Source organism: Salmo salar, chromosome 14 (genome assembly GCF_965601325.2).
Source record: "Salmo salar chromosome 14, fSalSal1, whole genome shotgun sequence".
Lineage (NCBI taxonomy): Eukaryota > Metazoa > Chordata > Actinopteri > Salmoniformes > Salmonidae > Salmo > Salmo salar.
In genome coordinates, this window is record NC_138304.1 from 71,234,199 (window position 1) to 71,378,377 (window position 144,179).

Consider the following 144,179-nt stretch of genomic DNA (forward strand, 5'->3'; position numbering starts at 1 on the left):
TGTGGCTAGCGAAGGAACTGACTGCAATCACCACCAGCAAGCTCTCGCTCTCTCTCTGCTCATTGTATCTCAATACCTCTTCAGCTCTCTCCAATCCAATCAGCTCTCTCTCTCTGTCAAATATCAACTGGCTGCCACCCTTTCATCCCCTTCTGTCAATCAAGGAAACATAAAATAAACATCAGCCAGACTCTCTCTCACTCGCTCTCACACACGTGCCCGTGATGAATTCTCTCACATGGCCATTCATCTTCCTTATGTTGTTTAACCACGTTTGTTTGTGTCACACACACACACACACACACACACACACACACACACACACACACACGCAGGCATATTGTAACATACTCACACAGTAACACACTGACATACAGATGTAGGATCTTAATTTGATCATCCTGTTGCACAGAACGTTCCTGCAACGCAGGAAATGTAAAACTTGTCGTGTATTTGAGGTTTAAAAAGGTTTAACATTTCTTTGAAACTTTGAAATTTCTGACTTGATTTTCCCTTACGAAAATTGTATCAACCCCTACAAAAATGTACATTCATTATAATCCACATAATAATTCACATTTCCTGTTGCTGCAGGATTGTTTCCCTGCTGTAGCAAAGTGCTCAAATTAAGATCCTACATATGTAGAACTACACTGAAATTCCATGCACAAACAAACGCACAGGCATATCAATGTCTATTCACACACACTACAAAGCACACCATATTCTGTTTATGAGTCACAGGAACAAACACACACATACTGTACACACATGAACACACAAAACACACAAGCTATGTGGTTAAACAACATAAGGCAGATGAATGGCTACGGGAGAGAACTCATCGCTGAGGACACGTGTGTGTGTGTGTGTTCAGCAGTAGTAGCATCCAGTGAGTAGAATAGAGTGAAAAGGAATGCCTAATCACAGAGGGAGACAGGGCTCATAAACCTTCCGCCCCACTGGAGTGTTACGTACCGTTGTCCCTCATAATAAATGACTTTTCCTTTTTTGTCCTCTCTCAATGCAGAGCCCCCTGGGCCATGGTGTATAGGTACTCCCCTCCCCTCTTTGTCATCCTCTTACACCCCCCCCACCACACACACACACACACACACACACACACACACACACACACACACTACACAAACAAAGTCACATAGGCTATAGGAATCACAATAAAGCCTTTGCTATGGAAAGCTCCCTAAATCAATGGTACACACAATCTCGATATCCATTTTTATTTGGTCTGGAACTAGTCACGGCGTGTGACTGCCACTGGGTGCTTAAGACACAGCAGGAAATGAGAAGCACTCACTGGGACGTTATTGACATAAAGAACATGGCTAGCTCCAGATCTTTATATGAGATTAGGAAAAATTACAGGGAGAGAGAAAGCAAGAAAAACTGAAAGACTGAGGAAATAGAAGGAGAATGTGAGGTGATGCAAATTGAGTCACGACCGATCACGAAATCAATACTGCCTAGATATTCAGAAGGATGAAACATGACCGGGAATGTCTAGTACGTCAGAATTGAAACTATAAAACTGATTAGAGTCAGCCTAGATGTATTGGAAAATAAGTACATGAGCCACATGCAAATGTCAAGCTACATTCTACGGCCTGCAAGTCACACATACTAAAAATGAACGCACATCTACACAGACAGACACACACAGTAACATACCAGCACACGCTAATGCATTCACACACAAGCACACCTTGACATTAGTGTCCCCTGCTTAAGGGCAGTGTGGTCCCCACGTCTCTTTATCTGCATGTAAAAACTGTGGTGTTTTATCGTCCTCGTTCACTCTTCCGGTCCTCTCCTTTCAGGGCCCGTCTGTGTGGTCCCACTGTTCACCACAGCCTGAGAACACTATGGAGGGGAAAGCCAGCGAGAGTGAGAGAGTGTCAGAGAGGTGTGCTAGGAAGATTATGAAGGGGAAAGCCAGAGAGCGTTAGAGGGTGAGGGAGAGCAGAGGGGGGGGGGGGGGGGTAAAAAAAAAGCAGAGAACTGACATTCAGCCCCGGCGCCATACCTCGCCTGTGGAATAATGATTAGGCTCTCAGCATGCCAGTCACTATCAATGAGTGAGTGAGCAAGAGAGAGGAGAGGAGGGAAGAGTGGGAGAAGGAAAGCAATGCATTGGGAGAGAAACAAGGTGAATAAGAGAGAGAGTGGAGTGAAAGGGGGATTGAGCGGGTGGGGCTATAAAAAAAAAAAAAGTGCCCCGGGGCCTATGATTTCTTAATCTGGCCCGGACTCACACACATGCACACACACAGAAAATCACTGCAGGTAGTGCCCGTTCTCAGCAACGCCAGATGCCACGTGTATGAGTGATGCTGTGGGGAGGGGGCTTGGCAAGGATAATCATAGGTCAAAAAGATGGTGCACAGGACTTGAATTATGTACAGAAAATAACACTGTATGACTGTAAATGTGAGGATATGATTCTGGACTAAAAACTACAGAGAAAAGATAAAACAGGAAGAGAATGTCCCCTCAAACTAGGAAGAATACATCCTCTCAAAACAGGAAGGACATATCCTCTTAATTAAACCAGGTTCCACACACACAACTTTGACACATCACTAAAGGGACACATTCACTGATAAAAGGGACTAGCTGTTTCCACGCTTGCCCTTTTCCAGCAGCGGAAACATTTCTGTCATTGTTTATGTGGATGGGCTAGTCACCCATCATACAGGAGCCATTTTAGGTCTCAGCTGTGGCTGCTAGGTAGTAGGGGGCCTAATCAGTGTTACATGTTAAAGCCTCCCCCGTTTTCCCATTCCAGCCAGGCAACACCTGACGTAAGTGTCATGATTTGGCTTATTTTGCATGACGCAAATTGAGAAATATGATCTGGCAGAGAAAATGAATTGCTGAGATTTCACTACCGTAATGCCTAGATGAGATGATCTATCTTGTTTGCGTGGCTACTCTAGCGCCTCGTCCAAATTTGAAGTGCGAAGAAGACAAAATGAAGTAACAATGACGAATAGCCATAATATAAATTCTGAAATCACGATTGAGCAGAAATAGACTCTGAATGAGCTCCAAGGAAGCTCCAAAATGTCAAAAGGGAGTTACACCATTGAAGTTGACATGGACAAAGTGGTTACGTGACGTGTGACAAGACTTTACACAAACTGTTGGAAGGTTAAACGCTCCATCTCACCACCCTCTAGATTCTTACCTCAGGAGTGTCGAAAACAAACCAAGTTTGAACTTGTTGGGCTCCTGCCTCTCCAATGTCTGTCACAGGAATCACGTCAGTGGCAAGAGTTGTTAGAGGCTTTCACTACTTAATGTAGTAGACACATGAAGCAAGTGCACCATGTCCCGTCTCAAGTGCACCATGCCCCGTCTCAAGTGCACCATGCCCCGTCTCAAGTGCACCATGCCCCGTCTCAAGTGCACCATGCCCCGTCTCAAGTGCACCATGCCCCGTCTCAAGTGCACCATGCCCCATCTCAAGTGCACCATGCCCTGTCTCAAGTGCACCATGCCCTGTCTCAAGTGCACCATGCCCCGTCTCAAGTGCACCATGCCCTGTCTCAAGTGCACCATGCCCCGTCTCAAGTGCACCATGCCCTGTCTCAAGTGTACCATGCCCCGTCTCAAGTGCACCGATGCTTGTATCCAAGAATTGCTGACATTTGTTGGATTTTCTTGACATTAGCTGGATTTCAGAGCATGCAGACACAGCAAAATATATATATATATATTTTTAATGCTCTTTAGGGCTTTTCACACTACTGACCCAAACCGAACCAGGCCAAACCAAGCTGTACTGAGCTGGCCTGGTAAGCACTTTAGTCTGAAACAGGTAAAAATGTTAAGACATTAGCCTCATTCATTCTTGATCTCACTGACTAAATCGAAATGATAATACTGACACTTATCCTTCATTTGAAGGTTTATGTCAGTTCAACGTGCAGCCATTCTGTTTTAACGACCCCCCCCCCCCCGCGATGCATACACACCACAGGAAGTGAGTGCACTTCAAGCTTGATGCTTCATTTGACAGTACAAGTGTCTCATTGACTTAACTGCCTACATGCCCATCTGCCCGCATTGCAGACATGCTCCTGGAAAAACAGATCAATTTCTGTTCCAGTCTGACCTGGTGTCAAAATTTGCTGGCATTCTAAACAAGCCTGGCTGGGACTGACACCATTAGCACTTGGATGCCTCTAACCCAGACAGCTGCCAACAGTCGGCATCTTTAGACCTCCCTCCCCACCGCATCAACTGCTGTCAAGGGATTTGTTACCACAAATATACCACTAAATAGCTTTCCCACGCCAAACAATCTCTATCTGAATCAAAGCCTAGTTTACCTAGCTTTGGGGACCCTTTTCGGAAGTGTGTTTTGTAATTCACAGATCCTTCAGTTCACCTTGTTCTTAATTCTCACTCTGAGCAAGGGAGAACAGGTTATTGTTGACTAGTAACATAGAGAGTAAAACTATTTAAAAACAGAAACATTTTGTCAAGCAAGTACTTTAGTGAAGGGCTTACATTTATTGTCTTGCCAATAAAACCCATTGAATCGTTTGAGAGAACCCCCATGCTGTCTCCCTGCAAAAGGATGCAAATTAAATGGAAAGAGAGCATTTTATTCAAAGAAATACAACAGATTGTGAAGGCACTCTGTAAAATTGAGATTAAACACAGGCTCAAAAACATTCTATTAGAAGTAACTTACTTCAAAGCCATTCTATACATTTGTACTTAAATTGAAAACTGATCCTCGTAATCCTAACACCGCACCATCCCTTCATGTTTCATTTATTCAAGTCCCACTTCACTCCCTGCTCTCCACCCACTTCTTATCCTCCTTTTAGATTGTGACAGTTCTTCTCAGAAATGATTTTCATCCAGGTGTCCTTGGCAGCCTCTTGTGAAATGTCTCACCAGTGAAGTTACATCAACTTTTCACCCGCTGCTCACCAGCCTGCTCCACGATGACCTCGATGGCATGCCGCATAATGGTGCCCCCCACAGCCCCGGCCTGTCCGTTGCCCACAGCAACTGAGGGGTGCAGGAGGACGAGGGGAGCAGATACGGAAGAAGATCCTCCCTGAGAGACCACTTGGGGCTGAACAAGTAAGATCGTACGCACGGCCGCCTGACCCTCCATATTGTCCATATTCCCCCGAATTTTGACCCCTAGGACAGCGGTCTGCTCGCTGATGCCCTCTTGTGGCTGTGTGGGGGGGCAGCAGCGGTGGGTCTTGCGGTGCTTTCCCAGGTTGGAGAGGGAGCGGAAGGCCCGGTGGCACATGGGGCAGGAGAATGGTTTCTCGCCACTGTGAGTGCGGGCGTGCTCCGTGAGGCGGGCAGCCAGGACGAAGCTCTTGCCACAGACACCGCAGACGAAGGGACGCTCGCCGCTGTGCAGACGCTCGTGGTCGCGCAGGTGAGGGATCTGTCGGAAGCGCTTCCAACATTGGGAACACTGCGGAGAGGAAAAGGAAGAGGGTAGGGCAGGAAGAGGGAGGCAAGGTTGGAGTAGGAGGGAGGGAGGGAAAGATACAGATAGACAGTTATTGCTAATGTTAGCACCCGAAAACATAATCAGGTAGAGGGAAACAGCTTTTAAGTGAAAATACTTTGAAAAGGCTTTAGCTACCTTAAAATGGCCTTCAGATACTGGCCCAGAGTGTTCAAAGATTAATAGGGGTCTAATGAGCTGCTAAGAGCTTTATACTCAACACCCTGAGCCTGGAGTGTTACCCAATAGACGGTTGCTAGGTGATGTACAGTGCCTTGCAAAAGTATTCATCCCCCTGGTGTTTTTCCTATTTTGGTGCATTAGAACCGGTCATTTGAACAGATTTTGGGGGGGGGGATTTCATGTTATGGACATACACAAAATAGTCCAAATTGGTTTAGTGAAATGACAAAAATAACTTGTTCCAAAAATGTAAAAAAAAATACCAAATGGAAAAGTGGTGCGTGCATATGTATTCACCCTCTTTGCTATGATGGCCCTAAATAAGATTTGGTGCAACCAATTACCTTCAGAAGTCACATAATTAGTTAAATAAAGTCCACCTGTGTGCAATATAAGTGTCACATGATCTCAGTATATATATATATATATATATATATATATATATATATATATATCACACACACACACACACACACACACACACACACCTGTTCTGTAAGGCTCCAGAGTCTGCAACACCACCAAGCAAGCGGCACCATGAAGACCAAGGAGCTCCCCAAACAGGTCAGGGACAAAGTTGTGGAGAAGTACAGATCAGAGTTGGGTTATAAAAAAATATCCAAAACTTTGAACATCCCATGGAGCACCATTAAAGCCATTATTAAAAAATGGAAAGAATATTGCACCACAATAAACCTGCCAAGAGAGGGCCACCCACCAAAACTCACAGACCAGGGAGGAGGGCATTAATCAGAGGGGCAACAAAGATACCAAAGATAACCATGAAGGAGCTGCAAAGCTCCACAGCGGAGATTGGAGTATCTGTCCATAGGACCACTTTAAGCCGTACACTCCAGAGCTGGGCTTTACGGAAGAGTGGCCAGAAAAAAGCCATTGCTTAAAGAAAAAAATAGGCAAACATGTTTGGTGTTCGCCAAAAGGCATGTGGGAGACTCCCCAAACATATGGAAGAAGGTACTCCGGTCAGATGAGACTAAAATGTAGCTTTTTGTCCATCAAGGAAAATGCTATGTCTGGCGCAAACCCAACACCTCTCAGCACCCCGAGAATACCATCCCCACAGTGAAGCATGGTTGTGGCAGCATCATGCTGTGGGTATGTTTTTCATTGGCAGGGACTGGGAAACTGGTCAAAATTGAAGGAATGATGGATGGTGCTAAATACAGGGAAATTATTGAGGGAAACCCGTTTCAGTCTTCCAGAGATTTGAGACTGGGACAGAGGTTCACCTTCCAGCAGGACAATGACCCTAAGCGTACTGCTAAAGCAATACTCAAGTGGTTTAAGGGGAAACATTTACATTTCTTGGAATGGCCTAGTCAAAGCCCAGACCTCAATCCAATTGGTATGACTTAAAGATTGCTGTGCACCAGCAGAACCCATCCAACTTGAAGGAGCTGGAGCAGTTATGCCTTGATAAATGGGCAAACCTCCCAGTGGCTAGATATGCCAAGCTTATAAAGACGTACCCCAAGAGACTTACAGCTCTAATTGCTGCAAATGGTGGCTCTACAAAGTATTGACTTTGGGGGGGTGAATAGTTATGTACGCTAAAGTTCTGTTATTTTGTCTTATATCTTGTTTGTTTCACAATAAAACATATTTTGCATCTTCAAAATTGTAGGCATGTTGTGTAAATCAAATGATACAAACCCCCCAAAAAATAAGGAAAAATGCCAAGGGGGTGAATACTTTTGCAAGCCACTGTACAACGCCTCCTATCAGCCATGTTGGAAGACCACCATATCAATTCTTCCGACGACAACAGCTGAGTGGCTACCCCAAACTTCATGATAACAGTGCCTAACAACTAGTTGATTCATCACCACAGTCAATTTCTGTGCAGTAATTGGCTGCTCTAAGGCAGGAAATCATGTTTTTCCAGATTATTCGCAATCATGAAACACCAAAAGGAGATATGACTGACCGTAAGGCGCTACAGAGGGTAGTGCGTATGGCCCAGTACATCACGAGGCCAAGCTTCCTGCAATCCAGGACCTATATAATAGTCAGAGGAAAGCCCATAAAATTGTCAGAGACTCCAGTCACCCAAGTCATAGACCGTTTTCTCTGCTACCGCATGGCAAGCAGTACTGGAGCACCAAGTCTGGGACCAAACGGCTCCTTAACAGTTTAAGCCATAAGACCGCTGAACAATTAATCAAATGGCGCCGGCCTATTACATTGACCCCCCCTCCATCTTTTTGTACACTGCTGCTACTCACTGTTTATTATCATCTATGCATAGTCACCCCTACCTACATGTACAAATTACCTCTAACCTGTATATAGCCTCGTTATTGTGTTACTTTTTATAATTTTTTTCACTTTAGTTTATTTGGTAAATATTTTTTTAACTATTCTTGAACTGCCCTGTTGGTTAACCTCTATGGGCTAGGTGGGGTGCTTGCGTCCCACCTACTCAACAGCCAGTGTAATCCCGTGGCGCGTTATTCAAATACCTTAGAAATGCAAAACCTTCAATTTTTCAAAAATATGACTATTTTACACCATTTTAAAGATAAGACTCTCATTAATCTAACCACACTGTCCGATTTCAAAAAGGCTTTACAACGAAAGCAAAACATTAGATTATGTCAGCAGAGTACCCAGCCAGAAATAATCAGACACCCATTTTTCAAGCTAGCATATAATGTCACATAAACCCAAACCACAGCTAAATGTAGCACTAACCTTTGATGATCTTCATCAGATGACAACCCTAGGACATTATGTTATACAATACATGCATGTTTTGTTCAATCAAGTTCATATTTATATCAAAAACCAGCTTTTTACATTAGCATGTGACTAGCATGTGACTAGCATTCCCACCGAACACTGCCGGTGAATTTACTAAATTACTCACGATAAACGTTCACAAAAAGCATAATTATTTTAAGAATTATAGATACAGAACTCCTCTATGCACTCGATATGTCCGATTTTAAAATAGCTTTTCGGTGAAAGCACATTTTGCAATATTCTCAGTAGATAGCCCGGCATCACAGGGCTAGCTATTTAGACACCCAGCAAGTTTAGCACTCACCAAAGTCAGCTTTACTATAAGAAAAATGTTATTACCTTTGCTGTCTTCGTCAGAATGCACTCCCAGGACTTCTACTTCAATAACAAATGTTGGTTTGGTCCAAAATAATCCATCGTTATATCCAAACAGCGGCGTTTTGTTCGTGCGTTCAAGACACTATCCGAAAGGGTAAATAAGGGTGGCGAGCATGGCGCAATTCGTGACAAAAAAATTCTAAATATTCCATTACCGTACTTTCGAAGCATGTCAACCGCTGTTTAAAATCCATTTTTATGCCATTTTTCTCATAAAAAAGCGATAATATTCCAACCGGGAATCTGCGTTTAGGTAAACAGACAAAAGAAAAGAAAGCATTCGGTCGACTCGGGCACGCGCCTAAGCCCATAGTACTCTGAGCGGCCAAACGCGATAAAGTATTTCAGCCAGAGCCTGCCTCGATATCGTTCAGCTTTTTCCCGGGCTCTGAGAGCCTATGGGAGCCGTAGGAAGTGTCACGTTATTGCAAAGATCCTCAGTCTTCAATAAAAAGAGCCAAGATGAAACACTACTTCTCAGACAGGCCACTTCCTGCATGAAATCTTCTCAGGTTTTGGCCTGCCATATGAGTTCTGTTATACTCACAGACACCATTCAAACAGTTTTAGAAACTTTACGGTGTTTTCTATCCAAAGCCAATAATTATATGCATATTCTAGTTACTGGGCAGGAGTAGTAACCAGATTAAATCGGGTACGTTTTTTATCCGGCTGTGTCAATACTGCCCCCTAGCCCTAACAGGTTAAGGGCTTGTAAGTAAGCATTTCACGGTAAGGTCTACACTTGTTGTATTCGGCGCATGTGACAAAGTTTGATTTGATTTGACTCAAGAACTGTCAGAAAAGCGAAGAAACCTTTTTGCCCATCAAGACCTGAACCGAGACAGCTGTCAGTACAGGGTCTGCTCCGATCATTTCATCACTGATAAGTCTGATGAATTTCAAGTTTAGTTTAGCTGTTATGCTAACCAGGCGTTGACAACAATTAAGTTAGCCAACATTAGCTAGCTAGCTAAATAGCTTGTAGTCTAGCTATTAGCATGCATCTCTTATAGGCAGTGCGTGAGTTTCAATTTTTGAGGAAGCTATTTTTCACTACAATAAATAAAACATTGCATGCATCTATCATCGCATTTGCAGACTAATGAAAACCTACTATTCCTAATGTGGTGAGTAGATTGAGTTATATTAATAGCCTAATAAATTGACTATCCAATCTAAATCACTGTGCATAGCTGAGCGCATAGTGGAATAGGCCTTTAAGGCTATATCAAATACTTTTTTTTTCTTTGCGCAGGAAATATTTGGCTTTCAATAAACACATTTCATGCAATTCTACTACACTTTATATGACTGGAGACATAAGCAATCTTTTTTAATACGACAAATCACGGGGTAGCCTAGGCCTTCCTTGCTGAGACTGACAAACAGATCAATAAAAACAACCTTGTATTGAATGCAACCATCTAATCTAGGCCGGCGAAAAGCAGAGACACAAATTGTACAAAATCTCAGACAATGTTTTGAACGGTCATCCAACTCGGAATGCCAAGTCGGAAACTCAGGCATTTTTCTAGAGCGCTGACTTTCCGACCTGAAGATCACTGACGCCATGATTTGACCTACCTCTACTATAATAGTTAACAATTAAAACACTTCACTTCAAAATAACCAACACTTTATTTCATATAATTTCAAAGTGTACAAGTAAGCTAACTCATAAGATGTCTGTAGCTCAGTTGGTAGAGCATGGTGTTTGCAACACCAGGGTTGTGGGTTCGATTCCCACGGGGGGCCAGCACAGGAAAAAAAAAAAAAAAAAAAAATGTATGAAATTGTATGAAATGTATGCATTCACTACTGTAAGTCGCTCTGGATAAGAGCGTCTGCTAAATGACTAAAATGTAAATGTAAAATGTCTAACCATAAAGGTTAGACATCTTAGTAACATGTAGGCTATTATTACTAAAGCATAATTTCAGGTGAAAAAGAAAGTGATACCAGTGACGGCCAACCTCGCTCCACTGATCACTGTTCTACTTGCTGAGCAGACTTCGATTCCAGCCCAGCAATAGCACACTTTAGTTATCAACTAATTAGGTTTGATAAGGTGAATCAGGTGTGTTAGTGCAACCGATGTGAAATGGCTAGTTAGTTAGCGGTGGTGCGCGCTAATAGCGTTTCAATCAGTGACATCACTCGCTCTGAGACCTGAAGTGGTTGTTCCCCTTGCGTTGCAAAGGCCGCGGCTTTTGTGGCGCGATGTAACGATGCTTCGTGGGTGTCAGTTGTTGATGTGTGCAAGGGTCCCTGGTTCGAGCCCAGGTTGGGGCGAAGAGAGGGACGGAACCTACACGGTTACATTAGTGCTGGGCTGGAACAGAAGCCTGCACACCCAGCAGGGTTGACCTGCTCGAGTTGTAATAGGTTTATACAGTGTGACTTAATTATTATTATTATTTTTTGTTTACAACATTTGCTAACATTAGGTACACAAGGATGTACCCTTATTCTCTCGGGACATTCACTTAGACCTCCTCTGCAGACATGGTTCCACAGCTCTCTGTATTTGAGGACCGAAGACATAAAGAAACAGGCTTCATTATACTCTAATTAGACAGCACTGAATATTATGCAATATCTCTGTCCTCAGTTTTTCCTCGCTAGGTACGGGAACTGGAGAATACTTTCACAATGTCCTTCCATAAAAGTTACCTGCCCTATCCAAAGCTGGAGCTGCTAACATTAATCCTTTCACCCTCTTCCATGACTGTTTGCTAGCTACCTAGCTATGAATGCATGGAGTTTGTGTTTTAATTTACAATGATAAATACATCATGGTAGCTATCTATCTAATATGAAGTTAGCTAGCTATACAGTATGTAAAGTTAGCTAGCTAACATTACATTAGCAGCTCATTTGAGTTAGCCTGCACATTAGTTCCTGTAGTAGGCTAGCTAGCTAATATTACATAGTCAAAGAACATTTTTCACTTACTTAAATAGGTTCTCCCACTGACTCAGTTTTCTGGGTCCTTACAAAAAACGAAATAATGGGCAATCTTCCCGATGTTTCTGGTGGTAGCAATACGCAGCCAGCCATGTGGACGATTGGAGGACTTCCACAGAGAGGAAGAGGTAGAGAGAGGACAAACTAGGCAGAAATCTGTCTCCCTCCAGCAGTTGGCTTTTTTTCCGTTGTTCTGACTACCAAGCAAGGAGTTTTTGTATGGAGGTCAATGAGTGTCGAATTTGGTCAACAAAAAAATGTATGGCTTATTTGCTACGTAAGGTTTATTTAATCTAATATAAGTTTTTGTAATGCTTAAGTTGTTACGAGTTTACTGATCTAAGTAGGAGACGTGACATCGCGGCAACTTTGAGTAAAAACACTTTAGATCTTGAGATGACTATGCATATTCATGGTATGAGGCTAGTAGCATAGCATCGCTCTCCATTGAATATAAGCGCATCGAATACTCAGAAAAGGATTACAATAATTTGATGTATCCGCCAATCCAAAAATAAAGGATAGGTGGGAGCTTGAAAGCCCACCATGCCACTTTGTGGACAACAACTCCCATTGTTAGGGCGGAGAGACATGTACAGTGAATTCGGAAAGTATTCAGACCCTTTAACTTTTCCACATTTTATTACGGCCTTATTCTAAAATGATGAAATAGTTTTTTTTCCCCCTCATCAATCTACACACAATACCCCATAATGACAAAGCAAAAACAGGCTAGCAGAAGTTGTTGCACATTTAAACATTTAAAACGGAAATATCACATTTACATAAGTATTCAAACCCTTTTACTCAGTACTTTGTTGAAGCACCTTTGGCAGTGACTACAGCCTCGAGTCTTCTTGGGTATGACGCTACAAGCTTGGCACACCTATATTTGGGGAGTTTTCTCCCATTCTTCTCCGCAGACCCTCTCAAGCTCTGTCAGGTTGGATGGGGAGCGTCGCTGCACAGCCATTTTCAGGTCTCTCCAGAGATGTTCGATAATGTTCAAGTCCGAGCTCTGGCTGGGCCACTCAAGGACATTCAGCGACTTGGCTGTGTGCTTAGGGTTGTTGTCCTGTTGGAAGGTGAACCTTCGCCCCAGTCTGAGGTCCTGAGCGCTCTGGTGCAGGTTTTCATCAAGGATCTCTCTGTACTTTGCTCTGCTCATCTTTCCCTCAATCCTGACTAGTCTCCTAGTCCCTGCTGCTGAAAAACATCTCCCACAGCATGATGCTGCACTACCATGCTTCACCGGTGATGCTTGGCATTCAGGCCAAAGAGTTCACTCTTGGTTTCTCATGGTCCGAGAGTCCTTCAGTTGCCTTTTGGCAAAGCTCAAGCGGGCTGTCATGTGCCTTTTAGGGAGGAGTGGCTTCCATTTGGCCACTCTACCATAGAGGCCTGATTGGTGGAGTGCTGCAGAGATGGTTGTCCTTCTGGAAGGTGTCAACTGTGGGACCTTATATAAACAGGTGTGTGCCTTTCTAAACCATGTCCAATCAATTCAATTTACCACAGGTGGACTCCAATCAAGTTGTAGAAACATCTCAAGCAAAGGGTGTGAATACTTATGTAAATAAGGTATCCGTTGTTTGAAAAACTTGCTAAAATTTCTAAAAAGCTGTTTTTGCTTTGTCATTCTGAAGTATTGTGTGTAGATTGATGAGAAAAAAAGTGTATTTAATCCATTTTAGAATGAGGCTGTAACGTAACAAAGTGGAAAAAGTCAAGGGGTCTGAATACTTTTCGAATGCACTGTATATGGTTCATTCCTACAGTTACTGTGATGGTCTGGTTTCCACCAGACTGACTCTGGTCTTCCAACATGGCGCCTGGTGTGGTTGCTAGATGATTTGTGACGCAACTGAAAACCCTCTATACAACAACCTGTTAAAGGGGACTAAAGCCGGACAATTTGGTTATCTAGAAACTGTATTTTGGTTGACAAGTTGGAGTAACAATTAACACAGGGTTGCCCTAATACAACCTTTGGTCTATGTAGGGCTGCAAAAATCATGAAACTTTGCCCAAAATTCCCTTGTTTTTCAGAGAGGCTTTCTGGAATCAGCAGGGAATGAGCTGCGAGGGAACCCTCTAAATTTGAAATCTGAAAAAGCAGGGAATTTGGGGAAAGTTTTGAAATTTTGCAACCCTAGACCTGCATTGACATCTTTCACCTCTGACCTGAAAGGGCTTCTCCCCCGTGTGGACTCTAAGGTGGACACTGAGTGATGAGCCGGTGGTGAAGTCCTTCCCACAGTGATGGCAGTGGAAGGGACGGGGCTTGGGGAGATCGGCGGCGGCCACCGTGTACCCAGGCGCCGGGCAGTGGGTAAGGAGGTGCTCTTCCAGGGAGGCTGCCGTTGCATAGCGCCGTCTGCAGGGGGTCATGGGGCAGCGCAAAGGGGTCTGTCCGGCGTGGGACAATCTGTGGAGGTCCAGGCCTTCCTTGGTGACACAGTGGTGGCGGCAGAACTCACAGTCCAGAAGCCCTGTGGTCTTGTCCCGCCTTCTGCCTTGGCCACGGCCTCTACCCTGGCCTGTTCCCTTAACTATGTCCACCACTCCTGTACAGAGAAGAAAGTCCGTGTGATTACATGGCATAGGAGCAGCCATGTTAAGTGAGCATATGCATAAAAGCAGAGGGTTAGAAACCAGTTTAGAAACGTAGAACTTTACATGGTTGATAATATCAGTGAGAATATCAAAAGAACCATACAATAACAAGGAAAACCTAATTTAACCAAACAAAAATACTTCAGTTAAAATACACTACCGTTCAAAAGTTTGGGGTCACTTAGAAATGTCCTTGTTTTTGAAAGATACACATTTTTTGACCATTAAAATAACATCAAATTGATCAGAAATACAGTGTAGACATTGTTATAAATGACTATTGTAGCTGGAAACGGCAGATTTTTTCTGGAATATCTATATAGGCGTACAGAGGCCCATTATCAGCAACCATCACTCCTGTGTTCCAATGGCACGTTGTGTTAGCTAATCCAAGTTCATAATTTTAAAAGGCTAATTGATCATTAGAAAACCCTTTGCAATTATGTTAGCACAGCTGAAAACTGTTGTTCTTATTAAAGAAGCAATAAAACTGGTCTTCTTTAGACTAGTCGAGTATCTGGAGCGTTAGCATTTGTGGGTTCGATTAAAGGCTCAAAATGGCTAGAATTAAAGACCTTTCTTCTGAAACTCGTCAGACTATTCTTGTTCTGAGAAATGAAGGCTATTCCATGCAAGAAATTGCCAAGAACCTGAAGATCTCGTACAAGCGGTGCACTACTCCCTTCACAGAACAGCGCAAACTGTCTCTAACCAGAATAGAAAGAGAGTGGGAGGCCCCGGTGCACAACTGAGCAAGAGGACAAGTACAGTGGGGGGGAAAAGTATTTGATCCCCTGCTGATTTTGTATGTTTGCCCACTGACAAAGAAATTATCAGTCTATAATTTTAATGGTAGGTTTATTTGAACAGTGAGAGACAGAATACCAACAAAAATATCCAGAAAAACACATGTCAAAAATGTTTTAAATTGATTTGCATTTTAAGGAGGGAAATAAGTATTTGACCCCCTCTCAATCAGAAAGATTTCTGGCTCCCAGGTGTCTTTTATACAGGTAACGAGCAGAGATTAGGAGCACACTCTTAAAAGGAGTGCTCCTAACCACAGCTTGTTACCTGTATAAAAGACACCTGTCCACAGAAGCAATCAATCAATCAGATTCCAAACTCTCCACCATGGCCAAGACCAAAGAGCTCTCCAAGGATGTCAGGGACAAGATTTTAGACCTACACAAGGCTGGAATGGGCTACAAGACCATCGCCAAGCAGCTTGGTGAGAAGGTGACAACATTTGGTACGATTATTCGCAAATGGAAGAAACACAAAAGAACTGTCAATCTCCCTCGGCCTGGGGCTCCATGCAAGATCTCACCTCGTGGAGTTGCAATGATCATGAGAACGGTGAGGAATCAGCCCAGAACTACACAGGAGGATCTTGTCAATGATCTCAAGGCAGCTGGGACCATAGTCACCAAGAAAACAATTGGTAACACACTATGCCGTGAAGGACTGAAATCCTGCAGCGCCCGCAAGGTCCCCCTGCTCAAAAATACATATACTACATGCCCATCTGAAGTTTGCCAATGAACATCTGAATGACTCAGAGGACAACTGGTGAAAGTGTTGTGGTCAGATGAGACCAAAATGGAGCTCTTTGGCATCAACTCAACTCGCCGTGTTTGGAGGAGGAGGAATGCTGCCTATGACCCCAAGAACACCATCTCCACCGTCAAACATGGAGGTGGAAACATTATGTTTTGGGGGTGTTTTTCTGCTAAGGCGGGGGTCGGCAACCCGCGGCTCTAGAGCCGCATGCGGCTCTTTAGCGCCGCCCTAGTGACTCCCTGGAGCTTTTTCAAAAATATGAAAATGGAAAAAGATGGTGTGAATATATTTTTTGTTTTAATATAATTTATTATCCAATGCTGTAAAAATGTGTATAATAAATATTTAATTTCAACATTTCTGTCAACGAAGATTTACATCATAGCCTGCGACACACGTTTCTTTCAGCTCGGCGTAGTGCCAGACAGGTGGCTGTTGCAAACAAACCGGCGGGTGTGTCATGGGCCATGGATCCCAAAGGGAAAAAGAGAAAGATAGCTGAGGAGAACAGAGGATTCCACAGTTCTTGGACCGAATCATTTGCTTTCATTGCCAATGCGGAAGGATTGCCTGCATGTTTGCTTTGTAATGAGAAGTTGTCAAATAACAAAAAGAGTAACGTGGAAAGACATTTCCATTCTTCCTGACAGTTATAGGAACATGACGAAATATGCATTTGGAGTATTATCGATCTTTGGATCAACATACCTGTGCGAGCAGATATTCTCAAACATGAACTACATAAAATCCAAATACAGCACCCGCCTCACAGATGAGAGCTTGCAGTCCTGCGTGAAGACTAAAGTTACATCTTACATGCCCGATGTTGAGAAGCTGTCCAGTGATGTCCGAAAACAGAAGTCACATTAAACGGGTAAGAACACAATCCTGTCATAGGCACATATTTAGTAACAAAGTGGCTGTTTTTATAAAGTGCTTTCTGATTTTTGTCAGTATATATTTGGATTGACACATAGGGATATTATTGTGTTTTGTTGCTCAGGTCCGAGGATGGCTGCATTGTATTCTGCGTGTCAAAAGAGAAGAGGGTGCTGCTGCATTTTACCCGTGCACATTTGCAGAAAACTAAAGAGAAGAAGATAATGCACAGAAATCGAACTTAAACTGTATTATTTTAATTTTATATACTTTACCTTTTCAAAAGGCTTCTGTTTTATTGCACTCTGTCTGTTGCCCAGATAAGGGGGAAGAGAGAAGAGGATTGTATGGTATTATTGAGGATTGAAAAGCATTTTATTTCCATGGGGAGGTCTGAAATTACAGGAGGCCTATTATGCACGTTGCAGTTTGTTGTTGTTTTTTCGAATCCTAAAATAAAAATGACATCAAAAATCTGATTTCTGTATTGTATTTCTATAATTTCATCAATGCAATGAAACATAATACATTAATATTATAATGGAAGTTAAACTTAAAGCACCATCGTACAGCAGAGTAGTCACGTGGTGCGTCATTCTCTACAGGATGCGCTGCAGGTAAAATAAAGGTTTAATCATGAATGCTCATTATGTATTTGTAGCCTACTTATCATTTTGATAGTAGGCTAATATAGCTAATATAGACACTTACAGCATGTGTTGCCTTCATTATAAGGCTTATATAAGGCTTTTAATTTTTTGCGGCTCCAGACAGATTTTTTTTTTTTGTTTTTGGTCCAATATGGCTCTTTCAACATTTTGGGTTGCCGACCCCTGTGCTAAGGGGACAGGACAACTTCACCGCATCAAAGGGACCATAGACGGGGCCATGTACCGTCAAATCTTGGGTGAGAAACTCCTTCCCTCAGCCAGGGTGTTGATAATGGGTCGTGGATGGTATTCCAGCATGACAATGACCCAAAACACACAGCCAAGGCAACAAAGGAGTGGCTCAAGAAGAAGCACATTAAGGTCCTGGAGTGGCCTAGCCAGTCTCCAGACCTTAATCCAATAGAAAATCTGTGGAGGGAGCTAAAGGTTTGAGTTGCCAAACGTCAGCCTCGAAACCTTAATGACTTGGAGAAGATCTGCAAAGAGGAGTGGGACAAAATCCCTCCTGAGATGTGTGCAAACCTGGTGGCCAACTTCAAGAAACGTCTGACCTCTGTGATTGCCAACAAGGGTTTTGCCTCCAAGTACTAAGTCATGTTTTGCAGAGGGGTCAAATACTTATTTCCCTCATTAAAATGCAAATCAATTTCTAACATTTTTTACATGCGTTTTTCTGGATTTTTTTGTTGTTATTCTGTCTCTCACTGTTCAAATAAACCTACCATTAAAATTATAGACTGATCATTTTTTTGTAAGTGGGCAAAGGTACAAAATCAGCAGGGGATCAAATACTTTTTTCCCCCCACTGTACATTAGAGTGTCTAGTTTGAGAAACAGATGCCTCACAAGTCCTCACCTAGCAGCTTCATTAAATAGTACCAGTCAAAACACCAGTCTCAACAGTGAAGAAGCGACTCAGGGATGCTGGCCTTCTGTTGACGTTGAGACTGGTGTTTTGGCGGGTACTATTTAATGAAGCTGCCAGTTGAGGACTTGTGAGGCATTTGTTTCTCAAACTAGACACTCTAATGTACTTGTCCTCTTGCTCAGTTGTGCACCGGGGCATCCCACTCCTCTTTCTATTCTGGTTAGGGCCAGTTTGCGCTGTTCTGTGAAGGGAGTAGTACACAGCGTTGTACGAGATCTTCAGTTTCTTGGCAATTTCTTGCATGGAATAGCCTTCATTTCTCAGAACAAGAATAGACTGACGAGTTTCAGAAGAAAGGTCTTTGTTTCTGGACATTTTGAGCCGGTAATCGAACCCACAAATGCTGATTCTCCAGAGACTAAACTAGTCTAAAGAGGGACAGTTTTATTGCTTCTTTAATCAGAACAACAGTTTTCAGCTGTGCTAACATAATTGCAAAAGGGTTTTCTAATGATCAATTAGCCTTTTAAAATGATAAACTTGGATTATCTAACACATCGTGCCATTGGAACACAGGAGTGATGTTTGATGATAACATTAACAATGTCTACACTGTATTTCTGATCAATTTGATGTTATTTTAATGGACAACAAATGTGCTTTCTTTCAAAAACAAGGACATTTCTAAGTGACTCCAAACTTTTGAATGGTAGTGTAGAACATATCCCATCTTTGTAGGCAACAACTTCTAACAGATACACTAACATTATTAAGGGGTAAATAAAGTGGCGGGGGAAATTCATTAGTCAAAGTGAAAGGGGGAGTATTCACAAGACCGAGATGACTGCGCGAGGCCTTGTAAGTTGTGTTGCAACATTGCCCTTGACGACCTCGGTAACTGAGCCAGCGTGATTTAATAATGATAACAAAAAACAAAAGTAACAACATAAATCAGCAGGTAATGGCCTGTGAAACGCACAACGCAGCGTATTCAAATAGATCATGTGTTCTGACAGGGGCGGCAGGGCTGGCAGTTGTTGTACGGCATTGTGGGATAGCGGGGGGGATTTCCCTCTCCGCCGAGTCTTTCCTCTTATACGTTTAGTTAGTGGTTCATATGGATATGAACGCTCGCTGACTTTATTAAATGTCATTTAAACGATATTACGCTGGCGCACTCAACCGCAGAGTACGGGCGCGATCCATCGCTTAGCCGAGGCAGCCGAGGGCAGACTTGATGTAGGGAAGAGCATATGGCACAGAGACTGGCGCAGATACGCGTGCATATGCAAAGCAACAGGCAGACGGCCAAGTGTAGTAATACAGGCAAGCAGGTGCTTGAAGAGCCACCCACACAGTCAAACACACACCGAGAAACCCACAGATTGACATCACGCAGTGTCATCTAAACCATGCAGATAAAAGATGAAAGATTTGAGGGCACAGACTGGTAAAGAAATCCACACACGAACGCATGCACACACCATTAGTATTTCTCTGACCGTCGTGTGTGAGAGCATGAAGCTTCAGCCTGCTCTTGTGGAAGAAGTGTTCACCACAGATGGAGCAGGTGAACGGACACTTCCCTGTGTGAGAGTATCTGACGGCCATTTCAAGGGAAAAGAGAGGGAAAAAGAGAGACAATTAGATGTGTTTTTCTGAAAATATGGAGATAACATTTCAAGCGAAAAGCCCTTATTTCCAACATTCACCATATAAGGCCAGGAGTCCTTCCTTACCATGTGACCAGACCATTTCCTTACCACGTGACCAGTCCAGGAAAGACTCCTGGCCCTAATCATGGTCCTATATGCAATTCACAATAAGACAACATCTACACAACCTCATACAAATTCAACATAGGACAGCCTTATACATGTGTATTCAAACAGAGTGGTGCTAATATATTGTTTAAAGCTTTGCGCCACAAGTCACGACTGTTGATCAACACAACCCTTCTGCAATAGACATGACACATATAACACTTCTGACCCTGTGTTTATCACATCCCCTCTCGCATATAATAAAAGCTGTGTTGTGGTCTGTGTGTGTGTGGTAAACTGTCCTAGTGGATGATGCAATCAGAAATCGTCTGAATGAAAGTTAATGAGTCGTGGCGCAGTGTCATTACTTCCACCCTCCTAAACAGTAAATTGTGAGTGAGAGCAGGTTGGTTGGCACTGTGCTGGATTGTGTTCATTAGGCACCAAATGGAAGAAAACCGGCTGAAACAGGGAGGGACGACATGGAGTAGTCTATTAAGAATTTTAGTTTTCCAATGAAAAACATTTTGCTACGGTGTGCCATAATGAATACTGGTGTCTATGATGGGTGGTGAAGAGCAAAAGAGAACTCCGGCCTTCAGCCATGTTGCTAATGGGCTAGTAACATAATTTTTGCGTGTGTGTGTGGCAGTCTTGTGTAGCCACATAATGGTGGGTCCACCAGACAGATCTCTCAATGTGATTACACTGTCAATACATATCCTCGGGCAAGAATAATAAAAAAATTGCAATGGAGTATACCCATCACTAACAAAATATGATTGACCACAAGCGACTTATAAATCGATTCCTTTTACTTGTGTTATTATACTGGAATTTGTTATGTTCATGATGGTCGGGAACTATTGTTGATTAACTATTGAAGCATCCGTCTATTAATAATACGAATATGACTATTATAATTCCATCATTGACTTAACACTTTCCCGCTTCAAATTGTCAAAGACTCCAGTCACCCAAATCATAGACTGTTCTCTCTGCTACCACACGGCAAGCGGTACCGGAGCACCAAGTCTGGGACCAAAAGGCTTTTGAACAGCTTCTACCCCCAAGACATGACTCCAACACACACACTCTTCACACATGCTGCTGCTACTCTTGTTTATTACCTATCCTGATTGTCTAGTCACTTTAACCCCTACCTACATATTACCTCAACTACTCCTTGCATGTAGCCTCGTTATTTTATTGTTACTATTAACTTTTTTTTTTTTTACATTTTATTAGCAAATTTTTCTTCCTTTTTAAGTTGGGAAAGGGCTCGTAAGTAAGCATTTCACGGTAAAGTTCACACCTGATGTATTCCGCGCATGTGGCAATGAACATTTGATTTGTTTTTATTGGTATAAACTACTTTGTATCTCCGTGCACATTAATTAATACAGAATGTTGTCAAATGTACAGTCTGATGGTTCTGTATGTACGAACGCAGGCCTTGCCTTCATATGTTCAATTGTATTGTATGAGCACTGAGCAGGATGTATGTAATTATGCTCTTGTGCTTCCCATGATAACGCCTTCTCAATTGCCTCACAGTATTGTACTGGTCTGAATGAAGAGCAATCGGTAATCAACTTAGTATTGTGCTGTTATACAATGTAATTACCAGTGTTTTTTTTAAACACCTCAACTAAGAGGCCACATCTAAGCAGGCATAAAGAGAGTCATAATTGCCCCTAAGGCGATAAATAAAGTTTAATTGAATTGAATTCAGGCCAAACTGAATTGATGGCCAGACATACCTGTGAACCGGCACCTGAGAGGACATTCGGAAGCAGCGTGGACAATCGGGGCATTTGTATCGAAAAAACGTTGGGTACTTTGAGTTCTTTGACTCTGCGTCATTGACCACACCAGGACCCTCCTCCTTGACTGTGTCCTCCTTCACCACAACGCCATCTTTGTTCAAGGCATCCTGGTGTTCGTGTAGTAGGTGGTGGGTCTGGAGCGTGCCCAACAGCGTGTAGCTCTTGCCGCAGCGCAGGCAGGTGTAAGGCTTGCGGGCGCTGTGGGTGATACGGTGGTGCGTCACGCATCTGCTGTAGGCAAACGTCTTGGGGCAGAGGTCACACTTAAACGGCTGGAGGCCTGAGTGGGCCTGGATGTGGGTGCGCATGCGGCTGCAGCTCTTGAAGAAACGCCCGCAGTGGGGGCACGGTCCGAAGTGGTCCCCTGGTGTTGTTTCCAGGGCCGGTAGCGAGGTGGAAGGGTCAGGGAGGGTGGTGGTAGTGAGGGGTGGATGGGTCGGGGTCTCTTCTCCACCACTCGCCACAGCTGAAAGAATTACCGAAGTCAATAATGAACACTAAAGTAGGCACAAAATGTGTGAAAACGTAAGAGGTGCCCCTGGATATTACCCAATGAAAAAAACAGATGAGCATTCTCCTTTTCAAAATGTTTTGCTACATTGTACTCTACTGAACACAGCCCAGTCTTCCATGTTCCTTTAGTAAGCCTACCTAGTACCTACCACTGTTGCTTTTCCACTGGAACAGAGGCTTAGGTAAAATGTGGTCCACCCGGGGTGTGGAGAGCTCCAAGTCCTTTTTCCCTCTGTCTCGATGCTGCCTGCGGTGGTAGAGGTACTTGGTAGTGTTCATAAAGCTCTTTCCACACAGGTCACAGTGATGTAGCGCCCCCGGCAAGCCGTGGATGACCACACGGTGCAGCTTTAGCGCCGACTCAGTGCTGAAGCCCGAGCCACAGGCCACACAGAAGGAGGTCTGTCTCGAGGAGGAAGCAGTTGGATTGGAACTACAGGCAGCAGGGTTTGTAAACATGGGAGTGTTGGGGAAGGAATGCTGGGAGTTGGAGTTTGTTTCTGATTCCAATTCAATCTCAATGCTATGTTCTTGTTCCATCCCTCCTCCATAGTCTACCTCTTCCTCCCTCTCTTTGTCACCATCCTCCTCTATATTCACATCCATCCCTCTACCACTCTGTTCCTCCACCCCCTTTTCATCTCCTATCACAGGCTGACACTCTGTGTCCATTTCCTGGTCCCTTGGTTCTGACCCAGTGGTTGCAGAACAGTCACCCAGCTTGCTGTGCTTCTGCCACAGCTCCAGGGACTCAAACAACGCCTCACATTCCCTACACTGATAGTGGATGAGCAGGGCCGGGCTAGTCAGGTTTTGCGTTTGGGTCTGGTTCTGAGGGCTGTTGGAACCGGTCGGACTTCCAGTCGCTCTCTTCTCTATGTGGGAGTGCAGGTAGGGCAGGTTTGGGTTCATCATGAAGGTTCTCTTTTGGTTTCTCTCTTGGTGCTGGGATGGTCCATTCTGAGACTCAAGCACCACTCTGGAGCTCTAGGACATCACCACACACAGAGAAATGAAGGAAATACTTGAAACATAGAAAAAAAGAAACAGAGTTATACAAAAACAAGTTATTTTTGTGATCACTTAACACATTTTTCGATGTTAAGGTGACGTCTGAATGCTTGTCATGAGTGCAAACCTGTTGCAAGCTGATTAGCTTGTTGCTAAGAATAATAGGTAGCTAGGGACTAATTTTGATGATAACATTAACAATGTCTACACTGTATAGCAACATAATGCATTAGCTCAGGGAGTGTCACGCACCAAGGTCCTCAAGGGCCACCGGGTCTACTTTTCACGTTTCTCCCTCCCTAACACTTATGTCATCGATTTGACTTGTCTCAAATGGCACCCTGGGGCCCAGAGGGTCCAAATAGTGCTCAATAAAGGGAATAGTCTCCAATTTGGGACACATCCAAGGTCTCCAATCTGATGAAAGGAGGCTATGATGAATAGAGGCAGACAACCTGCACCCCACAAGGACTGTCTGGAGGTTCAGAAGTGGTTGATACCAAACCTTTTTCCTTGTAAAGATTTTTTAGTCGTCACTAACTGCCCAGGCTAGAAAAGGACAAAGTTATCAGACTTTCTAACAAAAAAACTATTTTAACTACTTTCCATGACTTTAACCCTAACTTATCCTTACTCCTAATCCAACATAAAGAACAAATAGCTCATGTTCATCATCTCAAGCAGAAAGTCTGTCAATATTGCCATTTTGGTCCTTTCAAACATGACCATCTAGGGACTTCGCCCATGGCTGCAGTACCTCGGTCTGTGCTGTAGGTGGCGCTGCAGGGACCATCTCCTCTGTGTTGACCGGTTGGCAGGTGAGCTGATGAGAGATCACCACCTCCAGAGAGTTGAATATCTGGTAGCAGGTAGAGCACAAGTAGAGGGAGGAGTCCATACCTACAGCTGAAAGGAATGCACACATTATACACAAAGAAATACAGAAAAAGTGCACACACACACAACCCAATGAACCCATGATTTAAGTAAACACACAAATACTCAACAGGACTGCAATCCAATTAAAACACACCGAGACACACACACACAGTTACAATGGCTCACATACAGCTGTCAGCCGTCCCTATCACATTGAATGCTTAGTGATGGATAATGCTGGTCGGCTGACATATGGAGGCTGGCTGCACATTAGCTGTTCCCTGGGGAGGGGGGGGGGGGAGGGGGGAGGTCGATGGGTGTGAAACAGTCAGTGTGAATTTCTCTATTGTCTTTCCTCCTCATCCCGCTCTTTCATTGGACAGTGTGTGAGTAAAACAGATGGCTGTTCACCAACTGTTTGGCTAGGGACCCTTTCTGCCTCAGCCTCTATGTATACACACACACACACACACACACACACACACACACACACACACACACACACACACACACACAATGACCCTCGCAACAGAGCAGATTACACAGACACATGCTGCACCATTTGGTTTCCCTTGGATTGTCACACGCAACCGAGTGTCTATCCGCGTCTGGTGCCGTTAATAACAATCGCAATTCCATTTTGACCTCGATAGGCGCTTGGAGCTAAATATGTTTTAAACGCGTCGAACAGGGGTAATTTCCTGAGTTGACATGATGTAACAGGAGAGCGCAATACCCAACACAACTCTAAGGAGATATGGGAGATCTTAGATGTGTTTCCCAATTCAAAACTCTTTGACTGTGCCGATCCTGACAACGGCACCTTAACCTCGGAGCTCTGTGTTGATCGCAGGGGGTTTCACCATTCTAATGATGTGGACTTCTACTACACATCTAAAAGACTCAATTAAATATTTCATTACCTTGGTTGGGTGAATTATAATATGGTGTGGCAGTGTGAGAGTAAAGCATGTCTGTCAACAATGTTTCATCTATTTAGTCAATGATTAGTAAATCACTCACTGTATTCATTTTACATTTCCAGTCAAAAGTGCTGCCCATGCACTTGTTTGTAAACTGAGGCGGTGGGTTTTGGTGAATATAAGCCCTTTTATTTTGCATCTTTGCAAAAATGTGTTTGTAGAAGGTTATATAAAACTACAGAGAAACTGTGAAGTATTGTAGACTGTTGTGCCACCACCGCTGTGCTGATAGTTACAGAATGCCAAACAGTTGGCACCATTGCTGACAGCAGCCTTCAGTGCAAAGCAAATACTGATGGACTGTGCAATGAAGTCCCCAGGCTTAACAGCGTATAATGTGCAAACGGCGAGGAATTTCCAAGAGACGAAACCATTTTATTTGAAATCCTTTAAAAGCTTTGGCACTCGAGCTTGCCTCTCTAACACTGTACTTGAGGGTAGATCTTCTAATGATTGACTTTTTTTTTTAAAAGGAAAACATTGGCAGTTAATTGCGTGCAGAGGTAATAACCAGGCAACACATCTTTACATACTAAGTGGAAAAACACTGCAGGACTGTAGGGATCCGAAAGTCATTGAAAAAGAACTAGCCTTTAGGGCCTTCTTGAATGGTGTTACTGTGTGTATGACAAAGGCAAATGCCTGTTAGAACATTACAGACCATGTTCTGACCTAGGCCTATAGGCGTATTAAAGCCTTGATCCTCCAACTTTTTCTTTTGTTTGTCTGTAGGCATACAAGTGCATTCGGAAAGTATTCAGGCCCCTGCACTTTTCTACATTTTGTTACAGTACAGCCTAAAATGGATTTTAAAAAAAAATGTAAACATGTCCTCATCAATCTACACACCATATCCCATAATGACAAATCGAAAAAAGGCTTTTTGAAATTTGCTATGAGACTAGAAATTGAGCTCAGGTGCATCCTGTTTCCATTGATCATCCTTGAGATGTTTCTACAACTTGGAGTTCACCTGTGGTAAAAACAATTGATTGGTCATGATTTGGAAAGGCACACACATACCTATATATTTTCATGTCTGAGCAAAAACCAAGCCATGAGGATGAAGGAATTGTCCATAGAGCTCTGAGACAGGATTGTGTTGAGGCACATATCTGGGGAAGGGTGACAAAACAATTCTGCAGCATTGAAGGTCCCCAAGAACACAGTGGCCTCCATCATTCTTAAATGGAAGAAGTTTGGAAACACCAAGACTCTTCCTAGAGCTGGCCGCTCGGCCAAACTGAGCAATCAGGGTAGAAGGGGCTTGGTCAGGGAGGTGACCAAGAACCCAATGGTCACTCTGACAGAGCTCCAGAGTTCCTCTGTGGAGATGGGAGAACCTTCCAGAAGGACAACCATCTCTTCAGCACTTCACCAATCAGGCCTTTATGGTAGAGTGGCCAGACGGAAGCCACTCCTCAGTAAAAGGCACATGACAGCCTGCTCGGAGTTTGCCAAAAGGCACCTTAAAGGACTATGACCATGAGAAACAAGACTCTGGTCTGATGAAACCTCTTTGACCTGAATGCCAGCGTCACGTCTGGAGGAAACCTGGCACCATCCCTACGGTGAAGCATGGTGGTGGCAGCCTCATGCTGTGGGGATGTTTTTCAGTGGCAGAGACTGGAAGACTAGTCAGGATCGAGGGAAAGATGAACGGAGCAAAGTACAGAGAGATCCTTGATGCAAACCTTCTCTATAACCCTCAGGAGCTCAGACTGGGGTGAAGGTTCACCTTCCAACAGGATAACAACCCTAAGCACACAACCAAGACAATGCAGGAGTGGCTTCGGGACAAGTCTCTGACTGTTCTTGAATGGCCCAGAAAGAGCCTGGACTTGAACCCGATCGAACATCTCGGGAGAGACCTGAAAATAGCTGCGCAGCAACACTCCCCATCCAACCTGACAAAGCTTGAGAGGATCTGCAGAATGGGAGAAACTCCCCAAATACAGGTGTGCCAAGCTTGCAGCATCATACCCAAGAAGACTCGAGGCTGTAATCACTGCCAATGGTGCTTCAACAAAGCACTGAGTAAAGGGTCTGAATACTTATGTAAATGTGATATTTTAGTTGCTTTTTTTTATACATTTGCAAACATTTCTAAACCTATTTTTGCTTTGTCATTATGGGGTATTGTGTGTAGATTGAGAAAAACAACGTAATCCATTTTAGAATAAGGCTGTAACGTAACAAAATGTGGGAAAAGTCATGGGGTCTGAATACTTTCCGAATGCACTGTATATGGCAATTCAGCCCCTAGCTATAACGAAGTAATCAACTAGATGCAATGAACCAATAAACCATTCTATATTACAGGCCTAAACACTTCACCACATTCTATTGTACATAAAGTATTTTGCAAAATCAGTGGCTTAACCTTTGATAAACTTCTGAGAAATAAATTCACTGTGATATCCATCCATGCCTAACAAGTGGTACTCTTCAATATAGTATTGGGATTTCAGTTAAATATTGATGCATATATCTTTTTTTACAGTCTATGATTTAAACCTTATGCAATGTCGCCCCCTATGGTGCTATATACAACCTCACAACTTGTGGAAAGACGAGTGCGTAAAGAAATAGTTGCAGGCCTAAGTGTAGGTAGATATTCATGTTCAAATATTATTTTGTGCAGATGGTTACCCCGATCTTGTTTGAGATATTGACGCAAGTGACATACATTTATATTGTTTTTGTCTTGTCAAGCATTATTCTTTATGCATACATATTTACAATATTTAAATGGTCCTAAAGCATTTTCAGGTGTTGTTAGTAGCCGCATTATTTGGGTTCTTGTATCAAAGTGGGCTAACTGTACCTGCAAGCCAGACAAGTGGCGTTGGCTGCTATCCCATCGAGCTGACAAACACTATTGCGCGTGCTTTCTATGGTACAATGGCCGCTCCTCTGTAGGTCGATCGTCTATATACTCCCTCTTTCAGAATACATTTCCCTCTCACGAAGGCTTGGTTGCTTGAATAAAAAATGATAGTCTGCTTCTCGAATAAGCTCAAAAGTAAACGGCCTTTCATAAAACGACATAAATGTATTAATACCAACTGCAAATCGACGCTACCAAAATGTTTGTCAAAACAGTCGACGACGACCACCTAGTAAAACGCTACTCGATTGGTTACTTTGGCGCGGAATATTCACCAATCACTTAACGTCTTTGGAGAATTTTCTACTTGCGCTACAAATGAGCAAACAAGTGGCACTGGCTGGCTAGTGTGGTAGCATTTGAAGAGTAGGTACAGTACATTGTAACACTGGTGCTGTTTTATAATAAATCTGCAATATTTAACTTTTTGGGGACCCGACCAAATGCACATAGAAATGTGTCATAGATATGTTATTCTCGTTGAAAGCAAGTCTAAGAAGTGGTATATCTGTTCTGTGTACGTAATTTCTTTGCTTCGCCTTCATTTCGTTTTTGCATCTTTTACTTTCAGTTTTGTACATTAGTTTAGGACAATGCTGACGGCTCAGAGCGGTCTCGTAGGCTGCTTGGTGGTTTAACAGTTTTCATTTTAGTCATTTAGCAGACGCTCTTATCCAGAGCGACTTACAGTAGTGAGTGCATACATTTCATGCATTTTTTTTTTGTGTATATATATATATATATATATTTATTTGTACTGGCCCCCCGTGGGAATCAAACCCACAACCCTGGCGTTGCACACACGATGCAGGCGTTGCAAACACCATGCTCTACCAACTGAGCCAATGTTTAAGCCAGCTGGATTTAGGACCGCAAGGACACCACAGAGCGTGCGAACAGAGGCAGCTATTGTCTGTGTGTTATGCTTTTTCTCTGAGTTGTAAAAGTAAGCAGAGCAGAAACAGGCTACTCTTTATTTGACTGATGTAGCTGGCAAGGTAACTGCTTTTTGACTTAATTTTTTTTTTAAGTATTTATTCCCGTGCTGAGCTAGTAGTGCAACTGACGTGTAACGTTAGCTAATGTTTCGTCCCTTCTCGAATTAAGTTCTGTCTGAGGTGAATGAATTAGCTAACTACCACAGCCAGTTCAGCTCTAGCCTCTGGCTATCTGTCGGGTAGCAGTATCTGACATCTGTTGTCTGTATGGAAATGTTTTGTAGCCTTTATTTTGTCCTGTTTCAACAGAAGTAAATTAACTTGGCTTGTTTTCGCCAGTTGATGTACCATTGGAGTTACCAAAAGTTGGCTAGTATTAGATGTTATTTCAGCCACAATCAGTCTGTATAGCAATGTAACTTTATTGGTCTGTCAGTTTCCCTATCTAATTCCCAACTAATTGACACGGTATAAACAGCACTACAGGCTTCACTGTTATGGTGCACAGTCAGTACACAACACTATGCTCATCATGTCTTAAAACCGCTTAAGGATCTGCCCCTTTTTTCAGTTTTTTGCCTAAAATGACATACCCAAATCTAACTGCCTGTAGCTCAGGCCCCGAAGCAAGGACATACATATTATTGGTACCATTTGAAAGGAGACACTTTGATGTTTGTGGAAATGTGAAAGCAATGTAGGAGAATATAACACAATAGATCTGGTAAAAGATAATACAAAGAAAAAACCAACCGTTCTTTGTATTTTTTTTGTACCATCATCTTTGAAATGCAACAGAAAGGCCATAATGAATTATTCTAGCCCAGGTGCAATTTAGATTTTGGCACTAGATGTGCAAAGTTTTAGACTGATCCAATTAACCATTGCATTTCTGTCATTTCTTTTTGTCCAGACTGCCCAAATGTGTCTAATTTGTTTATTAATATCTTTTCATGTACAAAATTGTGCACTCTCCTCAAACAATAGCATGGTATTCTTTCACTGTAATAGCTACTGTAAATTGGACAGTGCAGTTAAATTAACAAGAATTTAAGCTTTCTGCCAATATCAGATATGTCTATGTCCTGGGAAATTTTCTTGTTACATACAACCTCATGTTAATCGCATTAGCCTACGTTAGCTCAACCGTCCCGTGGATGGGACACTGATCCCGAATAAGTTTTTTAACAGGATAAGATGGGGACAGCTGTCCCAGCAGGGTCAGACAGCCAGGAAAGACCAGTCTACGGCGCTCAGCTCAGGTGAATTTTGCAGTATATTATAACAATCAGTGAATGGATACAAAGTTCCATCTTGAGTTGATGGGTAGACTACAGTCAGGGATCTGGGAATAATGGTAATTTCACTTACTGAACCATTGATTCTATTGAATAATATTATGTATAAATTAACACCCAGAGAGCAAATCAAGTGCACTTATAGGCCTACCGCTGGCCAATCAGATAGCTCAGATAACTGTGTCTGCACAGTTACCTTGCACCTGCACAGTTTCCTTGCTTATAAATCCATGTAATATAGCCTACACCTTCACAATAAATCCATTATTTATTTCAGACAGGTCTAAAGAAGCATGATGTGATGAAAATGTAGTCTATTTCAGAAGAACAGAATAGCATACTCTGAGTTTGCCTTATGATAGGTCTTAATCTGGCTATGCCAAATGGCTGTGGGCTACACTAGTTCATTTAGCAGGCAAGATTTGCTTAGAATTCTGTGGCATTATTTTATAGTATGAAGAATACAATTGAACAAAGCTGAATAAAATAGAAAGTATATTTTCTCCAATGGATTTGAGGGAGTGCGCACATGCAGCTATTTGTGTTGAGCGGTTAACAACTATATAGGTATTACTATATGTGTCACGCCCTGACCTGAGAGAGTCGTTTTTCTCTGTTTGGTTAGGTCAGGGTGTGACATGTGGTGGGCATTCTATGTGTTGGTTGTCTATGTTGTTTTTTCTTTATTGGCCGAGTATGGTTTCCAATCAGAGGCAGCTGTCATTCGTTGTCTCTGATTGGGAATCATACTTAGGCAGCCCTTTTTCCCCACGGTCAGTTGTGGGATCTTGTCTTTGTGTTGCATGTGTTTGCACGCATAGATTTTCGTTTGTTGTATTGCTGTGCCTTGGTCTACCTTTAACGACGGACGTTACAGAAGATCCCACCACCAAAGGACCAAGCAGCGTGGGCTGATGGACTGGACATGGGAGGACATCCTGGATGGCAAAGGATCCTGGACGTGGGAGGAGATCCAGGCCGGAAGGGATCGCCTCCCATGGGAACAGGTGGAAGCAGCGAGGGAGGTACAGCGACGAGATCAACAGGCAAGGCAACAGAGGCCCGAGAGGCAGCAGCAAAACATTTTGGGGGGGGGCACACGGGTAGATTGGCTAAGGCGGTTTTAAGACCTGAGCCAACTCCCCGTGCTTACCGTGGGGAGCGAGTGACTGAACAAGCACCGTGGTACAAGCACCGGTGATACGCACTGTGTCGCCCATGCGCACTCACAGCCCGGTGCGCTCGGTACAAGCTCCTCACTGTTGCCGTGCTAGAGTTGGCCGTCAGCCAGGAAGAAGTGCGCTGGCTCAGCGTATCTGGTCTCCAGTGAGTCTCTACGGCCCAGGTTATCCTGCGCCTGCTCTACGCACGGTACCCCCCGTTCACCAGCGCAGCACAGTTCGTCCTGTACCAGCGCCCCGCCCTTGCTGGGCTACAGTGACCATCCAGCCAAGACCGGGTGTGCCAGCCCTGAGCTCCAGACCTCTGGTGCGCCTCCACGGCCCAGTGTGCCCTGTGCCTGCTCTGCGCACCCAGTCTCCTGTGCGTCTCCCCAGTCTGGTGAAACCGGTTCCAGCTCCCCGTAGGAGGCCTCCAGTGATAATCCATGGCACGGAACCTGTAGGGACGATCCCCGGCCCCGAGCCTCCAGCGACGCTCCCCGAGCCTCCAGCGGCGGCCCGTGGCCCCGAGCCTCCAGCGGCGGCCCGCGGCCCCGAGTCTTCAGCAGTGGTCGGCAGTTCAGAGCCTCCAGCGCTGATCCACGGTCTGGTTCCTCCGGCGACACAGAAGCGGGGGGATCAGCGGGCGGTGTGGGGGCTACGTCCTGAACCAGAGCCGCCACCATGAGTAGATGCCCACCCGGACCCTCCCCTATAGGTTCAGGTTTGCGTCCAGGAGTCCACACCTTTGGGGGGGGGGGGGGGGGGTACTGTCACGCCCTGACCTGAGTCGTTTTTCTCTGTTTGGTTAGGTCAGGGTGTGACATGTGGTGGGCATTCTATGTGTTGTATGTCTATGTTGTTTTTTTCTTTATTGGCCGAGTATGGTTTCCAATCAGAGGCAGCTGTCATTCGTTGTCTCTGATTGGGAATCATACTTAGGCAGCCCTTTTTCCCACAGTCAGTTGTGGGATCTTGTCTTTGTGTTGCATGTGTTTGCACGCATAGCTTTTCGTTCGTTGTATTGTTTTTTTTTTTTGCTGGTTCACATTGAAAATACAGTATGATGAACCCAACTCACGCTGCGCCTTGGTCTACCTTTAACGACGGACGTTACAATATGCTTAATTTAGAATTATTAATGTAACTTTAGTTGTTCTACAAACATTGGGCTATATGTTTAGATGTTTAATACATTGTAAGGTTGCATGATGCAACTCTAATGATGATTTGAAAAGAAAGTTGCTTAAAAGGCATGAGCTCTGCTTTGTTTTTTGTGCAGGCTGTACACACTTCATCAGTCACTCATTCACAATTTGACAAGCACTTGATAATGCCTTGAATTTCACGGCAGCATCCCCTTTGTGTGGCCGTAATGCACCCTAAAGAAATCCATGCCTTTTGAAGATATTGGAAGAACTGTCCACATTTACATTTCCTCAGCCAACAAGATGAAAAGGTCTAACGAACAGCAAAAGCACTAGCCTATGTCAATCTACTATCCCCCACAGTACAAACGTCGACCTATTCTAATCTGTGCGAGAAATAAATATTCCAAACATAGTCTGGGACGGTTGTGGGACGCAATAGATCCCAAATTAATACAACCACTAGCAACAAATATTTTTCGAGCATTGTGGCGGATGCAACCGATTAAAATGTTGATAGGCTATTTCTTCACATTAGAATGTTCCATTAGTGTAAAAACACCATTATCAAAAGTGACTGCAAATGTAATGCTTTTATTATAAAGATACATTTTTATGGTGACAATTATCTTCCCAAAACTTAACTCATGTGCTGTATGCCAGTTAGGCTCTACACCCCTTGTAAAGCAGATTAATGTGCTTAATTTAAAAATGTTATTTGGCCACTTTAGTTGTGATACAAACCTTAGCAAAACATATAGACGTATGGGCTAGGCTACATTAGGTGTGCGACTATGATTTAAAAAAAGTTGCAAAAAAAGGCATTGTTTCTTATGCTGGGCATCATTCACAGATGATATATAATTCACAAGTGATAGGCTAATATTGTCATCCATCAGACTATTCTTAATTTAATCTTGTCTTTACATATACTAAATAATATGTGTGAAAAAAAAATTACATTTAGAATGGCCCATTATCATTTACCTGTATCGAAACAGGGCAGGGGGAACAATACATGTGGCTCAGTTGGTAGAGCATGGTGTTTGCAACGCCAGCATGGTGTGTGCAACGCCAGGGTTGTGGGTTCGATTCCCACGGGGTGCCAGTACAAAAAAAAAGAATGTATGCAATGTATGCATTCACTACGATAAGTAGCTCTGGATAAGAGTGTCTGCTAAATGACTAAAATGTAAATGTAATATATGCACTTAATTAGCGAATGGAGGACGCTTTTCCAGTGGTTCATTTTCATGCCAGCAAGGTAGGCTATACTCCTGTTGTAAATGTAAGCAATATGCTTAATACTAAAAAAGTTCTGAAATAAATATAGTAGGCCTAGCCTATAGAAAGCTGATGGGATCCTCCTCCTTTTAGTAGAGGCCATCACTCTGTTTTCTCACGCAATTGCACAGCCTATAGAAATATTGCGCAACCTGAGCTCATGGGCTCTCATGTAGTGTTTGATTACATTTTTTTCAATTACATTTGCATTGATGTCAGAGGGATTAGAGGGACAATAGAGTGCTGAGTACCAGGCAGTTAGCAAGTTTGGTAGGCTACTAATGACCAGCAGCAGCATCAGAGCTTGGAGATGCCTAATTACCTTGACTAAACGGTCACGTGGAATTTGACTGCCTTCATGACTTGTGACCGCGGGTGTGGCGGTAATACAGTCACATCAACAGCCCTACATAGGAATAACATGAATTGGTGCATAAGGCAGAAATAATGCAGAGCGACTTAAGTTTCTCCATCAGCTGGAAGACTGTCCCCTTTTCTCAGTGTAGAGAGGAGGGATGATGAGTCGGGTGAGAGGCAGCCTCAAGCGCTTCTCCCTCCCTGCCCTCACTGATCATCAGATGCAGGCCATCAGTACAGTAAAAAAAAGAAAATGATTATGCTAACTTAGCTGTGCCTCACAAGGAATACAACGAATGATCTATTACCAGTGTGATCATATACCTAAAATTTGGTCTAAAAATGGTCTGAGAAGAACAAGATTGGCAGGGCAAATCAAGCATAGCCAATTTGCGGTGATAATGTATTGGGCCTATAGCCTGCTGCACAAACCTCATTGTTACAGAACTGTTTTTAATATGTTAATGTTGCATAGGCTTATGTTTTTTAAGTAATCTGAGCGGTAGAGCTCAGCTTGCATTTTGACTCGGAAAGGGATCTTGACTCAGATAAGGCTGGTGACCACTGCACCACACTGTACCTGCTTGTTTTGTCACAAACTGATATTAAGGCGGAGTGATTTCTGTATAATTTATCTTTAAGTGTGTTAATGCTGTGTTTATTGTTGCACATCAAGCTAAGCCTAGGAACGGTAAATCATTGGTGATGCAATGCACTGACAACATCTACACAAAATATTAGGGATATTATTTATTATCAGCAAAACTTCACTATGGCATTTTACATGATTAGCATCATTGAAAAGATTGACGAGAGACTATTTACATGATAGAAAATCCCCCTTAAGTTAAATCTCATGCTTGACTATGATTCACAAAAACTATAGGCCTACCATATGTTTACATTCTTCAATAATACTGTACAGTTCTAATGACAAAAGGGATTACAAAAAAGTGGTTCAGTTGATGTTACGATGGCAGATTTAACACAACCTTTTGGAGCACACAGATGGAAATATAGATTCACACTGAATATCATTCCAGCGTTTTTCACCTAAAGAGGAAACAAGGAACGTCAATTAGCTCTCCACTTGATTACGAGTGCATGAGCTAGACTGGTAGAAAACGTCCTAAAGTTTGTACTGCTGCTGCATGGAAACGGACTCAAAACAGACATTGACTGATTTAAGCCTGGTTTTACATTTCCTTGTCAGACATGTTTTTTTTGAACACACTATAAATAAAGCTCAATGTCATTTAAGGATATTGTGATAAGAGATTACCTCCGTTGTTCATCATCATGCATGGCTCTCTGCCACCGGAATTATTGGGTTCTCCCGTGACCCAGTTCCTGTAGTCAAATCTGGAGCCGTCACTCCAGAGCCACACTCGGTTCTGTGGGGAAGAAGTGGTCTCAGTGTCCAAAGAAACATAACCATAGAATACAAACAATCAAATTGTTGCCAGTAGATAATACATAGGTAAAAATGCTCTAGTGTAGGCCTACAGTAGAAACCTGTTTTAAGATTTCCCAAACTTAGATCTGACTTCGTTGATGATCACTCTACCTGAACAGCATCAAATCCTCCAATCCAGGCAGGGGTAAAGTCTTCTGTCTGTAGTATGATCAACTCTTGCACGAAATGATACTCTTCAGAGCTGTGGATGGATGCAAGGTTTGCTCCGAAGTGCACACAGTACCGCTAGAGAGAGAGGACAGGAACGAAGGACAGGATATAATATCACGTAGATTTTATAATGGAAGTTTAAAAAAACATACTTGTGTTCTTGCCACATGGACGCTTTTCAATGTATAATCAATTCAATGTGGAACTGCAGCACTGTGATTGGTGATACCTGGTGTATGCCTATATTATCAGTCTAATATATCTAAGCCAAAAAAAATGTAAAGGATGCAACAGGTTAAAATGTACCTCAGCATTCATCCACGTCTTGCCGGAACGTACAAACATGAAACACCGTGCCCCGTACTTGAGCCAGCCAGGTGGGCAAGAGTCCCTGCTCCACCTCTCTGCCTTCACCACCTCTGAATGAGACAAGACATGATCAGAACAAACTCATTGAAGCCTAACGTTACAAACATACAAAATCGAAAGCACTGTGTGTGGCTTATGTAGAGGAAGGAAATCGGATCATGCACCAGGTTTCACCGATCAGTGTTGTAGTTCCACACTTTATAAAGCGATTACAAGTTGCTCATTCATTGAAGACGACGTAACATCTTCAAGCACATACCAGCAGGTGAGCTCTGTTCCATGTGGTTTTCCATGACAGTTGTATCCTCTGAAGAAAAGAGATGTAACTGAATGTTATGAAGACATTCTATTTTACAGGTAAATCATGTGAGCTCTATCATTTCCGTATGAGGATGACATGTGTTTTCTTGGTTTACTGTGTGTCTTACCTGCTGCACCGCTCAGAGCAAACGCAGCACAGAGAAGCAGGGAAATTGTAAACATTGCCATGGTGATGAGATCCCTTTGTTGTTAAAAACAGCACTTAGTGATGAACTGATGATTCCCTCAAAGGTTAATGGAGTAGAATAGGTGGACTAATCTGTTACACTAATGTTTCCTGTCAGAAAGTGTCAAAATGAATACCAGGTTATCTCTGTCGCTTCTCTTTAGTCAAGCAACAGGGAGCACTTTTATACTGTTGGCTCATATGGCCACAAGGAAACACATTAACTGTAACTCCATATCAGTTAAACATGGTACAAAGTATCATGTTTGTGAGAGTTGTTAAATGTGATTACCTACTATATTGGGATCAGTTGTTTATTGGGGCAGAGATTCAACAATAGGAAGAAAATACACATACAGCATTTATTGAGGAAGTACAGCGGACTGATTAAAAAGTTGCCCTGCTCTCCCGAACAGGCAAAAAAAAAAAAAAACATGCAGAAAACCCAGACAGCTGTGGCATTGTGTTGTGTGACAAAACTGCACATTTTAGAGTGGCTTTTTATTGCTTTTATATTTTTGTTCAGTATAGTTAATAATATTAATATTTATTTTTCAAATCAAAGTCAAATCACATTTTATTGCCTGCATAGACATATTTAGCAGTTGGTATTGCTGTTGTAGCGAAATGCTTGTGTTCGTAGCTCCAACAGTGCAGCAATATCTAAGAATCCCCAACAATACACGCAAATCTAAAAGTAAAACAACGGAATCAAGAAATATATAAATATTAGGATGAGCAATGTCGGTGTCCGGAGTATAAATATACAGTGCCTTCGGAAAGTATTCAGACCCCTTGACTTTTTCCACATTTTGTTACGTTACAGCCTTATTCTAAAATGGATACAAAATGTAATAAAAATCTCATCAATCGACACACAATACCCCATAATGACCAAGTAAAAACATTTTTTATTTTTCTTTGCTAATTTACTCAAAATAAAAAACAGAAATACCTTATTTACATACTTATTCAGACCCTTTGCTATGAGACTCGAAATTGAGCTCAGGTGCATCCTGTTTCCATTGATCATCCTTGAGATGTTTCTACAACTTGATTGGAGTCCACCTGTGGTAAATTCAATTGATTGGACATGATTTGGAAAGGCACAAACCTGTCTATATAAGTTCCTATAGTTGGCAGTGCATGTCAGAGCAAAAAGGTAGGAGGAATTGTCTGTAGAACTCTGAGACAGGGTTGTGTTGAGGCACAGATCAGGGGAAGGGTACCAAAAAATGTCTGCAGCATTGAAGGTCCCCAAGAACACAGTGGTCTTCATCATTCTTAAATGGGAGAACTTTGGAACCACCAAGACTCTTCCCAGAGCTGGCTAAACTGAGCAATCGGGGGGAGAAAGGCCTTGGTCAGGCCGGTGACCAAAAACCTGATGATCACTCTGACAGAGCTCCAGAATTCCTCTGTGGAGATGGGAGAACCTTCCAGAAGGACAACCATCTCTGCAGAACTCCACCAATCAGTCCTTTATGGTACAGTGGCCAGACGGAAGCCACTGTACGGAGTTTGCCAAAAGGCACCTAATGGACTCTCAGACCATGAGAAACAAGATTCTCTGGTCTGATGAAACCAATATTGGAGGAAACCTGGCAACATCCCTACGGTGAAGCATGGTAGTGGTAGCATCATCCTGTGGGGATGTTTTTCAGCGGAAGGGACTGGGAGACTAGTCAGGATTGAGGGAAAGATGTACAGAGATCTGACAGAGCTTGAGAGGATCTGCAGAGAAGAATGGGAGAAACTCCACAAATACAAGTGTTCTAAGCTTGTAGCGTCATACCCAAGAAGACTCGAGGCTGTAATCGCTGCCAAAAGTGCTTCAACAAAGTACTGAGTAAAGAGTTGTCGTGGAATATTTCTAACCAAAGGAGAGAGACTTTTAGATTTAAAACTTCATTATTAATTGTTGCAATAATGGAGCTGGTCAACAATCACCCGTAGGCGATTGCTGAGAACCCACGAGCAGATTTGGGTTACAGCTCTTTATTACAAAGTACATCCTCCTGAATGTTCATGACAAACAACAGATGTGTAGAATTACACAAAGGTACATTGTGCTATCAAGCAAAAGACAGCAAGATTTACATTGCGCCAGGTTTCTGTTTGTAGGTAATTTACTGTTTGTTGATACAGGGTTATCTTCTCAGTTTCGCACTCAACACACAGATACTAATGCAACATGGAACACTGGGTCCACAATTTCTGAAGTCCAGTGTTTATCTGCATGTGGGAGAGAAACTGGAGGGAAGGTTCACCTGGCCCTGGCAGACAGGCCAGCATTTCGGACAGGAATCATTCAATGGAATGCAGGCTGTAGGTTTTTATCACTAAGCCATCATAAATCAACTGCCAGCATTAAGCTCCAGAGGCCCAACTCAGTCCCACAGACACAGATGAGAGAGTACTAATCAAAGCTATTCGATGCATAAACAGTGTTAAAACATAAGCTTGTAATTTTCTATCTTAGGGTCTGAATACTTATGTTATTGTGATATTGAATTTCTTTAATGTATTTTTTGCAAATGTATAAAGAAAAACTGAGGTATTGTGTGTAGATTGATGAGGAAAATAAACAATTTAATCAATTTTAGAATAAGGCTGTAACGTAACAAAGTGTGGAGAAAGTCAAGGGGTCTAAATACTTTCTGAATACACTGTATATATGGCATGTTTTTGTACCATAGGTTAGGTTTATTGGTGTACCTAAAGATTGTATCTAAAACGTGAACCCTTGACAATGATCAAAACAAGCACTGTATCTTTAGTCAGGTGACAGGATTCCTGAAAACACCCACACATACATATCTATAAACTATGCACATGATTCTGTGTACATTTCCATTCAACTGACTTGTATCAAACATAACATACAAATTCATAAACTATGCACAGTATTCTGTATGTGTACGGTGTCCTACACAAATGCAAACATTCCCATTTAACCCCCCAAACATGACACTGTAATATGATTTAGGCAGCTCTTGATTGGATATTGCAATTCAACCCAATTTCACAATATACTATTACACAACCCCAAATGTATGCACACACATGCTCATATAACTGATCAACTTGGACAAGTTTTTGTGGAAAAGGTGGGAAACTATTGAGAATGGGAGCAGACTGTATTGCCACCCCTATTTACCATGTCTTTAACCAAAGCCTAAAGGAGTGTGTGTGTCCACAGGTGAGGAAGGAAGTTAGTCATTCCACTACCTAAAATAGTAAATCCTTTGCTGGCTCTAACAGCCGCCCAATCATTTTGCTGTCTATTCTTAGTAAACTGATGGAGAGAATTGTGTTTGAACAAATACAATGCTATTTTTTAAAGAACAAGTTACCTACTGACTTTCAGCATGCATATAGGGAAGGGTACTCAACTTGTACTGTGCTGACTCAGATGACTGATGATTGGCTAGAAGAAATGGACAATAAGATGATAGTTGGAGCTGTGGTGTTAGATTTCAGTGCAGCCTATGTTGTTGATCCTAATTTGTTATTAAAAAAACCTCACTTGTTATGGCCTTACATCACCTGCCATTACATGGTTGGAAAATTACTTATCCAATAGAACTCAGAGATGATTCTTTAATGGAAGCTACTCTAACATCAGATATGTACAGTGCGGTATCCCTGAGGGCAGTTATCTTGGGCCGTTATTCTTCTCCATTTTATCAAATTATACGTCTGTCTTACAAGAAGCTAAAATGGCTACTCATGGGGGTGATTGCACACTCTACAAATCAGCACCTACAGCCAGTGAGCTCACTGAGACTCTTAGCAAGGAGTTATAGTCAGTATCAGAATGGGTCATTAACAAATACATCTCAAATACATCTAAAACCAAAAGCATTGTATTTAGTTCAAAGCATTCTCTTAGACCTAAACCTCAACTGGAGTTGTGACCATTGAACAAGCTGAAGAAGTTGAACTCCTAGGAGGAACATTGGATGGTCAGTTATCATGGTCAAGTCATATTGACAGAGTTGTTGTGAAGACGGGGAGAGGTCTGTAATAAAAAGATGCTCTGTTTTTTTGACACAAAGATCAACTGAACTAGATGTTCAGACTCTGGTCTTGTCCCATCTTACTATTTGGTAATATGGTCAAGTGCAGCAAAGAAAGACCTAGCAAAGCTGCAGCTGGCTCAAAACAGAGCAGCATGCCTTGCCCTTAACTGCACACACACAACTAACATCAACAACATGCATGATAGTCTTTCATGGTTGAGGGTTAAGGAGAAATTGACTACTTATTTTCCAGTCTTTTTAAGAAACATTTGTGTGTTGAAAATGCCAAACCGCTTGTATAAGCTATTTGCATACACTTCAATACATACATACATAAATACCCCACCAGACACGCCATTATGGGTTTCATCAATCTGGCCAAACCAAAAACAGATTTAATACATTGCTCAGTTATGTATAGAGTCATGTCATAGTGGAATGCTATGCCACCAGAGGTTACTTAGGCAAAAAGCAAGTTTAGCTTTAGAAAACAGATAATTTTTAACTGTACTGTATATATGAATATTGTGTAAATAGTATTTTAGTTGTCTCTTGGTGTCTTTCCAATATATAACTCTTATTTTGTATTTTTTTTTATTTAATGTAATATCTTATGTTGTTATTGTCCATAACTGTTCTATACTTTGTCATGTGTTTGTATGTTTTAAGTGGACCCCAGAAAGAGTGGGTGCTGCATGTGCGGTGACTAATCAGGATTCTTATAAACTAACATATACATACAGTCTGATACTGTTTGTCCTAATCTAATTCATTATTATTTTATCAACATGTGTCTTGTGAAAGGCCACGGGAACTTACAATAACACTGGTGATCATTAGCCTGATTTATTGGTTGTTGATAGGAATTATTGTTGGGGAGAAGGGGTACTAGCGGGTTCAAACCTGGGTTCCCAATGTGCCAGAAGAGAACATACTGTAAGTCCACTAAGCTGAAGCCTACTGAGGTCTCAGGCAAGGTAACTCATCATGCAAGGGTGGTTACCAAACTACCTACATTACATCATACAGAATTGTGTGCATTATGGATGTGTGTGTTGTTAGATAAGTGGGTTGCCTATTGTAAAACGTCTTGGGCTGCGTTTACACAGGCAGTCCAATTCAGATATCTTTTCACTAATTGGTCTTTTGACAAATATCTGCTGTGAAAAAATCTGATGTGATTGGTCAAAAGACCAATTAGTGGAAAAAAAGATAAGAATAGGGCTGCCTGTGTAAACGCAGCCTTGGGGTATCAGAAAAATGCTAGTGTTAAACAGTAGTATGTGTTACTTATTATTCAAATCATTATTATAAGTAGAAATCGGCACGGTTGAATGTACTACACACAGAATCATGTGCATAGTTTATGGATGTGTAGGTGTGGGTGATGTTGTAAGGGATTCTGTCACCTGACTAAAGATAAAGTGCTTGTTTTGATTAGATTTTTTTAATTTTACCTTTATTTAACGAGGCAAGTCAGTTAAGAACAAATTCTTATTTACAATGACGGCCTAGGAACAGTGGGTTAACGGCCTTGTTCAGGGGCAGAATGACAGATTTTTACCTTGTCAGCTCGGGGATTCAATCGAGCAACCTTTCAGTTACTGGCCCAACGCTCTCACCACTAGGCTACCCTGCCACCCCAAAACATATGTTCCCTGACCGGGAATCGAACCCGGGCCGTGGCGGTGAGAGCGCCGAATCCTAACCCCTAGACAGTGCGTATGTGATCTTTATTGCTATTCAATCATAATCTAGCAGCCGGCGAGGAAATAAAATCTACAATAATTGGTGTAATTAAAGATTGTAGCTAAAGATAGTGCTTGTTTTGACAGAGATCAAAACAAGCACTGTATCTTTAGTCAGGTGACAGGATTCCTGAAAACACCCACACATACATATCTATAAACTATGCACATGATTCTGTACATTTCCATTCAACTGACTTGTATCGAACAACACAAACTGTGCACATGATGTATCGGTGTATGCATTCCCATTCAAACCACCTCTAATCCCTAAAGCTAATTCATTTGTTTTAGAACTCCCAAACACGACACTGTGTAACATGATTTAGGCAGCTCTTGATTGGATATTGCAATTCAACCTAATTTCACAAAGATTAAAGAGATGACTAAAGATAAAGTGCTTGTTTTTATCTTTATTGATATTCCATCCTGATCTGGCAGACAACGAGGAAAAATTCCCAAATAACAAATCAAGGGCTCACCTTTTAATCTATGGTGCAGGGAAAAACATGCCAAAAATATACAATATCAAGTAAAATAAAAAGATGTCTGATCGTTTCCTTGTGGCCATGTGACCTAACAGTATAAAAGTGCTCTTCATTCCCCAGCTGAACAGAACCTGGAGAACTAACTTGTGATTCACTCTAATGGGTAAGTCCTCTTCTCACCCTCACACTCTGTGTTGCTGTTTTGATCTCCTTTTCAGTGAGTTCTTTCTCAGAAATGTATTTTAATCTTTTGTTTTCAGAAGCCCATCGTCCTCATCATGGCAATGTTGACCATATCTCTGCTGCTCTGTGCTGCCGTTGCTCTGAGTAGCGCAGCAGGTAAGACACACATCATGCTTACTCCACTTGAGTTTACAAAATATTGACACTTTTCTTCAGACAGATCCATTGATGATGTTTTATGTTATCCAGGAGTTGAGGCCCTACCTTCATTCTTTTTTTTGTGTGACAGTTCTTGTTTCAGAACCTTTATTGGAGGGAAACATGGAGCAAACCACCCCCTGTCGGTAAGTGTGTGTACATAAGTCTAGATTGTCCTGCAGACATTATTGAAAGTCATCTTTTACATAAGTGGCATGTTTATTCATACCTATCCTTTTACGGAGCCCTTTCTGGAGACTAATATGGAACAGATTCCTCTAGGTGAGTGTTATTTATCAGGGAATACCTAGTAGTGGCAGAATGGACATAATGAGCTTCCCATGTCTTTCCCTCCATATGTTTCCATTTCAGTGAGGATATGGATGATGAGGGAAACACCTTGAAACAGAACCCATCTTGGTAAGTCTTTACCAGGAACACTCCCTTCACTAGATGCTTCCAGTAAGATGTGTTGCGTTAAAAGAGGAGTAGCGATCAAACAAAAAGGCTGTGTAAATATTGCTACGACAGCTTTGATTGAATGCATCCCCTTGTGTTTCACTGTAGAAACCCCTGAGGAGGTGGACTTCGAGCAGACACTCTCTCTGGGTACGTTAGCGGATATTAATATTTGTCAGTGAAACATGTCTATAGTCGTTTTGTTTTGCTTGTGACCCCCAGCAGTGAGTCAGTCACTGCTATTTGAAACATGCACTTAGAGATATTCGTTTATCTCTGTCTTAAACCATGTCCTGTGGGTTCCAATATACTGGAAGCCTGACTCCACACATGAAATAAATATTCCAAGCTAATAGAAAATGTAAATTAAACAATAAGGGGAGGTTTAGTATTTTACATGAGGCATGCAGTGCCTGTTAAAAAACGGCAACCACTTATAAGATAACGTCAAACCAAGTAAGTTGATTTCAATTGAACTTCCCCTTTAATTCATAGTAGAGGATGAGCATGATACCTCTGCTAGGAGCCATGTCCTTGTATTATCGACAAACATGATGCAGCGTGAACCAAATTGAAAGCAGCCTGTGGGGCATTGGCTCCTGCTTTCTGCCTCCTTAGCTCCTGGAAGGACAGACAGACAGGAATTCAAATGGACCAGTCGCAGCAACGTTGTTCACAATCAACTGCCCCCACACACACACTTCTTATTTCGATAAGTGAAGCATCTTCCTATGAGGGTGTCTACCTAGAAGCACTGCAGATTCATCTACTGACATAGATTTTATCATATGTTACACTTACCCAGATGCAAAGCCTGCTCAAAGTCTACTAGACTTGTTAAGTGCACACTTGGTAAATGCACACACCAAGTCAAGGGGTTGTGGTTTTCTCCAGCAAAGGCTTTGAAATAAGACCTAACCAAAATAAAGTAAGGGGGGGGGGCTCATCATCTAAACAACCAAAATATTCAATAATTGTTTACATTGTGAAGTAATCATCAAGTCTATATTCTTGGTTTGCTATGTGTCTTGTCTGCTGCACCACTCAGACTAAAGGCAGCAGAGAGCAGAAGAGAAAAGGTTAACATCGCCATGGGGATGATGGGGTCCTAAATACTAGATAGACAGAGGAAAATATTGCCAGAAACAATCAGAATTCAGTGAAAAAAATGAAATAACAGCAAAGTAAATGTATTATCTACTGAGTAGAGGACTTACCGGTTACATTACGTCACTACATGACACACTCACTCGATCATCATTACTCAAAAAAATCCCCTACATGACACACCCAAAGTCTGCCGTCCGCAGATAGACCCTTCTCCAAAAATAGTGCAGCAAACCAGGTGAGAAATACATTTTAATTGATAAGCTCGATTTACACACTTGAAATATGTACTTATTTCTTTATTGGATCTGAAATTGGTTTATTCGGTTGATAGAGCATCCCATGTAGATAGCTAGCTTGGTATTATGGCACCCTATTACATTTGAAGGTTTTGTGTAGTCATATCTCGTAGCACATTCAAGTAAGTGTCAGTTTTAACAAAATACATTTAAATCACTTGCTGTAGCATTTGTTGCCAAGTTATTCCTATCAGTGGAGGCTCCTCAAAGGAGGAAGGGCAGGACCATCCTCCTCAGTGAATTTCATAAAAATTGTAAAACATTGAAAAACTATGCTAAATATATTCACGTCACCAAATAATTGATTAAAACACACTGTTTTGCAATGAAGGTCTACAGTAGCCTCAGCAGCACTCTGTAGGGTAGCACCATGGTGTAGCCGGAGGACCGCTAGCTTCCGTCCTCCTCTGGGTACATTGACTTCAATACAAAACCTAAGAGGCTCATGGTTCTCGCCCACTTTCATAGACTTACACAGTAATTATGACAACTTCCGGAGGACGTCCTCCAACCTATCAGAGCTCTTGCAGCATGAACTGACATGTTGTCCACCCAATCAAAGGATCAGAGAATGAATCTAGTACTTAAAGCATAAGCTACAGCTAGCTAGCACTGCAATGTGGTGAGTAGTTGACTCAAAGAGAAAGACAATAGTTTTCAACAAATTAATTCATTAAAAAATGAATGAGAAGCAAGAGAGAGAGATTGTCATTTCTTTTCACTTTCAGTTCCACTTACTTAGCTAGCAAATGCATCTATCTAGTTTAGCCTACTCAAACACCCGGCTCAAACAGAGGGATGCTATGTTAGCTAGCTGGCTATGATTATCCAACACAACGCTGGAACTCTTTCAAGTCAAGGTAAGCTTTAGGTTTTATTAATTTATGGCCACTGGTGTAACTGCTTACTGACTACACACTTTAACGTTACAGCATGATTGTAGAGGGTTTACTAACACGTTAGTTCTATTAGCTATGTTGCCTATTACGTTACTTTAGCTAATATGGTGACAACGATGTAGGCTGTGTGTAGCGGTTATGACATGGTTTGGCTTGGAAAGGTTTTTTCACCTAGTCACATGATGTGTTGTTAATTGAAGTCCACAAACGAAGGGAAAAGGTGAGAGGAGGAGAGTGCAAAGAGGCTAGAATGAATACAATGTGGTTGCTATGATCAGGGGTGCATTCATTCCGCCGATTCAGTTGAAAAATGTTTCTGAAAACGGAAGCAAATGAAACGGGGATAAAAATACTGGAATTTATCCAATAGAAACTCTCGTTTGCAACTGTTGGACTAATGATTACACTCTAGATAAGCTAGATGCAGGCAAGACTGTGCAAGGCGTTATTGAATGCGTCACTGTCCATGTGTCAATGTCTGTCATCTAAATTTTTTCTCTCGACCTGTGTGCACCTACGTTGTAAACGTTCATTCATAGGCTAGGTTGTAGCAACCTCATGATGGGTACAGGGAGAATTAGAGCATAATGTAGTAGCCTAAACCCATCCATTTTACATTGAACTGGGTGAATGGAATATGAATGACAGTCATCCAATATGCTGTAATAGAAAATAAGGCCATGCTCATGAGAAATAAAAATGGTCCTCCCTCATCATAAACGGCACCGACCTGCACTGATTCCTATAATATGAGTCATGGAACAGCAGCATGAGAAAGCAGCACTAAGTCACTTGGAATGACTTGTGGGTACATTTGTTTTTTGTTGCCTCATGTTACTGTCTGTGTGGAAGGTGAGGTGCCTTAATTAATAAGGACCTCTGCAAACCAATTTTATGACAGAGTAAATGTAATTTCCAATTATAGTAAAACAATGTATGGACTTTTCTTACTGAGTAAATACACATTTGAACTTAAATGGTAAGGCACTTCATTAAAATGAACAAACACTCCCATTTTCATGTTTGCCTTGAGGCTGGTCCCATACACAACATGCAACAGGAACTCACACCCTGTCTTGAGGAGGGATTGTGTTATGTGCGTGATGATGTGTCAATAGACCATGAGAAGAATGATTCTTTCCTATGTGAGTGATTATTATTTGCTATGCAAACTAGTATTGTGTTGGGTTTAACTTGTTAAAAGCTTCAGAGAAGTCTTTACCATTAGCTTCCATGATTTGATGAGCTCATCGTCAGCCAGTCATTGTTTAGTTTATCAGGATCCCCATTAGTTACTGCACATGCAGCAGCTACACTTCCTGGGGCCCACATAAAACATACAAACACATGACAAATTATAGAACAGTTATAGAAAATAACAACATAAGATATTACATTAAATAAAAAATAATAATACAAAATAAGCATTATATATTGGAAAGACACCAAGAGACAACTAAAATACTGTTTACACAATATTCATATACTGTACATATTCATAAATACAGTACAGTTAAATTATGTTTTCTAAAGCTAAACTTGCTTTTTGCCTGAGTAATCTCTGGTGGCAGAGCATTCCACTATGACATGACTCTATACATAACTGAGCAACATATTAAATCTGTTTTTGGTTTGGCCACAGTGAAGAAACCCATAATGGCGTGTCTGGTGGGGTATTTATGTATGTATGTATGAAATGCATGCAACTAGATTATACAAGTGGTTTGGCATTTTCAACACACAAATGTTTCTTAAAAAGATCAGAGCCTGAACAAGTAGAGTTGATCTTTGTGTCAAAAATGCAGAACATATTTTTACAACAGACAGGCCTCTCCCCTTCTTCTCAACAACTTTATCAATATGACTTGACCATGCTAACTGACCATCCAATGTTACTCCTAGGATTTCAGCTTGTCTAAGAGAATGCTTTGAACCAAATACAATGCTTTTGGTTTTAGATGTGTGATAAATGTCCATTGGGGTGAGGGCAGGGAAGAACCTCCACACACATTCACTACATGCGCCCACATACACATAACACACAAGTAGACCAACACAAAACAAACACACATACATACACATTACACCAGGGGCGCAACTTTCACTGGAGATGGGGGGGGGGGGGGCATGACCCCCCCCCCAGTTTTATAATTGCACTGTCGCTTACAAAAAAGATAGCTGTCAGAGTGCAGTATAACTGCAGTATGCTGCAAATACTGTATCCAAAATATATATTTTTTTACTGCAGTTAGAGTGCAGTATAACTGCAGTTGAACTGTAGTACACTGCAGTTATTCTGCAATTACTGCGTCCAAAATACCACAGTCGAATGTACAGTTGAAGTCGGAAGTTTACATACACTTAGGTTGGATTCATTAATTAAAACTTGTTTTTTCAACCACTACACAAATTTCTTATTAACAAACTATAGTTTTGGCAAGTTGGTTAGGACATCTACTTTGTGCATGACACAAGTAATTTTTCCAACAATTGTTTACAGACAGATTATTTCACTTATAATAACTATCACTCTATGTTTAGAGGAAAAAGGGGAGGCTTGCAAACTGAAGAACACCATCCCAACCATGAAGCACGGGGTGGCAGCATCATGTTGTGGGGGTGCTTTGCTGCAGGAGGGACTGGTGCACTTCACAAAATAGATGGCATCATGAGGAAAGGAAATTATATGGATATATTGAAGCAACATCTCAAGATATCAGTCAGGAAGTTAAAGCTTGGTCGCAAACAGGTCTTCCAAATGGACAATGACCCCAAACATACTTCCAAAGTTGTGGCAAAATGGCTTAAGGACAACAAAGTCAAGGTATTGGAGTGGCCATCACAAAGCCCTGACCTCAATCCCATAGAAAATGTGGGCAGAACTGAAAAAGCATGTGCGAGCAAGGAGGCCTACAAACCTGACTCAGTTACACCAGCTCTGTCAGAAGGAATGGGCCAAAATTCACCCAACTTAATGTGGGAGCTTGTGGAAGGCTACCCGAAACATTTGACCCAAGTTAAACAATTTAAAGGCAATGCTACCAAATACTAATTGAATGTATGTACATTTCTGACCCACTGGGAATGTGATGGATGAAATAAAAGCTGAAATAAATCACTCTACTATTATTCTGACATTTCACATTCTTAAAATAAAGTGGTGATCCTAACTGACCTAAGACAGGGAATCTTTACTAGGATTAAATGTCAGGAATTGTGAAAAAGCTGAATTTAAATGTATTTGGCTGAGGTGTATGTAAACTTCCAACTTTGACTGTAGCTACTGCACTTTTACTGCAGCTTCAAAATGGCGGGGTGATACAAACATGGCACAGCTGTGCTTTAGGACCATGCGGACACCTCACAGCAGTCGGGAAGGCTGTTTTGCGGTTTCATCCGGCTGGATTTCAGACCACACGGAGTGGTGTGTGGACAGGCTGTGTGAAGGGAAAGCTTCTGAAGTGCTGGTCCTATACCCCAGCCTGTCCACTGTAAAGTTTGCTGGAAGAGGAATAATGGTCTGAGGCTGTTTTTCATGATTCGGGCTAGGCCCCTTAGTTTCAGTGAAGGGAAATCTTAACGCTAAAGCATACAATGACATTCTAGACAATTCTGTGCTTCCAACTTTGTGGCAACAGTTTGGGGAAGGCCCTTTCCTGTTTCCGCATGACAATGCCCAGGTGCACAAAGCTAGGTCCATACAGAAATGGTTTGTCAAGATCGATGTGTAAGAACTTGACTGGCCTGCACAGAGCCCTGACCTCAACCCCATCGAACACCTTTGGGATGAATTGGAACGCCGACTGCAAGCCAGGCCTAATCGCCCAACATCAGTGCTCGACCTCACAAATGGTCTTGTGGCTGAATGGAAGCAAGTCTTCGCAGCAATGTTCCAAGGTCTAGTAGAAAGTCTTCCCAGAAGAGTGGAGGCTGTTATAGCAGCAAAGAGGGGAACAACTCCATATTATTGCCCATGATTTTGAATTAGATATTTGACAAGCAGGTGTCCACATACTTTTGGTCATGTAGCATGTGTTAGAATGCTCTGTCACGTTCATATAATCTCAGACTTAAATTACTGCAGTTTAAGACCATCTATAGAACAAACTATATGCCAGTGAAACTGAATATCATACAGTCAGAAATGTAATTATTCTGCTGGATGTGTAAAACACAAATGGGAACATATTTGCATATGTTATGGTCTTGTGAAGGCTGGCTGAATTCTGGCAAAGAGTATGTTATTTTATCTCTGCATGGCTACAGATTCTCCCTTCTCCCTATTTTTGATTGCGTGGAAATGTTGATACTGGAGACTGTTATCAGAAGAAACTGTGTAGCCTAGCATTTATAGTGGCTAAGAAATGCATTGACATTAATTGGAAGGTTGGTTATCCTCCCACAATAGATGGCAGAAATGTCAAGTTATGTATCACTAGATATGATTTATTACAAGATTAAGGGTATACTGTGCAACTGTTATAAGGTCTGGATGCCTTATATGGAATACAGTACGACAAAAGGAGACTGTATTGAAAACATGCCCACTTCAGGGGAGATACCTATTTAGGCAATCTGCCGTACAGTTGGTTGTCACTCTGGCCTTGGCCTAACACCTGAAACCAATAATCAATGATTCACTAAGATTCTAAAGCTGAATGGGGTAGAGGTCGACCGATTATGATTTTTCAACGCCGATACCGATTATTGGATGCCCAAAAAAGGCCGATACCGATTAATCGGCCAATTTGTATTTATTTATTTGTAATAATGACAATTACAATAATACTTAATGAACACTTATTTTAACTTAATATAATACATCAAAATCAATTTACCCTCAAATAAATAACGAAACATGTTCAATTTGGTTTAAATAATGCAAAAACAAAGTGTTGGAGAAGAAAGTGCAATATGTGCCATGTAAGAAAGCTAACGTTTAAGTGCCTTGCTCAGAACATGGGAACATATGAAAGCTGGTGGTTCCTTTTAACATGAGTCTTCAATATTCCCAGGTAAGATGTTTTAGGTTGTAGTTACTATAGGACTCTCTCTCTATACAGGAAATTAGCTTTAGATGCCCCAACCCCCCCCGCCAAGTTATGTCCCGCCCACTTCTAAAACCAAAGTTGCGCCCCTGCTTTACACACTTTTACACTCATAATTTGCTGTTGCTACTCTGTTCTTTTTTTTTTTACTCTTATCCTGATGTCTAGACACTTTACCCTGCCTTCATGTACATAACTACATCAAACACATTGATTTGGTACTGGTACTTCCTGTATATAGCGCCGTTGTCTATTTAATTTGATTCCTCGTTACCATTTAAATTGGCTATATCAGTGTTTCCCAACCCTGGTCCTCGAGTACCCCCATCAGTACACAGTTTCGTTGACAAAACTCATTGAGGGCTTGATTAGTTGAATCAGGTGCGTTTGTCCAGGATTACAATAAAACTGTGTACCGTTGGGAGTTCTCGAGAACCAGGGTTGGGAAACACTGATATAGCCAATAATTGTGAAGATATGATCAATACAAGTGGATGTCACAGATCCAACACTATTGGTACACACTAGTTGATTGAGAGATAACCTGGGTCATGTTAGAGTCTCACACACAGTAGAAGCTTCATCTTGAGAGTACAAATCAGTCAATGTTCAGGTCACCGAGAAAACACATGTCTGTTAGCATCAGAGACCTTAACCTCACACACGTTTTCCAGATACTGACAGTTTGCACTTGGTGGCCTATAGCAGCACCCTAAGAGGCTTCAGATGAAGCGGGTGAACCTGCAATCACAGCACTTCTACTTCATTTATAATGAGATCCTCTGAGCTTTACAAAAACACAGCAACACCTTCCCAGACATTCCTGTATTTTCTAGAATGTTATATCCTTGTATTCCTACTGCTGTATCATCAAAAATTATGTTTTGAGTCTCAATGTGTTCGATTAACAGATAAGACTGAGTCATCTAATTATTCCTCAGAAAGCAATGTCCAACTGATCGCCCCGTTCCCCCTATAACAAGTCTCCTGACATTACAATGGCACACCATTTCACCACAGGCTTTCCCCATCATTTAAAATACATTTTGAATAATTAAAAAGTATATTAAAAATGCAGAAAAATACCACGCACAAACCAGAAAGTCATTCGATTTTTCACTTTATTAAATGAGACCATTTCATACAGACCGTTTGGTTCTCTCCCTCCTTCACTCTCCTCCCTCATCCCAAAAACACACACCAGTTCTCCTGGCCAGGATGACGCAATAGAAACAGGATTGGAATGAAAAATGCCTGATCCACGTCACAGAACAGTAAAAGTGACCTCACTTGGGTTGCTATACATACACATGTTGATACACACACGGTACTTATAGGATAGACACTAGTAGCCTGATACTGCTGAGATTTAGTTATGAAACCAGCAGCTAGGCAGGTACATAAACACACACTTCCACACACGCTCACGGAAGCACACACAGAAGGGGAGGGGGTTGGTAACTGGCTCGTCGTACTGCAGTCACTGAATTTTGTCCATGGCTGCCATTTTGAAAGCAGCAGAGGTCAGAATTGTCCGTGATGGGCTCAGGCATTGTCAAGGGCGGGAGGCTGGCTGCATCAACCGACTTGTGTCGCCATCATGGCCCTCAGGTTTACCCTTCACATTACACTGGGTAAAAAAAGGTATTATGGCTCCTCTGCATCCCAACATGGCACTTTCACACACTTAAAATCTTTTTAGGTACCCATTGTAATGAATGGGGGCAAGTCATTGGCCGAATGGTTGTCTGGTAAACTCAAAACAGCCCACACTCAAATTTCCCTGTCATAGGTCAGTACATATGTGAAACTGGAAATGATTTAGTTGGAATCGTACCAGAGAGTGATTAAATCGTGATATGTCCAACCAAACACCTTTTCCCCATTCAAAAAAGTAACTTGCTTTAAAATTCCAATGTGTGGGTGCCAAGTACAGTACATTTCACATAATGCCCACAAAACAGTTAGGTGCCTCAACCTCTCCCTACATGAGAGAACACCAAGTGAGCAATAAATAAAGCAGCGAGATACAGTACAATCGTATGTTGATGGGGGTGCACAACCAGAGAGATGGAGAGAGAGAGACATCAACAAATAGGGAGAAGAAAAAATAACATATTTTTTTTTTAGGGGGGTATTTACATCTTAAATCAGGACATCGAAAACAAATTGTATTTACAGACTTTTGAATGGAAATGAGACCAGTCAGTTACGGACGGCTTCAACAGGTACTGGAAAATAAACGCGAATAAAAATAACGAGGAAAATGACAAAAAAGAAAAGTGGTGATATTTACAGATGTGCAATAAGATGAGGGGGGGGGGGGGGGGGCATGGGTTAGGGAGAGAAGCAAATGGAATCCAAAACGATATGCTACATTTCAAGCAAATCAGTTGGGATTCTGGGCTAGGAAGCAGATGGCTTCAAATGGATAAAGGGAGGGAAAATGAGTTATTTAAAATCAATGTCAGCACATGAGGGTTGTTCATACAAGGGGGTGGCAGAGGTTGTACAATAGCATAACACACCTGCAATAGAAAGCATTCAAGTGGTCATTACTGAGAACTGAGCTAAACCTACAACACTGGCTTTTTAAAAATGGTGGCCTTTGACTTGGCGGGTACAATTATTCACATGAACACAGAAACTCAGCTATTCCCCCACCCTTCAATGTCTCACTTATTCTCATGAACTCCCACAAGCACACAGCAAAGTACAAGCCTGCAGGACTACTATAAACTAGCTATCTGCCCTTCTACACCAGTAACAGAGTACGTCTTCACACAGACCCACCTTGACTCCCATTTCAGAGAATTTATTATAAGGAACTGGGATCATGGTCTGCTTCACAGTCCAAACTGGAATCAACTACTCCATATAGTATATATTTATGTCCATATGGATGAACCCCCATAGTTGATAATCCCTTCGTCCTCTACAAACTAGATGGGTGCCACACTGACAAAGATTCTTACAAGTGTGCTGCGAAAAGTCCACTTTCTTCACGGCAAATTTCAAATGAACATCTCAAAACACAGCCCGGTTTGTAAATACTTTCAGAAAGCTCCCTCTTTCAAAATCAGGAGTTCTGAAGAGTTCATGCTATGAATGGAAAACAAGCGCCAAATTAACCAAAACCAGATTCTTTTTTTGATCAAACATGTAACCTCACCGTAGAATATATTGATGGTATGCCATTTATTGAAGCCAATAGGAAGGTGACAATTGACTACCGCAGCAGTCTTAAAATCATCCATAGCACCTTGATTGTCTTCCCATGGACAGTAAAAGGGAGCTCAGTTTGGGATTGTCAGTGGGAGAGATGCTGCTACATAGATGTGAATCCTGGATCTCTCAGTCACCACAAACACCACCACCCTCAACTTTTCCTTCAGGTCCTCAACACACAAAATGGGAAATTGCTAGCAAGTACGGCTACCAATTATAACTTGCACTCCCGTTTCAATGTAAAAATTCACAGTGCCTTTTCCGAAGCAAATTAAAAAATAAATACATTTACAAGTAAAAGAAAAAAGCAGCTGTCATTTAATCTCTTTAAATATCATTTAAAAGTATAAAAGAAACACAGCCTCTTCATCACTCTCTTGCAACCAGCACCATTTTATCCCATTAGAATAATTTGGTCGTATCATAGACTAACTGGGCAAACACCTCAATTGGCTTCTATAGACAAACTCCTGTTTACTTTGTGTGTGGTGGTGGCAGGAACTCTTCAGTCAAAAAAAATAAAAAATACATTGATTAAAAAAATTAAATAAAGAATATTATACAGAGGACCTGCCCCACCTACTGGAGCTTTAAATGCCACCCCCAACATCAGGAACCTACTGGAGCTTTAAATGCCACCCCCAACAGCAGGAACCTACTGGAGCTTTAAATGCCACCCCCAACATCAGGAACCTACTGGAGCTTTAAATGCCACCCCCAACATCAGGAACCTACTGGAGCTTTAAATGCCACCCCCAACATCAGGAACCTACTGGAGCTTTAAATGCCACCCCCAACATCAGGAACCTACTGGAGCTTTAAATGCCACCCCCAACATCAGGAACCTACTGGAGCTTTAAATGCCACCCCCAACATCAGGAACCTACTGGAGCTTTAAATGCCACCCCCAACATCAGGAACCTACTGGAGCTTTAAATGCCACCCCCAACATCAGGAACCTACTGGAGCTTTAAATGCCACCCCCAACATCAGGAACCTACTGGAGCTTTAAATGCCACCCCCAACAGCAGGAACATGAGTGTTATAAACAGCCGGAGAGAAAGAGAGCTGGGCCAAAGGAGATGCAGCCAGGGAGTGGGATAACACTTAAGGTGTCAGTACATGAGAAAGTGTGTATGTGTCTCCAACTCTTAGCCTGTAGTGCTGATCGCGTTTCAACTTCATGTAACAAAACTACCTTGTCAGCTAATGATATCCTCTTCCACTATGAATGGTTTGTTCAATGTATGTACAGTACAAAAAGGTATGTTTGTAACCAATGGGGGAAAATAACAAGCAGCAAGGAAGAACGAAGCAATACAGTGCGTGTGTGTGTGTTTAGGCTGGCAGACAGGTAGGTGTGTGTGTGTGTGTGTGTGTGTGTGTGTGTGTGTGTGTTTAGGCTGGCAGACAGGTAGGTGTGTGTGTGTGTGTGTGTGTGTGTGTGTTTAGGCTGGCAGACAGGTAGGTGTGTGTGTGTGTGTGTGTGTGTGTTTAGGCTGGCAGACAGGTAGGTGTGTGTGTGTGTGTGTGTGTGTGTCGGGCTGGCAGACAAACAGAGGGTTTGCAGGGACATTTCAGGTGCTGTTGTTTAGTGATCCGGGTACAGAGCTGTGCTGAGAGGAGCCGTCTAACCCAGAGCCATCTACAAAGGGATAGGGGAAGGGAAGTGGTAGAGAAATAGTGTTAGGTATATTAAGTGGATATAATACATTGATTTTGCTCGTCAGGAATACACTGGAAACATAAGCAACTACACAGCTAATTGTAGTAAGAGGATGTAGTAAGACCTCCTAAAACAGATCAGAAAACCTTTCCCAGGTTTCCAGTTAGAGGACCTCCTTTAGAATACAAACGTTTACAATGCATAAAGGTTCAGTTCTCAATGCAGAAAGGTGCGGTTTTCAATGCAGAAAGGGACCAACATGTGCTTCTCTCAGACTGGTGCCCCTTTGGCTACTGCCTTATAGAGAAAGGTTACTTTGACCAGAAACATGACATTCTCTTTGCCATTTGTAAAAGCAGCATTCATCTTGCCATCCATTTGGATGTAGCTAAGAGCTCCGCCTAACCTAGAATGTCTGCACGCCAATCACTACTTCATAACACCAGGTGCAGATATGGGAATGTATGATTGACAGATACTCTATCCACTGAAATGACATGTGTAGCCAACGACTATGTTTGGAGACGAGGGGAGGGGGTCATACCAGAGGAAGCAGTCTGTGTGCGGGCATGAGGAGGAATGAGGGTGGAGTTCAGTTGGGGCTGGATTGACAGCTCTGGAAGGAGAGACAAGAGATAGGAAATGGCATTAGTTTTATAAGACTGTGGTGAGACCAAGGTAATAGTGTTTCAAAATTGGGTCAAAGTCTTACAACACATAGCTATACTACAATACATATCGAAACAAATATATTCTAAACTTCATATTGTAGATATTCTGCACCTACTTTTAGGATATATGCATAGGTCACAAAACAAAGTTGGGGTCAGGTCCATTTACATTCTTGAATTGAAGTTTCAATTGATTCCCTGAATTTAAAATCGAGTCAACCACTTTCAGGTCACAGAAAGTCAGTGGTCAACAAGGTGTACTGACCGGTGGTGCTGAAGTTGAAGAGCAGGGGCAGCTGTCGCCCGCTAGGCAGCCGGGCATTGGGCTGGCGCAACTCGTCAAAGAAGGCGTGAGCGCAGGCCTCCAGGGGCGAGAAGCGCGTGACCGGGGTGTATTCCAGCAGGCGCGAGCACAGGGCGACGGCCTCCGGAGGGGAGCGAGGCTTAAACACCTGTAAGAGGTGGTACAAGGACACAGAAAACATGAAACAGTTTCATTAAAAATAAGACATTACTTGAAAGCCAAAAATAGAATAATGTTTACATTAAAATATATATAATAACCATTTACCTTAGTCCAGGGATGCGCTTTGATCTGGGGGAATTTGAACTCTGTGTAATTGGGGTTCATTTCACGGATCTGTTCACGTGTTGGAGTTCCCAAAACCTGAGTAGCAGACATACAAGCACACAGTTAGTAGTGTAGAATGGGTATCATTTGGTTTCTCTCCACATCACTGATTATGATCCAACTCCCCCCCCCACACACACACACACACACACACACACACACACACACACACACACGTCCTCATAAGCTGATATGTAATCAGAATGTCAGGTATTTTGTCCATGTAGTGTAAACCATAAACAAAACACACCCTTTTCCTGTTTACACACCTTGATGATCTCTACTAGCTGGTCCACTCCGCTGTCCCCGGGGAAGATGGGCTGTCCCAGCAGCAGTTCAGCCAGCACGCAGCCCGCCGACCAGATGTCGATGTTGGCCGTGTAGTCGGTGGCGCCGAAGATGAGCTCTGGGGCGCGGTAGTACCGCGAACAGATGTACGACACGTTGGGCTCCCCACGAATCAGCTGCTTAGCACTGCAGGTAGGGGTCAACCGCAGAGGTTAAAGGTTAGACCAGGGGTTCCCAAACTTTTTGGGCCCAAGACCCCATTTTGTTATGTGAAAACTTTTGTGACCCCAACAATTAATCAATTGCAAAACATTCAGACAGTATTTATGATTGGATTCTCAACTCACCATCATATATACTTGTAATGTGGGGCTATGACAATAAATCGCAAATGAGTTTGACAATTTCTCTGATCTCACCGGCACTAATGAGATGGGTGTGCTTGATGCATGTCACGTCAGAGCTTCTCAAAGTCAGAGGGCGTGGTCAACAGTGCATACCTCATCTCTCCTGTCACATCCAACCTGGATCGATATTTGTTTTTAATGCAGATAAGAGCACTAAATCAGCGTACCATGAGTTTTAATACTCAGAGGGAGACGGCACAGTATTCCCTTTGAGTCAGAAACCAAAACTCCCCCACAGTGACCCGTGAATGCATTGTCTGCAGCATTCGGTCACATGACAGCTCAGCTGTTCGATTTCACTTACTGGCATGTCAACTGAGCCAGGATCACAGCCAAACGGATTTCGCTGATTCGGACAGTAGTCTATAGATTTTTGGGGGGGTATTTTCCCTGCATGCCTGCGTTCAGTTCATTCTTTTTCACAAATATGTCTGTTACATAGGCAAGGAGACACCTTTTCTTACACAGAAAGTCAAAGTCTGTTTTTCATCCATTGCGAATGACAACAGTTCCTCTCGCAACTCTAAAAAAAATAATTCCAACACTCCCCCTCGATAACCACCAAGCCTCAGAGTGAAATAGAACAGTCATGCTCTGATCCCGTATCTCCGTGTAGTTTACAATTGAAGTTACCTGCTGAATATATCCAGGTTCTGCGCTCGGCTTTTTTTGCCGGCAGTTGCTCTCATGTATCCATTATAGCTCAGTGGATGTGATGGGGGGGGGGGGGGGGGTCACCTTGGGGTCATGATAGGGGCTGCACAAAATGTTTGATGTATTATAATAATTGATTATGTTTATGTTGTATTAATAGAAGGGGAAGGGCTTTAAGACCCCTTCCCCACGACATATATAGGGTCCTGGACTATAGATGAACAATATATATATTCATTATAAGGTTTAATATTGTTCCACAGTTCTTTTCTGGTCTCTGCTTCTTATAAGAAACGGTCAGAGATGTGTGAGTTATTGCAGTCAAAACAGGGCGTCTGTGAGAAAGCACCTCAAGGTTAAAAGAGATTCATAGACACAGAACCCTGCAGGGGAGTGAAAGAGATAAGAGACTAGTCAGACATACCAATATAAAGCAACTTGGGGAGTGGAAAATTACTGCGGAGCCCTTAGAAAACACTGGAACTATTGTCTCTCCTGCAAGTTTGTATAACTGTATATTCATGGGCTTGGTCTCATTAGTTGAAGGTGTTGACGTAGACAGTTACATCACTAGGGGTTGACTGCAAGCATATTAAAGCAACTTGGACCCTTTCCGATTTTGCAGAACTTCCTGGGAAACATGCGTGCCATGTTCCCGTTGTCAACTTCTGTCTGCAATTGCATTAATTAAGGTTTTTGATTGATTTACTTAAAGATAGTCTGATTGCTGATTTCAATAAGCAAATGATTGACAAGGAACATACCCCAACCGGTGTATCATACAATGTGTCCATATGGCAGAGGGAGACATTCATAACTTGGGTGCAGAGGCCTGCCTGCCGTCCTGTGAAAGATGGAGCCTCATCTGTGGAAAAGCCCACCTTCGATCCGAATGAAATTGGTTTTTCGTCAGTATAGCCACGCAGCACACTGAACAGTCCCTGTGCCGTTTCATGCTCAAAACAACGTCCTCGTGAAAAGCATCCCCCGACATGTAGCGAACAAAGGTCAATGCATCTCGGCCCTCACAGCTAACGTCCATTTGGAGAGCATAAGGTGGGGAGTTTGAGTCGTTCAATCAGTTTCCTCTTGATTGCTGGCTATAGCCTCAATTCTTAGTTTCACAGTGTTATCTGACAAAGGTATTGATGGGAGTTTGTGCCTCCCCACACATTGTTTTCACCATATTAATTGCGGCCGGTAATATCTCCATTTACCATGGGAGTGGTTCAAGTCTAACGACCAAGAGCAGCCTTTTCCCACAATCTAAGGGAGCTCTGGTAGAATTTTTACTTACAGATTTGAATAATTTTCATAAAGATTTTTTTTTTTTTTTTTTTAATATATGAGGACGTGTGTATATGTGTATAATATATTATTTTTTTTAACAAGGATTTGGGAAATTCTCCCGCAACCCCATTTTCATATCAGGCGACCCAAGTATTCTTAAATAAATCTAGTTTAAGCTAATACAGTCTTCTAAGCTGAGTCTAGGTTATGCTAAGACAGTGTTCTTACAATACTTCCATCTCTAACCACTGCAACAGTAGTCACTGGTAAGAAAAGCATTAGACGCTTAGCAGTAGAGGCGAACACTCAGCCATGCAGGTCTAACCATGTAGTATGGGATTATACACAGCTCTTTGGTGCCTCCTTGAGACCACCTGACCACACTACCCTTTGATGTTTAGCGGAAACTAAGGTATACAGCACTAGATAAACCAATGAACGAGGGGTGGGTCTCCCACGTCTGTGTATTTTTATACCGAAGTAAATATCTCTGAGATTTCTACTTATTGATTTACAATTAAGAAGCTCAGTGTATACTTTTTATAGAAAGCAGCCCTGCGTCTGTCTGCACAGTAACAGAAATGGATGTACTATGGGGAAAATACACATGAAAAGGGTGTGAGTAGGTAACTAACTAAGGACAACTGGATCAGTGTTGCATAGCCCCATTCAAGGGAGGGCATAGATCCATTTCACATTGTCTGGTTGAGCCCATTTATTCAACACATTCAGTCAGAATACATAAGACCCAAGTTTACTTCAATACTAGGCAGCAGTCAGTCATATTGGATCAATAGCATATTAACACACTGTGTGGAGGGAAATATCTGACCAGCTTACCTCCCAAAGTCACAGAGCTTTAGGATGGCTGTTTCAGGGTCCACCAGGAGGTTCTGGGGTTTGATGTCTCGGTGGCAGACACCCTGGGAATGGATATAGGCCAGGCTGCGAAACAGCTGGTACATGTACACCTGAGAAGAGACAAAATGGCCGACATAAAACAATTACAACCATAAACAAATCAATAACAGGGATTCATTCTGTGTCAATGCCAAGCCTGTCTGGGAGAGTAAAAAATAATTTAAAAAAAAGGAGAGTTCATAATTTAATGACTTATACTGGACAATCAAAGTCCAATGAACAGTCGCTGAGGCAAGCAAAAGTGGGACAACAAAAGAGAGCAAGTGAAAAGGAGGGCGAGACAGTTTACCTTGACGTAAATGATAGGAATGATGCTTTTTGCCTTGTTGAAATGCCGGGCAACCCTGTACACGGTCTCCGGGACAAAGTCCAGCACCAGGTTGAGATACACCTCATCCTTCTGTATAGGGGGAAGAGAACTGACAATCACTATATAACTACACTAAATCATAACGCCATACGTCCTCAGATTATTCTTGTACAATGAAAAAGCGCTATACAAATGTAACAAACTTTGTAGTGGGAAGAATGACTCATTTGAAGAGGAAACAAGACAGTTCAGGTGCTCAGTGTGCCAAAAACAATGGATGGCAACCTACCTTTTCACCACTAGAGTAGAAGAAGTAGCGTAGCCTCACGATATTGCAGTGGTCCAACTTTCGCATGATCTGTAGCTCTCGGTTCTACATAGGAAAGTTATTAAACAAAGAACAGTGGGAAATGTCAAGGGTTTCTGATTGACCTGTAAGCGCATTGATCTTGAGTATGCGCGTGATACGTGTGTTCAAGTACATGTACATTTCTGTCACCTAAAAACTTAGGCTACAATACTACAATCATTTTCTCCCACAAACTAATATGGAAATGTTCCTTGTAAAATTACAAAGTGGTGTCCTGTATTCAGACAAACACATAGCCACTCATAACATTAGTGGGAATTTACAAGACCAATCCAAAAATGGATATTCATATCACTATTATGTGAAACAAATTAGTGTTGTCACGACAAGACAATTTTAGATAGCAAAAACCCCCAAAGAAATCTCAGCGTTACAGTCCATTAAAAAAACAGCTTTCTATAAATGATGTGCTATAGCTTGGAAAACAAACAAATATGACTCTGGGTGACACGAAGCCTGTATGTCTCCAAGAGAACGCCCTCCATACCTTGAACCTCTTATCCTGCAGCACCTTCTTAATGGCCACCATCTCCTGGCTGTCGATGAGGCGCGCCTGGTACACCACACCGAAGGAGCCATTCCCGATCACCTTGATGTCCGTGTAGGACACCTCCTGTGGACGGTCGGGACCCTGCCCAGATGTGGCCACCACCGTAGTCACCTTCCCACTGTCCCCTGGGAAACAACGATAAATTGTGTCAACGAAATAGTTGTCTTTCCAGATTTGAAATGGAGAGGTGACCAGTGTTGTGTTCCTTAGGTACGAAACTGAAGAAAACGGGAAGGTAGGCCTATTATCTGAACAATAAGAAAAGCTGTTTTACTATGGTTTGACATAATGAACAAGGACATTGTTGTTAATACAGGCGCATTCTGAAAGTATTCAGACCCCTTGACTTTTTCCACGTTGTTACATTATAGCCTTGTTCTGAAATTGACTTTAGAAATGTTGGCAAATTTATAAAAACTGAAAAACCTTTACACAAGTATTCAGACCCTTTGCTATGATACTCGAAATGGAGGTCAGGTGCATCCTGTTTCCGTTGCTCATCCATGAGATGTTTCTACAACTTGATTGAAGTCCACCTGTGATAAATTCAATTGATTGGACATGATTTGGAAAGGCACACACCTGTCTACAGAAGGTCCCACAGTTGACAGTGCATATCAGAGCAAAAACCAAGCCATGAGGTCAAAGGAATTGTCCGTAGAGCTCCGAGACCGGATTGAGCTCCAGCATTCCTCTGGGGAGATAAGAAAACCTTCCAGAAGGACAACCATCTCTGCAGCACTCCACCAATCAGGCCTTTATGGAAGCGTGTCCAGACAGAAGCCACTCTTCAGTAAAAAGGCAAATGACAGCCCGCTTGGAGTTTGCCAAAAGACAACTAAAGGACTCTCAGTCCATGAGAAACAAGATTCTCTGGTCTGATGAAACCAATATTGAACTCTTTGGCCTGAATGGCAAGAGTAATGTCTGGAGGAAACCTGCCACCATCCATACAGTGAAGCATGTTGGTGGCAGCATCAAGCTGTGGGGGACGGTTTTCAGTGGCAGGGACTGGGAAACCTGCCAGGATTGAGGGAAAGATGAACAGAGCAAAGTACATAGATACTTGATGAAAACCTGCGCCAGAGCGCTCGGGACCTCAGACTGGAGCAAAGGTTCACCTTCCAACAGAACAACGACCCTAAGCACACAGCCAAGACAAGACAGGAGTGGCTTCAGGACAAGTCTCTGAATGTCCTTGAGTGGCCCGGTCAGAGCCCAAACTTGAACCCGAAAAACATCTCTGAGACCTGAAAATAACTGCACAGCAACACTCCCCATCCAACCTGACAGAGCTTGAGAGGATCTGCAGAGAAGGTCACAAAATACAGGTGTGCCAAGCTTGTAGCGTCATACCCAAGAAGACTCGAGGCTGTAATCGCTCCCAAAGGTGCGTCAAAGTACTGAGTAAAGGGTCTGAATACTTATGTAAATGTGATATTCACGTTCTTTAATTTTTATTTAAATGTACAAAAACTTCTGCTAGCCTGTTTTTGCTTTGTCATTATGGGGTATTGTGTGTAGATTGATGAGGGGGAAGAAAAAAAACTTCACCCATTTTAGAATAAGGCCATAACAAAATGTGGAAAAAGTTAAGGGGTCTGAATCCTTTAAATGTGCAAACATTTCTAAAAACAGTTTTGCTTTGTCATTATGGGGCATTGTGTGTTTGATGAGAAAATGATAATTGAATACATTTTAGAATAAGGCTTTAACGTAACAAAATGTGGAAGTGAAGGGGTCTGAATACTTTCTGAATCAGGAACTGTGATGGTCTTTTGAATGAATGCATGGCTATTGTGGGTAACATTAGTGACCTAGTTTAACATTGTGACGTAAACCAGGGCTCAAGCGATAATAGGCCTTTACATTGCCAAAACAGGCAGCAGGCAGAGAAAATAATTGCTCAGCATAGAAAATAGCCCTACAGGGTCATGTTAAGGAGAAAATGTTTTAAACAGAGTGAAATACTATCTAGACTTGTCCAATAAGATTGTTTGTCGTTGCAAAATGTGTTGCGTCAATGTCCTACTGAACAAAATCCAGGGCTCGAGTTATTAACTACCTCGTGGTTGTTTAACCACTATTGTAACCGCCTGCCTTGTCGGAAGACGAGACAAATACATGCTTTACTGTGAAATCCAATATCACTATTCCAGGGCTATTTGTGCTCCTTTGAACATCATTTGACCTAAGGATCCAAATAGGCCCACCATTGAGCTCATCTATTACACTTGAACGCAAACAAGAGTTCTCTGAGGCAGGCCTGCTTCATGTGAGCTTCATTCCCTGTATGGAGGACAGAACAGGGCCAGATGGCTGGAACTGAACTGGAGACCTTTGCACTGAGAATGACCCTGCTCTAACATGTGGACCACACCGCTCACATTGCAAAATAAATGTACACATACATGTCAGTCAATCATTTCATCTTCACGTGGGTGATTGAAAGATGAACACTAGTCCATTTGGTGGTGGTAATGCACCTTAAAAAGTTGGTTGCCAACCGACATAAAATTCCTCAGAAGGACTACTAGAAACTATTAGTTTCCCCTTTTATCGATGGATTAAATGTCAGAGAAGAGAACACACGATTTTATGACTCAAAATGGGTCAAAAATTCTACAAAAGATACAGAAAAGAACTTTATGCATTTCAGGTAAAATATCAACCTAATGTTCATATCCCAGGTCAAATTAGCTAGCAACAGCAAGCTGCTGTCCACATTTTTGCTCAGTGTTTCACCAAGATTGACTTATACCATGAGGGTTGCGGTCCAATTTATATCATCAAACATAATACGGAATGGCTGCAGATCCTTTTTTCCCTTGTACTACAGATCTCGAAGCTTCTGCACATGCGTTTATTCTCTACTTTACGAACAGGCTACTCTGGCGAATGGTCGTTTAACAAAGATAAATCAAAGCTGAATCAATGTCCGCAAGATCATAATGATAGTATTCTACATAACAGAACTTAATATAATAGTATCGTATAACCAGTGCTTTACTTGGGCCGGAGCTGTTTGGAGAGCCGTAGTGGCAGCTCGAATTTTTGCGGAATTTGGGGAAAACAAAGTAGCCTATCTATTCTGGCTCAGGTTAACACACACAGTCAAAAATGGTTGACCAAAGCGGAAAGGCGGCGGGATCGGCATTGAATAGCAATCGAGTAAGGGCATACATTTCCTGATTCCGCTTGGTTCATGTTTATTTGCCACTAGTTTGAATCTGTGCCTAACAGTAGGCAGTTCAAGATTGCGCAGATTGAAAATGTGCCAGCCTGAATACGCGTGATGCGCTGTTCCAAGTTGTCAAATTAGGGGTGTTATTAGGGTTTAAGGTCATGAAGAGTCATGGAAGCTTGTTTCATAATTTATGTAATTAAATTAATGAAGGCACACATACATATTATCAATCACTTAATCAGCAATCATCGGAATGACCCGTAAATGTCTGTGTGCCAGTGGGCTGTTGCCAGAGGAGAGAGAGAGCTTGACATTTCAGCAGCAGGTATAAAATAATGACAGACTAACTAGATAGCCAATTCAAAACTTGTAGCATTTCTCGCTAGTTAACTATTGCTAACTAAGCATTAATGTCGTTGTCGCCTTTCCACTGGCAATAGCCTAAATACATCTGCAACGTTGGAATGCTGAGATTCTCCTCTATTAAAACAGCAGCCATGTAATTGCAACAACTTTCAAAATATTCTAAGAATAGCCTAATTGACAAATAACTTGCTGTGCATAGATCTCGCGTGATACATTCATATTTTAGCCTTATATAAAACATGTCTAGTTAGATACATTGCTTTGAAGTAGCCTACCTTATCCATTTGATCCCTGATTCATTGAATGAGGGAATACTTTTATAAAGACAAAGTATTTGGTTGTAATGTTGCTATTTTTTATATGAAGGGTGGCAAACATCCTTTTTGTTCACATTGTAGCCTAAACAACAGCTCAACAGGACCTTGATAAGCAGACGTGGGTGTTTCAGGGCCAGATCAAAAGCCAAGCCTGCACACCCAGGAGCTCTCCAAATGGAGGTATGACCACGTTAAAAACATGTGACTAACAGTGCAGTTCTACTTTGTGGGGGTTAAGTGCCTTGATCAAAGGCACAACGGCAGGAGATGGTAGGCATACATGGGATCAGGCACAGCAGCCTTCGTATCAAAGCTTCCTTTTTCCATGTAGGCTATAATAATAGTCATGACAATTTGGTTAAGAAGTCATGGAGAAGTCATGGAAAATGTTTTTGAACCCTTAGCAGTAAATAATCAGGAAGTCTATAGCATAACGTAATTTGTGAACATAGTCTAATGGACAGACTAGGAAAAAGACTGCTCCTGCACTTCTTTCATCAAGTCAAGCACTGAGTAAGAAGTTACTCTAAGACAAAACACAGCATTTCTCTCATGTGGCAAAAACTCAACAGCGGGCGCTCGCCACTAGGCAAAATACACAGGATGGCTATGCTACAGTTTGTTAAAGTGTAACTGAAACGATTTTTGAAGGGTCCTTTTAATAACCTAATAGGATTACCAAGCATGTTCCAACTCCTTAAATTGCAAAAACTTCAATATGTAAATATTTTAAAGTGTGAATTTTTCCATATATAGATAAGGTGTGTCTGTTTGAATAAAATCAACTTTGTAGGCTACGGAGCTTGTCTGGCACTGTGATTAAAAATTAAGACAAATTACTAAAGAGGGAGCCAGACATCAATATAGCCTAACCAGATGGGAAGAAAAAAAAACTAAACTTACTGACACTCCTCCTCCCACTGCCGCTGGCTTTAGCAGATTCTGCCAATCTGCCGGTACACTCCTGAAGTTGCCGGTAATAGGCTACACCAGCGGTCGCAACCTTTTCCATTTGGAGTGCCAAGTTATCGTACCATGTCTACTGATCTGCGTACCAGATTTTCATATGCACATTGTCATGGAACAGTTAGATTTCATTTATAATAAAGTCTTCATGTCAAAACCAATGTCATGTGGTTAAATCAAAATTATACAAATCTAAAAAGTAACTTCTATTCCTATTGCCAATATGTAAAAATAGCCTAAATAAAGCCAACAAATAAAAACATTGCAGCCTGCAGGTAGAATTTGCCTGTCTGCAAGGAACTTGAAACATTGTATAGCAGATGGCAGAATCCCCACATGCAGGAACACCCCGATTTGCATGCCGCAATTTGCACCCTTCTCGTATTGGTTGCCGGTCCATCAGTGTTTCCAACACTGTACCCTGAACAGTTGAAGATGGAGAGTACTGCATCTGGCTTCAGGTTGTGTGTCTTCGATTAGCATCCCAGAGGTATTGAACTGTATTGAACTGAATCTGGGGGCAACTGGTGCTTCATAGCCACAAGCCATTGTCGCAACACTGATAATCTCTTGAGTGGTAGGTAGGGCTGACCCCATTTAGTCGATTGTTTGGTCAATAGGCAGTTGGTCGACCAAGATTTTTTTGGGGTCGAGAAGTGGCAAATGTATACAAAAAAAATTTATGGCACACGAGGCACCCGTCTGATTCACTCCTGTCTCAGTGGACTACTCCATTGCAGAGGCACACCACTAGTACATTTAGCCTACCATTTCATTCACATAATTTCTAATCTACAATGTTTGTTTGGTTATGGGAATTTCTGTAAATGCATTCAATATATTGTTAGTTAACCGTTGTCATAGGAGTGGACACGTTGTTTGCAGAGCGCACAACCTAGGCTACACTTGTGAGAAGTTTTGGTTTATTTTATTCCATTTACGAGTTGTCAATTTATTCCTTGTCTTTTGTTTGAAGCGCTCCTGTCAGTCTTGAGTAAGAACACGCACCTGATTGCGCATAGAAGTAGGCCTAGGCTAACTGGCCTGCACACAAATGGAGGCCTGTAAATGTACCCATTTGGAGATTGTCTTAACTCACCATCACTGTGGTAACTCACCATCACTGTGGTAACTCACCATCACTGTGGTAACTCACCATCACTGTGGTAACTCACCATCACTCAGTCATTTTTTCTTTGCCTCAAACCGCAAGTAGACAAAATCTGTTTTCCATTTTTAAGAATGACAATAGTTCCTCAACGTAGCCTGTTTGAAAAATCTTTCCAGCTCTCTCCCTTTCAAAAAAGATGCCGTGGAAACGTCATAAAATAGGCCTACCTGATTACTTCTTATCCCTTGGGCAAATAGCTTACAGCTGTGTCTGTCCTGAGCTCACTGACACCTGGGAAACTGAGGGCCCAGAATATTTTATACAATGTTGCAAGTTTGCTAGCATGAGCTTTAGGCAGGACCAAGTTATAAGGAACCCCTCAACTTCTATTGGACCATTTTTAACCTGTTGGGGATAGGGGGCAGTATTTGCACGGCCGGATAAAAAAACTACTCCTGCCCAGTAACTAGAATATGCATATAATTGTTTGATTTGGATAGAAAACACCCTAAAGTTTCTAAAACGGTTTGAATGGTGTCTGTGAGTATAACAGAACTCATTTGGCAGGCCAAAACCTGAAGATTCCAAACAGGAAGCGCTCTCTCTGACCATTTCTTGGCCTTCTTGATCATCTCTATCCAAAACAGGGGATCTCTGGCATAACGTGACATTTTCTAACACTCCCATAGGCTCTCAAAAGGCGCCAGAACGTTGAATGGTGACTTTGCAGGCCATGGCTGAAAAACAGTAGCGCATTTGGATAGTGGTCGATCTGAGAACAATGAGACTGGGGCGCGTGCACGAGCCGACACCATGTTTTTATTTTTTAGTCTTTGAACGAAAACAGGGTTTCCCGGGTCGGAATATTATCACTTTTTTAACGAGAAAAATCGCATAAAAATAGATTTTAACCTGTTAGGGCTAGGGGGCAGTATTGACACGGCTGGATAAAAAACGTACCCGATTTAATCTGGTTACTACTCCTGCCCAGTAACTAGAATATGCATATCATTATTGGCTTTGGATAGAAAACACTCCAAAGTTTCTAAAACTGTTTGAATGGTGTCTGTGAGTATAACAGAACTCAAATGGCAGGTCAAAACCTGAGAAGATTCTGTACAGGAAGTACCCTGTCTGACCATTTCTTGAACTTCTTTGCCATCTCTATCCATTACAAAGGATCTCTGCTATAACGTGACACTTCCTACGGCTGCCATAGGCTCTCAGAAGGTGGCAAAAAGCTGAATCGTGGCTTTGCAGGCTCTGGCTGAAACAAAGTAGCGCGTTTGGGTAGTGGCTGGTTACAGTACTGTGAGACTCAGGCTCGTGCCCGCGTCGACAGAATGCTTCGTTTTCTTTCCTCTGTTCACCTAAAAGGAGATTCCCGGTCGGAATATTATCGCTTTTTTACGAGAAAAATGGCATAAAAATGGATTTTAAACAGCGGTTGACATGCTTCGAAGTACGGTAATGGAATATTTAGATGTTTTTTTGTCACGAATTGCGCCATGCTCGCGACCCTGATTTACCATTTCGGATAGTGTCTGGAACGCACGAACAAAACGCCGCTATTCGGATATAACGATGGATTATTTGGGACCAAACCAACATTTGTTATTGAAGTAGAAGTCCTGGGAGTGCATTCTGACGAAGACAACAAAGGTAATCAAACTTTTGTAATAGTAAATCTGACTTTGGTCAGGGCTAAACTTGGTCGGTGTCTAAATGGCTAGCCGTGATGGCTGGGCTATCTACTGAGAATGTTGCAAAATGTGCTTTCACCGAAAAGCTATTTTAAAATCGGACATAGAGTGTATAGAGGAGTTCTGTATCTATAATTCTTAAAATAATTGTTATGTTTTTTTGTGAACGTTTATCGTGAGTAATTTAGTAAATTCACCGGAGGTTTGCGGGGGGTATGCTAGTTCTGAACGTCACATGCTAATGTAAAAAGCTGGTTTTTGATATAAATATGAACTTGATTGAACAAAACATGCATGTATTGTATAACATAATGTCCTAGGAGTGTCATCTGATGAAGATCAAAGGTTAGTGCTGCATTTAGCTGTGGTTTTGGTTTTTGTGACATTATATGCTAGCTTGAAAAATGGGTGTCTGATTATTTCTGGCTGGGTACTCTGCTGACAAAATCTAATGTTTTGCTTTCATTGTAAAGCCTTTTTGAAATCGGACAGTGTGGTTAGATTAACGAGAGTCTTGTCTTTAAAATGGTGTAAAATAGTCATATGTTTGAGAAATTTAAGTAATAGCATTTCTAAGGTATTTGAATATCGCGCCACGGGATTCCACTGGCTGTTGAGTAGGTGGGACGCAAGCACCCCACCTAGCCCATAGAGGTTAAGCTAGGACAGGAGCGAGTTGGGGCGCTCCAGTACAGTAGGTAGCGTTAAGGCACTAACTAACGGATGCCAGCCGCCAATAAACCCCACAGAAGGTAGCTAGCTAGCTGTGCACCGGTAAACAGTGTTCTTTGTCCGCGCCTGTCGGGGACTGTTTTCCTGCAGCTCTGTTAACGACGGTGAGGGCGGGTGGAAAATCAATGCAGGAATCAATGGGATAGAATGGCACCGGAGGGGATGACCAGGCAAAAATTCCAGACATTTGTATTAAGAACAGACGCCTTTACAGGAGTCGAATAGCCAGATGCCTGGCGAGACAGCGTCGGTGAGTGGATAATCCGCCTTTACCCTCCGTTCTACTGGCGAAAGTGAAATCACTGGATAATAAACTGGATGAGCTCCGTTCAAGAGTATCCTATCAACAGAATATTCGTTTTTAATATCCATGTTTCACAGAGTCGTGGCTGAACAAGAACATGGATAATATACAGTTAGCTGGGTTTTCCCCATGCATCGGCAAGACAGAATAGCTGCCTACAGTAAGATCGGAGTGTGGTGGGTGTCTGTCAACAGCTGGTGCGATCTCTAATATTAAGGAAGTCTCTATGTTTTGCTCGCCATGAGTACCTCATGATATGCTGTAGACCACATTATTTATCAAGAGAGTTTATCAATATTCTTTGTAGTTGTCTACTTACCACCAAAAACCGATGCTGGCACTAAGACCGCACTCAACGAGCTGTATAAGGCCATAAGCAACCAAGAAAATGGTCAACCAGAGGCGGCACTGCTGAATGTAGGAAAATGTAAATCCGTTTTACCAAATTTCTACCAGCATGTCAAGTGCGAAAAAAAACAAAACAAAAAAAACTCTAGATCACCTTTACTCAACACACAGAGACTTGCACAAAGCTCTCCCTCCAAGTCTGACCATAACTCTATCCTCCCGATTCAAGGAAGTACCAGTGACGCGATCAATACAGAAGCGGTCTGATGAAGCGGATGCTAAGGACTGTCGCTAGCACAGTCTGGAATATGTTCCAGGTTTCATCCCATGGCATTGAGGAGTATACCATTGTTTTTTTCCCTCCACAATTTCATGGTACAGTTCTGTCTCATCGCTGCAAATCCTGTACAGACTCAGGAGAGTCGAAGGTCGAGAGCCATGCGTCCTCCAAAACACGACCCAACCAAGCCGCACTGCTTCTTGACACAACGCCCGCTTAACCCGGAAGCCAGCCACACCAATGTGTCAGAGGAAACACCGTACACCTGGCGACCGTGTCAGCGTGCATGCGCCCGGCCCGCCACAGGGGTCGCAAGAGCGCAATGGGACAAGGACAATGCCGGCCAAACACTACCCTAACCCGGACAGCGCTGGGCCAATTGTGAGCTGCCCTATGGGTCTCTCGGTCGTGGCCGGCTGAGACAGAGCCTGGATTCGAACCAGGATCTCTAGTGGCACAGCAGGCAACTGCAATGCAGTTCCTTAGACCACTGCGCCACTTGGGAGGCCAGCTTCATTAATAGGTGCTTTGACGATGTTGTCCCCAGTGACCATACGTACATATCCCAACCAGAAGCCATGGATTACAGGCAACATCCGCACTGAGCTAAAGGCTAGAGCTGATGCTTTCAAGGAGCGGGACACTAATCCGGACGTTTTCAGAAATCCTGCAACAACCTCAGACGAACCATCAAACAGGCAAAGCATCAATAGAGCACTAATATCCAATCCTACTACACTGGCTCTGATGCTTGTCGGATGTGGCAGGGCTTGCAAACTATCATAAATTACAAAAAGGAAACCCAGCCACGAGCTGCCCAGTGACGCAAGCCTACCAGATGAGCTAAATGCCTTCTATGCTCGTTTCGATGCAAGCAACACTGAACCATGCATGAGAGCACCAGCTGTTCTGGACGACTGTGTGATCACATTCTCCATAGCAGATGTAAGACCTTTAAAACAGGTAAACATTCACAAGGCCGAGGGCCAGACGGATTACCACGATGCTTACTCAGAGCATGTACTGACCACCTGGCAAGTGTCTTCACTGACATTTTTAACCTAGCCCCGACCCAGTCTGTAATACCTACATGTTTCAAGCAGACCACCATAGTCTCTGTGCCCAAGAACGACAAGGTAACCTGCCTAAATGATTACCACCCCATAGCATTCACATCTGTAGCCATGAAATGCTTTCACCGTCATCCCAGAAACCATCGACCCACTCCAATTCAAATACCAACAGATCCACAGATGACACAATCTCTATTGCACTCCACACTGCCCTTTCCCACCTGGACAAAAGGAACAACTGTGTGAGAAAGCTATTTATTGACTAGCATTCAACACCATAGTGCCTTCCCATTAGACATTTATGCACTGACTCTCTTGCACAGGCTCGATGTAAACTCACTGGACTCTAACCACACGCACACTACAATGACCCTCCGTAACACACATATTCCTTCACATACTCTGCTGCTACTTTGTTTATTATCTATGCATGGACACTTTACCCCTACTTACATGTACATATTACCTCAACAAACCCGTACCACTGCACATTGATTCTGCATTGTATATAGCCTCGTTATTGTGTTACTATTTTTTGTGTTACTATTTTTTCCCTTTAGTTTATTTCACCAATTGTACTTTTTTTTTTTAACTACATTTTTATGCTCGGGGGGATGCCCACATGCACTAACACCCCGAATTGCAGGCTGCAGTTGCACACCACAGACCGATACAGCAACGAGCAACTCTGTTCGATGTGGGAAGAGAGCGTGAAGACGTGCTAGCCAGTTAGTAGAAAGAGAGGTAAGGTCCACAGCCCACCTGTAGCTAGATGTAAGAAAGATTATAGCTAAATAACTGATGCTGTTTTCATGCTCACATTTTTCTCAAATCAAGTTATCAAAACAGAAAGAGCAAGATTTGCTCTCTTATAGCAGCTAGCTCGCAGCAGTATTATTAGCTAGGTCGATGCTAGTCACTGCAATTCTATAGCCCAGCTGTCCATATAGCACACACTATTCAACAACAACAAAAAGACTGCCATGGTGGAGGATGAATTGCACTAACAAAGTGTCTTGTTTACACTGAAAACTCCTGCTGCAATGTAGTAGGATTTCAAATAGTCTAGATCAATCAGCCCAGAATTGATTTCACCACTGAACTTTCCAAATATGCCATTTCATTTCACCAAAATGCTTTGACCTCAAGATTCATAATTCTCACCATGTAATTGTTTTGTACATTAGAAGACACTAAGCCCCAGCTAGGCTATAGCCTACACTATTGCAGCTAACCCCACGTTTCTTATCTTCTCTCTCAACTGCCTGAGGGGGCCCTCTACCTGACTGTATGAGGCCACCCCCTCCCACCTTGCTTGGAGCCTGTCCTTTGTCCTGCCAACTTATTTCAAATGTGTTCAGAAGTTATTCTGTACAGTGATCATCTTTGATTGTTTTTCGCCATTGATGTGATTGTAACCCATTAGCTACCCCCAAGTGGTGACATGGGATAACCTCGCCTTTGAGACCACACCTAAGTGTTTAATTATTTTCCATAACTTACACACTGATCAAGGCTCTACACTGAAACATGTGTTTTCTGTGGTCTATACATAATAAAGACCTTTAGACTTAAAAAAAACAAGACTGGACCTTGGATTCCTCAAACCATCCAACACTCGTGTTGGACTGTGCCATGTCATGTGCTTGTTTGACAAGACAATACTATCACGTGATAAGATTTCAGTGTTCCACAAATAAACAGTGTTTACTTAGTTGCATTTTTTTATCAGTTATCACAATACTCCAATCAACTAGAACAACAGGAGTAAATATACTCTATTTAGTTTAAGGTAGGTTTCAACATGGCTATTTACTTAATTAAACACACTTTGCTGCTGACAAACGGTATTAGAGACATCTAAACTCTGAGGGGAAATATGGTGTGCTCCCCAAGAAATGTACAGGGGAAAATACAACAAAGTGACATGGAATGCAACTTACTGTTCAATAACGCACACGAAAGGAACCACTCATTTAACAGTCAGGAGTGCCAATAACTTATGCCACGTTCAAAACAACTGGGAACTCTGAAATCTCCGACTTCCAAGCATTCAAAACAACTGGGAACTCTGAAATCTCCGACTTCCAAGCATTCAAAACAACTGGGAACTCTGAAATCTCCGACTTCCAAGCATTCAAAACAACTGGGAACTCTGAAATCTCCGACTTCCAAGCATTCAAAACAACTGGGAACTCCAGGGGAAGGGGAAAAAAAGCTCAGACTTGGAAGAATCGTTTTGAACGGTCATCCAACTCAGAATTCCAAGTCGGAAACTCAAGCATCTTTCTGACCTGAAGAACACTGATGTCATACCTTCACCTTATTCCCTCCCGAGTTCCCAGTAGTCTTCAAAGCACCATTAGATCTTTACAATAACTATGAACTTGTTCTGGCACGTACCAGGAGCGTGAGTAGAAGGTACTCACGTGTGCACTGTGTGGGAGAGATGTCGTACATAAAATGAGAACAGCTTGAGAGAGGCAGCCTTTCATACACACTCTATAGGGAACAAATTGGTAGTGGTGGAATAAATGAAACTACATAAGACATTTAGCATGGAGAAATTCAAAAAGTCATTGTCATTCATTACACAATTTACTACATTAAAGAAAATGTAATGTAGGCTGCATAAGCACGTGAAATGTTTCTATCCATTTGGGCTCCCGAGTGGTGCAGCGATCTTGGAAGGGATGCAAGGTAGCCTACTAATAATAGGAATTGAAAGTGGGTTGCATCGCAATCTGTAAAATGTCAAACGCACCTGTCAATACAGTAGCCAGCAGTCACCTCCCTGACCAAGGCCCTTCTCCCCCGATTGCTCAGTTTGGCCGGGCGCCAGCTCTAAGTCTTGGTGGTTCCAAACTTCTTCCATTTAAGAATGATGGAGGCCACTGTGTTCTTGGGGATCTTCAATGCTGCAGAAATGTTTTGGTACCCTTCCCCAGATCTGTGCCTCGACACAATCCGGTCTCAGAGCTCTACGGACAATTCCTTTGACCTCATGGCTTTATTTTTTCTCTGACATGCACTGTCAACTGTGGAACCTTATATAGACAGATGTGTGCCTTTCCAAATCATATCCAAACAATCAAGTTGTAGAAACATGTCAAGGAGGATCAACGGAAACATGATGCACCCGAGTTCAATTTCAAGTCTCATAGCAAAGGGTCTGAATACTTATGTAAATAAGGTATTTGTTTAATTTTTATTAATTTGCAAACATTTCTAAAAACCGTTTTTTGCTTTGTCATGTGGTATTGTGTGTTGATGATGAGGATGTGGAAAAAGTGAAAGGGTCTGAATACTTTCTGAATGCACTGTATGAGAACAATATTTTTTTTCGCGTTTCAGCTCATCTTTAACACTATCTGGCCTAAAATTCACTCACTGCAAATCATTCAAAACAACACTGTAGGCTACTTCGAAGCAACATAACTCAAGAAGATCTAAATGTATATCCCCATGAAACTGACGTTTCACCAGTAAAACCTGAAAAATCATAATTCCCAATTGACAGTGAGAAATGTGAAGGGGACCACAAAAATGTGTTTGAAGTAGCGGTAAAAGAAACACGGGCAGAACGTGATCTGCACATATGCAGAAGCTTCGGGACTTTTAGTCATGGGGAAAAAGGTCCGGAAAAAGTCGGCCAACATAATATACTCTACATGACTAACATGGATCATCATGGTGGATAAAGCCATCCAATTCCAATTTGCACTACAAGGGAGAAATTGTAACCATGTTCTATGAAACAAAAACATTTGCAAGCTATGCATGGAAGTTGTTGATGTGCTATGTAAGCAAGTATCTCAGCTTGTCATCTACTAGTCTACTTTGAGAATTATTAGCTAGCTAACATATTATACAGCTGGCTCGGTTACATGTTTCATCACTTTATATCAAGTTCTGTATCACCTGTTATTTAACGGTCAATGTATAGAGGGCTCTTTCAAGGCTGGTTAATTGTCTGGGCTACTGGATAGATACATCAATAGTGGATACTTAATTTGAACAATAGATAAGGGTGCTCTTAACATAAATCTGTGTTGGAAACGCAAAGCTAGTTATCTGGCTACAAGTAGCTTAGTCAACCGTTATGAACAAATGATTAGGCTACCTAGCCTTAGCGTATAGTACCAACTGACAGCTAACGCTAGCCTGTAGTTTGTTGTGCCAGTTAACGCGTTAGCTAGTTCAAAAAACTATTTATCTTTAACTATCGCTAACTCGTTTGCTTGTAAACATGTACAAACGGTGTGTAAGTAACCTTAGCATAGCTACAGTAGCTAGATAGCCAACTAGCGAAACTAGATCGAATCCCCTTGTAAACTAGTTAGTAACTAGTCACCTAAAACCTATATTAGAGGCTAGCTAGCTACTGGTTACAAGTTAGCTATAATGTCTTAGCACACATAGTTAAGGTTGTTTGTGTTGCTTTTGCTCTCTTTATATTTAGCTAACTAGCTAGTTACGGTACCGCGATGTCATTAACTAGCTAACATGCTAATATAACTAACCTAGACAGCTGCCTAGTTAAGAAAGCTAAATAAGGTTAGCTAACTAACGCGAATGTCTTGATATTTGGCGTTGGTTAGCAAGTTAACTAGTTTGCTAACTGACGCGTTAGCCGTTTAGCCAACAATAGCTACTCAAGGCAGTTAACTAGCTAGTTAACTTGATTTTTCAAACTAACGTTACAATGTTCGCCGTGTCAATCGTGCACAACTGCCCACACTAGCTACAACATTGGACTGCAATGCGTGTCTTTTAATCATCCAAGACAATATTTTTCATAAAATACATAAACTTACTGGACAGCTTTAAATTCGAGCATCCAGACGAACTGCTCCCCGAGGCCTGCGGGACCCCGGTCTTTCCTGTGCTGCTCCCCACGGCAGCGGCTGATCCAGTGGATGCTGCAGTTGCTCCAGGAATACCTTGTGGCTCAGCAAACGAGCTAGTTCTGGGCCGCCCGCTGCCGCTCATATCTCTGTGCAAGGGTAGCGGGCGGGGGGCTAGGGATTCACTATTTATAGCCAAGTGAGTTTAAATGTTGCCTGTTTTGACTGCAAATGCAATAATCATTGAAAGACAGACAGAATTGACACCGTTCAGATGAGTCCTCCCTTGCACTGCCTGTCTGAGCTCGTAGATCGTATAAAACTGACAGATTACATTTCCTCCTGGGAAATGAAGTACGACGTGGCTGCTGCTTCCCGTGTCTTTGAAAATACCTATAGAACTACACTGCTAAAATAACGTTGCGTTTCACCAGAGGTGGCGCTCCGTCTGGGATTTCTACCGTGACTGTAATAATGATGTGTACACAAAAGGGAGAACAGACATGAAAACTACAAATCCAATCATGTTTTAGATTAGAGGAGAGATAGAGTAAGAATTCCACATAAAAATAATGGCGAGTGCAATCTGGAATCCTTGGGACGTCCGCACCCTAAATCCTGACGCAAACCCATAACCTAACCTTACCTAACCTTAACCATTTTACATTTTAATGGGGTTAAGGTTAGGGTTTCAATGGGGTAGGTACGTCCCAAGGGTTCGGTATAGCACACACCTACAAATAATCCTGGTGGCCTCGCAGCAGTTGTCTCCCACTTCTGACACCATTGAAGCAAATCCAGGGCAGTTCCTGACCGGGCCTCGAACCCGGGTGTCTGGTTCCCGAGGAATGCACACAATTCACAACAATGTTGTCAGAGGTGGCAAGTGACTCAAATGTAGTGCCTGATGTCAATTGATGGATGATGCAAAACATGTCATCCAGGTATCTGAATGGTCTGCCAACTGTAGTTGTGGATGAACGATCGGGAGATTATGAGTTCATATCGCCACCTGCCTTGGCAGGAAGGTTCTTTGACATTGTAATTGCAGGTAATTCCAGGTAATCCCACTTTAAAATGACTGATGGCACAGGCGTGAGATGTCTACTTGTGTATGGAAAATCAATTAACAAAGGGAATCTCAAAATACTGGTGATTTCACTTTGTGGAAGCAACCATAGTCGACTGTGTTGGGGAGTCACTGGTTGACGTTCGCTGAATTCAGATTCTCTTCTAGTCATCCTTTCAATTATCAGTACGGGCTCACACCTTTAGGCAAAACATGGGGGTGTCTACATCACATAGCATAAAGTAGTTATTTGTTATTACAGACCTTACAGGGGTAATTCCGTTGGAATCTTGGGTCAGTTGTACAGAGATGGATTCCATTATACCAGCACACTCACATTCACTAATCTGACTCAGAACAAAGACAAAGGATATTGTGTTAGGTCTTTAATATTTTCAATATTTAGTTTTTTTTGTGTGTTTTGTTTAGAAATATTGCACATGGTCAACATGCCTGTTTATGAGCTAACACTCATCTCTCTCATTCTAAAATTCCTTCTCCAAAGTAAGGACAGTTTATTTTAAGCACAATCATACAGTGTACACGCATACATGTGTGTGTATGTATGTCTGTGTGTTTGCGTGCGCACATGCATGTTCATGGAATCATTTCAGGCCTCACCTTTGCAAGATTCAACAAATCTTTGATAAATTCTATGTCTTTGATCTTGGACTATCTCATTAATATAACAAATCAAGATGTCATATAATAGTCCTTGTGACTGTAAAAATACTGCCTCTAGAATACCTGAAGAACATATGATTGATAATGTCTTATTGTATGGTATGTGAAGGAATCTGGGTGTGGCTGATTCCATACATGCATGTGCGCAAACACACACATCATCTATATGCACATATGGAAATATATATATATTTTTCACACATCCAACTGTATACAGAGAAATAAAGGTATATCCATAACTACCCCAACTCTTCCCAAAACAAGTGAAGAGGCAAAAAGTGCTATTTGAATTTCTTTGACTTTAGTTAGTTAGCTACGCTCTATCTCTTCAAATATAGTAATCTCAGCTCATTCTTCTTATGCCATTGTTATTAGAATGGGTCTTCTGACTGTACTGTAAATATCTATGGCACCGATCCACATAACCCACCCATTCCAAATATCGTATTGCACCATTTAATAAGGAAAAAATAAAGTGGCAGAGAGGGAAGAGAGAGGGCTCCAGAGAATGCCCTACTGGGCTGGTCTAGGATCTGCTTTCCCTGAACTAAACCCTAACCAGAGCCATCTTGAGCTACATAACAGAACTGACCCTGGACCAGTGCTTAAGGGCACTTTCTAACAACACTTGGATAGAGGGGCAGGGAGTGGAAGCAAGGGGGGAAGGAAAGGGGCTAGAAATGGAAGAGGGGGGATTGATAACAACAAGGTTATTTCTATGAAACAATCTCTAAAAACAATACTTTCCTGATTTAAGTTGCAGTCACAAGACCACACATTGTGCAAACACCTGATTTCAACATTTAAAAACAAACTGCCTGCCCCCTCTATGTGTCTACTGAGAAGTCATGGGAGAGGGGAAATGGCCCAAAGTAAAATTTAGAAGAGGGCTCGCGTGGGCTGTTTCAAAACCCCTTTGATATAAGTTTATGCTGGAGAAACACCAATAAGAGCCACAAGAGAGAAAACAGGCCACATAAAACGTGTTATTTCCACTGCAACAATACAAGATAAAACAACATATCCACTGGGTGACTCCTAGAAGTTGATTCAAAATCTACTTTTGCTTGTGAACTCTCACTTGGGAGCCAAGTGAGCCATGTCGCATCATCTGCTTCCGGTGTCCTTGGTGGAATCCGCAGCCTCCACTCGAGTTGACCAATGAATGGACGATCGTCTCGTTCAGCCTTTCTCTGTGCTCTGTTACAGCCAACCATTGTTGAGTTTGTTGCTTTGTCACGCATCACCCTTCAATCTTTACATATTTCATATCTCATAATGGCGTCCACAAGGGGGGAAACCCCAATATACAACATCCTCTCCAGCCAATAGGAACTCAAGTCTGTCTGTGACAGTGATAACTGATTGGGCCAGGGATTGGGTCAATTGTCACACTGAGTCCCGCCTCCCTTTATCGGGAGCAAATGGTATCCATGCTTGACTCACTTTCTACAATCGCTAAAAACTGTGCAGGCCAATGGCTTGGTCAGGCGAATGTTGAGTAGACTGACAGACTGTGTGTGTGAGTCCATTTCAGTGCTGTCTGTTGTTGCAGCATAGAGGGGCTGTGGAGTTTCAGTGGAGGTTACATTGGATACATCCCAACCACTGTGCTGAGGAGTGGAGGGAGGGAAGTCAAGTCAATGGCAAACTGCATCCGCACAAATTGTTACAACGTGCCGTTGTGTCTTTCACGTGACAGTGCTTGTGACTGCCACCCAAGAGTAACAGTCTGCGTTGGTGGGGTGTGTGTGTGTATGTGCGAGAGAGACAGAAAGAATTGTGTGTACCACAGGATGTTCTGTATCAAACTACAAATGTGCTGAGGGTACGGCCAGTACAGAACTGTGCCGACGAGATACTGAAGCCCTGTTACTACATGTACAAGGACATGCAGTGGGTCACAACAACCCTCTCACTCTCTTTTGTCACTTTCTCTCCATCTACTCCATTCTCTTGTTTTTCTCCTTCTTTCCATCCCTCTTTCTTTCCATTCCTACAATTTACCCAAACTCCTGGGCTCCTCGGGACTCCTCCCTCTTTCTCCAGGCTCCGTCCCTGTACCATCTCCAGTGTTAGTATTTGAGGAGCCGTTGGCGGCGGAGGTGGAGTCTGTTGACCCCGGGACCCCTGTTGTTGACCCGCCGGGCTCAGAGATTCCAGGGGTTCCAGGTGTGGCTGTCTGCATGATCTTCTGCCTCACTTCCCTGATCTTCAGCTGCAGACACCCCTTGGAGGGAAAGGTGTCTGAGTAGCGGGCCTGGAAGGCTGCAGTGGCCTGGGCTAGAGGAGAGGAGGGAAAGCAGATGAGTGCAGCATTCGAGTGGTTGTATCAGAGACTAGTTGGTTGGAATCTGGTCTTGCTCAACCGCAAAGCCAGTATACAAAGTGACCAATGAGAGTAAACAATTCTGCTACATTAGTCAATGAGAGAAGCAGATGGTGCCGGGTGGCTACCTGAAGGGAAGAAGCCGTGTTCCTGGAAGAGCTGCATGACGAGAGCCCTGCGCTGGTCCAGAGTCCTCCGGAGAGAGGAGTACGGCACTCTGTCCATCCCCCCCAAGACATCTTCAGACTCAGCACCTACAGAAGGATACATGAGATGCGAGAGAGATGAGAGGAGAGAAGAGAGGGGGAAAGATGGTGATTGAGAGAAGTGAGGGATGAGAGAGAGATGAGAGGAGTGAGTAACATGAAGAGGGAGTGAGAGGAGAGAAGGGTGATTGCGAGAAGTGAGGGAATGGAAGAATGGAGAAAAGAGGAGGTAACGAAAAAATCTAAAGTAATGAGTGAGAAAAGAATGCAAGGAGGAAGGGAGTAACTAAGGAAAAAGCTATTGGGGTCTACCAAAAGTAGTGCACTATGTAGGGAATAGGGTGCCATTTAGGACACAAGACATAACATATGACAGACTGCCGTGCGCTCCACACTATTTACCAGCTCTGTCAAAGGTGAAGATGTCCCCCTCACACTTGACGTCGCTCTTGGGTGTGTTGGGCTCCGAGCTGCAGCTGGAGAGACGGCTCCGAGCTGCAGTCTTCCTCCTGGGAGAGCTGGGGTCCTCTGCAGACGAGTCCAGGTCTGAAGGGGAGGAGGAAGAGAAGAGGAGAGGAAGAGAGGAGCAGGAAGAGAAGGAGAGGAAGAGAAGAGAAGGAGAGGAAGAGAAGAGGAGGAGGAAGAGAAGAGGAGAGGAAGAGAAGGGGAGAGGAAGAGAAGGGGAGAGGAAGAGGAGAGGAAGAAAAGGGGAGAGGAAGAGAAGGGGAGAGGAAGAGGAGAGGAAGAAAAGGGGAGAGGAAGAGAAGGGGAGAGGAAGAGGAGAGGAAGAAAAGGGGAGAGGAAGAGAAGGGGAGAGGAAGAGAAGGGGAGAGGAAGAGAAGGGGAGAGGAAGAGGAGAGGAAGAAAAGGGGAGAGGAAGAGAAGGGGAGAGGAAGAGAAGGGGAGAGGAAGAAGAGAGGAGAGGAAGAGAGGGGCAGAGGAAGAGAAGAGGATGATACAGAAGGGGAGGAGGAGGAGGAAGACAGAGAAAGAGGAGGGGAGGAAGAAGATACAGAGGAAAGGGAGGTGGTGGTGAGTGAGTGAAGAAAGAGGAGGGAGATATAGAATGAAGAGAAGGCGTTTTTAACCCCAGAATCCAATAGAACATGGAATAATATTATAATGTACCTCTGGTCTTGACGGAGGAAAGAAATCCGTTCAAATTCATTTTAGTGGCTGTGCTAGATTATTTATACATTTTCTTTTGAATATGTTGGACAAATCCTCCCTAGTCATGCTATGGAGGAAGTTGGAGGTACTTTCGCGAGCCATTGCTAACTAGCGTTAGCGCAATGACTGGAGCAGGGTCGGACTAGGTGGAACTGCCACCTAGTCACAGCCTTGCCTGACATGAACGTATTACCTTTTTGTGTGGGTGGGGAGGGAGGGTGTATGATGGGGTGTTGTTCTCAATTGATTCTATGTATTTCTGTATGTATATGGAAGAGGCTGCACTCTCTATTGTCCAAGTCAAATTTCCACTATAGCGGACAGGTTAAATTTGTAAACCCATGTTTCATTTTTAATGCTATCTCTCTGTCTCTCTCTGTCTCTCTCTGTCTCTCTCTCACCTGTGGAGTTCCTCCTCTTCTTCCGGTAGCTGCCCAGTATGGCTCGGGGGGAAGTGGCCAGACTCTGGAGGGTGGGAGAGGGCAGCACCTCTTCTGGTCTGAACTCTGGCAGCTCGGCAAAGCGCTCCTCGAAATAGGACCCCGACAGAGCCCTGGTACAGTTGAAATATAGTTAGATTTTATGAGGCCCATGTTGGGATCGAACCGTACCCGACTCCACCAGGAAGCTAAAAAGGGCTTAGCCCCCTCACTTCAAATGTGTGTCTCCTCCGTTTCTCTGAATGGTATCAGCACAATGGACAGAGCGCTGCGCGGTGTGTGTAGGGGGGCTATGTAAAGCCACTGAGGCGGTTAGGTATGACTCCTCTGGGTTTCCATAAAAAGCGTGAAAAAAAGGCTTCTCATCTCTGTGGTAGGCTAAGAGAATAACGTGATACGCCCCCGCCTTTAATATTTCATTTTGATTTATAAAAGGCGGGGTCAAGTTTAACGGTCGGGTGCCATATTGAATGCAAAAATGTCTCCTTGCTCCTATGATGGGAGTGTGTGAGGTTTTCGTCCCGACACTGACTGACACTGGATTGATTATGACAAGCTCTCTCCCGAGCCCGGAGAAGACAGGGCGTTCTCTTACCCATTCCCCGGGCTTGGAGGAAAAATGACACCGCAAAATGTTCCTGGGTGTGGCATGGAAGTTTCATCACTGCTGAGGGGCTCTGGAGACAACCCCCAGTGTCCGCTGGTCATCGTTCGGGAGAGGATGCTTCCTAAACTGCTTCAACAAAGCCCCTGATGAGCCAAAAGGTTAATGGACAGTGTTAAGGTCCTGGGCAAAGTGTTCATCTAGCTCAGGGCTATGCTATGATCTTCCTTTATTTGCTCTGCCAATCTACATTCACCAAATGGACATGACATGTTGGTCAATACGTATCATGTACCCAGTGCTCGTTTGGAATGTGCCATTCTGCCTTGCTGTAACATGTCCATTAGTTTGGGTAGTGTGTACCTTTAATGTGGGTGGATAGAAATACTGAGCGGTAATGATTTCAGTTGCAGGGGGAATGTCCACTGCTACGTCCTGACAATGTTTATGAGGTTACTGCTTATGAACGAGGATCGTGAGCATCATTAAATATGTTGGGGCCAGAATGGGGAGGGGGGGGTGTGGCGAAGAGGTGCTATAGCAACGTCTCTCTCCACTATTGCACAATGACTCGCGCCAATTCTGCCGCACTATTTGTTTTATTGTGTCAATTGTTTGTCAATGTTTAGCAATGCCCTGTGAAATATACACAAGAGTGTACAACATTTTAGGAACACCTTCCTGATATTGAGCTGCACCCCTCCTTTCTCCCTCAGGACAGCCTCACTTGGTCTGGGCATGGACTCCACAAGGTGTCGAAAGCATTCCACAGGGATGCTGGCCGTGTTGACTCCAATGCTTACCACAGTTGTGTCAAGTTGTCTGGATGTCCTTTGGGTGGTGGACCATTGATACACACGGGAGACAGTTGAGCGTGAAAAACCCAGAAGGGTTGCGCCTGGCACCTACTACCATACCCCGTTCAAATGCACCTGTATTTTTTGTCTTGCCCGTTCACCCTCTGAATGGCACACACACAATCCATGTCTCAATTGTCTCAAGGCTTACAAATCCTTCTTTACCCTGTCTCCTCCCCTTCATCTACACTGATTGAAGTGTGTTTAATAAGTGACATCAATAAGGGATCATAGCGTTCACCTGGTCAGTCTATTTCACAGAAAGAGCAGGTGTTCATAATGTTTTGTACACTCAGTGTATATTTATCAGTGAAGTTACTATTAATGTCTACATATTCCCCCATTCATTTAGAATGTTTGGTTACGGAAATGTTGATAATTCATTCAATATAATATATATTCATACCATTCTCATTCTCCAAAAGGAAACGTTGTTTGGAGAGCTCACAAACTGCGCAACATGACAAAGCGAAAACAGGTTTTTAGAAATGTTTTCAATTTAAATTGTATTTAACATTCTTAAACAGATATACCTTATTTACATAAGTATTCAGACCCTTTGCTATGAGACTCAGCTCAGGTGCATCCTGTTTCCATTGATCATCCTTGAGATGTTTCTACAACTTGACTGGAGTCCACCTGTGTGGACATACCTGGCCTGCGTGCCAAGAATAGGACAGGCCAAATGTATTTAAGTGCCCATTTGGGGATGTTCTAGTTCGTTCACGTTTGGGTAACTCAAGGGGAGGTTGTATTTCAGCCTGGTAGACCCCACCAATGCTTTATTGGTTAAGACAGGTTTTGCCTGATGAGATTCTTTTTATTTTGAACTTTGTATATATATTTGTAAATACCACCGTCATCTTTCAAACACCAGCGCTGTGTAAATAAATCCAACACTCATTTACACCTCTACCTGCCTGCCTCCTGAATATTTGCGCTTACGACTGCTAGAAAGCCCCTATTTTACGCTGATACAGCGCAGCAGAGAGAGGGGAGATTTCCAACCTGTCACTTCAAAAGCACTCTGATCTCGGAGTCTCTGCATGTGAACGTTATGTTTATTGTGGTGTGGCGTGGCGTGATATAAGCGGAATTCAATACAATTCCAATGCAAGAACCCCCCCAGAAATGTAGCCCGCTCGCCGATTACAACTGCCCCCTTAGTCACTTTATCCCGGCGCCGGGTCTGGATCGAGCCCTCAACGTTACTGATGTAAGCAACAAGCTCCAACCAGCTGATTCCCTGGCTACAAAATCTTCTCCAATTGGTCATAACTGTCAACACACGTTTACTTTCAACTATGGTGACGTTTTAATTTCCTCCCATTGCCCCCTCCCCCAATCCCTGCCACTCACTTGTCAATGGAGTCGGAGGGCTTTCTGAGTGGCGGAGGGCGGAATTTGGTCTTCTTGGCTGAGGGGGGCGCGTCCCTGGCAGTCTGTGGGGCAGGCGGAGGAGTGTCCTGTCCTGTGGGAAGGTGGGGAGGTTCCCTCGGTCCAGCCTGGAAAGAGAGAGAGAGAGAGAGAGAGAGAGAGAAAGAAGGAAGGATCAGTAACCATACCAGCAGCCTCGTCCTTGATAAGTGTTTGCGATAATTGTTTGCGTCGCAATAATCGTTTGCAGCACGATGAACAAATTAATTCCATTGCTCTTGCAATATCTTTAGAGTCGTCTCTTACCCCTTTGCTGTGGCCCCCGTTGCCGCTGTCCCCTTTGTTGTGGCCCTCGTGGGGCCAATCATCTGTCTCCCTGGACCTCTCTGGTTCAGGTGTCCCACATTCCATCTTTATTCCCCTCTCCCTCTCTCCATTCACGTCTGTCTGTTTCTCTTTGGCATAATCTCTGGCATCGTCCGTGTTCTCTTCTTTCACGCGGCTGGCTCGACCACCATTTTCTTCACTCCCTGCAGAAAAAGACACGACAGTGGCTCATGATTCCTAGTAAAAATACACTACATGACCAAAAGCACCAGCTAGTTGAACATCTGATTCCAAAATCATGAGCATTAATATGGAGTTCCCGCTGTGCTGCTTTATCAGCCTCCGCTCTTCTGGGAAGGGTTCCACTAGTTTTTGGAACATTGCTGCGGAGACTTGCTTTCATTCAGCCACAAGAGCATTAGTGAGGTTGGGCAATTAGGCTTGGCTCGCAGTGGGCCTCCCAATTCATTCCAAATGTGTTCGATGGGGTTGAGGTCAGGGCTCTGTGCAGGCCAGTCAAGTTCTTCCACACCGATTTTGACAAACCATTTCTGTGTGGACCTCGCTTTGTACACGGGGGAGATATCATGCTGAAACAGGAAAGGGCCTTCCCCAAACTGTTGACACAAAATTGGAAGCACAGAATCGTCTAAAATGTCATTGTATGTTGTAGTGTTAAGATTTCCCTTCACTGGAACTAAGGGGCCTAGCCCAAACCATGAAAAACAGCCCCAGACCATTATTCCTGCTCCACCCAACTTTACAGTTGGCACTATGCATTGGGGCAGGTAGCGTTCTCCTGGCATCCGCCAAACCCAGATTCGTCTGTCGGACTGCCCGATGGTGAAGCGTCATTCATCACTCCAGAGAATGCATTTCCACTGCTCCAGAGTCCAATGGCAGCGAGCTTTACACCACACCAGCCATCGCTTGGCATTGCGCATGGTGATCTTATGCTTGTGTGCGGCTGCTCGGCCATGGAAACCCATTTCATAAAGCTCCCGACAAACAGTTCTTGTGCTGACGTTGCTTCAAGAGGCAGTTTGGAACTCAGTGTTGCAACCGAGGACAGATAATTTGTATGTGCAACGCGTTTTGTGAGCTTGTGTGGCCTATCACTTCGCGGCAGAGCCGTTGTTGCTCCTAGACATTTCCACTTCACAATAACTGCACAGATGAAAGGGACAGCTCTAGCAGGGCAGAAATTTGAAATAGCCAAATCCACTATTTTGATGGGGTGTCCACATACTTTTGTATATATAGTGTATATAGTAGCATAGCTAGTTATAAAAGAGGCAACTATAGCAGAAGAGGCCATAAGCAGAGAAGTGAGGAGAGGAGAGATGGAGGTGAGAGAGGAGGGGAGGTGAAAGGGTACAGAGTAAGGGCAGGCGGACTACAGTTTTGACGTACCTGTTGGTGTGTTGCTGCTGGACGTACCCATTGAGTTAGCACCGGGTTTGCTATGTGCCTCGACATCCTCCGTCATCTTTTCTTTCTTTATGCTCTCTTTCTTTATCTGTGTCTTGGTCTTCCTTTGGGCCTGGCCCTCCACCTGTGGCTTGTGCTCCATCTCTGCAGTCAGGTGTGGCATTCCCTCTTCATGTGACCGGGTCACGTCCTTTGAACCCTGGACGCCGACAGCTGAGCGTGATGATTGGCCGGACAGTTCTTGAGCCAAATTGGGGGGCACGGAGGTCATGGAAACCACATCTGGCGCCAGGGTGACGTTCTGGGCCGGGTAAATGGCGGTGAGGGGTTGACGTCCAGTCCCCGGGGCTCCAGGGGAAAGGGCTGGGGCTAGCCAGGGTGGTTGGCCTGCTACGAGAGGGTGCACAAGGGCTTGGCCGGCCGGGGCGATGGCGGTGAAGCCCAGGGTCGCCAGGGACGATGGCAGGTAGGCGGGGCCTGGAGAGGGAGGGGTCTGGACTGTTGCCGTGGAGACAACTCCGGTGCCCGATTGGACATAAGTGATCCTAGAGTAAAGGAGAGCCAAAATGCAGGAGGGTCAGCTATGTACACATTGTTCTGATGAAGGTCAATTGACAAAGGCACAGCCACAATAAACTCAAACTCTGCAGAGGTTCTGTTGTCATTAAAACCACGTGAAAGTAATAGTGGGACATATACACTGAACAAAAATATAAACGCAACACGGAACAATTTCAAAGATTTGACTGAGTTACAGTACATTTGAAGAAATCAATCAATTGAAATAAATTAATTATGCCCTAATCTATGGATTTCACATGACTGGGAATACAGATGTGCATCTGTTGGTCACAGATACCTTTTAAAAAAAGGTAGGGGCATGGATCAGAACCAGTCAGTATCATGCTGTGCAACACATCTCCTTTGCATAGAGTTGATTATGCTGCTGACTGTGGCCTGTGGAATGTTGTGCCACTCCTCTTCAATGGCTGTGAGAAGTTGCTGGATACTGGAGGGGACTGGAACACGCTGTGTTCTACGTGGATCCAGAGCATACCAAACATACTCAATGGGTGAGCTGTCTCCTCAGTATGCAGGCCATGGAAGAATTGGGACATTTTCAGCTTCCAGGAATTGTGTCCAGATCCTTCCAAAATGGGACCGAGCATTATCATCCTGAAATATGAGCTGATGGCGGCGGATGAATGGCACAACAATGGGCCTCAGGATCTCGTCACGGTATCGCTGTGCATTCAAATTGCCATCTATAAAATGAAATTGTGTTCGTTGTCCGTAGCTTATGCCTGTCCATAACATAACCCCACTGCCACCATTGAGAACTCTGTTCACAATGTTGACATCAGCAAACCACTCGCCCACACGACACCATACACGTGGTCTGCGGTTGTGAGGCCGGTTGGACGTACTACCAAATTCTCTAAAACGACGTTGGAGGCGGGTTATGGTAGAGAAAAGAACATTAAAATCTCTGGAAACAGCTCTGGTGAATATTCCTGCAGTCAGCATGCCGACTGCACGCTCCCTCAAAACTTGAGACATCTGTGGCATTGTGTTGTGTGACAAAACTGCACATTTTAGAGTGGCCTGTAATTGTCCCCGGCACAAGGTGCACCTGTGTAATGATCATACTGTTTAATCAGCTTCTTGATTTGCCACACCTGTCAGCTGGATCGATTATCTTGGCAAAGGAGAAATGCTCACTAACAGGGATGTTAATAAATTTGTGCACAAAATGTGAGAAAAATAAGCTTTTTGTGCATATGGAAAATGTATTGAATCTTTTATTTCATCGCATGAAACATGAGCAGCATAGCCTAGTGGTTAGAGCATTGGACTAGTAACCGAAAGGTTGCAAGTTCAAATCCCCGAGCTGACAAGGTACAAATCTGTCGTTCTGCCCCTGAACAAGGCAGTTAACCCACTGTTCCTAGGCCGTCATTGAAAATAAGAATTTCTTCTTAACTGACTTGCCTAGTTAAATAAAGCATGTTGTGCTTATGTATATTTTTGATCAGTATAATATACTGCATAATCAGACGTTTCTCGTAGGTTAAAGTGAGTACCTTGTTGGAGGTGAGGTTAGCAACACGGTCTGAGGGGGTGTGATGCCCGGAGTCATCACAGTGGCTGTTGCCATGGATACATGGAAGGGACTCCCAGGATGCACTGCTCCAGCAGAGTGGACATTTGTCTGGCCCATCGGCATGGGGGCGATCTGGATAATCTGTGCAGGATAACACACACATCAACAGGTCAGCCAAGAGGCTAGTGGTCCCCATGCATCAGCTGCTTGGAGCATGGGTTGTGGGTCATTACTCCCGCAGTAGCAACACATTATTTCGGGAAAGTTGCTGTTATATTGTATGTAATGCTTGTGTGTAATAATCGCTACCTTGCTTCCTGGTAGAGCACCATTTTGCACAGGAAGGGGAGGAGCCACCAGGGAGCTGGGCTGAGGAGTAGAGCTGGTTCTCACTGTTGCCATGGGAACCAACATCTTGCTCTGCAAGACTGGAGACTGGGCTTGGACTGGTGAGAGAGAGAGAGAGAGAGAGAGAGAGGAGAGGAGAGCAGAGAGAGAGAGAGAGAGAGAGAGAGAGAGAGTGAGAGAGAGAGAGAGATGTTGGTTTAGGTAAGACCGTGTTGACATGATAACTAATGACAACCATAAGGTGATGAATCTCTCACTGACAGGTAACATTAAAGTGCTAGACTAAACAGAGGGTTACACTTATTCTGGGCTTGAAGGAGCATTCAACTAACTTCCCCCCAAAAAATAAAACTTAGACTTAGGAATTTTGGATGGTCGTAAACATATCACCTTGTATATAACAAAGTACCCTCCCCTTTTCCGTAGGTCCTCCCCTTTTCCATCCCTGTCGGCCAATCTCTCCTCTCTCTCACCTCTTTCTCCAGGGCTGACCCCTCCCACTGTGGCATATCTTATCTCCACTCCTGCCCCCGAATGTATTCCATTGGCCAGGGAGACATGTGTGGGCGGAGTGGAGGGCAGCATGCGGACGCCGGTTGGCTGCTGGGTTAGCTGGGGGGAGGTGCTCTTGGGGTTGGCGCTGACAGAAGACAGGGTTGGCAGGATGTACTGCACCTGGGTGAGGCCAGGCTTGGCACCGCCAGGGGGGATGAGAGAACCGGCAGGAAGGAACTGGGGCTGCAGCAGGGGGAGGGGGAGTGGCAGGCTGCTGTGGGTGGAGCTTAAAATAGGCTGAGGCGGGGCTATGAGCTGTATAGACTGGTTGGGGAAAGCACCTCCCAGCACTAGACTGGTGACCTGCAGCCCCCCTGGCCCCACACTCACGGGATTTGGAGAGGACGAGGACAAGTACCCACCCCCTGCTGTGAAAGGCCCGCCTCCTGCTCCCGGTCCTCCAATCAGAAGCGTGGCTTTCTTCTCCCCAGGCAGGGCACTGAGGGCAATGGAGCCTTCCATTGGCTTACTGGCGATGGGGATGGGCATGCTGGTGATGGGGCATACCACGTTGGTCACCATGGTGGGGGCCATCCGGACTGCACCGAGCACCTGGGTGAGTCCATAACCCAGAGCAGGGGTTGAGGTGTTGGGCGCCGATCCAGGGATGGAATTAGAAGGAACGTGCCACCCTCCACCCCTTCCTCTTTTGGATTCTCCACTTCCCTCTTCTCCTCCCTCCATCCCTCGTTTTCTCTTCCTCTCAGAGCTCTCTCCGTCGCTCCCCCTTGTGTCCCCCTTGGTAGAGTCGGAGTGAGAGTCGGCGTGGGAGGTGTTGGTGGAGGAGGGGAGAGAGGAACGGACCACTGGCTGGAAGGCTTGCTGGAGGGGGAGAGATCAAAGAGAAATGTTAACTAAGGTTCCTCCTGAATTAACTCTCTTAGTGCACCAACATAGAATTTAACCTGGATCAGACTCACACCACCTTAGCATGGGTGAGAAGAAACAGTAGGAATCGAACCTACTAGATATCCGTTAAAATTCAGTAGGACAATGCTACTTCATTTGGCAGCTCCATTACCCATGAAACCTAAATTGTACCTAGTTAATAGCACCTACAGTCCAAAAGGCTAAAGAGGCTATAAACGTGTAGGGTACCTGTCCATCCGGCTCGTCCTCGTCACTGTCAGTCACTCTCTCTTTACACTTGAGGTCTATGGATCCTTCAGGGCACGAGTCCTCTGGACATAAAGAGGAAGCAATAGGTCCAATCAGACGTGATAGGACAGTAAAGACAGTAATGAAACAATAGGGAATGTGCCATTAAAAATGGACGAATATGAGACAGACAACCAACAACCCAGCTAGGGGGAAATGAGTTACCTGTCAGATGATTCCCGTTGTAAAACATCTACAGACTACATGTGCAAGACATTGAGGAGGCATAGAACAGGAACGGTATTAAAACCGTAGAAACAGAATAGGTCATCTATTATTTTTCTATGAATGCGACAGTGGACATCATAGAGATCCTATTAAATTACTAGAGGAGCTATGTCATTAACCCTCAAAGTTCCAGAAAGGGATGATAATGGCAGCCATTTTGGTCAGGGAGAAATCCAAACCAGTCTAATTGGAATTAATGGCAGTAGAGGCATTGGTGATGTATTTCCTGCATTTATTTTTTAAATTCTAATTCCTAATTCTATGGTAGCCACACTAAGGGTGCGTTTGTAAATTCACTCTGGCTATCTACTCCGATTTTAGAGCACTCTCGTCCTAGTGTGCCAGAGCGCAGAATAACTGATGAACTTACGAATGTGCAACACCCGATGAATATGAACGGTGTCAGTAAACGTCGGCAAAAAAAAGTTATTTAATTGTTGCAAGCAGCACAGTTACAGTCACCAAACCCTCTAGAGTAAAATGGCCAGAGTGAGGTGTTCTCTCATTTGTGTCTGGAAGTAGCTAGCCAACTTTAGCCAGTTAGCTTGGGTGCTTGACTACCGTTGTGAGGTCAGAACGCTCAGATCATCCCTACTCCTCGGCCAGAGCGACCAGTGTGCGCTCTGAACGCTCCGAGAGCGAAAACGCTCTGAATTTACGAACGCCCAGAGCGCCCTCTGAGCCCACTCTGGCACTCGAGAGCGAATTTACCAACACCCCCTAAATATGACTGTGACCTCACCCATGACATCATCGTCCCCCTCTTCCTCACAGATAACCATGCGCTCCTCGTCGCTGGTCACGTCCTCGCTGCCCCCACACTGTGCCAGGGAGAGAGTAGGGGGGCGGCTGCGGAACGAGCCGGTCCCTTCTTGACACAACTGGGTGAGAAATGCAGTGCCAGAAGTTAGCTCCACGGCTCCATTGACCGCAGTGCATCACCTGGGTGTGGGCGCCATACATTGGTAGTAAAAGTGGGTGAGTTCCCTTGTTACTATGCTAAGTGCTTTGAGATGTACTGTAACGCAGTCTTTTACTGTAGAACTATTATTAAACAGAGAGAAGAAAGATGGAAAAATATGAAAAAAGAAAATACAAAAAAAAGGATCAGTGGAAAATGGAGCACAAAACAGGTAGAACAGAAGAAAAAGGGATGCCACTAACTATATCAGTCCTGTACCTTCTCCACATCTCTGGCCCGCTCCCTCCTCTCCAGGCTGTGTACTGCACTCTGGGAGAAGGCCCGGGGGCGAGGGAGCTGGCCACTGTAGGCCCCCACATGATGCTCAGAGCCCCCAGGCCAGCCCGGGCCTGACGTACCCTTCAGCTCCATGCCCTGAGACACTAACTCGGGCTCTATGGAGGAGGAGGGGGGAGAAAGAGTCTTAGTAAAACCACATACACATTAAACAAGGCTGGTTTCCCAGACACACATTAAACGTAGTGCTGGACGAAAAAGCACTTTCAATGGAGATTCTCAATTGAGCTTGCCATTTCGTCCAGTGTCTGGTAAAAAGGCCAATAGCGTACATTGCACGCAAGACATTTAAAAATAGTCACAGGGAAAAACAAACCCACCCACACACATGCACACTCAGAGGAGTGGAGCACAGACACATACCAATAAGTAGGTAACACTTTTCATTACAGTCCTCTCACTACTATGTACATGTTCCTGTAAGTAAAGTGTAAGACCTTAAGATGATAAATAAACATACACAAATGCAAACGCACCTATGGTGAAAAGACACACACACACACACACACACACACACACACACACACACACACCACACACACACACACACACACACACCACACACACACACACACCACACCACACACACACACACCACACACCCTGACCTGCACTCTCCGACATGCTCCTCTCGCGTGCTTCTTTGGCCCCTGGGGTCCCTCGGCCCTCAGAGATAGACTTCCTCCTGTCCTTGTTGCACCACTTCCAGTCTGGGTGGGCCCTGAAGTGAGCCTCCTTCACCTGGGAGGGAGGAATGGAGGGAGAATAGAGTCAGTCACAAGGAGTCATAACATTAAAAGGATAGAGGAAGGACAGAAAGAAAACCGAATATCCTATTCTCCGGTTCAAAGTCCTTGGGTGTATTGAAAGGCACAATAAACAATACAATCTTTTTATATTAACATAATCATTATTGCCTGGTCCCAGATCTGCTTGTGCTGTATGGTCTATGTAACAATAATGTGTATAAACCCTGGATTGCTGATGCTCTGTATTGGCCATTGAGAAGCTTTGAAGACACCGGTCGGCCATATTGGCACTCCCCAGTAGCAGCAGTCCTCCATAGGAATGAATGGAATTCTACAGTATTTCAATTCAATGTTTCAAGAACAAAACTACATGAATTTAAGTCTTTTTTTTTTGCCGTAATGGGGACAGTAACATTAGAACTCTCTTAAAAAAATACTTTAAGGAAAATGTTTATATACCTTTTTTTAATAACTTTTTTATATTTAGCCAACATAATATCATTTAAAAGTATGCATTAGGGTGTCTGCAATTGAATAAGCGTGCAAAAAATAAATGTAGACATTAATTTCTATAGCTTCCAAAATCTTTTTTACACTGGAGGAGAAACCAAGATGACTGGGCAGTGGCTTCAATACAGTATGTATATAAACCCTGTCAGTCATCCAGGGTTTATATACAGTGCCTTCGGAAAGTATTCAGACCCCTTGACTTTTCCAAATTTTGTTATGTTACAGCCTTATTCTAAAATGGATTAAACACATAAAAATCCTCAGCAATACCCCATAATGACAAAGCGCAAACAGGTTTTTAGAAATGTTTGCAAATTTATAAAAAATACATTATAAGAATTCCAACCCTTTGCTATGAGACTCGAAATTGAGCTAAGGTGCATCCTGTTTCCTTTGATCATCCCTGAGATGTTTCTACAACTTGATTGGAGTCCATCTGTGGTAAATTCAATTGATTGGACATGATTTGAAAAGGCACACACCTGTCTACAGAAGGTCCCACAGTTGACAGTGCATGTCAGAGCAAAATCCAAGCCATGAGGTTGAAGGAATTGTCCGTAGAGATCCGAGACAGGATTGTGTCGAAGCACAGATCTGGGGAAGGGTACCAGAACATATCAGCAGCATTGAAGGTCCCCAGGAACACAGTGGCTTCCATTAAGCACACAGCCAAGTCAACGCAGGAGTGGCTTCGGGACAAGTCTCTGAATGTCCTTGAGTGGCCCAGCCAGAGACCGGACTTGAACCAGATCGAACATCTCTGGAGAGACCTGAAAATAGTTGTGCAGCGACACTCTCTATCCAACCTGACAGAGCTTGAGAGGATCTGCAGAGAGGAATGGGAGAAACTCCCCAAATACAGGTGTACCAAGCTTGTAGCGTCATACCTAAGAAGACTCAAGGCTGTAATTGCTTCCAGAGGTGCTTCAACAAAGTACTGAGTAAAGGGTCTTCGTCATTATGGGGTATTGTGTGTAGATTGATGAGGATTTTAGTTTTTTTGAATAAGGCTGTAACGTAACAAAATGTGGAAAATTCAAGGGGTCTGAATACTTTCTGAATGCACTGTATATCATTGGTATGTACCTGGAAGGCGAGGTCGTGGTACTTCTGCTTCTCTTGTGGCCCCAGGGCGTACCACCACTCGCCCAGGATCTTGCTGACCGTGCGGTTGTCCTGGTTGGGGTGCCTCTGGTGCACCAGCGCCCGGTGACGCTTGCTAAAGATCATGAACGCGTTCATTGGCCGCCGAATGTGGTCCTTTTCCCTCTAAGACAGAGAGAGAGAAAAAGAGAGAGAGAGAGAGATAGAGAGCGAGAGAGAGAGAGAAAGGAGAGAGAGAGAGAGAGAGAGAGAGAGAGAGAGAGAGAAAGAGATAGAGAGAGAGAGAAAGAGAGAGAGAGAGAGGTAAGAGGGTGCATGGAAGCGATGAGCCACAAGGAGTAGTTCGAATTTGACCCTAACCACTGATACAGGGTCAGATATTCTTTATCCCCCTAATGGTAAGATTGACATTGGGGGTCATGTAATCTGATCCTTGATCTGTAGATAATGGCAATTTCAAGTTTGAGCTAATGGCACACAGAGCGAGGGACACATAATGTATGTGAGTGGGAGATATTGGACTGAGAGACACAGCTAATAAAATAAAAGCCAGAGACAGTCAAGCAGAGAGCTCACCTTTCTGTCTCCATCTTTTGGAAGAGCACTGAGGGACTGAGACCGCCTCTTCATAGTGCCTGTAGACGGGGCAGTATCATTTGCTACACCTGGAAAGAACCTGTCAATAAGAAATGCAATGTGAATATGCCCTGCCAATCAGAAACTCAATGTGAATATGGCCTGCCAATCAGAAACTCAATGTGAATATGGCCTGCCAATCAGAAACGTAATGTGAATATGGCCTGCCAATCAGAAACGTAATGTGAATATGGCCTGCCAATCAGAAACTCAATGTGAATATGGCCTGCCAATCAGAAACTTAATGTGAATATGGCCTGCCAATCAGAAACTCAATGTGAATATGGCCTGCCAATCAGAAACGTAATGTGAATATGGCCTGCCAATCAGAAACTCAATGTGAATATGGCCTGCCAATCAGAAACTTAATGTGAATATGGCCTGCCAATCAGAAACTTAATGTGAATATGGCCTGCCAATCAGAAACTCAATGTGAATATGGCCTGCCAATCAGAAACTTAATGTGAATATGGCCTGCCAATCAGAAACTTAATGTGAATATGGCCTGCCAATCAGAAACTCAATGTGAATATGGCCTGCCAATCAGAAACTTAATGTGAATATGGCCTGCCAATCAGAAACTTAATGTGAATATGGCCTGCCAATCAGAAACTTAATGTGAATATGGCCTGCCAATCAGAAACTTAATGTGAATATGGCCTGCCAATCAGAAACTCAATGTGAATATGGCCTGCCAATCAGAAACTTAATGTGAATATGGCCTGCCAATCAGAAACTTAATGTGAATATGGCCTGCCAATCAGAAACTTAATGTGAATATGGCCTGCCAATCAGAAACTTAATGTGAATATGGCCTGCCAATCAGAAAAACATAATCATGTGTTAATGTGTAGGAGAACCAGAAAAAAGGGCAGATTTTCCTATCTTTTTCAATTCTGTGCTAATAGCTATTTCTTCAAGACAATATGCCCTTAGAAACCTACCTCGATTAAGAATTGATGAGTGGGGCAGAAAGATTTATCCTTCTTCATCACTTAATTTCTAAGCCCATTTGGGGGTTTAAAGTGGTACATTCTACTGTATACAAACACAGCTATAACATTTGCTCTATGTAGGTCTCTCCATCAAACTAAATTTATTCAACAATAATAAGCTAGAGGAATTGAAAGAGAACCGGTCTTTCCTGGTTCCTACTGCAATGCAAGCCTTTGTGAAAGACTATTCTAGAAAGCCCTAGGGGGGCTTTCAAATATTACAGACAGCATTAATTCATTTTACATCCCACTTGTAGTGTGTCACCTGCAATACAACAGATGACACACTTTCGAACGACCATTAAACAACCTATAAAAAACGTACGGGTCATCTGCATCGCTTTCCGTCTCGCTGTCGGCTCCGCCTCTTTCTGCTCTTTCAGCTTGGGGGTTGTTGTCATTGGAGGAGGTCGGTGGGCGGGATGGAGACCCTCGTCCTGCATCTGTTGGGCCCACCCGTCCGTCACTCACTAGGGCCACCCCACAACGAGGCTCTGACCAAGAGAGAGGGGAGTTAGCTGGTGGATGCTGGTTGGTTTTCATCCCTCATCTGTAATTGGTTGGTAATTTTCACTCTGCTCTGTGTCGTTGCACCCACCTTCCGCGCCATGCATTATTTCCAGAGAACGCATAGCCCCTTGTTGATTATCCCTTACATTAAGTAGCTAAAATGGTTTCATAGGGAAATGATGATTCTTGGACTCGTTAATAAACTCAATGTAATCCATGTAATTAAATCTCAATGTAAAAACAGGCAGGTTGAATGTCACCAACATAAACTTTTTTTTATTTATTTGTACTGTTATTTGTACTTATTTTAGTTCAGTTATTTAAGAGTTATTTATTTATGAAGTGATGCAGCAAATAGTGAAAGATGCAATACGGTATACTGTACACTTTTCCCTATAAATATCTTTACAATATAAGTAAGTACAACACATATGAGTTGTGTATGCAACCTGACCAGAATAGGCCAATTTATTCCTCACCGTTGCTCTGATTGACAAGCTGTTGGCCATCAGTGGGCTGGGCAGCCGCACTCGATTGGCTGGGCTCCAGGAAAGGGACCAATGAATGCCAAGGAAACACTGGCACTGACCGGGGCTCCACATTGGTCCATACTGTGGGAGGAAAAGGCGGATTCAGAAGGAAAATATTATGAATAGTTGGTGATTTAAAAAAAAATCTCAAATAGTGAGTGTTAACTGCAGTGGTTCCCAAATTGTCTTTGTGCCATGACGGCGTGACCATACTGAATTCCCCGCCATTTCAATTCTCTTGTGACCCTTAAGAAAAACAAAATATTTCCTGTTAGAGCCCAGTCTTTAGTCATGTCCATCTCAGCCCCATTGGGAAGTGACCCACCATGTTGGAATCCACACTGGTTAACAGTCAAACAGTCAAATGGAATACTAATATACAGGGTCTTATTGGAAAAGGAACATAGGTCTTGGTTAGTATATAATATGCTTCAATTGATTCAGATATTTCTCAAAGTACATAGAGAAGAAATTATATTTTACAATGACAACCTAGTTGGTGAAGAATAACATATACTGTACTTACAGTATATGGGGTTTCACATATTGCAACTTCTTTTACGATTTTTGAGTCGCATTGAGATCGTTCCCCTGACATTTCAAAGTGACCCCTGAGTATCCACATCACTAAGGATCTATCATGGTCCACACACACCCATACAGTCCCGAAATGGGGACGACAACGCCTCTACCCCCTCAGGAGGCTGAAAAGATTTAGTACGGGCCATCAGAGTCTCAAAATGTTCTACAGCTGCACCATTGAGAGCATCTTGACTGGCTGCATCACCGCTGGTAAGGCAACTGCTTGGCATCTGACCGCAAGGCGCTACAGAGGGTAGTGCATATGGCCCAGTACATCCCTGGGGCCGAGTTACCTGCCATCCAGGACCTCTATACCAGGCGGTGTCAGAGGAAGGCCCTAAAAATGATCAAAGACTCCAGCCACCCTAGTCATAGACTGTTCTCTCTGCTACCGCATGGCAAGCGGTACCAATGCACCAAGTCTGGAACCAACAGGACCCTGAAGAGCTTCTACCCCCAAGCTAAAAGACTGCTAAATAGTTAGTTTAAAAGATAACCAAATAGCTACCTGGACTATCTGCATTGACATACTTTTTTGGACAAACTTTTCTGACTCATCACATATGCTGTTGCTGCTATTATTATCTGTCACTTTATTCCCAGTTCTATGTACATACAGTATCTACCTCAATTACCTCGTACCCCTGCACATCGACTAGGTACTGGTACCTAGTTAAATGTCTGCAAAGCACAGACATCCCTGGGTCGCTCCTCTTTTCAGTTCGCTGCAGCTAGCGACTGGAACGAGCTGCAACAAACACTCAAACTGGACAGTTTTGTCTCCATCTCTTCATTCAAAGACTCCATCACGGACACTCTCACTGACAGTTGTAGCTGCTTCGCGTGATGTATTGTTGTCTCTACCTTCTTGCCCTTTGTGCTGTTGACTGTGCCCAATAATGTTTGTACCATGTTTTATGCTGCTACGATGTTGTGTTGCTACCATGTTGTTGTCATGTTGTGTTGCAACCATGCTGTGTTGTCATGTGTTGCTGCCTTGCTATGTTGTTGCCTGATGTGTATTTTGTCCTATATTTCTATATTTTTTATTTTTAATCCCAGCCCCCGTCTCCGCAGGAGGCCTTTAGCTTTTTGGTAGGCCGTCATTGTAAATAAGAATTTGTTCTTAACTGACTTGCCTAGTTAAATAAAGGTTAAATAAAATAAATCCCTGTGTATAAAGCCAAGTTATCGTTACTCATTGGGTATCTATTATTACTTTCATTACGTGTTTTACTTTTCTATTATTTCTCCATGTTCTTTCTCTCTGCATTGTTGGGAAGGACCCGTAAGTAAGCGTTTCCCTGTTAGTCCACACCTGTTGTTTATGAAGCATGTGACAAATAACATTCCATTTGATTCGATGTTGGTCAGGTGAGACACTGTACATGAGGAAGGATGAATGAGTTGTGTTTACGAGAGAGAGGGGTCTCTTCTCAGAAGTGTTTGAAGTGGTTAACTTGCAAGCCCTCCTCAGATAATCTCATGACACGCGGCAGGGTCATGGGGGGAGCATGTCATTTCATACACACACGTTGAGACTACTGGTCTAGACGGGCTAGCTCCGAACTCTGGGGTGTGTTGAGAGAGTGTTACAATGAAAACACTAACTGGTGTCTATGAGGTTTTAGATTCTAGAAGAAAGTTAGGAGCGAAAGCATAGGGGCGAATCCTAACTTCCATTTAATCTACATGTTCACTTAATCTCCCATTGACTTCAACGGGACTAAGTGAGAATTTGAAGTGGAAGTTAGGATTTGCCCCCATAGAGAATAACTGATAGAACAGCAGAGAGAAGCACGATCCAACAAGCAGAGAGAGTTCTAAGCTTAACTGCACTAATTCTATGGAGAGACAAAGTATCCATGACAACACTGCAATATGATTACTCCTTTTCAGTTCAGTGGGATAAAAAAAAACACTGGATTTGCCCTTGGTGCTCTGCCCGAGGTTGTGTATTGTCTGCTATATTGAGAGCTGTGTGTGTGACTGTGTGTGACTGTGTGTGTGTGTGTGTGTGTGTGTGTGTGTGTGTGTGTGTGTGTGTGTGTGTGTGTGTGTGTGTGTGTGTGTGTGTGTGTGTGTGTGTGTGTGTGTGTGTGTGTGTGTGTGACTGTGTGTGCATTTGTCAGCAGCCTTGCATGTCTAGACACATTCCTTTTAAGAGTTTAACTGAAACTGAAGCACGCAGACCAACACCCTGTATCACACACCCTGCACCAAACCACACACCACACACACTCAAACACACACACACACATTCTGAAAGACATACCAGACCAACATTATATTTAGCTGCCTACTACGTAATGCCTGACACAGCATTCTTGCGGCCATGTTGCAAAAGTACAAATGTACATTTCTTGTCACTGAAGTCACTCACTTTTACACACAGGTAACTGCCAAAATAAAGGAAACACTTGAGTAAATGAGGGTTCTTGGCAGCTCTGTTACGATGTGGGAGTGCATTCTCCTGGCATGGTTTAGATCCACACAACCCCTTAGAGGGCAAGGTAAACGCCAATAAATACACAGCCATTCTGAGTGATCACATTCAACCTGTGGTGAATCGTTTCTACCCTGATGGGAGTGGTCTCTTCCAGGATGACAAGGCCCCCATGCACAGGGCACGAGGGGTCACTGAATGGTTTGATGAGCATGAAAACCATGTAACCCATATGCCATGGCCGTCTCAGTCACCAGATCTCAACCCAATGGAACACTCATGGGAGATTCTGGAGCGGCGTCTGAGACAGCGTTTTCCACCACCATCAACAAAACACCAAATGATGGAATTTGTCATGGAAGAATAGTGTCGCATTCCTCCAATAATAACTCTCCCCATTTCCCTTATCACTGATGTATGTCACTATGATGTCTATATACCCCTAACCCCTCTATATACTAACCTCTATACACCTCTATATACTAACCCCTATACACCTCTATATACTAACCCCTATACACCTCTATATACTAACCTCTATACACCTCTATATACTAACCCCTATACACCCCTATATACTAACCCCTATACACCTCTATATACTAACCCCTATACACCTCTATATACTAACCCCTATACACCTCTATATACTAACCCCATACATCTCTATATACTAACCTCTATACACCTCTATATACTAACCCCTATACACCTCTATATACTAACTCCTATACACCTCTATATACTAACCCCTATACAGCTCTATATACTAACCCCTATACACCTCTATATACCAACCTCTAAACACCTCTATATACTAACCCCATACACCTCTATATACTAACCCCATACACTCCTATATACTAACCCCTATACACCTCTATATACTAACCTCTATACACCTCTATATACTAACCCCATACACCTCTATATACTAACCTCTATACACCTCTATATACTAACCCCTATACACCTCTATATACTAACCCCTATACACCTCTATATACTAACCTCTATACACCTCTATATACTAACCCCATACACCTCTATATACTAACCTCTATACACCTCTATATACTAACCCCTATACACCTCTTTATACTAACCCCTATACTCCCCTATATACTAACCCCTATACACCTCTATATACTAACCTCTATACACCTCTATATACTAACCCCTATACACCCCTATATACTAACCCCTATACACCTCTATATACTAACCTCTATACACCTCTATATACTAACCCCTATACACCTCTTTATACTAACCCCTATAGACCTCTATATACTAACCCATACATCTCTATATACTAACCCCTATACACCCCTATATACTAACCTCTATACACCTCTATATACTAACCCCTATACACCTCTATATACTAACCCCTATACACCCCTATATACTAACCCCTATACACCTCTATATACTAACCCCTATACACCTCTATATACTAACCCCTATACACCCCTATATACTAACCCCTATACACCTCTATATACTAACCCCTATACACCTCTATATACTAACCCCTATACACCTCTATATACTAACCTCTATACACCTCTATATACTAACCCCATACACCTCTATATACTAACCTCTATACACCTCTATATACTAACCCCTATACACCTCTTTATACTAACCCATATACACCTCTATATACTAACCCCTATACACCCCTATATACTAACCCCTATACACCTCTATATACTAACCTCTATACACCTCTATATACTAACCCCTATACACCTCTATATACTAACCCCTATAGACCTCTATATACTAACCTCTATACACCTCTATATACTAACCCCATACACCTCTATATACTAACCTCTATACACCTCTATATACTAACCCCTATACACCTCCTTATACTAACCCCTATACACCTCTATATACTAACCTCTATACACCTCTATATACTAACCCCATACACCTCTATATACTAACCCCATACACCTCTATATACTAACCCCTATACACCCCTATATACTAACCCCTATACACCTCTATATACTAACCCCATACATCTCTATATACTAACCCCTATACACCCCTATATACTAACCCCTATACACCTCTATATACTAACCCCTATACACCTCTATATACTAACCCCTATACACCCCTATATACTAACCCCATACACCTCTATATACTAACCCCTATACACCCCTATATACTAACCCCTATACACCTCTATATACTAACCTCTATACACCTCTATATACTAACCCCTATACACCCCTATATACTAACCCCTATACACCTCTATATACTAACCTATATACACCTCTTTATACTAACCCCTATACACCTCTTTATACTAACCCCTATACACCTCTATATACTAACCCCATACATCTCTATCTACTAACCCCTATACACCCCTATATACTAACCCCTATACACCTCTTTATACTAACCCCTATACACTAACCCCTATACACTAACCCCTATACACCTCTATATACTAACCCCTATACACCTATATATACTAACCCCTATACACCCCTATATACTAACCCCTATACACCCCTATATACTAACCCCTATACACCTCTATATACTAACCCCTATACACCTCTATATACTAACCACTATACACCCCTATACACTAACCCCTATACACTCCTATATACTAACCCCTATACACCTCTATATACTAACCCCTATACACCTCTATATACTAACCCCTATACACTAACCCCTATACACCGCTATATACTAACCCCTATACACCCCTATACACTAACCCCTATACACCTCTTTATACTAACCCCTATACACCTCTATATACTAACCCCTATACACCCAAATACACCCCTATATACTAACCCCATACACCTCTATATACTAACCCCTATACACCCCTATATACTGACCCCTATACACTCCTATATACTAACCCCTATACACCCCTATATACTAACCCCTATACACCCCATATACTAACCCCTATATACTAACCCCTATACACCTCTATATACTAACCCCTATACACCTCTATATACTAACACCTATACACCTCTATATACTAACCCCTATACACCCCTATATACTAACCCCTATACACCCCTATATACTAACCCCTATACACCTCTATATACTAACACCTATACACCCCTATATACTAACCCCTATACACCCCTATATACTAACCCCTATATACTAACACCTATATACTAACTAGCGGCCGACCGATTAATCGGCATGGCCGATTAATAGGTGCCGATTTCAAGTTTTCATAACAATCGGTAATCTGCATTTTCCAATGCCAATTATGGCCGAGTACATTGCAACCCATGAGGAGACTGCGTGGCATGCTGACCACCTGTTATGCGAGTGCAGCATCAAAAGGACCTTGTGGCTGCAAGAAGCCAAGGTAAGTTGCTTGCTAGCATTAAACTTATCTTATAAAAAACAATCAATCTTAACATAATCACTAGTTAACTTCACATGGTTGATGATATTACTAGTTTAATTAGCCTGTCCTGCGTTGCATATAATCAATGCAGTGCCTCTTAATTTATCATCGAATCACAGCCTACTTCAACTTCGCCAAACGGGTGATGATTTAACAAAAGCGCATTCACGAAAAAAGCACAATCGTTGCACAAATGTACCTAACCATAAACATCAATGCCTTTCTTAAAATCAATACACAAGTATATATTTTTAAACCTGCATATTTAGTTAAAAGAAATTCATGTTAGCAGGCAATATTAACTAGGGAAATTGTGTCACTTCTCTTGCGTTCTGTGCAAGTAGAGTCAGAGTAAATGCAGCAGTTTGGGCCGCCTGGCTCGTTGTGAACTGTGTGAAGACCATTTCTTCCTAACAAAAACCGTAATTAATTTGCCAGAATTTTACATAATTATGACATAACATTGAAAGTTTTGCAATGTAACAGCAATATTTAGACTTAGGGTTGCCACCCGTTCACTGAAAGAATAAACGTTTTGTTTTCTAAATGATAGTTTTCGGATTTGACCATATTAATGACCTATGGCTGGTATTTCTGTGTGTTTATTATATTATAATTAAGTCTATGATTTGATATTTGATAGAGCAGTCTGACTAAGCGGTGGTAGGCAGCAGCAGGCTCGTAAGCATTCATTCAAACAGCACTTTACTGCGTTTGCCAGCAGCTCTTAGCAATGCTTGAGGCACAGCGCTGTTTATGACTTCAAGCCTATCAACTCCTGAGATAAGGCTGGCAATACTATAGTGCCTATAAGAATATCCAATAGTCAAAGGTATATGAAATACAAACGGTATAGAGAGAAATAGTCGACGCGTCATAATTCCTATAATAACTACAACCTAAAACTTCTTACCTGGGAATATTGAAGATTCATGTTAAAAGGAACCACCAGCTTTCATATGTTCTCATGTTCTGAGCAAGGAACTTAAACGTTAGCTTTTTTACATGGCACATATTGCACTTTTACTTTCTTCTCCAACACTGTGTTTTTGTATTATTTAAACCAAATTGAACATGTTTCATTATTTATTTGAGACAAAATTTATTTTATTTATGTATTATATTAAGATAAAATAAAAGCGTTCATTGTTCATTCAGTATTGTTGTAAATGTCATTATTACAAATATATAAATATATACAGTATCTCACAAAAGTGAGTACACCCCTCACATTTTTGTAAATATTTGAGTATATCTTTTCATGTGACAACACTGAAGAAATGACACTTTGCTACAATGTAAAGTAGTGAGTGTACAGCTTGTATAACAGTGTAAATTTGCTGTCCCCTCAAAATAACTCAACACACAGCCATTAATGTCTAAACCGCTGGCAACAAAAGTGAGTACAACCCTAAGTGAAAATCTTTTGTCATACCTGAGGTATACGGTCTGATATACCACGGCTGTCAGCCAATCAGCATTCAGGGCTCGAACCACCCAGTTTATAAACCCCTTTATATTAACTCCTATATACCCCTATAATGATTGTGGTGTTACCTGTCCCGGGCCGTCCCATGATGATGTCCTTGCGGGGTGCAGGTTGAGGGGACTCGGCTGGTAGGATTAGGGGCAGCAGGGCAGTGGGCGAGGGGTGGCAGGCTACCGGCTGGGGCAGTGTCCCTCCAATGCCGTCCTGATGCCCTCCGGACTTCCTCTCCCACTCCCTACCGCCTGATCCAGAGCTGGAGAGGGCGGAGCCAGTAGAGGACATGGAGGCGGAGCCACCACTGGGGGCTGGGCTGGAGTGGACAGGGCGTCCTGTGACGGCTGGAGTCAGGGACTGGGTGGAGGTTACAAGGACCAGGGTGGAGGCGGGGTTTCGCATGAGGACCGCTCCATTGGTGGGGGCGCCGTTGATGGGCACGGGTGCTTGGAGGCCGGTGGCAAGGTGCAGGGGCTGGCTGTGGTCTCTGGAGGAGCAGCCCCCTCCTCCCCTCCTCCCTAAGGGTCCCTCTGTAAACTTGGCCAGGGGGACGTCGGGGTTCCTAACGATGACGGGGGAGTCTCGCAGGGGCACGATGCGGCGGGGGCTGGGGTCCTGGGGCAGTGGGGAGGGAGGGGTGGGGGACACCAGCATGGGTGGAGGGGTGGAGGCGGCGGAGGACGGGGGGCGGCTGGTGGCGCTCCGGGGCCGGGGGAAGGAGAGCGAGGAGGGGGTGGTGGGCTGGCTCTGAGGGGAGAGCACCCTGAAGGTGGCTGGCCGGAGGCCTATAGTCTCCCCTAGTTGCTGGTCGGGGAGGGGCAGGGGCGGAGGAAGGGCATCCAGTTTCCGCTTGCTGGGGCTCATGGGCACGGTGAAGGTGAGGTTGGTCTGGAACGTGGGTACGATGCCCGACAGGTGGCGCTCCGAGCCCGGCGTGCTCATCTTAGTGCCGCTCAGATGGCGGTGGCGGCGAGGGGTGAGAGAAGGCGGGGCCGTGATGGGGCTGAAGGTGGCCGGGCGGAAGCTGAGGAGCGGGGTTGGCGAGGGCGACGGCGTGGGCGAGAAGGGCGACTGGTTGGAGATGGGAGAGTAGGAGGGCGTGCCCGAGCGGGAGCTGCCCAGAGACACCATTATGGTGGCCGCCTCGCACTCATCAAAGTCGAAGTGTGATAGGTCCTGGGGCAGGAACGAGGGCAGGACCATGCGGGGGCGTGAATCACCTCCCCTACTGCTCGCTTCGCTGCTGTCTCGCGACGTGTTGTCCCAGTCGAACTCCGAACTGGTCCGGCCGCCGCCCAGCCTCAGGTCTGACGGGGTTAGGGTGCCCGTACTGCTGGCCCCGCCACGGTCTCTGCCCCCTCCGCTGGCCTCCATCTCTTTAGTTCTCATGGAGAGATGACGCGAGCAGTAGCCTCTTCTCTGGGACTCCTTAGAGCAGCCCTCTCTGGAGCACAGCCTCCTCCACTGCTTGCCGTTGAACTTCTTGCGGATGCCCGTGGGGGTACACACCACGTCGCCCTTCTTGTACTTCTGCTGGGCTGCTGTGAGAGGGGTGCGGGAGCGCGACGAGGACGCCGAACCTGAGCCTCCACCCCCTCCAGGTGCACCGTGGGAGTTGGCGTTTGACGAGGGTGGCTTATCCAAGGAGCCGCGGGAGGACGAGGAGGGCAGAGGAGGGAGCTGAGGGGTGGCGATGACGGCCGCCCCCGCTGCCAGGGCTCCCGACTCCAAGCCCATTAGCACCGTGGGGGAGGCAGGAGGGTGGGGGTTGAGGGCCAGGTGGGGGCCCACCAGTGGGGTGCCTCCGAGGCCCCGTACCACGGACAGGTGGGGGCTGAGGTAGCCCGGGGGCGGCTTGGAGAGTATGTGCCTGTGCTGGGACACCGTCAGGGCCTTGGCCGCCCCTCCCGTCGCCCCCATGGGCACCATGCTGAAGTGGGACACCTCTATGTCCTCCTCGGGGGTCAGGGGCATGAAGTGGTGGTGCTGCTTGGCCCTCTCTCGGTTATCTCTCTCTTGTTTCCTCTGGAGCTCCCGCTCTCTCTCCACCAGGTCCTTCTCTCGCTCCCAGTCTCTTCCGGACACCAGACTCAGCACCGAGGCGGGGGTGACGGGGGAGCTGACAGTGGAGGAAGACGAGGAGGCGGGGGCCGTTCCAGGGTATGAAAGCCTCCCCAACACGGACCCAGCCACAGCTGCGCTGAGCCCCATCCCATGGCTGATGAAACACAGCTCCTGCTCCACTTCTATTTCGTCCCTGTCCTCTCTCTCTCTCTCCCTCTCTCTCCCCCTCTCAGCGGCAGCATTGCCCTCCTCTCGCCCCCCTCCGGAGGGTCCAAGGTCCAGGTCCCAGGGGGGCACCAGCAGGCGGAGGCTCTGACGGGACACCCACACAGCCGTAGGAGTGCCCACCCTGCCATCCCCCTCCTCATCCCCTGGGGGCGCTCTGTCCTCTAACAACACTCTATAGGGGTAGGACACAGCCGGGTGGGAGTCCACCTGGGTGACCAGGCCCTCTCGGTACCACTGGCGCTGGGCTTCTGTGGTGCCGCCGTCCTCATTGCCTCCGAAGGGCACGCACACAGGGGTGCCAATGGGCACGGCCTGGGAGCCGGGCGGCGGGGCGTCCATGATGATGTCCACGGGCCCCTGGGGGCCCTCGCGGAACGGGTAGCAGTACAGCTCCTTCTCGCCGTTCAGCTGCACCTCCAAGCTGCCGTGCTCGCCGCTCACCCGCCGCACCACGCCCGCTCGGAACACTGAGTCCATACTCTCCCTCCCCCCTCCCCTTCCGTTCTCCTCTTCCCCCTTCCCAGTCCTCCTCCGAGCCTGCCTGGCTAGCACCCGCTGGTTCTTTAGACCTTTGGCCAGGGCGTCGGCTAGCGCGTCCGACAGGCTCTGTGGGGTTGGAGTGCGTGGGGTGCTACGTTGCACCAGGTCCAGTGTGTGTGCTTCGGTGTTGGGGTTGGTGTGGGGAAAGTCGGGGCGGCGTGGCTCGCTCACGTCAGGGTCGTGTTCGCTGGCTGTGTCTGTAGAGGAGCAGCGGACAGGGCTGGGGGAGATTTCTCTGCCTCCCTCTGGGCCTCTCCTGTCTCTGTCTCCTGTGGGAGGGGGTCCAGGTGTGTTGTCCCTGTCCTGTGGTGGAGCTATAATGGTAATGTAGTCCTCCACTGGTCTCCTGGTCTGACTGTTGATGTCAGTGAGCGAACCACCCTCACTCGCCGTCGACCCGGGCCCCGAAGATACGCCCGAAGACTGACTACCGGTGTTACTGCCACAGTGAGCACTACTGCTGTTCAGTGGGGGCGTGCCGGGGTTGCCGTGGTATCCGTGGTTGCTGGCGGCAGCAGCTGCAGCAGCACAGTGCTCAGAGGTGTACTTCTTCTTGGGGACGCGGGCCTTGAAGGTGGCCGTCTTCCGGTTGGACGAGGGGTTGGGGCTGTTGGCGGCGCTGGCAGCGCTGCTGCTGCTGTCTGTGCTGTGGGCGCTCAATGACTTGACGCACCCCGGGCGGGAGTCCTCCGACTTCCCAGGGAGGGACCCTGCTGCTGCGGCCGCTGTCTCTGGGAGCCGGGGCCCCTCTCTGTGGACCTCCCTCTCTGGCGTGGCCCTAGCCGTAAGCGTCACCGACTCATCCTGAGAAGACTCTGAGTGAGATGAGGTTTGGGGTGAGGTCTGACTTTTGGGGGATCGGTCTCTGTTCTCGTCCGAGTCTCTTTTCTCCCCACTGTCCACCGCCCCCCGTCTCTTCCCACCTTTGGCCCGGGTCGACGGGGGCGAGCGCCTTCCTTGCTTTTTAATCGGCTTCATCTCTGCATTGGCGTTTCCTTTACGATTTACAGTGGCTTATTTTTCCAGAGAACAGATTCTCAGTTCCTCTCTCCTCCCTCTACTTCCCTGCTCTTCCAGCCCCTCTCGCTCTCCTCCCTCTACTTCCCTGCTCTTCCAGCTCCTCTCGCTCTCCTCCCTCTACTTCCCTGCTCTTCCAGCTCCTCTCGCTCTCCTCCCTCTACTTCCCTGCTCTTCCAGCCCCTCTCGCTCTCCTCCCTCTACTTCCCTGCTCTTCCAGCTCCTCTCGCTCTCCTCCCTCTACTTCCCTGCTCTTCCAGCCCCTCTCGCTCTCCTCCCTCTACTTCCCTGCTCTTCCAGCTCCTCTCGCTCTCCTCCCTCTACTTCCCTGCTCTTCCAGCTCCTCTCGCTCTCCTCCCTCTACTTCCCTGCTCTTCCAGCTCCTCTCTTTCTCATCCCGCCCTTTCCTCTTTCTGTGTCTCCAGCTCTTTCCACCTTATTCCAGACCCTGAAACACAGCAGAACATAAAGAGGACTGGATTATTCATGTGTTAAATGCATTGTGACATTATAAAAAGCCCATTCACCGGACAATGGCTGAGGTGGGGTGAAGTGGCTGTCAAAGTAAAACGGCCCATTTTTTCGAAATAATTTCAAATATAGGCCTATTCTATAAAACTGTATTTTTTTGTCCTTGGTAATACATTCATTATTGAATAATATATCACCCAACATAAGAAGTAACGGGTATTACTAATTTATTACAAAACATTAGGAACACCTGCTCTTTCCATGACATAGACTGACCAGGTGAACCCAGGTGAAAGCTATGATCCCTTATTGAAGTCACTTGTTAAATCCACTTCAATCAGATCTCCCGAGTGGCGCAGCGGTCTAAGGCACTGCATCTCAGTGCTACAGGCATCAATACAGACCCTGGTTCGATCCCGGGCTGTATCACAACCGGTTGTGATTGGGAGTCCCATAGAGCGGCGCACAATTGGCCCTGCGTTGTCCGGATTAGGGGAGGGTTTGGCCGGGTTAGGGGAGGGTTTGGCCGGGTTAGGGGAGGGTTTGGCCGGGTTAGGGGAGGGTTTGGCCGGGGTAGGCCATCATTGTAAAATAAGAATTTGTTCTTTACTGACTTGCCTATTTAAATAAAGGTTAAATAAATAATCTGTGTATATTAAGGGAAGGAGACAGGTTAAAGAAGGATTTTAAAGCCTTGAGACAATTTAAACAATGATGTGTATGTGTGCCATTCAGAGGGTGAACAGGCAAGACAAAGAATATAAGTGCCTTTGAACAGGGTATTGTGGTAGGTGCCAGGCACACCGGTTTGAGTGTGTAACGAACTGCAACGCTACTGGGTTTCCCTTGTGTATCAAGAATGGTCCACCGCCCAAAGGACATCCAGCCAACTGTGGGAAGTATTGGAGTCAACATGGGCCAGCATCCCAGTGGAACACTTTTGACACTTTGTAGAGTCCATGCCCGACGAATTGAGGCGATTCTGAGGGCAAAAGGGGGTGCAACTCAATATTAAGAAGGTGTTCCTAATGTTTTGTATACTCAGTGTACAATGCGTACATTCCATAATGTAGCCTATATTACATAGAATTATACACTGTGTGAATCCAAATTAAACCATAATGAACCAATCTTATATAACGTGTAAAGTAATATAACAATATAGCATAGCAGAATAGCGGCAGGCACATTTGGAAGTGCTCGTCCAGACAAGTCTGCACCCACACACACACACACACTCACACACACACACGCGCTGGTTTCTTGGCTAAGGCAGTGGAGGTGGGGGAATTCCTTCTTGTTCACTCGCATTTCTCTCATTCTCTCTCTCTTACTCAGGCGTTCTTTCCCCCTCTCTCTCTCACTCGTTCTCGGTGGTGACCTTTATCTATTTCGTAGCCGAACCAATCCGCCCCTACAATCCACACTTCCTGTCATGGACCATTACCTAACTTCCTGCTACTTTTTTACCCTGTCTCTTTAGCCCTCTCTTTCTCCTTAGATTTCATACCAACCACTCATTTAGAGGCATTTGTCACTGCCAGGGTAAACATCCATGTTGTTGAATGCTGACCTATGTGGATAAAAGAAACTATCTGAAAACCAACAGTTTTGCTTTGGGTTTTCCTTTTGAAACAGGCAGCGTCAAGTGTTGTAGGCCTATCTTTCTTACATTATGGGTTGTTTTTTCCAGTACACAGTTCCCATCAGCCTCAGTTTCAGACAACACCGCAAAGTGATTCAACAAAAAGCCTGATCATCTTTTTGTACACGACCAAATAAAAACATCAAAGTCTAGACCAAATTATTTTGCAGAGTACGACTTTTGCTTTAATCACATGGAGTTTAATGCTACATGTCATGGTATGTTTGAGACATATACAACATGTCTGGGACAAATTATGATATTTATTGAATATTAGGTTGTTACAATGTCATGTACGTCAAGTAATTTAATACATTCAGCTCGACAGAACTCCCAAGGCATCTACTTGTAATAAGAAACTACAGACCTGTATTGTTGTGACCACACAACATGTAAACTGCTGTTTGATAATACACACAGTTACAACCCAGTATCTGTCTTATGCAAATTCTATTCAGGAGACTTGAGATTGCATTCAAAGAACTGTCATCGTAAAATAATTTGTTGCCTCGCTTTTTTCAAGTTGGAAGTGTGCACATTGTTTACTCAATAGTGCATTATGCACACCAGCAAGTATGTGGGTGTGTCATAATGATAACAACTTCGAGAGAAGGCACAACCGCATTTCCATTCTAAATGTATGAGCCTTATCCATTTGTCAATATTGCGTTCATGTTCAATCTTGTGTTGATTCAATGTTCAATAAATGTTGCCATATCAACGCCGTATAAACCTAGCACTGCCATTTGTCACCATTGGAGAACTTGTTGTAATGTCCTATTAGAGCATTATGAAAATCCATATTAGCATAACATCCCATTGGGCACAGACGTCAAATTCAACGTCTGTTCCACGTTGGGTTCAACATCATTTCATTGAAATGACGAGAAAGCAACATTCATTTAACCAGTGTGTGCCCAGTGGGATGAATTTACATCTCGACAGCTTCGATGCATAAATATAGAACTATAAAACTATGATAACTGTTGGAGAATATGGACCTTTAGTGCAACTACCGGCTAATGTACAAATGTCACGTACTTAAAGTAGACTTAGGCTGAATTTAGATTAAGAAAAAAATAAAAAAATAAAATACAACCCTAAACTGAAGTACTGTAAAATGCAAACGATTGCAGGAATGTGGTCACTGTTAGTTTTGCTGAGTAGTACCGTGCGGTGTATGTGTGAAGCACTCTTATTGGTCCTAGTGCTTTGTGATTACTATCAGTTTACTACACAACAGGGCCGTGAAGTCCAGTGACGCAGGCCAAACAACACAAGGCCGCTTGGAAAAATCTTCTTCTTGCGACATTTACACGTGAAGTTAAAAATGTAAAGGCCCATTCTTCCGATATACGGTGTTGTGGAACGAATCGCAATGGGGTGTTACAAACAGACAGTAAGTAGGCTTAGTTCAATCAAACAATATGTCATTACATCGCGCGACAGAAACCAAAGTAATTGTGTTGTAAATTCACTCGTGTGACAATTGCTGTAAAATGTTGACGATACTGGATGCAACTTAGTGACACATTTCCCGACGTGTGCAAACTGCAACATTGTAAATTAAGTTACAATAAAAAGTAACAATTGTGGACACAACGTACAAACGAGGCCCACAAGCCCAGACGAAGGACAGATGGAAATATACATTTGTATGACGAATAGTAGCCCATGGAGAGATAATAAGGCTAAAAACTCTTATGTTGGTGATTCAGACGACTTCAAGGTTTTGCATTCAATCGCAACGGAAGAAAAACACTTCTAGGAAGTCTCACTCTTATAATGGCAGTTATGGCGTTTAATATTTTCTGGGAGAAAAGTTTTAGGCTGACAATCCACCCGTACCGCTCCCTTTTCAATGAAGTGTGCCATCCAATCCTCTCTTTGCTTCTCTCCACGGTGTATTATAAACAAGGACAATTAAATTTCATTAGTAGTTACAAAGGGTGCTTACTATAGACAACGTCTACAACGTAGCATCTCGATAAAGCAAAACAGGCTACTGCAGTGCTGCAGAAGAAAGATTTGTAGGTTTTACTCACCACAAAATTATTTTCAATGCAGATATTTATCGAGTCAGTATCAAAATTGATAGTTGGCCAAAAGTCGGAAATCCAGGGTTGACAATTAACGGACTGTCATATTATCTTTCGTCTGTAAAGCAACTTAAAGGAGGTAAAACTACTGCTCGGTACATTCTACACTACAATCGCAAAATGGTGAATGAAGCCCATAGCCTTGACAACTAGTCCATGTAGCCAATCAGAGGACACATATGAGTACAGTAGCCAGTAGATTTCATGAATCCAAGGAGCTACATGGCAGAGTCTAAATTTGATTGACACCGTGTTTAGTCGAATCGTGCTGTTGGAAAACACCAAACAGCTGTTTAGGACAGGGCTGCGGCATCCAATAGTTCTTTAGGGGAGGTCTGCTGACAGGGAGTAGGCGGGCGAATGGAAGAAAAAGAACTCCTCACCAATCTACAAACGCATACAGCGGCGCTGACAGCGGAGGTAATGGTCCTATAAAAATGGTACTTTGGGATTTGATGTTCTTGAACGCTCGCTTTTGCAGTTGTGGTAATGTAAGGACATCTGCTGCAAAATTATATTTAACCTGTAGTTTAACCTGTACATGGCGAGTATAAAAGAGGAAGCAAATGAAGTTCAACCAGCAACTAAATGGGGAGGGTAAAGTTAATGGGATAGAAAAAGTTTAGAGCTGTTTATTTGCGCTGATCGATGCGCTTAAGCAAGTAACATAGAAAACCTAGACATTATGAATGTCCATTTCTGTTATTTATTTCGAATACAAGTATTTGTATCTATTGTTATTTTTTAGGTGGAAACTTTTGATATTTCTTCTCCTGTACATTAGCCAGTCTGGCCAACCACTGCGCTATATAGACATCGTTGACGTCAGCCCGCGCTTTGTCCCGCCTCCCTATCAAACCTGATAGACTTTAAAGCTAACGTCACCAAATCAATCTACGATTGGCCAAATGATAGAGGGTCTCTAGGCCAATGACCAAGTACTGTGATGAGGTCATAATGCTTGTTGCCATCAGCTGAGCCAAACAGGAAGGGTCCAGAGTAAATTTGACTAAACCTAAGGATTACTGATCCTAAAGGAATTACCCATACATTTTCCTCTATAGGCAATCCTCAATTAAACATTTCACAATGTTGACATGTATCCTGTTTGTATGGATTGGTTTGTAGCAGTGCACCACACTGTGCATTGTCAGCATGCATGTACAAATGGTGAGCGGACTGGTCTTGGTCAACACTATAGTTCTGCTTTCTGTGGCATTGCAGTGTGTTTGTCACACATGTACCATGTAGTTATAACATGCTAGGGCGTTACGGATCCTTTGCGTGTGGAAGTAAACACATACATAGACACACACACACACACACACACACACACACACACACGCATGCATGTGTAACAGTGTAGGTTCCGTCCCTCTCTTCGCCCCAACCTGGGCTCGAACCAGGGACCCTTGCACACATCAACAACTGACACCCCACGAAGCATCGTTACCCATCGCGCCACAAAAGCCGCGGCCCTTGCAACGCAAGGGGCAACCCTACTTCAAGTCTCAGAGCGAGTGACGTCACCGATTGAAACGCTATTAGCGCGCACCACCGCTAACTAACTAGCCATTTCACATCGGTTACACATGCAGACACACACACACACGGATATGCAAGCCTGTTCCACACCCGAATGGGTAGAGCACTGCAGTCTCTCAGCAGTCTGCTTTCATTCACCCCATCGACGCATCATCAGAAATGTAAGACAACAGAATATGAGAGAAGTAACTTCGAGAAATGATTTCGTAAACCAATGATATAGACATAGAAAGTTTGAGAGATGCAAACACCATACAGAATTTCTCGTTTTTGAAAGGGCTTGTTGAGTAATCCCTAACATTTTATTTAAAGCCTGCAGGTATAAAATACAATTTTATTAGTCACATACACATATTTAGTCATTGGAATTAAGAAATATATAAATATTAGGACGAGCAATGTCAGATTGGCATTGGCTAAAATACAGTAGAATACAGTATATCCATATGAAATGACTAAAGCAGTATGTAAACATTATTAAAGTGACCAGTGTTTCATGTCTATGTATATCGGGCAGCAGCCACTAAGGTGCAGGGTTGAGTAACCGGTTGGTAGCCGGCTAGTACTGGCTAGTTTGATGGCCTTGAGATTGAAAAACAGCTTCTGTCTCTTGGTCACAGCTTTGATGCACCTGTACTGACGTCGCCTTCTGGATGATAGAGGGGTGAACAGGTCGTGGCTCGGGTGGTTGATGTCCTTCATGATCTTTTTGGCCTAACTGTGACCTAATGGTTTTTAACTCAGTATAAAGTATTTTTAATGTCTTACGATAAGGAGTATATTATTTCATATCTGTCAACATTTCAACTAATTGGCTAGAATTTAGTCAAAATCATTATAAGACATTACAAGGGGGCTATACGTGCTCATGACAAGTCTTACAATGCATTATAACTGCATCATAACCCATTACACCTAATTCTGCAATCCTGTTCTTATCTCAGAGCCCTTTTAGGAGCATGACAAATACTTCATGTAGGATAGCAGAAATCCTATATCCACATTACATAAACGAATGGCTTTGTGGGAAAGTTTAATCCCTCTGTGACCCTGCCTCACTGAGGATATCTGCACTGACACAGAAGAGCGATACCATACAGTAAACATGCACTAACATGCAACGCTGTTACTGTGAGCAGAGTTCAAATGGTGAGTCTAACCAGGCTAGAAAAGCAGCTCACCCATTCATGACACATTAGTAATGAATCCCAATTACAGAGATCTGGCTCACATGCTGTCCAGGCCAATCTCTCTCCCTAAACACACACACACACAAAGTAACTCTTGGGCTTTGAGTTTCTGCTGAGTTCCTGTTTACAAAAAGGGCCTGATGCAGTCTGTGTCTTTAATTGGTTGCAGGGACCCTGGATTAAAATGACTTTAACTGGAAACAGTACATTGAACATGCTTTGTACTCGGATGAATGACACGACAATGGGCCTCAGGATCTCGTCATGGTATCTCTGTGCATGCAATTGTGTTCATGGTCCGTAGCTTATGCCTGCCCGTACCATAACCCCACCGCCTGGTCTCAGACGATCCCGCAGGTGAAGAAGCCAGATGTGGAGGTACTGGGCTGGCGTGGTTACACGTGGTTTGCGGTTCTGAGGCCAGTAGGACAGTCGGCCAAATGATCTAAAACAACATTGGTAGATTATGGTAGAGAAACAAACATTCAATTCTCTGGCAACAGTTCTGGTGGACATTCCTGCAGTCTGCATGCCAATTGCACGCTCCCTCAAAACTTGAGACATCTGTGGCATTGTGTTGTGTGACAAAACTGCAGATCGTAGAGTGGTCTTTTATCATCCCCAGCACAAGGTGCATCTGTGTAATGATCATGCTGTTTAATCAGCTTCTTGATATGCCACATCTGTCAGGTGTATTGTCTTGGAAAAGGAGAAATGCTCACTAACTGGGATGTTAACAAATTTGTGCGCAACATTTTTGAGAAATAAGCTTTTTGTGCGTATGGAACATTTCTGGGTTATTTTTTTTCAGCTCATGAAACATGGGACCAACACTTTACATGTTGCGTTCATATTTTTGTTCATTGTAGTTCCCTCAATCACAGAGAAGTTCTGTCAAATAAATCAACATTTTTCACAATTCAAGTATTTGTTTGCACAAAAGCAACATTAATGTATTTGCTATCCCCACTAGCTGACACAGAACATTCTCTGTCTATGTTGAGTTAGAGAGAGTATAAAAGAGTCGGTACTACAGCGACACACACAATGAAGGATAATTAGCCTTGTTCTTTGGGGTCCAGCCTCAATCTCTTCTCAAGACGTTGACCTCAGCCCTCGCCCCAGAGCCAGGCAACAAACCCTCCCAGCGGGTGGCTTAAAGCGCCCTGTCAATCAACCTTTGTGGGAAGCATCCCCCAGCCCCTCCCCCGCTCTAATGAGAGGTGACAGTCAGAGGAAAGAAGAGATACGTCTACACAGGGGCGCAACTCTTACTGGGGACAGGGACGGGGTGGGGGGGGGGTGGTGGCACATTCTGAAATTGCATTTTTGTCCCTCCCAGTTTTGGCATTGGAATGTAATACAAAACAGGACAACGGTGTGCCTTAGGACCATGCAGACGCTGCCGATAGGTCGGGTAGGCTGTTTGGAGTGTTTAACCGACTGGATTTAGGCCTGCGCTGACACCACAGAGCGGGCTGACAGGCAGTGTGAAGGCAAAGCTTCTGGAAGACTGGCTGGACCAGCACGGGAGAGTTGAGCATGGTTCAGTGTGTTCGTGTTGCACTCTTTCACCGAGTTGTAAAAGGTAGCAGAAGAGAAACTTTCTACTCTTTAGTTGACTGATGCAGCTGGCAAAAGCGAAACAAGTGATTATTCGCAGTGCTGAGCTAGTATTGTAACTGACATGTGACGTTAGCTAATGTTTCATCCCCTCTCGACTGAGGTGAATGAATAAGCTACGCTAGCTAGTAGCTACCACAGCCAGGTCAGCTCTAGCTTCTAGTTATCTGTCAGATAGCTAGTAATAACAGCCACCTCGCTAACAGCAGTTGTTTGTATGGAAGTAAATAAACTTGGCAAGCTTTCGCCAGTTGATGTACCATTAGAGAGAGAGCTGTCCAAAAGTTGGCTTACATTAGCTATTATTTTTGCCTCTATTGAACTAGACCTGAATCAAATGATGAAACAAGATTGATATTCTGAGGTTTTTTTTACTGCAATGTGAGTTGTATTAGTCAAATCAAATCAAATTTTATTGGTCACATACACATGCTTAGCAGATGTTAATGCGAGTGTAGCGAAATGCTTGTGCTTCTAGTTCCGACTGCGCAGTAATATCTAACAAGTAATCTAACAATTTCACAACAACTACCTTATACACACAAGTGTAAAGGAATGAATAAGAATATGTACATATAAATATGGATGAGCGATTGCCGAACGGCATAGGCAAGATGCAGTTGATGATATATACAGTATATACATATGAGATGAGTAATGTAGGGTATGTAAACATTATATAAAGTGGCACTGTTTAAAGTGACTAGTGATACATTTATTACATTCCATTTTTAATTATTAAGTGGCTAGAGATTTGAGTCAGTATGTTGCCAGCAGCCACTCAATGTTAGTGATGGCTGTTTAATAGTCTGATGGCCTTGAGATAGAAGCTGTTTTTCAGTCTTTCGGTCCCAGCATTGATGCACCTGTACTGACCTCGCCTTCTGGATGATAGCAGGGTGAACAGGCAGTGGCTCGGGTGGTTGTTGTCCTTGATGATCTTTTTGGTCTTCCTGTGACATTGCTGTAGGTGTCCTGGAGGGGCAGGTAGTTTGCCCCCGGGGATACGTTGTGCAGACCTCACTACCCTTTGGAGAGCCTTACGGTTGTGGGTGAAGCAGTTTCCGTACCAGGCGGTGATACAGCCCGACAGGATTCTCTCGATTGTGCATCTGTAAAAGTTTGAGTGTTTTTGGTGACAAGCCACATTTCTTCAGCCTCCTGAGGTTGAAGAGGCGCTGTTGCGCCTTCTTCACCACGCGGTCTATGTAGGTGGACCATTTCAGTTTGTCCGTGATGTGTACGCCGAGGAACTTAAAACTTTCCACCTTCTCCACTACTGTCCCATCGATGTGGATAGAGGGATGCTCCCTCTGCTGTATCCTGAAGTCCACGATCATCTCCTTTGTTTTGTTGATGATGAGTGTGAGGTTATTTTCCTGACACCACACTCCAAGGGCCCTCACCTCCTCTCTGTAGGTCTTCTTGTCATTGTTGGTAATCAAGCCTACCACTGTAGTGTCGTCTGCAAACTTGATGATTGAGTTGGAGGCGTGCATGGCCACGCAGTCATGGGTGAACAGGGAGTACAGGAAAGGGCTGAGAACGCACCCCAGTGTTGAGGATCAGAGGGGTGGAGATGTTGTTTCTTAACTTCATCACCTGTGGGCGGCCCATCAGAAAGCCCAGGACCCATTTGCACAGGGCGGGGTCGAGACCCAAGCTTAATGACGAGTTCGGAGGGTACTATGGTATTAAATGCTGAGCTGTAATCGATGAACAGCATTCTTACATAGGTATTCCTCTTGTCCAGATAGGTTAGGGCAGTGTGATTGCGTCGTCTGTGGACCTATTGGGGCGGTAAGCAAATTGGAGTGGGTCTAGGGTGTCAGGTAGGGTGGAGGTGATATGATCCTTGACTAGTCTCTCAAAGCACTTCATGATGACGGAAGTGAGTGCTACGGGGCGCTAGTCGTTTAGCTCAGTTACTTTAGCTTTCTTGGGAACAGGTACAATGGTGGCCCTCTTGAAGCATGTGGGAACAGCAGACTGGGATAGCGATTGATTGAATATGTCCGTAAACACACCAGCCAGCTGGTCTGCGCATGCTCTGAGGACGCGGCTAGGGATGCCGTCTGGGCCAGCAGCCTTGCAAGGGTTAACACGTTTAAATGTTTTCCTCACGTTGGCTGCAGTGAAGGAGAGCCCGCAGGTTTTGGTAGCGGGCCGTGTCAGTGGCACTGTATTGTCCTCAAAGTGAGCAAAGAAGTTGTTTAGTTTGTCTGGGAGCAAGATATCGTTGTCCTCGACAAGGATGGTTTTCTTTTTGTAATTCGTGTTTGACTGTAGACCCTGCCACATACGTCTCGTGTCTGAGCCGTTGAATTGCGACTATACTTTGTCTCTATACTGACGCTTAGCTTGTTTGATTGCGGAGGGAATAGCTACACTGTTTGTATTCGGTCGTGTTTCCGGTCTCCGGAAAAGCAGTGGTTCGCGCTTTCAGTTTTACATGAATGCTGCCATCAATCCACGGTTTCTGGTTGGGGAAGGTTTTAATAGTCACCGTGGGTACAACATCACTGATGCACTTGCTAATAAACTCGCTCACTGAATCAGCGTATACATTAATGTTGTCGTCTGAGGCTATCCGGAACATATCCCAGTCCACGTGATCGAAGCAATCTTGAATCGTGGAATCAGATTGGTCGGACCAGCGTTGAACAGACCTGAGCATGGGCGTTTCTTGTTTTAGTTTCTGTCTATAGGCTGGGAGCAACAAAATGGAGCTGTGGTCAGATTTGCCAAAAGGAGGGCGAGGGAGGGCTTTGTATGCGTTGCGGAAGTTAGAGTAGCAATAATCCAGAATCTTGCCTGCCCGGGTCGCGCATTCGATATGCTGATACAATTTAGGGAGCCTTGTTTTTAGATTAGCCCTGTTAAAATCCCCAGCTACAATAAATGCAGCCTCAGGATATGTGGTTTCCAGTTTACATAGAGTGCAATGAAGTTCTTTCAGGGCCGTCGAGGTGTCTGCTTGGGGGGGATATACATGGCTGTGATTATAATCGAAGAAAATTCTCTTGGTAGATAATGCGGTCGGCATTTGATTGTACGGAATTCTAGGTCAGGTGAACAAAAGAACTTGAGTTCCTGTATGTTGTTATGATCACACCACGACTCGTTAATCATAAGGCATACATACCCGCCCTTCTTCTTACCAGAGAGATGTTTGTTTCTGTCGGCTCAATGCGTGAAGAAACCAGGTGGCTGTACCGACTCTGATAACGTATCCCGAGTGAGCCATGTTTCCGTGAAACAGAGAATGTTACAATCACTGATGTCTCTCTGGAAGGCAACCCTTGCTCGAATTTCATCTACCTTGTTGTCAAGAGACTGGACATTGGCGAGTAGTATACTCGGGAGCGGTGAGCCCGTCTACGGAGCCTGACCAGAAGAGCTCTCCGTCTGCCCCCTCTACGGCGCCGTTATTTTGGGTCGCCTACTGGGATCCGATCCATTGTCCCTGGTGGTGGTCCAAACAGAGGATCCGCTTCGGGAAAGTTGTATTCCTGGTCATAATGTTGGTAAGTTGACATTGCTCTTATATCCAATAGTTCAGCCCGGCTGTATGTAATAAGACTTAAGATTTCCTGGGGTAACAATGTAAGAAATAATATATAAAAAAACAAAATACTGCATAGTTTCCTAAGAACGCGAAGCGAGGCGACAATCTCTGCCGGCGCCATCACATATGGCAATATAACTGTATTGATCTGTCAGTTTCCCGATCGAATTCCCCTACTTTTTACACAGACAGTCATTAATAAACAGCTCTAACTTTACAGGCTTCACTGTCATGGTGCACAGTAGAGCCTTATATGGAATACTGCATGACAAAAGGAGTCTGCATTGAAAACATGCTTACATCAGGGGAGATACTTATATGGGCAGTCCCTAGCTACTGGGCTGCTCAGTCCTGGCCCTGGGGGTTTGTTGTACTGTTGTCACTCTGGCCTTGCCCTAACACACCTGAAACCAATAATGAATTGTTCACTAAAATCCTAAAGCGGTGTGTTGGGTTGAGGTGCTACATGGCTGTGGATCCCTAGGTGCAGGACAGGGTGACCCAGCTATATTGTGTGCAAGTAAAAAGAGCTCTACAGTACTATTAGCCCTATGATATGAATTCTATGACGGATGTACTGTTTCTGTGTAGGTGTGCGTGTGTGTGCTTTCCCTTAACACATTAAAAAAAAGATGGGAAGGAAGTTGTGGTGGGGAAAGAGTTCAGTTATTGACTAGACTGGTGGGGGTCGGGCATGTAGGCGGCTCGTGTTGGCTGGGCGGTCTGGCTGAAATTTGATAAAGGGGATGTCTTAAAGACAATCAATTATCATGGATCTAGGTCAGCCTTATCAATCACTTAAACATATTTAATAATCTCTTACCTAGCTTAATGACTGTGGGGATTTTTTCTTACTTTTTTTGTTCTAAACTGATTTGCCAGGTCGCAGTTGTAAATGAGAACTTGTTCTCAACTGGCCTACCTGGTTAAATAAAGGTGAAATAAATAAATAAAAACTATCTAGAAGGGCCATGGGTCATATTAGATTGTGTAAACATGCAGGAAATGTTCTTTAGATGCCCCTCCAAAATGGGAGGACCCCCCAGACTCCCTGCCAAGTACATTCTTTAATTTACAATCTGTAGAATCTACAAGAATAGAAAGGTTCAGAACTTTTGTGAACAATCACAGCACAGTTGAGAAATATATGGCAAATAGAAATCAAACCTGGATGGTGTTCAAAGATAGATGGGAGGGGTTGAGTGGAGCTGGAAGAAGGGACTAAAAACAAACAAAAGATGAATATGGTAAAATATATTGTGTCCTTAAAATGTAAAAAGAAACGTCCTCTCACTGTTAAAGGCGTTGATTTTCAGCAAACTTAACATGTGTAAATATTTGTATGAACATAACAAGATTCAACAACTGAGACAAACTGAACAAGTTCCACAGACATGTGACTAACAGAAATGGAATAATGTGTCCCTGAACAAAGGGGGGGGGGGGGGGGGTCAAAATCAAAAGTATTAGTCAGTATCTGGTGTGGCCACCAGCTGCATTAAGTACTGCAGTGCATGTCCTCATCGTGGACTGCACCAGATTTGCCTGTTCTTGCTGTGAAATGTTACCCCACTCTTCCACCAAGGCACCTGCAAGTTCCCGGACATTTCTGGGGGGGGGAATGGCCCTAGCCCTCACCCTCCGATCCAACAGATCCCAGACGTGCTCAATGGGATTGAGATCCGGGCTCTTCGCTGGCCATGGCAGAACACTGACATTCCTGTCTTGCAGGAAATCACACACAGAAAGAGCAGTATGGCTGGTGGCATTGTCATGCTGGAGGGTCATGTCAGGATGAGCCTGCAGGAAGGGTACCACATGAGGGAGGAGGATGTCTTCCCTGTAACACACAGCATTGAGATTGCCTGCAATGACAACAAGCTCAGTCCGATGATGCTGCGACACCGCCCCAGACCATGACGGACCCTCCACCTCCAAATCGATTCCGCTCCAGAGTACAGGCCTCGGTGTAACGCTCATTCCTCCGACGATAAACGCGAATCCGACCATCACCCCTGGTGAGACAAAACCGTGACTCCTCAGTGAAGAGCATTTTTTGCCAGTCCTGTCTGGTCCAGCGACGGTGGGTTTCTGCCCATAGGCGACGTTGTTGCCGGTGATGTCTGGTGAGGACCTGCCTTACAACAGGCCTACAAGCCCTCAGTCCAGCCTCTCTCAGCCTATTGCGGACAGTCTGAGCACTGATGGAGAGATTGTGCGTTCCTGATGTAACTCGGGCAGTTGTTGCCATCCTGTACCTGTCCCGCAGGTGTGATGTTCGGATGTACCGATCCTGTGCAGGCGTTGTTACACGTGGTCTGCCACTGCGAGGACGATCAGCGGTCCGTCCTGTCTCCCTGTAGCGCTGTCTTAGGCGTCTCACAGTACGGACATTGCAATTTATTGCCCTGGCCACATCTGCAGTCCTCATGCCTCCTTGCAGCATGCCTAAGGCACGTTCACGCAGATGAGCAGGGACCCTGGGCATCTTTCTTTTGGTGTTTTTCAGTTAGTAGAAAGGCCTCTTTAGTGTCCTAAGTTTTCATAACTGTGACCTTAATTGCCTACTAAGCTGTTAGTGTCTTAACGACCGTTCCACAGGTGCATGTTCATTAATTGTTTATGGTTCATTGAACAAGCATGGGAAAGTGTTTAAACCCTTTACAATGAAGATCTGTTAAGTTATTTGGATTTTTACTAATTATGTTTGAAAGACATGGTGCTGAAAAAGGCACGTTTCTTTTTTTGCTTGAGTTTGTGTCTCCCGTGGACATTACTGGTTAAACATGGACATAACACACTAATTGAACTAATCTCAAAGCAATACCATAAATGACCAGTAGAGGGGGGGCAGTCTCCAAGTTAAGGCCATGGGAAACTCCTAGGACAGTTACTGCATCTTTCAGTGCAGCTTACTTCTCGGTTATGAAAGTTTGGTTGGTCGTGATGTTCACTGGCCTTCAACAACAAGAGCTAGTTGGTCGTGATATTTACTAGCTTACAAGTATGAGAGCTATTTTATTTATGGATGGGTTTTAAAATGTTACAATCTGGGGGGCGGGGGCGGAATCTTAAATGGAGGAAGATGTACAATGACACCCAAGACCGATGGTATGGGGTTATTCTAAGGGATTTAAACAAACCGTTAGGAACACACACACAATTCCTACTGCATGAGCATTTCTATTACAATAGCTACATTCCATATTCAAGGACATTTCGCATTGGCGGTCAAGAGTCATTTGCTAGATGGCATTTTGTGAGCTGTTCAGGAGAAAAGTGTAAATATTGTCATTGTTGATCTTGGAGAATGTGTCTGCTACACTTCAGGTTCCTAGACAACACATTCATAAAAAGTTACATCTGCACAGACCTCAAAAGGGCACAGAGTAATTGTTAACCAAGTTGTGAAACTTTAGAATACAATTTTGAATCAAAAGGTTTACATTTCTCTGTGACTAACACCTCCACAACAGTGCGGCAGTAAACGTGTCAAGGTGAAAGAAAAGTTGCTCACAAATATAGTACAGCTAATGAGGGTGAGGGCGAAAGGCATTGCCCTGAAGCGACAAATGAATATAATAAACTCGTGTAACTCATATATAAAAAATAAAAAGACACTTTTCCATTTTTACCTGTTTTAATTAACCCTGATTACAATTTAATTACAAATAAGGGGGGAAAATACAAGAGAAACAGAAGGTATAAATGTTGCCTCATGGTACGGAGTCTCATCTCTTTGTTTGAGTGTTAAGTAACCACTGAAAGGAGTGAAAGAAAAGAGTGAAAGGAGAGTGAAAGAAGAGTGAAAGCAGAAAGACGAGAGTGAAAGAAGAGGGAGAACGACACCATTCAAATAATACAATGTCAAAACAATAGAATGTATTTCTTACCGAGTCCTACCCAAAAATAAATCTATATACACACAAAGACCCCAAAAGATAATATTTCAAAACAAAGGTAATGTGATAGGATTATGTGAGCTCCTCTTTTCCATGTCTCCATAATTACAAATACAACTAGCTCAGTTGAAGTTACAACTACCATTTCAGTTCAGCTAATAGTAAGATGGAGGAGTTGTCGTTGTCTGGAAAATACATACTGAAAATATAAAATACAAAACACGAGAGATTCAAATAGCCATGGAAAAGAGGTAGGCCCAGAGGGGTACAAAATAATCAAATAGTAAATAATGTTAATAATAATAACAATGACAGTAATAATCATTTTGGACAAATAATAAAACAGCAATATTGAGCGGGAAAAGTAGGAACATTTTTTAGATTCTTTTTTTTTTAAGCAACAAGGCAGCTGTCAGTTACAATGCAAGGCAGGACAAAATACTTGCTGGGTGGCTAAGGCAACACCAGCATCTGCATACAGACACCCACTTACACCATACTAGTGCTATGAACAAACTCTGAGCGAGTCTTTTTTTTTGGCCCGGATCTTGTTGAGTTACAAAGGCTGGAGGGACCTAGACGGCACCCGCAGAGCGTCTTCTCAGATTACGGGAAGTCCCTCTCTGAGGTTTTGTGATGTCATATCCTGCATGGGCGAGGGTTGTTTCTTTGGTTAAGAGTCTTCCAAGCCAGAGACTAGTACGGGGGTGGGGGATCATTTCGCTAGTGATGTCACCTTCCTTTTACTCTAGGTTAACCCGCATTACAGCCCTCTTAGCAGACCAGCTCTACCTCAAACATGTACATATTCAGGTGGTGGAGTGTTACTGCTGCATTCTCCTAGTATAGTTCATGGTCCAAGACAAAGGCTAAGTCCAGCCAAACGGTGGGTTCAATAGACAACAAAGGTGCCTTGTCCTTGTGTTTCCAGGAGAGTTTGGGTTGCTGAGAGGGGGTGAGATCCTGGTTGGAGTTGGGGTTCGGTGGGGGACAAGACAAGCGTGTCTGTTCTTTAGTGATGGCCAGAAAAGGTGACCCCCAAATCTTAAAAGTTTCCACAATGCAACATTTCTCCATTATTTGTTCATTTACTGGTCGCTTTTCACCCACCAATCTTCAAGCCCCCCCCCAAACAGAATACTTGTTTTTACATTATAAATATAAAATGTGTCCTGATTCCTCTTGCACAAGAACTCTTTCCAATTCAGCTCCACTGTCAAGAGAGGCAAGGTGAGAAGAGGATCCCTCATATATATGCCCAACATAGTTATCATTAAAAAATAGCATTTCCTGATTCATATCAAATTATTCTTTTTTGAATTATAACATTTGTATTTAATATATTCAAATAAAATGTGTAGGATTGGTTTTAGTCATTCAGAATCTGTTTCTTGGTATAAAAAAAAGGCAAAGTGGCAGTCAGTGTATAAGGTCACACCAACAAATTTCAGTACGGTATGCTCGAGGCTTCTATAGAGTGTGTGTGTGTACATTATTTGGCCAGGGTAATTCATTTATAGTCGCCTGTCAGTTTAAAAAAAGCACAATCTCAATTTGTCTTGTTTGTTCAATAAAATAGGCTGCGTATTTTTAAAATACAGAAAATAAAAGGAATTAAAAAAGTTAAAAATGTCACTAAAAGGCTTTGCATGAGCCCACCTGGGTACTCATTCATTTCACGGTATACCTTTTTTAGGGCGTGAGGGGAAGAAAAAATAAAATCGATTCATTTCAGTTCAAGAACATTGTATATACAGAGGTACTTCTACCCCTCCGTGCACTGCAAATGCCCCACCGCGTCTCCCCAAATACTGTCCTTTTTTCTTTCTCTCTAAGGGAGAAAGAAGCGGCTCAAACCAGGGGAACAGAGGAGACCTCTAAGATAATCTTTCAACACCATTTCAAGCAGACAAATCACCAATCTCCTCGATTCACTCTCCTTATAAGATTGTGCAAAAGTAATGTAGGGTCCCCACATTAATGGCCCCTAACTTGTAGGTTCCTAACTTGAAGGGTTTTTGCTGCTCCCCTTTCTGGACCCTGCCCAGTACACGAGCTGTCCATTAAGGCCTGGTTGCACGCCATTTTGTTTTTTTGTCCCTAGTCGGTGGGGGACGATGATCAAAGAGAGAGCGCTGACTCCAACACAAATTCAGTCCTAATTCTCTAAGTCAGTCCCAGTGATTAGACAGATATGGACAGGGAAGTCTCTTCGTTGTGACTCCTGAGCTCCCTTCCCAGTCAAAGGTGATAGAATAGTTGACAAGAGTTGGTACAAGGCCCCTCGCTTTCCTCTGCTTTGTAAACCATTGTACGTGAAGACAGGCACTTCTGTAATCTCTTTTCAAGTCTGTTGAAGATAGAGGGGGGGGGGGGGGGGGGGGGGCAAAGGAGCTATGGGTGTTACTGGGAGGAGATGTTGAGGGGAGATGGGAGGCACCTAAAGGGAGTGTACAGGTCTAAGGGATGGATCCTGGATTTAGGCCCTGGGGGGTCTTTTGTTTAGAGGGGGTGTCAGTATTCATTTGTGTCTATGACCATCCCTTAGTGTCTCAGTCACAGCATGCTGAGCTGTTTGTTAATGTTCTGGATTTAACGTGTTGAAAATGGGAGTAAAAAGGCTTTTTGCCCAGGCACTTGTTTCTATGTGCATGCTTGGTTATATGAGTGAATGTGTATGTAGGTACGGGCATGTGATTGTGGGTATCCCTGCCTCAGCAAGCTCCATGGCTTTCCAGAGAGAGCTGGGCTGTGGCTCTCTGCAACTCGGAGCTGGCCCTGCGCTGGGCCGGAGGGGGAGGAGCGCGCAGACTCAGGGACAGGCTTCTCCTTGGCCCCTCCCCATTCTCTGACTGCCTCCTTGCTGGCTCCACCTGTTTCTCCGCCCGCACTTTCTTGTCCTCGGCCTCATCGCGCTCGCCCTCGGCCTCCATCTTCTGGTCCTCACTCCAGCGGCGTTTGAAGCGCAGCTTCAGGGGGATGCAGAGGGTGCCGCCGGGACTGATGGGAGGGCCTTGGCCCGGCTCGCTCTTCAGGCCCAACAGGGAGGGGGTTAGAGGGGCCATGGGAGGGGCGGCGGGGGTCTTGAACACATCCTCGTCCAGGTCGTCCTCGACGATGGCGCCCAGGTTGCCGTTGGTGATGGCAGTAGGGGCGGTTCCGTTGGTGGGATGAGGGGGGGTGAAGACGTCTCCCTCGTCGTCGTCGAGCAGCTCGTCCTCCTCGCTGATGTCGGTCACCTCCACCTCCTCATCGGACTCGACGTCGGAGACGGGCTCCACCTAGACAAGAGACAACAGGAGTCATTGTTGAGCACATCTCTTTTACATTAACAAACTGCTGGTTAGTCAGGCTAATCTTGATTCTGGTTAGGGATTGGCTCACCTTGATTTTTGGGCCCACTGAGGAGGAGGAGTTAGAGAGCAGCCCTGAGGCAGCATAGGAGGAGCCTAGGCTAGAGGAGGAGCCCCCGGTAGAGGAGGTGGAGCCGTCCTTCTGTTTACGCCCCAGCGGAGGCGGCTGCAGCTTGAACTTGAAGGGCGAGGGGTGCTGCTCCTCCCCTTGGTGGTGGTGCAGCGAATGGGAGTGGGGCATGGGCGGGGCATGGTGGTGGGCTGTCATGGGCTTGTCAGGGGCGGCAGAGGGCCTGTGGGGCTGGGGGACCACGATGTTGGGGTAGTGGAAGAAGGCTCTGGGGCTGAGGTGGTAGTTGTAGACGCTCTGGTGGTGGGCCTGCAGGTAACGCTTCATGTCGTCCGGGTTGAAGGAGAAGTGGGAGCCCAGCATGGGGCTGAGGGAGGGGGACGGGGTGTAGGGCAGGTGGGAGCCAGGGGTCATGGAAAGGCCCGGAGACAGCGTGGGGCCCAGGAGGCCCCCAGGGCCCGGCAGGGGGGACACAGGGAACGGGGACATGGGGTCACCGTGGACCCTGTGGCCGGGCGGGGGGCGGCCTAGCCCGCCAGGGCCTCCGTAGGTGCGAAACAGTGAGTCGTGGGAGAGGCGGGGGTGGAGCAGGCCGCGGAATGCCCGTTCAGGGCCCGCGCCGCCACGTTCTTCACCCCCCACGCCTTCCTCCAGCTCAGAGTTGGTGGAGGTGCCGTCGCTGCAGTCGGAGACAGAGCCGCGGCCCAGGCGGCGAGCCACGCTGCTGAACACGCCCGGGCTGCGCAGGTCCTCACTGGGGGAGAGCACGTCGGACGGGGTGCAGGGGGGAAAGCGGAAGTGGCTGCCCCCAGTCGGCACGGGAGGGGCGCTCTGGGGGACTCCCCTACCTGGAGAGAGACGACGAGAGGACGAGTGAGTTAGAGAGGGTAGGAATGAAACTGAGGTAATCAGAGAGGGTAAAATAGAGAAAGAGAGATGAGGAAAACAGTAGAGGAAAAACAAATGGGAGGCACTAGGTGATAGGATGATTGACTGAAAGTGAAACCAAGTAAGAAGAAGCAGGTGAGTGAGAGGAAAAGTCACTTTATACAGAAACAGAGACCGAGAAGGAGAAAAACACTGCTCACAGTGGCCATGTGTTACATTCCACTTTCCTACGCTGCCATGCCAAACTGTGGCACACAATAAATTCTTGGCATCCTCGTCCGTGCCAAAATTAAATATTGGAAAGTTGTTCTTTTTTGCCATCACAAACATGGGTCGGGTTGCTCCATTTTCCTAAAACCGCTGAGTGAGTTAACGTCGGAGAGGCATGGGTGTGTGTGACCGTTATATCAAAACACACGTCAAAGACCCGGACCGCATCACATATGGAGTATAATAAAAACGTCACGCAACAGTTATGCCACATGGTATCAGGATTCAAGGGTGCTGTATTTACACTGTGGTGGCTGCGATTACCGCTGGAGGGGATTTAAGGGAAAACACTTGGTATGAAGCGGATAAACACATATGCAATCATCGCTACGCTACATAAACCTGATGGGGTTGGAGTGGTGTTTTAGCGCTTAGCCCGGGCCATTACCCGTCAGCCGCTGTAGCCGTTTCCATTACAAAACGGCGCTACTATGGGTTAAGCACTCAGATCTGTATTAGTGTAGTCTTTGATACGCTTGTAATTGGACAGATGCATTAAAAAAAAACAATACAATTCATTCTCTGTAAATACATACGAGGCCTTTATGGAAACACTTTAATAGTTCAGACTTCCCAACGATGGACACTTTATAACATATTCATCTAGACTGCTGGAACTGCTAACAATGTTGATGTCTCGGATCACTCTGTGCCAGTGACGGTCTCTGGTGGGTTTTTAACCAGACTACAGACAGAGTACTGACCAGAGCCCATGTCGATGAAGGGGTAGTTGACCAGCACCAGCTTGTTGAAGTTGAACTTGTAGGTGAACCTCTTCCCTTTGGTCTTGTGGAGGATTCTCTTGTTGTAGTAATATCTGGGGGGGGGGGTCAAGGTTTGCATGGTTACTAACCCTTTGTTTAAATAAGGATTAAATACATTCAATTACATACTTTTCAGCATTACTGAGTGCAATACACAGAAAAAAAAAACCAAAACGTGCAGTATCCATCACTGTGTAGTTGTTCATCTAAGGGTATCATTATGTGCCGTAACCAACCATGCCACAAAATGAAACGTAATGACTGGACTCTGTAGAATAGTACGTCTCTCTTGCAAGATGTGTTTTACCTCAATGAGACAAACATTTACAAATAACGGTTCAATAAAACACACAGGGAAAGTGATTCAGTCTTGAAGAACTCCTGTTGCACTGAGTGGGAGGAAGTCCTCAGAGACTGAGTGCACTACCAAAAGGCAGATAGTTCTAGCCTTTTCATTGCTGATCCTCTCACTCAGTGTCCGCACCGACTCGATGAATGAAGGGCCTCTTCCCGATTGCCGCGACTACAAATTATGACTAGAGTGGGCTCCCACCTACACACTTGCTAAATGACAGTGATAGTAGAGGGCTGCCTGGTGCTTGCTTTGATATAGACGATGTGAAGTGGAGACGAGAGGTTTGGACTGGAACATAATGTTCACAGGCGCAGAAAGAGAGGACTCGAACACGTGGGGGGGAGGCCAGGAAGTACCACGCGAGCGCCAACACAAGCACACACTGTGTGATACGGCGAGTGACTTTACTGGAGTTGACACACACACACACACACACACACACACACACACACACAGAGCTAGGCGAAACATGCGGGGACACACATGGGCTACGGTGCTTTGAAGAACATTTGAACTCACTTCAAACAAAGCACCAAGGGCTAACGTTACTACTGCCTGAATGCCACAGCTTTACAGCAGCCCATTTTGAACACTAACGCAGCCCGGGCAGCCCCCGAATCAAAGCCTGAACCCTAATGAGGAAAGAACATTGCAGTCTTTCAATTACTTCAGAATGGAAAACGACTTTCATTGAAGTGTTTTATGATAGAACAAAAGTACCATAGGTCAGGGTCAGAGCGATCGAGGAGACTAGTTTACTATAGAAACAAACCGACAAGGCGCAGATGGGATGGAGGAGGACTGGCAGAGAAAGCAGCTGTGACGAGTCATTGGTAGGATGAGCACTAGCTGACCCACACCAACCTACGACTTGAAGGTGACGCTGACAAGCCAGTATGTGGCCAGCGCTGCCTGCTAAGTGTGTGTGTGTGTGTGTGTGTGTGTGTGTGTGTGCGCGATAGCCAGAGATGTGTGCGATTGAGTGAGGGAGTGAGTACAGACTGAGGACTAAATAAAAGCTCTCTTCCTCCCACGTGCTCTGCGGTGTGTGCGCGTTTCTAAAAGACAAACGTTATCCAAATGAGCCGTCACATTAAAACGAGGGACCTTGACGTACATCGGAGATCAACAAGTCGTGATGAACTGCGCTCCCTGCTTGCTCCTGCGTTCTCCTCCCCCTCTCATTGAAAGAGTAACGAGGAGGGAGCCACTCCAGAGCTCTCATTATTCCGGCCCAACTTAAATCAGCTAAAAACGGTCTTCAAATAGAGAGATATTAGTTGAGTTGGGTGTTAGAGCTGAAGCAGAAGTTTAAGCACACTGCAGCCCTGACTACAGACTTCCCCCACTCCTGGTCTAAGAACAAAATACCATTCAATCTGTATTTATACAGGTTTCTCACACTGATATAAAATCTATTTTGCAAGAGAGATTCGCTCACTTCCTTCTTCATCCTACAATACCCAGAATCCCTAAGTCGAGCGACAGTTGTTCCCGTTTCTTACCTAAGCGCCCTGCTCAGCTTGTCGTAGTTCATCTGAGGTTTGCACTTGCGGGCGCCCCACAGTCGGGCCACCTCTTCGGGGTCCTTGATGACAAACTCTCCGTAGTCGCCCTGCCAGGCGATGACTTCATGGTACTCTTCCTTCCGCAGCAGCTCCAGGATGAAGCACCACAGCTGGATCTGTCGCGAGCCGGGGCTGGACTCGGGCTTGTAGGCCCAGTCGGGGAAGGCGAACCCTGTTGACGGGGAGAAGGAGAGAAGGGGTTAGATGGAGGTGTAGTGTTTATACGCTGGGGTTGGTGGAACATGGGGGTGAGGAAATCAGAGGCAACAGGGAAAGGCGGGTAGTGGAGAGTCGACAAAGGGTTGAAGAATGGGTTAAAAAAAAATTAACATTTTCGAATTGTGTGTTTCATTCCCATGTGGCGGGTCACAAGAAGATTACTGACTAAGTCACTTTGGATAAAAAGAGTCTTACAGAGCTGTGCTGGGATCAGCGTATAAAAGCAAAGGAGGTTGGTTTTTGGGGTAAATTTGTTTTGAAGTCAAAGCTGTACAGGGATTGGGCCTGGTGCTTTCCTATCAGTTTCATGTTCATCATATATCAGCCTTGAGCGTGAAGACAAAATAAAAAGATAGAACGAGCATTAGACACAGAACATGTGAGAGCGAATATGTGTTTTAGCGATGTAGGTTGTCCTTAAAGACTCAACACCACTTCAATAGAAGACCAGGCAGACTAGCAGAGACATAACCACCACACACACACACACACACACACACACACACACACACACACACACACACACACCTCCTTAGGACTAAATGTGCTCTAGCAACCAGGCCGAGAACAATCTCTCATAGAAACATATGGGCACAACACAACACATAAAAACGCCCTACGGAGTGCATACCAGAGGTATTTATGTTGCCATAGGAAAACATTAGGACATATCTAGAATAGTAGAGTAAACACTTAGATAAAAAAAACACAGTCCGCAATGCAGGCATTGTCCCATTGAACCACCTGTTGGGCCAAAGTCCACATTTGTCACTATAAATCTTCATTCCAGGTCAAATGCTGCTGCACCAGAATGACTGTGATGCCCCTTGTCACTAAACCTCTTTGTAAGTCTACACGTTGAAACCATGAAGGTAGATTCCATTTTGCAAGTCACCCAGTTAAAAGCCTATGACACGAGACTCATTCAAAGCAATAGGATAGGCCAAACCACTGAACTACTTCAATGGTCTCATCTGAAATGACTAAACAATGAATGGTCCTGATAGCCATCTGATGCTTCACAGCCCATAAAGCACACGCATATCATTCCCACATCGTAGACAATAGGGCCCAGATCAAATGGCGCCACTTCAGCATCTGTACCACTTGGGCAGATGCTGGGAAGCTGGTGCCGACGCACAGCAGGAACAGAGAACGTGAAAGCAAGTGAGCAAATTGAACAAACACACATGTACGGAAAAGGTAAAGTGGGTGCAGAGTGCTCACACACACACACACACACACACACACGAAGAGCAGCAGTGCCCACTGAGCGTGCGTCAGTGCTGACTCATGGCCTGTTCTTGTTTGTCATTCAGCTTTCACATGGAGAACGCCTTTCCCCTCCGCGCTGCCATCCCTTTCTTTTCTTCGCTCCCTCTGACACCATCGCCTAGCAACAGGGTACTTTAGCTCTATAAATAAACACACCGAACAAAAACTAATTCAATTAAAAGGTTCCTCATTTTTTGTTCAGAAAGTATGTGGGGGGAGGACAGAGGTAAGAGAGAAATTGGGCGAAGAGGGGCCAGGGAAGAGGAGGCGTCAAAGGATAAAGAGAGAGAACATCTTGTCATCTGTGGTTTCACTGATGAAAGTTCACGGTTCCACTGTCCATTAGCCGGCCGCCTTGTGAAAACGACAGACATTCACCGGTGTCCGTCACGTACAACAAATCTCTAACACTCGCAACGCTGCTCCTATCTAGACAGAGGAGTGCAAAAAAAAAACACAGCTATTACAAGCCTGTTTTCTGCTCTGTTGCGCTAACTACAAGTGGTCCTGGTGGGACTGCTGCTGGTCCTGCGGGTGACAGTAACTATGATAGGAATAACACACAGGTAAACACGCTCATAGCGCAGCACCATAATAACACACGTGTGGTGTGCTGATACCTGGGACTAGAGTCATGTAGTTGGCCATAATGACCCAACGAACATCAAGTGTATGAGGTCAGTAAGAATGCACAGTCGTCCAACCATTTTCCCTGGGTCTTTCAGAGAAAGAACGGAAGGAGTAGTGACAGAAAGTGTATTTTTAGGACTACCACCAGAGAACCTATTATTCCAGGAACCTGAATTTCCCTTCCAGCAGAACACACAGGATCTTTACACGAGAACCATTTTCATATGAGGCTTTCAATACAGCTACTTTTATTAAAACGGCCCTATGACGTCATGTGTTTATAATAGTAGCTTTATTAACAGGTGTGCATTGTCCTGAACGCCAACTGCTCTGAGACCAGTGGCTCCGTCTCTTTCTCACCCTGTTCCCGCCATCAATTCCCCCTTTTCCCTCCCTTCCTCCTATTCTTTGCTGGCTCTATATTTAACTTCAGGAAAAGGTTGGCTGACCTCCGTTTGCTAGTGATGGCTGTCTGGCCACAGAGATGGGTAGGTGAGGGCACGGGGGCGAATGGACTTGTTCTCCGAGTGAGTAGAGCGTCGCCACTGGACTTACCCTCCATTGACTTTCAACAGGGACATGCCACGGTGCACTGTATTGACAAACACCGTTTGTTATATTGCGAGAGGGCGAACACTGTCAAAAAAACAAGAAAGCAAGCACAAAAGCTGCTTGATGCTAAAAAGTGGATGCTAACATTGACTCATGCTAGCATAAGGGCTAATAGTTCCCGATCCTACAGACATGGCCATCAACACCAACTCATGATTTTATTTAACTAGGCAAGTCAGTTAAGAACAAATTCTTATTTACAATGATGCCTACCCAGGCCAAACCCTAACGACACTGGGCCAATTGTGTGCTGCCCTATGGGACTCCCAATCATGGCCGGTTGTGATACAGCCTGGAATCAAACGAGGGTCTGTAGTGACGCCTCTAGCACTGAGATGCAGTGCCTTACACCACTGCGCCACTCGGGAGCCCTAAAGCCAGATGGGTCCAAGTATTAAAAGTGAGAGAAGGGGGTGGCTTAAAAACCCAGGAATGAGACAGAAGAAAAGTAAATTAACGTGTAGGAGAGAAGGGGGTGTTAAGGAGTTGAGAAGAGTAAAGAAACTCTTGATATGCGATCGTCATCTTTACATCAACAACCGTCAATGTCGACGCCACCGAGATGAAAGCGAGTTAGAATGCGACGGTGGTTGGACCGTTGTGGGGCTGGACTGCGACGGTGTAATGGATCCCGAGGTGCGCCGGCCAACTGTGCCCAGACAGAAACCAGACGCGTCTAGGGGAGTTCCGTGCAGTGCAAGCTGTGATTAAATCAGCCCTAGATGGTTAGACAGAGCGAGTGTTTGCGCCAATTTCCCTGCTATGTGAGGAACTGTCGAGTATGAGTGCAGGTCTCGCCTCGTGCGGGGAGGACTCTGAGCCAGTGTTTATAAGCACGCCTGTGCAGGCCCTGCTCAGTCTCAACTCTCAGCAATAGATCCCTGGGACAGACTTCCTAAATACTAGTCTTGGAGACCTGAGGTTAGGAAATGGAGTTGTGTTGATCTCCATAATAACTTGATTTGTGCGTATATTATTAGCAACTAAAACAGCACTCATAATTCACTATAAAGTATTTGGTAAACCTCAACCAATTTGAAGATTTGAGTAGGAATTGTTTGACCAGGCTTGACCCTTAACACTAGAACCGCTAAAGCAGTCATTTGGACTGCTCATGAATAAAGAAATGTAAAAAAGTATAACTCTGCCATTTTTAAAGTCATGCCCCCATTCTGTCCTTGACTTTTCTTTAAATAAGTCTATATAAACACACCATTGTTGTTAGAATCTTAATATCACAAACAGTTCTAGGAGGGCATGTCATTTTGTGAATGGTTCCCTTTGTCCCTCCTTTACCCGACAGTAGGGCCCTGCTCCTCTCCTCCCGACAGCCCAGCTGATAATCACCCTGATAATGGTCTCAAACCTGAACTACACCGAAAATTCTTTCACAACAGATGAAATAAATGAAGTATGATGAATGAGAAAGGAGAATGGGTGAGTTGATGAGCGAGGGGAAGCGAATGACAATTATGTAATCACCACATTGTGAATGAACAGGGCGGGCCATTCTATTGATTCAGTCTACCTCAAAATGTTATGTACCCTATATCAGTCCACCGAATCTAAGCAGTCTTATCAGCCTACTCAGTGTACACAGTGAGAGCGTGAGTCATTTACAAAATGACAAGAAGACCAAGACGAATGGATGCACATGCTGTGTTAGGGTTGCTACAAAATCTCAATGTAAACGCTCAGATGGTGGGGAAGAAGTGAATCATGACACCTGATGATTTTCCTTCTGATTCTGAGCCTCAGCCTGATCCCTACACCTTCGAGGCCTAAGCGCAAAACAAAACAAAAAAGGCACAACGGTGCACACAGAGCAGGTGCCCGCGCCGCCACCAACTGAAAACAGTGAGACAGGAGAGAGGAAGGGACGGCACCGCTCGGATTGAACCCGCCGGTGACAATGCTATGGCCCAATTGTCAGCACAAAATGTAATTGAGAGAGCAGGCGCCACATCTTAAGGGGAAATAAAAACACACCAAAAAATAATAATCTGTGAAGCACTCACCATCTTTCGTTGTTTATGTGACAACTGATGCCATTGCGTGAAGATGCTCTAATTGGCTGAAAAACATTGAAAAGTTCACTGTTGTGATAGAAATGCCAGAATTGCTATTGTGCGGATTTTCCCGATTTACCAAGCACACTTGGCGCGTATCCTGATGTTTAGACTATTGAGGACATCATTTGACCAGGCGTCTTAGAGGTATGGGGCTTTTTTTGTTGTTATCGTAAATAAAATGTAAAAAACTGTTACCGCGTTCCAACACATATGCTTTCCATTTCATAGTTGTAACAAAGGCATTCCAAGAATAAAATCGATTGAACACTGGGGGTGTCACCCGATGCCGAGCAGTTCTAGTGTTGAGGGAATGGTAGAATAGCAAAAATAAATAAAAAAAACACTTGAGAGGTATTTGCACACGCTTAAGCCTTCTCACCCCAACATCGTTAAGACTGCTGTGAACCATGTGACTTCGTAGAGAGTAGAGCCAGTGACCTGGAGAGGTCCTGGAAGCGATCAGAGGGAACATGGAGGGTTGTCGGCTGGGTAAGCCTGGCTCAGTGCAGGCTTTTTTCCTCCATGCTCTGGGCTGGTACTAAGAGGGTCATTTGCAAGACCCCTGGACTAAATCAGGTCCAGGCCAAGTAAGAGGACGACATGTATTTATTGTCTAAATCCCCACTACCTCAGAGAATCAAATCAAATGTTATTTGTTACATGCTCCGAACACAACAGGTGTAGACCTTACCGTGAAATGCTTACTTACAAACACTAAACTCTTTATTTCTTCTTAAAACTGCATTGTTGGTTGAGAAAATATTTTCGAAATAAACGAAAGTAAAAAATAAAATAAAAATCTAAAAAGTAACAATAACGAGGCTATATACAGGGGGTACCGAGTCAGTGTGTGGGGGTACAGGTTAGTTGAGGTAATATGTACATGTCAGTAGGGGTAAAGTGACTATACATAGATAAACAGTGAGTAGCAGCAGAGTAAAAAAAAACAAAAAAAAACAGGGGCAAATAGTCCAGGTAGCCATTTGATGAACTGTTCAGCAGTCTTATGGCTTGGGGGTAACAGCTGTTCAGAAGCCATTTGGACATAGACTTGGCGCTCCGGTACAGCCTGACTAGGGTGACTGGAGTCTGACACTTTTAGGGCCTTCCTCTGACACTGCCAGTTATCAAGGTCCTGGATGGCAGAAAGCTTGGCCCCAGTGATGTACTGGGCCGTACGCACTACCCTCTGTAGCGCCTTGCAGTCAGATGCCGAGCAGTTGCCATACCAGGCGGTGATGCAACCGGTCAGGATGCTCTCGATAATGCAGCTGTAGAACTGTTTGAGGATCTGAGGACCCATGCCAAATCTTTTCAGTCTCCTGAGGGGGAATAGGCATTGTCGTGCCCTCTTCACGACTGTCTTGGTGTGTTTGGACCGTGATAGTTTGTTGGTGATGTGGACACCAAGGAAGCTCTCGACCTGCTCCACTACAGCCCCATCGATGTGAATGGGGGGCGTGCTCGGCCCTTCTTTTCCTGTAGTCCACAATTAGCTCCTTTATCTTGATCGTGTTAAGGGAGAGGTTGTTGTCCTGGCACCACACTGCCAGGTCTCTGACATCCTCCCTATAGGCAGTCTCATTGTTGTCGGTGATCAGGCCTACCACAGACACTGTGGGACATGCTGCTGAAAGAAGTCAGCTCTGATTGGCTTTTTCTCATAGACAAGCATCCTGGCTGTGACATGGAAATGGGCCTATCCAGAAGGCAGTGGTCTGAAGGTGGGTTCTGACTGGTCTGTCCAGACAGCCTCCCAGTGGGGTGGACCCAGATTGGCCTGTTTGCACAGTTGGCCCTTTCAGCCCCCTGTGGGTGACAAAGACGGAGACAGTCGTCTGGGCCCCCAGGTTATTGGTGGTGGTACAGGGGCCTGACAATCACAAGCACACCATGGGGAGAAATGCAAGTGAGTTCCATTGTCTTAACTCCTGTCAGTTTGTTATATCTTACCCCCTGCTCCTCTGGTATTTGTTCTATCATTTGAGACACACTATCTCCTGGCTGTGCTCAGATTCGTATTCTGCATCATTCCGCCAAGGAGGGAGATTCATGATATGGTGCACTAAAGTCGGCTTCTGAACTCAGGGGCATCCAGGCAGCACAGATTAGAGGTATGGCCTGTGCTCTGTTGGAGACAGACGGGGCTTTGGCCTCTGTAGACCGCAGCAGTGTCTGGCTTCTTCTAAGCCAAATCTGTCTCTTCAAATCCTCAGACAGCGCACGCTACAAAACTTCACTCAGCGAGGTATGAAATCTCACGTCTGTGTTTTTGCGAACACATAGACTTGCTGGATGATGGGAGAGATTCTGGAAACGTAAGAGCAAACAGAGCAGGGGAAGGGGGGGGGGGGTGACATGGAAGAGAAGACCAAGAGCTAACATGGACACTGAGACATTCAGAAAGTCAGTGAGAGAAAGATCAAGATGTAGTAGGCCAAGACAGAGCAGGAGATCAAGGAAACGTTAAGGGTAAAAAAAGTGGACCGGGGGGGGGGCTACACGCAGTGGAAAGGGGACTGGAAATGGGGGTGAGGGAGTAAGAGTCAGAGAAACAGATAGAATGTTCTAAACGGGGCAATCTGTGTTGTGGTTAGGTCTCCAGACGGTCTTTACTTTCATTTTTGTTCAGACAGCGGCTGACGACAACTAGGTGGCTCCAGCTGTGGGATTAGCACACAGTCGACATCAGGGCTCCCTCCCCTAACCGACGGCTGTCACCACAGCCCAGAGTAAACCACCAAACCAAGGGAGCGAGATGAATCAGTCAGAGCTGACGCTGCCAATTCCTTCACTGACGGCTAATGCATCTTTCATTTTCCATCTTCCCATAGAGACTAAAGGTCTTCATAGTCATAAGTAATAGTACTCATGGTGGCAGTACTCTACGTGCTTCCACTCAGAGACTTCTCGTAATCAATAACTAGCTTCAAATTGACTTGATACAAATACCTAAAGAGATTAGGCCACATGGGAGCATTTTGCTGTAATTTCAGAGCCATGTTCAATAGCAGGGCATCATTAAATGATGTTTACACAAATCGGTTTTAGGTAGCCTGCATACAGGCTACTGGAATGTGTACAGTCCCTATTTCAGCAGAAACTACCTCAACCTCACGAATGCCCGGCCGCCCCGTCTTTAGTCAGCTGTTCGTACACACACACACTTGTTTTATGGTCATTTATTTCGTGATGGTCTTCGTCCATATCCGCCGGTTACGCAGTTATACGGTAATTGTGCCAGCCCTAAATGTAGGCTGTGTGCGAATCAAACTTTAGGAAGGCTACATTGTTTATTTTAGTGGAACATGCAACATCTACGGCAGTAGGCCATCATTGTAAATAAGAATTTGATCTTAACTGACTTGCCTAGCTAAATAAAAAGGTTAAATATTATTATTATACATGGTTTTTATCTACTTGTGTGTGATTGATGATCGGCTGTATGCAGAAACACTATGCCTGAAGGTGACCATTTTAACCATCTCAGCGTTCACATTTTCCTCATTCGGTTTAATCTAAGTCTGCATTAACGCTGGATCCTCCTCCGAGACGACATTTTGTGCATGAAAATAGAGGGAGTCGATGTGGCGTCGCCACAAAGACTGCAACCAGCATCAGCACTAGCGTGAGAATTGAGAAAGAGCGTGCTGCATTTGTCTGTGTGAGCGCGGTGCGCGTGTGTAACGCAACACATTCAGCCATTTAACTGCTGCGTGGGGGATCCGGCCCGGTAATAAACCGTCGTGTGAGTGAGAGCGTGTGTGTCTGTGTTCAGCAGAGCACAATACAAAAAATGCAGAGTAAATCTTCATTCCCCCTCTATATATTGTAATTAGAGGCGGTCTGATAGAAGTAACATAATTGATCTTTTAATAAAAAGGGGGGGGGGGGGGGGCCTTGGTGACATTCAGGGGGTTCTCACTCGAGTCAGGTAAAAGAACAAATGTTCTGCTGAATTAACTCTGATCTGTGGTCTCTGGCTGTAAAGCTGACCAACTGGAGAGGAAACAGGGTGAAAACAGACATACCGAAGGAGTTTTAATTAAACCTCCCCTGATAAGATGGAACCATTTGAAGACAAACAGGAACAAGGCCGAGATTCCCTTCTGTTCGGTCGCGGCCCGTAAAAATGACCAACCCTTCTGCTTTCTCCTTCCTCACACCTTACACGCTTTGATCTGGCTTCTGGTGAAGAATCGGGTGCAAGCTGTCAAGTTTGTGTGAAGTAGCGTGAGAAAAGGATGGAGTCCACACTGCTGTGTTCTCACCAGTCCAGCCTTCACACAGGCTTATGTTCAAGGAGACGCGCTTCAGAATCTCACCGAGAGTCCACCACTAACACAAACATTAGTTTGAAGTAAAACACACTACCACACACACACACACACACGTGGAAAAGCCAAAGCCACAAGGATCCAGAGAGAGTTCTGACAGACACAGGCGAGACAAAACCTCAGGGTTCCGACCAAATCCAGGGCTGGAGCAGACAAACAAAAAAAATACCCATGGTGCTCCCCTCCGTCCACAAGCCACAGGACAGAGCGACCAGCACTATTGACAGCTTGGGGGGACACAGATTGCCATGGGTGAATGATGTGATGGTGTTAATTGTGTCCAAATGCAGTCCTTTTGCATTAAAACAAATATTGTACTAGAAAAACTGTCTACAGATCTGTTAAACACCAAATGGTATACGTTAACTGATATGTCAGACATTTTGGTCCCTTTGACACAGTACTTCAAAGTTCATCTTTCTCTGATTATGCCCGTTTCATTTAGGCTAGACTTAAATCTTTAAAAATGTTAGTTGAAGACCAAAAGGCTAGATTTGAATGCAAATTGTTTTTTAAATTAAAGGCTGTTCAGATTTCAAATGGGGTAGAAAAGCCCACCATATAAGCCTAAGTATTCGTGACATTCTAGAAAGAAATGCTCCTCTTCCAGAGTAAAATGTACCCAAGTTGACTTAAAATTGATGGGTCACATCAAGCTCTGAGTTTGTAAATTTGTGTAGAAGGCGGAACCTCTGTATCCTGTCAGGTGTTCACAGATCGAGAAGACCTGACATGTTATCTGCTCAGCGGCCCGACTATTATTTGGTTCCACTTGGGCTACCCTGGCGTTTCATCACACTGCAGGAGCCCTTTCAACCATGAAGCCGGGACGGGGAGAAACCCTACTGTAGTAGTACACATAGTCCACTGTAGTCAGTCAGTGGGTAATGGACTATGGTGTGTGCTTTTGTTTGACCTGCATTACCTGGGCTTGGTGTGTGTGTGGGCCATAACCAAAGCACAGTTCCAGGCAACAACAAACAAAACAAACCAAAAAATCACGGGTCAGAATACGGAGTTCACTTGCGATGGTGCAGGTTGCCAATCAGACGCTTGAAGTCTGACGACAGTCATAACCTGTTTATTATGGGTTTTCCACAACCGTCATCTATTACTTGGTCAGCTA

At 44.1% G+C, this 144,179-nt stretch overlaps 5 protein-coding genes across 10 annotated transcripts in view; all 5 read right to left on the bottom strand.

Moving 5' to 3' along the window:
- Nucleotides 1-4,618: 4,618 nt before the first annotated feature.
- Nucleotides 4,619-28,531, bottom strand: LOC106569980 (zinc finger protein 574). Of its 4 annotated transcripts, XM_045694659.2 has the most exons (8): nt 28,212-28,531; nt 24,280-24,428; nt 22,661-23,498; nt 21,933-22,464; nt 19,891-20,006; nt 13,994-14,376; nt 7,644-7,714; nt 4,619-5,476 (listed from the first exon to the last, which is right to left on the bottom strand). In XM_045694659.2, exons 2-8 carry the CDS (start codon nt 24,418-24,420, stop codon nt 5,188-5,190), a joined length of 2,370 nt encoding a protein of 789 aa, XP_045550615.1. In that variant the 5' UTR covers nt 24,421-24,428; nt 28,212-28,531; the 3' UTR covers nt 4,619-5,187. The 4 variants fall into 4 exon arrangements, with proteins under 4 accessions (XP_045550615.1, XP_013997261.1, XP_013997259.1 ...); XM_014141786.3 differs by lacking the exon at nt 7,644-7,714 and having other exon boundaries at nt 19,909-20,006; XM_014141784.3 differs by lacking the exon at nt 7,644-7,714 and having other exon boundaries at nt 28,212-28,530.
- A 6,663-nt stretch (nt 28,532-35,194) lies between these two features.
- LOC106570159 (ladderlectin) lies at nt 35,195-37,139 on the bottom strand. The gene is made up of 6 exons (XM_014142191.3): nt 36,884-37,139; nt 36,715-36,762; nt 36,393-36,505; nt 36,027-36,161; nt 35,742-35,853; nt 35,195-35,512 (listed from the first exon to the last, which is right to left on the bottom strand). The coding sequence occupies exons 1-6, from the start codon at nt 36,942-36,944 to the stop codon at nt 35,442-35,444; spliced, it is 540 nt and encodes a 179-aa protein (XP_013997666.1). The 5' UTR covers nt 36,945-37,139; the 3' UTR covers nt 35,195-35,441.
- Nucleotides 37,140-52,499: 15,360 nt separating this feature from the next.
- LOC106569978 (glycogen synthase kinase-3 beta) lies at nt 52,500-78,011 on the bottom strand. 2 transcript variants are annotated; one of them, XM_082961134.1, is made up of 10 exons: nt 77,587-78,011; nt 62,320-62,507; nt 61,752-61,835; nt 61,442-61,552; nt 61,072-61,202; nt 57,862-58,066; nt 57,533-57,628; nt 57,227-57,413; nt 56,835-56,906; nt 52,500-56,269 (listed from the first exon to the last, which is right to left on the bottom strand). In XM_082961134.1, the coding sequence occupies exons 1-10, from the start codon at nt 77,759-77,761 to the stop codon at nt 56,202-56,204; spliced, it is 1,317 nt and encodes a 438-aa protein (XP_082817260.1). In that variant the 5' UTR covers nt 77,762-78,011; the 3' UTR covers nt 52,500-56,201. The 2 variants fall into 2 exon arrangements, with proteins under 2 accessions (XP_082817260.1, XP_082817261.1); XM_082961135.1 differs by lacking the exon at nt 77,587-78,011 and adding an exon at nt 67,156-67,515.
- A 1,045-nt stretch (nt 78,012-79,056) lies between these two features.
- LOC106570138 (protein capicua homolog) lies at nt 79,057-115,003 on the bottom strand. Of its 2 annotated transcripts, none has more exons than XM_045694664.2 (20): nt 114,759-115,003; nt 106,823-111,045; nt 98,745-98,876; nt 98,081-98,249; nt 96,701-96,800; nt 96,107-96,289; nt 94,370-94,502; nt 93,684-93,859; nt 93,246-93,384; nt 92,216-92,298; nt 91,480-91,939; nt 90,524-90,660; nt 90,195-90,355; nt 88,093-88,655; nt 86,659-86,882; nt 86,335-86,480; nt 83,476-83,627; nt 82,307-82,450; nt 81,827-81,952; nt 79,057-81,652 (listed from the first exon to the last, which is right to left on the bottom strand). In XM_045694664.2, the coding sequence occupies exons 2-20, from the start codon at nt 110,556-110,558 to the stop codon at nt 81,366-81,368; spliced, it is 7,251 nt and encodes a 2,416-aa protein (XP_045550620.2). In that variant the 5' UTR covers nt 110,559-111,045; nt 114,759-115,003; the 3' UTR covers nt 79,057-81,365. The 2 variants fall into 2 exon arrangements, with proteins under 2 accessions (XP_045550620.2, XP_013997650.3); XM_014142175.3 differs by having other exon boundaries at nt 91,036-91,939.
- An 11,356-nt stretch (nt 115,004-126,359) lies between these two features.
- LOC106569976 (ETS domain-containing transcription factor ERF) overlaps nt 126,360-144,179 on the bottom strand; it is a 26,886-nt gene continuing 9,066 nt past the window's right edge. The window contains exons 2-5 of the mRNA XM_014141781.3: nt 133,846-134,080; nt 131,926-132,038; nt 130,025-130,911; nt 126,360-129,921 (exon numbers count right to left, since the gene is read on the bottom strand). Coding sequence (XP_013997256.3) covers nt 129,355-129,921; nt 130,025-130,911; nt 131,926-132,038; nt 133,846-134,080 — 1,802 coding nt within the window. The 3' untranslated portion in view covers nt 126,360-129,354. The remainder of the gene's footprint in view (nt 129,922-130,024; nt 130,912-131,925; nt 132,039-133,845; nt 134,081-144,179) is intronic.

Coding starts and splice junctions, on each gene's coding strand:
- LOC106570138 (XM_014142175.3), bottom strand. CDS start 110,558: ATGAAGCCGATTAAAAAGCAAGGAAGGCGCTCGCCCCCGTCGACCCGG. Junction 94,503..96,106: donor ACCACGACCTCGCCTTCCAG/GTACATACCAAT, acceptor CCTCCCTCCCAG/GTGAAGGAGGCTCACTTCAG. Junction 81,953..82,306: donor CTTCACCTTTGACAGAGCTG/GTAAATAGTGTG, acceptor ATCCTTCTGTAG/GTGCTGAGTCTGAAGATGTC.
- LOC106569980 (XM_014141784.3), bottom strand. CDS start 24,420: ATGGACTCCTCCCTCTACTTGTGCTCTACCTGCTACCAGATATTCAAC. Junction 20,007..21,932: donor TCTCAGGTGCCGGTTCACAG/GTATGTCTGGCC, acceptor AATGGCCGTCAG/ATACTCTCACACAGGGAAGT. Junction 5,477..13,993: donor CGGGGGAGAAGCCCTTTCAG/GTCAGAGGTGAA, acceptor TCCTCTCCGCAG/TGTTCCCAATGTTGGAAGCG.
- LOC106569978 (XM_082961134.1), bottom strand. CDS start 77,761: ATGAGCGGCAGCGGGCGGCCCAGAACTAGCTCGTTTGCTGAGCCACAA. Junction 61,203..61,441: donor TTCCTATCATTTACGTCAAG/GTAAACTGTCTC, acceptor GTCTCTTCTCAG/GTGTACATGTACCAGCTGTT. Junction 58,067..61,071: donor AAGCTCTGTGACTTTGGGAG/GTAAGCTGGTCA, acceptor CCCTACCTGCAG/TGCTAAGCAGCTGATTCGTG.
- LOC106570159 (XM_014142191.3), bottom strand. CDS start 36,944: ATGGCAATGTTTACAATTTCCCTGCTTCTCTGTGCTGCGTTTGCTCTG. Junction 36,506..36,714: donor GGAACAGAGCTCACCTGCTG/GTATGTGCTTGA, acceptor TGTCTCATTCAG/AGGTGGTGAAGGCAGAGAGG. Junction 36,162..36,392: donor AGACGTGGATGAATGCTGAG/GTACATTTTAAC, acceptor CTCTCTCTCTAG/CGGTACTGTGTGCACTTCGG.